Source organism: Amphibalanus amphitrite, unplaced genomic scaffold (assembly GCF_019059575.1).
Source record: "Amphibalanus amphitrite isolate SeventyFive unplaced genomic scaffold, NRLGWU_Aamphi_draft 000868F_arrow, whole genome shotgun sequence".
NCBI lineage: Eukaryota > Metazoa > Arthropoda > Thecostraca > Balanomorpha > Balanidae > Amphibalanus > Amphibalanus amphitrite.
The window spans coordinates 31,601-175,191 of record NW_024882362.1 but is presented as its reverse complement, the minus strand read 5'-3'; the positions used below and the strand labels follow the sequence as shown (position 1 = coordinate 175,191).

The window sequence follows — 143,591 nt, the reverse complement described above, 5'->3', positions numbered from 1 at the left end:
CTTCGCTCAACTTCAAAAAGCCTTGTAGTGAGCGATGCTGTCATGATCCTGTGGATAATTTATTTTCTTCAATTAGTGTTCTCTTTCCTGCTCTCTCAACAGATACAGATCGCTAGCAATTTAATCATGAGCACTTATAAAATATAATTGGCTTTTGGCTTGACTCGCACACAGCAGTTTCAAAACTGAACACATCTAAAAACATTTCAATGTCGCAGCTGCGCCAGGTTGAGGAACCGATATAGCTCAAAAACTAATTGAAAATAATTGAACAACTCTATTTTCTGGTACTTCATTTTTCAGCAAAAGTGGCCTACAACTTTCTTGAATTAATTTTAAGATGTCAAAATTTATACAAGGAATTTTGATTTAAGTGGACTTAAGCAAAAAAGAAAAGAAAAACTTTATTTTATACAGTTTAATCATTAATGCAAATGGCCGCCGCCTGTAAGGCCGCCATTATGGAAGAGATGACACGTGACGTGTGTCAATGCTTCCGTAAAATTATGGACATTTTACTTAGATTTCATCGCCATATCATTACAGTGGTGTCTGCTATCTATCAGTGTGTCTCGTAAGTAATTATTTATCAAGTTTTGTTGTGTTACACATTTGTTTATGAAGAAAAATTGGCTGCGTCAGTATCGTCACCAATCACCATGCTACTTGGGTTTAACTGTAGGTATCATGGGCTTTGTTTACATTAATGGTGTAGCCAGCCCAAGGTGTAGCCCATCATTGTCAATTGGGTCACCACTTTTGGATCATGATACACACTTAACCCTGTCTTGACCGGACTCGAAATGAATGACTTGAATTGAAAGAAGGTTTGATGGTTCAGGCATGGGCAAGGTTCAGGGTTCAAGTTATTTTCCTAACACCTCATGCAGTTGACTTGAATCCACATTCCAGTAAAATAACTGACCTGAATATTTGTTAATAGTTACAAAATAAGTTATAAATGTTTTTTTTGGCAATGCAAATAATTAAGAGATTGCCTGATTTGTTTTTGTTACCTTATTTCAAAGTATTAGGTACCTTTCAAGGCTTATCATATATGTCTTGAGAAAGTTTGAAGCATTTGTTTGATAATTCCCTGATTTCGGTATCTAGTCGGTATTTCCCCCTGTTTCTGAAAATCGGTTCGGTTTTGGTATACTCTCAGTGGTTTTGGTCGGTATCGGTTTGGTATTGGTTTCCAAAATTTCTGAAATTGACATCACTAATAACGAGTAACGAAGGTTTGTATAATCATTGCCAAAATCGAATATATGGCCTTCCGAGCTGTGAGTTTTAGTTTTCGAGTCCACCCAGCTAGGAGGCTGCGATAATCCCGACAAGCTGAGTTCTTTCTGCGGTCGGTACATACCTTCTTGTTGAACGTAAGGTCTCATATTCGTGGAAGATAAGTTTATCTTGGCTGAACAGCGTTGAAGTGCCCCAGAACCACATATTTTTATAACAATGAAAGAGCTTTACATAACTAATGGCGTAACCCAGCTTTTTTAAGCGTGCTACATTGAAATTATGCATTGTGTATCAGATCTCTCCGAAAATGCAGCATGCTGCTGACGCGCCAAGGAGCGCACAGCGCGTCTGATACCATCGCAACACTGCCACGACATTCACTGCACTGGTGGGATGAGCGGGGTCGGCCACGGCACGCTGCACTGGTGGGATGAGCGGGGTCGGCCGCGGCACGCTGCACTGGTGGGATGAGTGGGGTCGGCCACGGCACGCTGGTGGGACGAGCGGGGTCGGCCACGACACACTGGTGGGATGAGCGGGGACGGCCACGGCACGCTGGTGGGACGAGCGGGGACGGCCTGCGAGCGCAGTACGCCGACCACGAGCTGTGTTGGGCCAACCCTCTGAAACACACGAACACGGGCCGGAGGCGTGGTGAACCAACCCATTACGATCAGTGATCACGGTGTATGCCGAACTGATAACCATCCAACCGCTGCCCAGATGAACCCGTGACGCGGTGTTAGGGAGGGTTTGGTGTGACTCTCGTCTAGCAGCGGCGCAGCTCAATTTGCATTGATTTATGTACTTATTAAAACCTTTTACATTATGTCGCATAATTAACCTTATCTTAGATCACCGATATAAAAAGTTCAATACATCCTGTCACCCTTATTGATCACTGCAAGTTTCAAAACAATCCTTCCGTTGGCTATAGTGATATCTGTATTTTTCTTGACGCTAGATCACTTGACGTGAAATAGTGACCTGACTTTGGGTGACCTTATTTTGGCATTTTATTAGAATGTGCAGGAAAATGTATCATACGTGCGCCAAAAACTAAAAAAAATATATTTAAAAACGTCCTATCCTGCCATGGCGCGTTTTAACCCTCGCATGTGTGCGGCGTTTGCCAGCTTCTAATGTGTAGGGGGGGGGGGGGGTCGGTTGGACCCCCCCCTTGCCGTTTGGCCCCTGATCGAGCTAGAGCTTCGCGGAAAAAACGAGCGTGTTGCCCGTGACGAGAGGAAGCCGATGATACCCAATTTTAAGGTCCTAGGTCATTGGTTGACCTTCCAGGTCAGGTCAATGACCCAAAGTCGGGAAAATCGGGACCTGTTAGAAAGTCGTAAAGTGTGGCTGCTAAGGGGTTTTTCGGGGTGCTGATCACGAATATCGTGTTAGTTTTGATCCCAGATGATGTCTTGAAGCATTTAGACCAGGTCGGGTCAGGTCAGGTCAGGTCAACCAGTAGGCGTCGTGACGGGTATTCGTAGTACGTGTCAACCGCCTCTGACAGCTTCGTAACATGTTACGAAGTCACCAAAACTACTTCGTAAATGTTCAAATGGTTGCTAAATTCGAATTCAGCTCCAAAAACTAGCCTAGAAACATGTAAAACTCGAAAAAGTGAACCGAGGTCACCCGAGGTCACCAAAGGTCAATGACCTGACCTGACCTTCAGGTGACCTCGACACACACGGGAGTAACATCAAATCACATGTTTGAACGTTTGAAACCACGAAAAGCTTGCAAACACGCGGCTAGTGCGAGCCGACATACGCGAAATCGCGATTCCGGCCAAACATGGTCTCAAAAAAGAGGTCACAGGTCAAAGGTCATTTGGGTCAGGGTCATGAAATTTTCAGGGTAGGTGTAAAATTGATTAATGCGACGGTACTGAAAGTTTCGTCGCAATCGGCCGCTTTTTACGCGAGTTATTCGCGAAAAAACCATGGGGGGGGGTCCATCCGACCCCCCCCCCCCTACACATGCGAGGGTTAAAGAACAAACAAAAAGTGTAAATCAAACCAGATGTATCTGGAGTGCACGTGAGACATAGGACAGCGTTTCTTGGTAAAGTCCTGGTCTGATAAACACCCTCTGGTCTGCACCGCTCGGCGGCCACCGTCTTACGGCTGGAATAAACAGCAGGCTCTCACACATAATACTGATGCAACAGATGTGGGATTACGCAACAAAAAGGTAATTGTGTATGATCTGGGATAGGCAAGATTGTAAATAGTCAATATGAAACGAAGTCATGTAGTTACTGATTGTGTGGAATATTTTAACAAACAATTGACGTTATGATGATAATGCAAAAGATAAAACAAAACATATCATGAGTAACCAGTTATCTTTTTCGTGAAAACACCTTTGCCATTCAATCTGTGCAGTTATTGTCCATCTCATTCTTATTCACATTACATAGTCCGTGCCGTTTCCTGAAGCTCTGTCCGGCAACACGTCTAGCTTAGCCGGACGGAGCCAAGGGTTTCGGCAATAAAACGACCTTGCACGAACATGACCAGGCATGCTTTTCCCCACCCGAGTATGAATGCGCATTGCGTAGTTTAGTGACACCGGTATGAATGGTATGTAGTTGCTTGTGTTGGTATAGTGGGCAGTCATTTAGCTTGACTTGGCAAAGGCTACTTTCCTCCTTTTTGGCAATATTTTTAGAAGTATTACATGCGTTATATTTTATTTGTATTTTCCACTTCTGAACAGGGAGTGTCGCGATTTGTTCAATGTATTATGTTCCCTGGTGTTAAAGTAAGGTCTTTGTGCGTCGCCGGGACTGTGGGAGGGGGCACTCCTGGTTACCTGATCATGGGTAACGGACTATCTTAGAGAAAATGTGACGGCAGGACGTAGGCCCCCTTTCCATATTCAACATATTTAATACTAAATCATAATGAAAACTACATATGAACATACTATGTACTATGTATTCGTAGTAATACATACATATGTATTACTATGAACCGCAAAGGATTCACGATACGAAAATGAAACAGTTATATAATTCATTAGAGCGATGTGATGACAAATGACCGGTGTCACGTCTCTTTATGTAATTATATGTATGTGGATGACCTCCCGTTCGGATTGGCGCCTGGTCCGCAGCGGGCACCAGACACCCGGCCACACCCGCACACACCCCCGAACCAGTTCGGCGAACCGCGCGCGCTCGTCGGGCTGGGGGGCTGTCTGGAGCGCGGCAGTGCGGCAGTCGGCACAGAGCAGCCACTGATGGACCGCGCCACACAGGGGCAGAGGTCGCCGCCCGCGGCTCCGCCTGTGTCCCTGGCCGGCGACTGAACCTGGGCCCAGTTCATACTCGTATAGCGCCCCTTTGCTGCTAAGTGACACTAATTGGAAAGGGCGACCCTACAGATGGGTTCTTATAGCCACCCTTACACACCTGCACCAATGTTCCCAAAAGTGCCCCTTTGATAAAATTGACACTTTGGCAAAGTGATACTTGTCGACTGGCTTTTCTATATGAACTGGATGGACCCTGGGCGCCAGCCGACCCCTCATGGGTGGCGGCTGAACCTGCGGGTGCCAGCCGACGTCGGGTGGCGGCCGACCCTGGGCGCTAGCCGATCCAACCCTGACTAGTGACTATTCCTCCGAAACCAGAGTCGGACTAACAATTTTTATCTTATGGGAAGTCATTTTCATTTACATTGCATTTTCTGCTACACGGCACGCAAGTGCCCACGAATTTATGTTAATGCCAAAAGGTCTCTTCTGTCTGATCGTACCAGTATTGATGTTTTTAAACCAAGCTTGGCTCAAACCAAAGTTAATGTGATCCGACCCTGGTTAATGTGAGTTAATAGGTACATACATAAGCCGGTTATGCTGGCCGCATATTTTCATGCAACGCTGGCGGGTCAGATCTTTTTTATCCAGATGACGTCATATGCTTTTATCATTGGACGCCTTGCCTGCAGCATGTGAGCCATTTCTCCGTAAGAGTGAAGTCACGGTAGCGGCCAGAGCTCCTTTGTGTCTCATAAAAATGACCATTGTTATTGTGAATTTTAATTATGTACATCGCAAGGTGCAATTGGACATGTTCAATGCGACAAAAACTGCGATTGGTTCGTTCAATGCTGGTGGGCACTCCGCCCAACAATTATACTACTGTCTGAAACTTGAGCCTGTGCCAACCCACAATTTTAGAGATAGGTGACCTGATTATCACATGCTACGATTATCACAATGATGGTGTATATTTGAAAATTTTGTATAACGTAAAAATGTATTGTCCCCGTCGCCATGACAGCGAACGCACGATATAAGCAGACATATGTGAGTACCTGTGCGTATAGGATGCAAGATTGTCAATGCATGAATGAAAAATATATTTCAAATAGATCGACTTTGGAGCTGTCGGTATGCCAATAAAAACAAACAAAAAAGGCAAGTCAAATAAAATATTGAGCCGTAACATGCATTACTCTGACACGAGATCAGAGCTGGCGCGCTAAGTCGGTGTGTGGTAACGCCACCAACATGAACAGGGCTGCTATGCATAGGGGTCGCGTCAACCAGCGAGTAGCCGCGACCTGCATTTGTGTCAAAACGGGCCCGCGATTCCAATCGGTTGAAAATTTCAAATCAAGAAATACAACAAGCGAGTCGCAAAACACGCGTAAGATGATATTTTGTTGGAGACCCCATCGCGTGTTCAACGTGTTCTGTTCACTCATAGCCATTTCGTCAGTCAAGGAAACAATCAGCTGATTATGAACGGTCCTTATTTAACCCTCGCCCTGGCAGGGCATTTTTCATAGCACGGCCTGGCAGGGGGGGGGGGTCGATGCGACCCCCCCTCGCGATTGGCTCCTATGGCACCTAGAAACACCAAATTTGGTAGGTAGGTGGGTCCCCTGGAGTTCTCACCCCTGTGTAAATTTGGTTGCTCTAGGTCAATATTTAGGGGGGTTTTGGGGGGTATAAATGTAAAAATTTTGCTAAAAACAGGTCAAAAGTTTTTCGCTTATAACTTTTGATCTAATTACGATAGAGCAAAAAGAAAGGCACCAGTGAACTCAGCACGTCAAGACGCGTCGAATGATATACTTTTGAGCCTGCTTAAGTGTACTTAAAGTTTTTCTTAAGTTTTAAGTAAACTTTAATTAATCAATTAAGTTAAAGCTAACCAAATTACATCATATCGCATACAATTCGATTCGGCTGATAACCAGGAACACAATGATACCATTTTTAAGCTCTAGCGTCATTATCTGCCAAGTTATTGGCAAAAACGTCATTTTTTATTTAGTCGGACCTCTCTCATTTGACCTCAGTTGACCTCATTTAACCTGACCCATGGATAAGTACACCAAACAAAGAAGCACCAAGTGACCTGCTGTTAATTACTATGATTTCAAAGCACAAAAGTGATAGAACGAAGCGGATATCTCCAGTATTTTCCGAATTTAGTATTTTCCCATAGGCTTAACATTACGATGTAATGACCTCTAACTGACCTCAGGTCAGTGACCTCCAAAAACCCGAACTATATGTTATTTAACTCGGTGAACTTAGCACATCCTGAAAGTTTGAAGGAAATCAGTCCAAAACTGTGAGTTGGACAGGTGCAAAAAGAAAATTGAAATTTGACCATGACCTTGTACCGGTTTTTCTGACCTGGTGACCTGACTCAAGGTCACCCGGACCTGAAATTTTCAGGTCATATGTAAAAAGGCTGCCCCATAGGCTGTGCCAAATTTGGCGATCTTCGAAAAACCTTAGGGGGTGGGGTTCGCATCGACCCCCCCCCCCCCTGCCAGGGCGAGGGTTAACCCTCGCCCCGTTGGGGGGGGGGCCATTTTGGCCCCCCCCTGTGGTTTTTCCTGAATAGCAAGAAAACGGCGGCGCGCAGCGCCGCCAAATTTTCAGTACCTTCCCGGGCATCAATTTGACACCTTCACACCAAATTTCAAGTCTTAGGTCACCTTAGGTCAGGAGTTATTGAGGTCAAACTGAGGTCATGTTCGAGCAAAAATGAGCAAAAAACATGCAATCTTGCAACGCTCACCAAATCTACAGTTATCAAGCAATTTCAAAGTTCTTTATATGGTCTAGTAGACAAAAAGCGGCGCTACAAAACTGCTATCTCGGATTTTCAAAATTTTTGGTTTTTGACAAAAAAAATCAAAAAATTGATTTTTTTAGAAAAACTTTGAAAAAATCCAAAAATTTTCCGAATTTCGAAAAAAACCGGAATATATGTGATAGTCCCAGCGCTCTTCTACATACATACCAAATTTCAAATCGATATCTCGTTTTTTGGCCAAGTTATAGCGAAAAAACTGTTCAAAAATGATGACGTCAAATTTTTGAACTCAATTTTTAGCAAATCTAGACCACGTACGGCAAAACAAAGACCACCATTGAACTCCCCGTGACGAGCTGCATCGATTCGATACCCATTTTATGCAAAAATATTAACTTTGAAATTTGACCTAATTTGACCTGACCTTGACCTGAACTTGACCTGAACTTGACCAAAACGTGATCTAAGCTGGCCCCAAAGGCTGCCTGACCCATATAATCGCATTTGTCATGTAAAATGGACCATAAAACATGTATCACACGACTCTTTCATATTGTGACCCCCCGTGACCTGACCTCTGTGACCTGACCTGATATCAGTGACCTCAAATAGCAAAATATGTGTTTGAAGAACATTTCCCCATCGATGATTTTCAATGAAATGCATTTTACTCGATTTTACAACGCATTTCTTGAAGTGCCTGTAAGCGGTGAAAATTGGACCTTTGACCTGACCTGTGACGTCATCGGTTTGACCTAGGGCAATAAAATTGGGTCACAAGGTAGTTCCCCGTTGGGGCTATCCAACGCCGTTTACCGCTTGTCGCTATGTTGCGTGGTTCTCGAGATCTTAGGGGGGGCCAAAATGGCCCCCCCCCCCCCAACCGGGCGCGTTGCTCGGCAGAGCCCAACGGGGCGCGTTGCTCGGCAGAGCCCAACGGGGCGCGGGTTAAGTTATCGTTGAAGACTGTTGAACGCTTCGCATGGAAATAAACAATTACATATACCGGTAGCTGTGTCTGAGTACACATTTAGCTCTGTCAGTTGCCTCGCAACCGTGCGTTATGCTCTGTATTGCTATGTTTGGTGCACTGTCGAGTGTCAGTGGCGAATCAATTTCCGTTCTGCTCGATCATTTCCGTCTCACCAGCTGCGGTGTGGTTGGAACCCATCCACCTTTCTCTGCCACCACATCATTTTATAGAATCAACCCGAAACCATGTAGTGTGTTCTGTGAGACTGACATTAATCCAATCAATAAGATTTTACGTGTGTTTCCAGTTTCCACGATGGGCCGTGGCTTACCAACGTCAAACTTGCATCACAGCAGAATCAAACATGGCGACTAGTGACCGACCAGCCTCCGTGTGTCACCCCCCCCCCCCCCCGGGAACTGGTCAGAGCGGACCGGAACCCGGCCGGCGCGGCCGGAGCCCATATCCAGAGGCAGCACACTGACCGATGTGTTCTCGGCCCCCGGGCGGCGCTTCGCCCGAAACCCTGTCCGACGGCCGGCCCACAAGCCGCTCTAGCCGATAAGCGTCCCCGGAAGCCGGATGTGTGTGGGGAGGGGGAATGTTTGTGTGACTGTGTGACATTTCTCCAGCGCCTCTGATTGCGTGTCTGTCCCGCCACCCGGCGTGGACCGAAGTCCGCTTCCAGCAACTCTTCCCATTAGGGGTTGGGCTGAACCGCGCCAACGCCCGGCCGATTCGCCGGAAAGCTTCTGTGGCCGTCCCTCGGTGGGTGAGCGCTGACGCTGGGACACGCACGGGGCAGTGGGTGACGGGGCCGACCACAGCGCGGCAGCCGGGTACTCCAGCAGGTCATACACATGGCCGCGGGCTGGCCGGCTGCCGCCTAACTGTTCCATACGCTAATGTGGCTTCAGGCGTTTTAGCGGATAGAAAACATTTTTTCTTGTTTCGTTATTTTCATTTACTGGTAAGATAATTACGATACTGTGATACCAATGCGATGCCTCTGGCCGGGTACTATCATACCAGTACAGTACCTCCGGCGGGGCATTGTGATACCAGTACGGTGCCTCCGGCCGGGTAATATGATACCAATGCATTCCATTTTTAATGCCAAGTGTCCATACCAAATATTTGTAATGTTGTTGTTGATTTAGTAATATTTGTGTTATTATTGTTACCAGTATAACGCCTTTTGGGGCGACTAACGGAGCGAGCGAGAGGGTGGGCCTTGCACGTGCCAAATTTCGAGGGGTTACCTCCAACTGACTTGTGTACGGCACCTTACTAACCGGTCTCTAGCGATATGCCAAATTTGAGCACAATCGGCCCAGCCGTTCTCGAGATCTGGAAGCGGCACCCTGCACGTGCGCACGTGCAAAATGGGTCCCAACTGACTTGTGCACGGCACAAGTCAGTTTTTTCACCAGATTTCACAGACGATCAATTTCATCAAATTTGTTTACTATTTCACAGACTCATAGCTCGTATTTGCCCATACCTACAGCTCCACAGTGATAGACGACTTCTCAGGAATTATGTCTGAACTAATTAATAAATTGTACGGCGTTTAACATTGAAGTTACATCGTCGGTGTTCAAAACTTATTGTGAAAATATTATTCATATCTCCAATACAATGTGCGGCAACCAGTTTTCTCAGCAATTCAGCTAGCAATTATCGTGCTGAGTTCAAAAAGACGTTTACAGTGAGGGGCAAACTTAAAAAAAAAAACGAACTATAGCAGTCTCGCATGAAGTGATTAATGAAACAAAAATCTAACAGTGGTTTCTCTACATGAAAGCATAATCATATTTGGCACAATATTTGATACAATCTTGGATGCTGATGTAATACTAACATAAGTTTATGGCTGCATGAATGAATGAATGAATGGCATTTATTGCCAGTGATGTCACCATGGTCTAGCACCTGAATCGTCTTGTTGTGGCAGCCATCTGATTTCCTGTCATCATTTGTCTTTTTCAAAAAGATGTCATGTACCTAACTTGTATGTGGGAATCATTGGTCAGGAAGCATCATTCGTCACAAAATAAATGTGCCTTAACCCTCGCCGGCCGACGGGGGGGGGGGGTGCGGGTGCCGCCCCCCATAGCGTTTTTTTGCGATAGCTCCGAACACGCTGGCGATAGAGAGCTGAAACTTGGCATATCTGACTGTTGCCTCAAGCCGGATCTTTTGACACCAACCGCATTTTCGGGTCAGGTCAGGTCACTGACACATGACGTCATAAGTGAACCTCTGCACGGTCTTCAGACATCGCAACTTCGCAACGCCCTCACTGACAGAGGAGCTTTCACAGGGAAATGAAGCTTGTAGGATCTTATATCCATTACGAATCTCACAACTTGTATATCTCGGATTTTTCCTAAAGGTCATATGAGGTAAGGTCATTTTCGTGACCACACCATTATAAGTCAATGGGGAAAAATGAAAACTGTTATTCTGGCGCCGGGGATGATCTCCAACTATCTCAAGCACACAGAATCGTAATTTGATGCACTCCTTGTAAGGTTACATGCGTCACTTTTGCAATGTTGACCTTGTGTGACGTCATTTATGACGTCATTAGGGTCATATTAGTTTTTCGTCAATAACTCCCGATCAAATTGAGCTAGCAAGTCGGGAAAGTCACCAATGGACCCAGGAAGACCTGCCTAATCGAATGATATGCGACATAAACTACTTCTACCAATTTCGAGACCTGGGGGCGCTGACCTGACCGTGATCTGAGGTTAACACCCTAAGTTGACCTCACCCAAAAAAAATTATATCATTCGACGCGCCTGACCAAGGCGAAAACGATGCTGCCAAAATCGCGACTCTGGGGCCGTTTTCTTGCGAAGTTATTCACTAAAAACGCAACCGTACCTTGGGGCACTTGACCTGACCTCAGAAGTCACCGGTTGACCTAGGACCTTAAATTCGGATATCAATCTCTGCGTCTCGTAACGGCGCACACGCTCGTTTTTTCCGCGACGCGATAGCTCCACCAGGGGCGAAACGGCAAGGGGGGTCGTACCGTACCCGCCCCCCCCCCCCCTTGGCCGGCGCGTATGGAGAAAATCTTTTGGTCTGGCGAGGGTTAAACCGCAATCGCAGTATCGAACGAATTATAAGATTATATAAAATTGTTTTTGTCGCGTCTTATAGAAGTTCAGTCCTCAATCCATGTTAGCCTCTACAAGTTCAGTTCTGAAAGAGCATCTCTTGCTTGAAATAGCTCGAGCTAAACTTAACCGTGGTCTTTACCCTTTATAGCCCGCCGGTCCCCCGTTTATCCCAGTAGCAGCATTAGACCCGCTCTGTGGCTCCAGTGCCAGTGCGGTTCTCTCCCCCCCCCCCCCCGGCTGGCAGCATTGAGTCGCATCGCTCTGGGACACCGTTCCCTGCGTTCCAGTCTCAGGACAGTCAAAACCTTCTCCTCCACGCCTCCAACCCCTGATCCGGTCTGGACGGTCTCCTTTATTCACCGTGAGACTTGAGAGGGACTCCGTCCTCAGGAGCAGGCTCACATACGGCGGGGTTCGTATGTGATGCGTGTGGTGGGTGCCGGAGCCGCCGCGACGGACGGAGGCGGTGACCGCCCCCCCCCCCCCCCGCGCCGGTACAGTTGAGAGAGGGGATGAAAGACCTCGGACTGAAATGGGACCGAATGCGCTACATCTAGCTAATTTCATAAGGCCATAATTCAGCGCGTTTGGCCTCGGATGCAGTGGCGTTCGTGCCACGAAAAACGCGAGACATCTCTTTCTATGAGCTAACAGAAAACCGTGCCTTGTTGAACAGAGCTGTGCTCGATCCTTCAGCTAGCCAAACTGTTAGGATATACCCCACCCGCCGTCGAAGTGTTCCGCAAGCTAGTAGGATCTACCACCCCACCCGCCGTCCACGAGTGTTCCGTACCGCGGTGGCGACTGTGCCGCGGTGCGCGCGTGTACTGCGGGACAGCCTACCCGCCGCCCGCCGCCGCCGCCGCCGGCTCCCAGCAGCTGGAGCTGATCGGCCGACACCGGACGGACAGACGGACAGACGGACAGACGGACAGACGGACAGACGGACAGACGGACAGACGAACAGGGCAGACGGGCAGACAGACGGACAGACGGACGGACAGACGGACAGATGGACAGATGGACAGACGGGCAGACGGACAGGGCAGACGGGCAGACAGACGGACAGACGGACGGACGGACAAACGGACAGACGGACAGGACAGACGGACGGACAGACGGACGGACAGACGGACGGACGGACAGACGGACAGACGGACAGACGGACAGACGGACGGACAGGGCAGACGGACGGACAGACGGACGGACGGACGGACGGACGGACGGACAGACGGACAGACGGACAGACGGACGGACGGACGGACAGACGGACGGACAGACGGACAGGGCAGACGGACAGACGGACGGACGGACGGACGGACAGACGGACAGACGGACAGGACAGACGGACAGGGCAGACGGACGGACAGACGGACAGGACAGACGAAAAGGACAGACGGACAGACAGACGGACAGACGGACACACAGCTGTGACTGGTCGGCAACACCAGCAGACGGCAACACTCTGCACAGGCCGACTTGCCACCGCGCGGCGAGAAGGCGCTACTTGATAACCTTGGTGGTGAGGGCTCTTGTCAGTTTGTCTGCCCAGTGAAAAACCCCCACGCTTCTGGCGTTGATGCCAGTGTGACTTTTGTCGGTGTCCTTGGCCGAGTTTGTCTGCCCAGCCGGCCCCAGCATTCTATCAGAACTTTTTTCGAATAGTGTAAATAACGGAAAAATCTCGGACTCGGAGTGTAATCGCCACGCCGATTGTGGATTGCTCTTGATCGTCAATACATACATACATACATACATAACGGCATCTATGTATAAAATGTGCCTTTCTGTTTTGAGCTATATTTTTGTCAAATTGCAAAAGGCTGCCGGGCAAAGAGAGACGTCGTGTGGCCATGCTCCAGTGGTAGGTTGACAACCCAAGCAGACTGGATTTCAGTTCTGCTTTCAGATCATTACAATTACCGTAAATGAAGCGTCAATGATGTCAGCAATCCGTGATGACATCAGTGAGGCAGCTGATCTGATATGATAATGAATGGAGCCGAGACCTATCCGGTTTTATGTAACCGACTTGGGGTAGTGGACGGAAAATCCTAGGGAAGTTTGCCTTCCAGAAGCCTTTTTTAATGCGGGTGTAAGGTAAAACCACTGTCAGATATCTCGCTGTTGCTGCACTGTGAATGAGCGAAAGTGCCAATAAGAATTTTTTTTTCTCGAAACGGCGCTTCAGTGTGCTAATACAATGTCGAGGGATGTACTTTTGAAGGTCGGTCTGGTAGTTTCAGAAATCAGACGGACAGGATTAAATTGAACCGCCAATAGGTCATGTTGCAGAGACACCTTAGTGCTTAGTGCTCGGGCTAAAGAAATACACTGATGGGAGGCATGCGTTAGCAGAAAACATTATTTCTATTAAAACGTTATATTCGGCGTGTACATCTCGATATTTTGGATCAGTTACTTGGGGAAAATGTGACATTTCGTCTTCCAGAAGCACTGATGCGTCTGCGGATTTATCCATTCCGAACTGGCGGTTATTTCAGCTGCGTGGGCGCGGCGCTGCTCGACGTGCCGTGCCGACATTGTCCGATTGGGGCGTGGGTGCGCCGGCTCGCACACGCCGTAACTGGCAATCAGCCGACACCAAAGGGTGTGCGGCAGCTGATGGAATCCCATGGCCACCCCCGCAGAGCGGTGGCGCCGCTGTCAGCAGCCCGCTGCTGACGGCGCTGTGCGCCCGCCGCCACCACCGCGGCGCCGCTCTGTCTGTGGCTGTGGGGCGCGCCATGCCAGCGCCGCGCGGCTATTCCGGCGCGCTGGTTCCCACCGCCGCGCGGGTGGCCGCGACAATAATGACACCCTGTCGGCGGCGGGGCGCTATTTCAGACCGGCGGCGGACGTCAGCGCGCTCCTGACGCGTCCTCCTCCCACGCGGTCGGGGGGGGGGGGCACCCAACCTCCTCCCCGCGCCACGGCCGTGCAGTGGCGCCCCAGGTGACCCGACCGCTGCCAGCCCAGAGGGCCCGGCCCGCGCGCCAACCGGCCAGCTCACTGCCCCAGCTAGCTGATGGCGTCACGAGCTTCCACGACCGCATTGTTATATTGGGATGCTGGATAAACGGGATTACTTTGTAATGTTACAGAGGTACTACATACCGGGCGACTTACAACGAGTGAGACTTTTATCAACCATTCATGTTCCATCGTGTCAGTCTGATAGTTTTATTGTCCGTGAAGCTTATCAAAAGTCATTAAGAAAGGCGAAATGAGACGTAAATGCGCTTAAAATCTGCAGTGTGTTTCAGAAAGCATCTGTTTCTATGGACATGAGTGATAAGACTCTTTTCCGTTTTGCCATCATTTAGCTTTAGGTACCTTTATGGAGCGTTGGGAAGGAGCCAGCTCTGATGAAGTCATCGGTATATCCGATGTGTTTCGACGTAATCATTATTCATCATTTTGGCTCCGTTTTCCCCATCGCTGGCTTCTCCGTGATTTGTAGGCTTCGCGGGCTGAGCGATGGTGCTCTCCGGCTGTTTACCATTCCGTTGGCCGGCTCCAAAGTTCAAGTTTTCGTCGAGGATGGTGTGGGACCTGCTGCCACTGTTTGGTCGTGTTTACTCAACACACATTGACTCAGTGTCGGGCCCGGCGGCGTCACCTCAGCGAGCTGCTGCGGCGCGCGGGGGCGGACCGCGGGACGACGGAGACCGGACCGGCCCGAGTGCGGACCGGGCTGGGACCCGCCGCGGACCGGGCAGACCCGCCGCGGACCGGACCAGCCCGAGTCCCGACCGGGCTGAGACCCGCCGCGGACCGGGCTGGGACCCGGGCCGAGACCGGATGCACGTGTAGACTGTAGAGCCTGGTTAGGTTGGGGGACACCGCGGTGCAAAGTGGCCAGACCTCGCGTTTTAACCCTTCACAACTGGCGTCAACTGGTCGCCAATTATAGTTCTCTTCGTGGTCGCTCGAACGAGCCACACCGGTAGTTCCGGGAAAAGACATTGCTTTGCAGGTTAGTAACTTTTCTAAGTCCTTCAAGTGATCAGCGTTTGCTTTCTAAGCTGGAAACCTATTCAAGTGATCATCAAACCTTCACATTAGTTTTGAGTTGAGATAGCCAAATTGGGGTCCCTGGCTCGCAATTAATGGCTTGCTTACTCACAACAACGAGAAATGCCTTAAATCGGAAATATCTTATTTTAAAGTCTGCAGCACTCGAATTCAGAGAGGCTAATGCATTTGAATGCCCCCTTTGACTTTGTGACGTCAACGCGGATCTAGCGATTTTTAAATATTAGACGGTAAAAGACAATTGCTGCTGTAGTTGTATATACTGCCTTGGGCGCAACATCTGTCGCACTTTTACGGTACCAAATTATTGCTTCAAAATGACGTCATAGGAACAGCGGAAGTACAAAAGAAGAAACAACAATAAAAGTCTATTATAAAAAAGTAAATATTTTTCAGTGAAATTTGGTTGTTAATTGTTATTCATTTTCGCTCTTTCTGTTCACGGCACATCATTTGTATGCCCATTCATTAACTTTGTTAGGGTGAGAGAGCCCACTAGGATCCTAATTTGACCAAATCTGCACCTAATGTGCACCAAATGTGCGCCAGATTGCCGTCGTGAAAACGGCTTTTAGTTACCCAAAAATGCAATTCGTTGTTTTTTATTTTTCCATCAATGTCCTTGCATTGTTTACCTATAAGGAGGTGAGAAGATGACAAAATAAACATCCATCCTCGCCTATATCTCCCCCATATATTTACCGCGTCGTGCCGTGCGCCCACGTTCCTCATGGTGGGTTAACCGAGTGCGCCGAGGGTAGGGGTAATGTGGTTGTACTGACGAATGCCAAATGCGAGTCGAGCGACTAAGTGTCACGTTTTGGAGTCGGTCGGGGTCCAGGCTGTAGTTGTAAGCCACGCCCCAGACTGATGAGCAGTACATTCCACAGGTGTGGGAAAATGTGAGCCTGCACAGGATTTTTTAGGATTTCAGGTGATAGGTGGTGACGGATTTTGTTACGGATTTCAGGATTGCGTTGGTTTTCCGTACAATGAAGGACATGTGAGACACCCAGCTCAGAGGGCGGTCGAGGAGAACACTTACATTTTAATTTCTGTCTATTGTTAGTATTACCCGTTTCGAAGGCAAACGTCGAAGTACGGTTGATCCTTTTTGTGCATAGAAACGGATGAACGAAGTTTTGTGAAGTTCACTTTTAGACTCTATGAGCCAAAGCAGTGATGATATTGTATACCTACCACGCTTAATTGGGGAAGGGGGGAATAAAGCCTCCCTGTCGTTTTTTCTGTGATCTTAAAGGAGACCGCTTAAAGGAGATAGTTCACTTTCTTGAAATTAGTTATTTACAATGGATTTGTGATTTTTCTGCTCAAAATGACCAGAAAATAAAATAACACATTTTTATAAGAACGAATTCTTTCTACATTTCAGTATAGGAAGAAGTATATTATATTTTTATATAAAATAATGTTTGACGCGTTGGCCAATCATGTTGCGTAGTTCAAACCCATTGGATGTAAGCAGCATGCTGACATCCAATCCTGGTGACATCCTGGATCTGACATCCAGGCTGACGATGACGTGACTGCATTCCTCAGAAAAGCACTCATTCCTCTGCAAGACACTCTTTACGGAACGAGAAATCGAATATCTTCGTCTAGGGTGATCATTGGGCCGTAAAAGCTCCTAGTCTCAGGTCAAGCTACGAAACTGCTATTCCAGCTCAAAATCCCATGTTAAAAGTGTTTCCTTTAACGTATCAGCACGAACCTTCGGTTGCACCAATTTGTCGCCTTGTTTATAAAGAGGCGCTTTTTTATCTACTTAAGTTTTGCCGGAAATGGCGTCAGGGTATTGCCATGTTTTGCTGATTTTGGTGCATATAATGTCTCAAAAATGACATAAAAATTGGATTTTTGCCGATATATTTTTGGCTCTAAGAATGCTTAAATGCTTGTGCTACTATTCGCGAACTTCTCCTGCTTGAATTTTGACCGGTTTCCATGTTGTAAGGCTTGCTCTTGCCCATAAAACGTGTGAATTTCCAAATACATTACAAATTTCGACTTCCAAGTAAAAATACCGGTCCCTGACGTTTCACATTTCAACTTCAAATATAGCCCCCGCCTCCTCATTCCCTCGCATGCTTTGTTGGTTGCCTTTTGTACATACGTGAACTATGCCTATACATTGTACATCGTGCATTGTACGTGTTGAAGACACATAGGTAGGTATATACGTGTCTTCAAAAGATGCATTAAATGTTGCAGGATTTCCCTAATTCTGTTCTCCGAGCTCACCAGACGGTTCGAACGTGTTAAACACTATATGCCACGGAAGGAGGGAAGGAATGCCAAGTTCTCTAGGCATTATGCTTTCGCGTATTTTAAGGTGAAAGAATCCCCCCAAAATGGCAAAAATAACTTTCGTTGTGTGTTGGTTTTGCTGTAACTGTATCCGTTAACCCTAGAACGCCTAGGGGGGGGGGGTTTGTATCGACCCCCCCACCCTGAGGTTTTTTCGAAGTGCACGCTAAACGGCTTGTCGTAGCGGGCTGAAATTTTCAATACCCTCTGGGGCAACCTTTGCGCATCTTTTGCCGAAAAAAAAATTGATCGGGTCATGTCAGGTCACGGAGTTATGACGTCATAGGAGGTACAGCCTCCGGCCGACAGTTACCAAACGTGTGCGCCGAATCCCTAGGTTTTCTGCCGGTGATACCCACATTGTTTGATGGATCATGATGAAACTTCCCATGCATGTTGGGGCAAGCATTGGCTATCGTGTGGTGCAAGAAAATTGACCGGCTCAGGTCAGGTCACGGAGCTATGACGTCACAAGAGGACCAGCGTCCGGTACTATTTTTGAAAAGCGCCCGAACCACTATTTTGCTAATTCTTGTCACCTCAATGGGAATATGCAGCAATATTAGCTTCTATAGGGAGCAAATGGACCTCCCAAATCCAAAAATACAATCAGATTTCAAAAATTTAAATTTTGATTTTTCGAATTTCTGCCGCCGACTGTGACCTTGCCGACTTCCGGCGCTCCCAACGCGCCATTTTTAGAGCTAGGGAAACGAAATACATACCAAACGATAGAGAATTGATCAAGAAACACGATAGTGAAGGTTTCAAGTCGATATCTCCCACCGTTTTGCCGCAATCGCCGCGGAAAGTTGAAAAAGTTTGATTTTTTCGGAAAATTTGACCTTTGACCGGTCATAAGTAGGTCAAATGTTGACCTAGGACCAAAAAATATACCACCAATCGCGAGATCTCGTTGAGAGCAATCCGTTGGTTTTTTCCGCTAAGCTCTACGACCTTCCGTTTCGAAACGCCAGGGGGGGGTCGTAACAACCCCCCCCCCCCTGGTCGTTCGTGTTATGAGAAATGGCCTGGTCGTGCGAGGGTTAAGTGTTCTCCCACAGAACATAATATATATAATATGTTTGGTCAAACCGGCTTCGCTAGTCCCTGTGCTCGGTAAAGTAATGTTGATGATCGCTGCAATTTAATTCGCGGAAATGGCAATCGCTCAAATGACGTTCGTTGAGGTGTCACCGAGCCTTGTTAATATTGTTTTCTGTTTTGGTGCAGCGTGCTGGGTGGAGCACCCTGCTGCTTGTAAACGTTGTCTGAGCCCTCAGACAGGCTGTCGCGTTTGATTCTGCATGACGTAACTCCGTCAATTAGTGGATGGACGGCACAGCACGGCAGATGAATTGGCGCAGAAATGACACGGTGATTATCCCGCCGTCAAACTGGGCTGTTTTCGGCTCTGAGACACAGACGTGCTGTTCAGCTATAGGCGTGGAGAGTTGCTGGAATCAAGGCGCGCCCGGGTTCCACGATTTTCACGTAGCTTACTGCTATAAGGCTTTTCTGATATCGAATATTGTGCACACTCGCACGATCTACGTGATCATTTAACCCGCGCCCGGCTGGGGGTCCTGGATTTCCACGCCCTGCTGGGGGGGGGGGGGGTGTTTGAACACCCCCCCTTGTAACTCGGCTCCTGGGCCACGTAGCGATACGCGGAAGGCGGCGTTCGAAAGAGCGTCAAAAATAATGACGAAATCACTTCGGTCAATTTTTTGGTCAGGTCAAAGGTCAGGTCACCAGAGGTCATTGAAGGCAAAATTTCGCCGATTTACAGGTCGAATGTCGAAAATTTCCAAGAAGCCAACGTATAACTCGGGAACTAATATAGCTACAGCGCCGCGGAAAAGCGCATTCGATAGCCCTATTAACGCCCTTTCTGAGCAATTCTCTCAGATTTGACCTAACGTCAACGGTTTTGCCTGCAGGGGGCAAAAACTGCAAAAATAGCCGATTTTTTCGGAAACAGGTTTTCTGCAATAACTTTTGACCCAAGCCTTGTACGAGCTTACTTTTACCGGCATCGTGTTCCTCTCGTCAAGACGCATCGAATGAACTATAACTTGACCTTGAAAGGTCAACTTTAAAATTTGACCTCAGGTCAAGGTCATGACCTGACCGGAAAGGGTCATGTTGCATATCAGTCGATCCGTATCGTCGAGCTGAACACATCTAAGGCGTTTTCATCGCTCTAGCATGCCTCTATCAAAAGTTATTTGCGAAAAACTGTTAGATACCATTCGTGACCTAAGATGACCTCAGGGCATAACCAAGGGTCACGGACACCATTTTCATGTTCTGTGTGTCTAAACCACTTAACCACTTGTAATTCGGTGTTTGGGAGTGTTTATAATGTCTTTCGTCCAAAAGAGGCGCATTTCAATTTTCTCCCATTGACTTATAATGGGGAGGTCGCAAAATTGACCTGACCTTAGGTCATCGATATCAAAATTCTGAGATATACATTTTGTACATACTATTGCTCTTAGCAATCGCTGAAAGTTTCAAAGCGATCGGTCATTCGGTGTAGCTATGACAGAAATGGAAACTTGTTATGAGGTGAGGTCACTTCAAGTGACCTGGTGGCCTGACCTTGAATGACCTTGGTCTGAAATTTTCACAACATGTGTAGAATTGATGTATGATAAGGTGTACCAAAAACGGCGGCGCTCCGCGCCGCCGTTTTTGAGATATTCGCGAAAAACCACAAGGGGGGGGGTGTTCAAACACCCCCCCCCAGCAGGGCGCGGGTTAAAAAGACGTGAAGATGATCAGATGTCGGCCGTGTGTATCTAATAATAGCCCTGCCAACAATCCTGTAACCGCTCCCCGGAATTGTCTCCTCCCAAATGGAAGTCACGAGCTTCGTGCTGCTCTACGTTCTCGTGCACGCGCTATGTGCAATGAATCAAACCGAAGGCAAACCCGACGGTTGTATTACGTACGTTCGTGGAACTTTTTCAAGGAACGGTCGTTATATTGTGATGTTAGCTAGTGATAAGTATTATCCATATGGGTGCGCTAAATCTGAGCGAGTGCAGTGATCACAAGTTTTTGAAGCTCGGAAGTAATCTAATGGTGATTGCTGTGTTATTCTCCGTCAGTTCGTCATTTCTTCCCAGAATTTATGTTCATCAGTCATCTTTTACGTTTTCGAAAATCTGACCATTTACAGAACACATATTTAGAGCATGTCTAGCCGCGGCGAGGCTGCAGCCAGTCCCGGGCGTTGTTGTTGTTGTTGCTGAGCGCTGTCTGCTGGTAGTTATTTGTTCGTGTACAGCGCGGCCCGTGTTCTCTGGTGGATGTTGGTCCGGGTGCAGTGCGTACCCGCTTGCCCCGGCCGTGGCCGCAGGCAGACTGACTGCGGCACAGCTCGTCACCGGCCGCCGCCGCCTCCCACGCCGCCAACTCTTCCCCGACCGGCACCGCCGAGCCGCCGAGGTCTGTGGGAGGTGTCAGTGGGACCGCGCTCACCCCCACCCACCCCGACGACACCAATTAGCCGGCGACCGTTTCGAACGGAGCCGTCAACTGGTGCGCGCCGCCCGGAGCGGCGAGATAGGGCCGGCGCGCCGTGTCAGCCGCCCCCGTACGGAGATTGAGTGGCTGTCGCCCGGTCACCACCGGCGCTGGTGACATTTCGGGGGGGCGGACTGCCCCTCCCCCGCCCCCCGCCCGGTGGGTGGCCGCGGCGCCGCGCCGGCTGGCCGCCGCCGCTCAGCTGCCAGTCGCCGGTGAAGGCGACCGACCGCCGCCGGGCAGGGGGGGGGGGGGCGGCGGGCGGATAGCGGTCCGTCACTGATGACGTGACCGGCAGCCAATGAGCGCCGGCCGCCGGCAGACTGCCACCTCCCGTCCGCAGAAGGCCGCCGGCTGCCGGCAGACTGCCACCTCCCGTCCGCAGAAGGTCGCCGGGCTGCGGCCGGTCCTGGGGCGACCCCGCCCTGCCGTCTCAGCCCGCCGCTCCCGCCCTGCCGTCCAGCCGGCCGCTGCTGCACCCGTGTGTCAGCCCCGGGCTGCCGCGCCGCCCCGCCCCCGCCCTGCCCCTCATATCGGACCAGGAAGCCGGACACCGCGCCGCGCCGGTGAGCGGTCAGCCCACCCCCCGGATACGGCCTCTATCCATTCATCGACACTGGAAATGATGGTCTGTTCAAGGGTGACTAATACCGATAGCTTGCGATTGGAATGCTGCGCCACCAAGTATAGGCTAGATAGGTAGGTACTCAGCCACCGGCGCAGCGCCCGAGTTGCCGGCCGGTGGATTTAGAACGGGCTGGTGCTTGCGTCACGTCACCGGTGGCGGTGTGAAATTGGCGGCTTATTCCGGCGTCTCATCAACACGCGTGGGTGGGACTATCGCACACGTAAGTGTAATTAGAATGCTAATTGAGAGGGGGTGAGCAATGAGGTCCGGTATTCAAATCAGCCCCCTTTTAAACCGCAGCAGCCATTAATAGAGCTGCCGGCCGGCCGTGCAGGCGGCCGGTCGGCGGCGAGTCCGACCCCGCCGGGAATTGCGGCCACTATCTGTCAGTGAGTTCAGCGCGGACTGACGCGGGGGTGGACCGCACGCCGGCTAATTAGCCAGTGGCTGCTACTGCGGCCGCGGCGGCCCCCGCCGGTGTGCTAAGTGTTACCGTGTGCGGCTAATGCAGCACCCGGCGACGGGTAGGAGGACAGGTCGCGGACGGGCCGCGCGGCACCGACTCGGCCGGGGGCGGCGCTGCGGTTCCCGGTACCGGGCCGCCGCGCCGGTGATAGGATCTAGCGTTTCCGTTGCATAATACACGTGGTAGTACACATGGATTTGGCCACGGACCCTTTGAAGTGTAGCTTCTTTGGCACGTAGCCGCCTGAAATGAATGCTTCGTTTCTGTTAAAAGTGAAAAAGATAAAGACTGATGACTTTAAGCATCAGGCACGCGGCTGGCTCGGCATTGTAAGCGCAATTATAAAGGTATTAAATTTCCCGGAAATGTTCTGGTCGTATGCTGTAACTGCTATCTGATGGGATAAGTGGTTGTAGATGGCATTGGTCCCTGCTGTGTCCAGGTGTGCGGCTGGCTGAAGGAATGCATGTACATACATACCCGTGGAGGTGTCCAATTAAAACCGCCCGCTTAAGTGCACGCTGCGACCTTTTTGTGTGTTGGCTGATGTTTTTTGAATGTGGTAATCCTGGGAAAATCATTGTGAAACTGTATATATGTAAACTGAGGACTTGGGTTTGAAATGATCGACCACAAAGAAGTTACGAGCCTTGAGCTCTCAAGTCTCAACACGTGAGTCGGAGTGACAGCCTCCGAGTGACAGTCTGTCAACATGCCCTATATTAACTATGCTGTATGCACATATGTAAACCATTGCGATGAATTTCCGTTAAAACACCTTTTTACGGGTTCACCGTTCATAATAGCTGATGTTGTACCATTTTTGTTTTCTCAGGAAACAGCCGCGACAGGCGGCCCTGATCGCGAAAGCCAATAACGTTACGAAAGAAGTGCGTCTATTTTGGTCTGAGATTGTGTGCGTGCGTGCTGATGTGTTCGGTGATGATCACGGAGACTGTTCTTCGTGCGCCCTATTTTTAGCGCGGCACAGCTATACAGAGATGATTGACCAATCTGCTGGGAGGGCAGATCGGCCGGGCACTGCCCCCACTGGACGCGCGGCGGTGCTATTAATGGTGGCGCTGGGACCGAGTCAGACACGGCATGCTCAGATAGATAACCCACATAGAGCCTGCCGAGCACGGGGCGGCCAGGTGCTGGCGACCAACCCGTGCCTCCCGCGCTCCGACTACTGTGACCGGGCCGTGCAACTCACGGCTCCAGCAGGCCACGCGCTCTACTCAGAACTCTCAAGGGGCTGGTGACCCCGCCGTCCCCTCTCTCGTTCTCGCTGCTCGCTGCCTGTCTGTGTGGCGCGTGCCGCGTCCGGCCGGCGCGGTGTCGCCTGGTCGATCCCCGGCCGCCCACACAGCTCCCTGTTCCCGGTATACAGCCGGCGGTCCCACGGCCGGCCGGGCCGCGGCGCACGCCATCCCGCGATCGGCCCTCTCACGACACGGCCGGCCGCCGCGCCGCCGCTCTGGGAACTCGGCACGCCCCGCTCGCCATCCGCCGCGCCCTCGGACAGTCATCGTGCCTCGCGCGCGGCACGATCCGATCACTGCACGCGCCGTGACGTCACCGATATCCGGTGACGTCACCCGGATGGTGGAGCGGGCTGGAGGTGGTCGGCAGTGACCCAGAACTGGCGCCCCATTCACTGCCGGGCGGTTTGTTGACGGTGGGGCGGTGGGCGGCGGCCGTTCCCCTGAATGGAGCGGACCGCCAGATTGCGGCCGGCACGCCAGGCGGACGGTTGCGCCTCTCTCGGCCGGATGTGGGGCCGGCCGGCCGAGAGGTCCGCGCCGGCTCGCCGTTTGCTCAGCCGCGGCTCATTGCCGGCCGTTCGGCTGGACGTTCCCCGTGGCGTGCCGCCGGCTGTGTGCGGCCCAACCGCGGCATGTCATCAGCGCCGGTGACATACGAGCGCCAGGAAGCGATCCGGGGGCGTCGATAAAGGGTGCCGAAATTCCGGGCGCGGCGAGCAGGGCTGCAGCGAGTACAAATAGCGCACTGGCCGACAATGACAGGCGAGTATCGAAAAAGGCGGCCGGCGACTGTCGCGGGCGGCACCGACAAACGGGCCACACGGCAAAAACGCCCGCCGCCACCGATTGGGGCGGAAAGTGGCGGCGCTGCCGATCAACTGATCCCGGTGTAGGCATTCGGAGGTGCAGCAAATAGCGCCGCGATAAGCCGGTAATTACCGCCGTCACGAAACGCCAAATTGTGTAATACTGGACCGGATTATCGCCGCGGCTAAATCTGGATCCCTGGAAACGGGTGACTTTTGGCGGCTCACGGCGGCACGACTCACCCCCAGTGCCGTGTATGTCCGACTGAGTCGCCGCGGCACAGCGGGATTACGGAGCGGCCCGGGAAACAAACACTGCCAGAGGCCGCGGACTGGCCACACACACGGCCAGAGACGGCACAGAAACACGGGCGCGGGTACCTAATATCTTATCAGGAAGTGTCGCGACAAACGCTGCCCGCACAGAAACGCAGGCTCAGGTCATTCTGGAGTATATTCAATTCAGTTTTAATGGATGATAAGCATCATGTCCGACCGAGAGAGGGATTAGGGAAGGATTCGAAGCAGATAGTTTAGCAAATGACTACCACCTGTAATCTGAGATGATCCGCGAATGGCACAGAGCGACCTCAGGCCAGACTCTCTGTGGAATGGGACACGCCCCTGCCTTCCTACATGTGGCATTATCCGAGATTATCCCCGACGTACATACCTGGGCAGGTCATGTTAACCTGAACAAAGTTGCACATATCCCTAAGTCGTTCTATAAAAATGGCCCCGACCTCGGCACCGGGTAGGAACGTAGGTACACGTTCTGAGAAATGGGCCTGTATGACTACCTACTGAGAGAAACCGGGCGCTGTATTCAGGTGCGACCACTTAGGAATCAGAAGATTCAGTTGTTGGTCAGGTTATCTGCTGTGTTTTTCACTACCAATGCTTTTGTTATGTCATGCATGTATGTGACTTTGTATGATCCATCGCAAACGCCGCCAAGTGAGTATACCTATTAATGAGAGAAAGCAACTAATGCTATCAGCAGTGCGCCGGTCCGTCTAGCCTTTGAGTTTTGCTATCGTAACAGCGTATCCGACCTATAACCCGCGCACCGACGGGGGGGGGGGGCGGATATCCGCCCCCCCCCCTGAGGTTTTTCGCAGATAGCGGGAAAACCGCGGCGCTACCGCCGCGAAATTTGGTACGACTATTCCCTCATCAATTTTACACATGGTGTGCAAGTTTGAACCTCCTAACTTTTAAGGTCAGGTCACCAGGTCACTTTGAATGACCCAACCTCAAGTCACTTTTTTGCAACTTTGTCACCGTGCCAGAGCTACAGTAGATGTCGGAGGCCTTTGAAAGTCGCAGGATGTTATTAGGTCATTAGTAGCTACAATTTGTTTATCTCGGAATTTTGATGTCGGTGACCTAAGGTCAGGTCAATTTCGCGACCTCCCCATTATAAGTCAATGGGGGAAAAATCAACTCCCTGTTTTTACCACTAAAACGGGTCGGAATGGCCCCATATACCATACATGACTTCATATACGATCAACCTTCACTACCTTGAGGTCTTTTTTGCTGTTGGGCAGCTGTAAGGTCATGTGACGTCATCAAAGGTCACCAAAGGTTTTTTGCCAATAACTCCGTACAGGAACAAGATACAGCCGCGCGGATGGTCTCATTGTGTTCAGCTCGTCAAGACGCATCGAATGATATACATGATGACCTCGAGGTCACGTGACCTGAGGTCAACCTTTGACCTTGACCTTTCGAGGTCAACATATATATATATATATATATATATATATATATATATATATATATATATATATATATTACTGTAGCTGGGAAGCAGATTGTTGGCAATACAAGTGTTGTTGAACAGAATAGAGAGTTTCGCATTTGTTATTTTTTTGCTCAGACTTTCCACGTTTCGTATAATCTTCTTATTTTCTGGCGTATGTTGAAAGAGGACATTTCCGAGGTTCATAGTGAAAAGAAGGAAGAAGATGAGACACATGTTTAATGAGTAAAGACAAATCAGACGTTTCGTGTAGCATTACACATTTTCAATGGTTGATTGTTACATGATTACAGATTAATATGATGACATGATGACATATAAAAACACATCAAATGTACAATATCGATCGGTGTTTCGAAGATGGTTTCGAATGTGGCAAGGAAGTGGAGCGACTTGAATTAATCACTTCGCGTGTTGTCCTGCGTTCCGTTTATGGCGGGGCACCTTCAAAAAGCTGGAGTATCCCTCTGGCGTTGACCTGTCTGTTGATTTTAGGTTCCAGTTTTCTGATGTAAACTGCTTCCAGTATATGCAGTTTTCTCTTGTCTGTTTCTTGACATAGTATGGTGATGTTCTTAGTGATGTCAGTTCGTGTGAGATGGTCGTCTTGGTGGTGTGTGTCGTTGTGTGTCAGCAGCGCGCCCTGTTGCAGGTGCATTGTTATTCTTCTGCTAAGTGTCGTTGTTGTGTGTCCGATGTAGCCACTGTTAGCTTGGAGCGCACAGTCTCCCTTTTTGCATGAGTAGTGGTATACAACGTTCGTCTTTTTGAGGATAGATGGGTCGTTGGATGGGTTGTTTCGAAGGACTAATGATTTGGTCGTCGGGTTTTTGTAGTAGATTATTAGTCTGACCTCATGGGATGTGTTCGTGGGTCTGACGTTCCGTTTGATGATTGTTTTGAGGGCCTTTTCGTCATTTTTGTAAGCCGGGGACATTTGATTTTTGAAATATAGTGTGTGAGTAGTGGATGTGTCTTTGTCAGGTTCAACCTCACGGGACTGAGCTTTTTTGTCCATGTAAGCTGATAGGGTTTTGTTTACGATCGAATCAATCAGGGAAATTGGAAACCCATTATTTGTCAAGAGTTGTTTGATGTGTCTTAGCTCACGGTTGAAAAGTTCCCAGTTTGAGCAATGCTTAAGGGCCCGGTGAACATATGCTCTAACGACGCTCTCTTTGAACTTATCCGGGCAGACACTAGAGCCGTTTAAGCAGCGTCCCGCATCTGTGGGCTTTCTGTACACTGTGGTGGTATACTGAACGTCGGATGAGTCAATAGCGACATCAAGGAAGTTGATTTTGCCGTTTGTGTTCAGCTCGACTGTGAACTGTAGCCCTGAAATCTCTTCTAGTTTGACTTTAAGGACATGCAGATCGTCCAGATCTTCAACATCTACGAGGATATCATCGATATACCTACAATAAAGTGAAGGCTTGCGAGTGAGGCTAGCTACGGCGGTCTCTTCGACTGACGTCATGAAGGCTTGGGCGAATAGTACGCCCAGAACTGAAAACCATTGAAAATGTGTAATGCTACACGAAACGTCTGATTTGTCTTTACTCATTAAACATGTGTCTCATCTTCTTCCTTCTTTTCACTATGAACCTCGGAAATGTCCTCTTTCAACATACGCCAGAAAATAAGAAGATTATACGAAACGTGGAAAGTCTGAGCAAAAAAATAACAAATGCGAAACTCTCTATTCTGTTCAACAACACTTGTATATATATATATATATATATATATATATATATATATATATATATATATATATATATATATATATATATATATATATATATATATATATATATATATATATATATATATATATATATATATATATATATATATATATATATATATATATATATATATATATATATATATATATATATATATATATATATATATATATATATATCATTCGATGCGGATTGACGAGAGGATCACGATGATGCCCTCTTAGTTTGTTCCTATCTTGACTAATTCGAAATTTATTCGAGAAAAACTCTCTATATCTAGCGCCGCCATTTTGACTTTTTCGACCCCTGTGACGTCATCTTTGACCTGACCTGAAAATGACCTTTGTAAAAATTGTAGACCTTGTCCGTGCGTATCCGATGCCGTTTACCGCTTGTCGCTATCTTGCTTCGTTCTCGAGATCTCGGGGGGGGGGGGGGGGCGGTCATCCGCCCCCCCGTCGGTGCGAAGTTGGCGCAGACCCCCGTCGGTGCGCGGGATAACCGATTTTCCATGTACCCCCCGCGCCTCGTAGGGCTATCCGCGGACTGTTTCGACATGATGCCTTTTCCGAAAGTACTTCACCGGTTTTAAAAATGGACTTGGCGATATTAGGCAACTCTCGCCCGTATTGGTGTTTCGCCAGCCACGAACGTACAAGGGGGGGGGGGGGTCCGTTGGACCCCCCTTGCCGTTAGACCCCTGATTGAGCTAGAGCTTCGCGGAAAAACGAGCGTGTTGCCCGTCACGAGAGGAAGCCGATGATACCCAATTTTAAGGACCTAGGTTATCGGTTGACTTCCAGGTCAGGTCAATGACCCAAAAGTCGGGAAAATACGGTCCTGTTAGTAAGTTAGAACGTCGAAAAGTGTGGCTGTTATGGGGTTTTCCGGGGTGCTGATCACAAATGTCGTGTTAGTTTTGATCACAGATGATAACTTCATGCATTTATGCCGGGTCGGATCAGGTCAGGTCAGGTCAACCAGTATTCGTAGTAGGTGTCAACCGCCTCTGACAGCTTCGTAGCATGTTACGAAGGCACCAAAACTACTTCGTAAATGTTCAAATGGCTGCTTAATTCGAATTCAGCTAAAAAAACTAGCTTAGAAACATGTAAAACTCGAAAACGTGAACTGAGGTCATCAAAAGTCAATGACCTGACCTGACCTTCAGGTGACCTTGACACCCACCCTTTTGCATGGGAGCAGCATCGTGTCACATGTTTGGACGCTTGAAACCACGAAAAGACTGCAAACTCGCGGCTAATGCAAGCCGACATACGCCGAATCGCGATTCCGGCCAAACATGGTCTCGAGAAATAGGTCACAGGTCAAAAGTACTTTGGGTCAGGGTCATGAAATTTTCAGGGTTGGTCTAAACTTGATTACCTCGATGGCACTGAAAGTTTCGTCGCGATCAGCAGCTTTTTACGCGAGTTTTTTTTTGTGAAAAACCGAAGGAAGGTCCGTTCGACCTCCCCCTCCCCCCTATACGGGCAAGGGCTAACGTGATCGATTCTGGGAAAGGTTGTAGCATTATGTTACAAAAATGTGTTTTTAACCACTCATATCTAGCCTCTCTATAAGCCCCACGTCCACCCACTCTCTTTACCTCCCTCCCTCTCCCTCCTCTATCCTCCTTCCTCTATCCTCCCTCCTCTATCCTCCCTCCTCTATCCTCCCTCCTCCCTCCTCCCACCCTCCATCTCTCCGTCTCTCTCCTCTCTCTCTCTCTCTCTCTCTCTCTCTCTCTCTCGCTCCTCTGCTCTGCTCGCTCTGTCCGACTCGGGGCGCCTCCGGCGCTGTTCTGCCGCGCCGAGTGCAGCGTGCACGGGTCAGTGACCGCTGCACGCTGCCGCGGAGAGCGGCTCGGACAGCCGGCATCAGTGGTCAGTGGCGGCAGACCGGCCTCGGTGGCAGTGACAGCAGCGGCAGCCAGCCTTAGTGGTCAGTGGCAGCAGTAGAACGGGCCGGCCTTAGTGGTCAGTGACAGCAGCCAGCCTCAGTGACAGCAGCAGCCCGGGAGGCCTCAGTGGCAGCAGCCGGCCTCAGTGGTCAATGACAGCAGCAGCAGCTCGTTCTCAGCAGCAGCAGCAGCAGCAGCTCGGCCGGCCTCAGTGGCAGCAGCCGACCTCAGTGACAGCAGCAGCCGGCGGCAGTGGCAGCAGCGGCAGCGCGGCCGGCCGGCGCTGATGTGACGGCCCGCTGTAGGACCGTGCTGCGGCCATGACGCTCCGTGGCTGGCCCCGCGCCGGCCTCCTCAAGACGGTGGCCTCTGCGGCCCTGCTCTGGGTGTATGTGATGGTGGTCACCCGGATGGAGCGGCCGGCGCCCGCCGTCAGCAGGTGAGACGTCCGGGGGCGCCGCGGTGACGGCGGCACCCAGCGCCGCAGGGGGGGGGGGGGCGCCGGCTGACCCGTCCTGGAACCGGGTGACGACTCTGTGCCGTCAAAACTTGTGGTGCACACTGGCAAATACTCGTAATTTGTTTGAAAACAGGTGACAAAAAAAATCGGTGTAAATTGTTGAAAATGATGCTTGAAAGAATCATACAGAAAGTACCCAGATGTTGATGAGCGCAATTTCTTTACTTTTCCTCTATACCAATTTGTTCATTAACATTGAAATGTGTCTTACAGCAGTAATCAATCACGAGAAACTTAGGAGGCTACCTTATCCCTTGCAAATGTCTTTTTTTCAAAGGGTAAAGCGCTGTGAGCATGGTCATCATGATGATTATAAGCATATTTGAAGTGGCCCATTCTGAAATTTAGTCGGAGTATGATGACGAGACTACAAAATTGGGGTATATTCGGGCATGACTCTTTATCAAATTTCTTCACCTGCCAGGTCGACGAAGAGGCATGCCCGAATATACCCGTATTTTGTAATTTTGTCATTATATTCAAATTCAGTTGAGGATTCGGTGAATTAAAATATGTTTGTTGACAACCCTGGTTTGTTCGTCCACAGCACCGGCGACCCGGTGTGCCGCGCGGACATGGAGGTGCGCGCGCTGCCGCCGCTCCCTGAGGACGACTGGGTGATGCTGAGGGAGCTGTTCACCTACCTCACCAAACCGCACCCCAGGGCCTGCCACAAGAAGGCACGCTTCGGTGGATACGGCGTGAGTTGGACGGCTTGTGTGGCCGAGCTCCCTGAGTTTTGAACTGGCTTTCTCTTATCTACGTGAGGCCTTCAGCAGGTAGTGACCTCTAGGTGTGAGACTGTCTGAAGCCAGCATTGTTTTTCGAATATCTTGGAATCCATCAGGGGTAGGACCCGCAGAACTACAGGCTCCATGCCAGTGGTTGGGGGACAGATGATATGTCGCCCGTGACGCGTCTTATGGTCAGTGGTCTGCCGATCCTCCCGCTGTGTCGGGACCCGACCACTGGTGGCGGTCGGGTCCTGACTCCAGTCGTCAGTCGCTGAGCGATCGCCCCTCTCTCGCGCAGGCCCGCAGGCTGCGGGACAACCGGCAGGTGCAGGACGGCCAGAAGTACGTCTGCATGGACGGCGAGTTCACGCTGCACACCAGCCGCCGGTGTCTGGTCTACTCGTTCGGCATCTCTACCGACTGGTCGTTCGACTGGGACATGGAGTGGTTCGGCTGCGAGGTCCTCGCCTTCGACCCGTCCATCGACCTGGCCAGCGGCTCCATGAACGGCACCATCTCGTTCCTGCGGTACGGCATCGGCGCCTGGGACCACGTCACGCGCGAGGGCTGGCAGATCCGCACGCTGGACACGTTCATGCGTTACCTGGGCCACCAGGAGCGCACCGTGCACTACCTCAAGATGGACGTGGAGTTTGACGAGTTCGAGGTGCTGCGGCAGCAGGTGATGCTCGGGCACCGCTCGCCGCTGGCCACCAACGTCGAGCAGCTGGGCGTCGAGCTGCACCTCACCTCGTTCCTGCCCGTGTGGAAGCACATGACATTCTACCGGGAGATGTATAAGACGTTCCTGGCGCTCCAGCAGATGGGCTACTATCTGTTCCACTACGAGCAGAACGAAATTATCCAGCCCGATATGGTGGTGCCGGGCGTTGAGGGGCAGCTCGTCTCCGCCATGGAGGTGGCCTGGCTGAAAACCAGGTGCGTCACATAGAGCGTGTGAGGTCTGTGAATTGTCCTGTTCGGTTTATCACTATCTGCAGTGCTGCAACTGCGGTGGAGCAGCGCTGTGTCAGCTGCCCCGCTGTACCAAATGTAAAGCAGCTGGCAAGGACACGACAACTATGGTGAAATGCAAAGAAACGTGCATTGGTACAATATAAACAGGACGCTTATGTTTGAGCTGGTGAGCAGACATCAATAAATGACAGGCCATTAGCAGAGGCTGTCATATACGGATTAGTCAGTTAAGCCGTCGGAATGTGGCGAGAGCTCGAAGAATACGGTGGTGAGAGAATAACCTATGTCAATGAAGGTTTTACCGCACTCACGTGCATGTGTTTCGAGGGTTTTCGAGCAGCCATGCTCACGCGAATGCCGATGAAATAAATCTGCCCCTGCAACAAAAACTATGCATTGTGTCGCGGGTTACGGTACCGCCCAGTAATCCAGAGACGCGAGAGAGAATTCCCCTGTCTAGGTTTCCCCGAAGTGCGCGTTTCTTTTTTTCCTAAGTTTTGGTGGGGATATCCCGGCATTGTGGGCAGATATCGCGCCGGGAGATTAGGACAAATGTTACATAACTTCCACCGCTGGATCGTGCTAAAGACGTCACGTGACGTTACCGAACGAGTGGGTCACGCCTCTGCCGTCCGTCTGTCACGAAATCGATCACGTGGGCATTCGCGTTTATTGGCCTTCTCACCGCACTGGCTTTGCATGAGCTGATATAGTCAGGTTCCGGTACCACATGGCGAATAATTTCGCATTGCAATAATTTCTTATGGCTGTTATGTAATCGAAAATTCTCAAAGTCTCACTATGCGCACTAAACCATGGTATGAAGGCCATTTGCAATCTACACGCAGCTAATACCGGTGAGGTGAGTAGTGGGGCCGTTCCAGAGGCGGCCGCTGTGAAAGTGTCAAATATCTACCGCCTACGCGACGCTGCTCTTCGGTTCCAGGACAATGACCCGTATCCTCATGTGTCGGCTTTTACAGTGGTGGGCACTCGTAACTTGACCCGGACTTCGATAACGATAACTCGATAACCGAATCAGTCACTTCGATAACACGATAACGATAACGATAACTTAAAAAAGAAAGACATTGAAAGGATAAAATATTTGAAAAGAATAAAACTTCTTATAACATTTGGCTCACATTTGGTGCAGATTTGGTCAAGTTAGGTGCATTCACTCGATAACCCGTCGCCAAAACGGCTAATATGTAGTGAGCAGATGAGGTCTATGAACCCAAGTCCAATGACACACATGCATTGAATACTTTCTTTTATGGAAGCAATATGCTTTTGCTTTGAGCTGAGGCCTGACTTTAACCCGCGCCCTGGTGGGGGGGGGGGCTATTTTTTGCCCCCCCCTCCAGACTTTTCGATATATCTCCAGAACCGCTGCGCCGATCGTCACCAAACTTTCAGTACCCTCCCGGACATCAATTTTACACATTGTGACCAAAAATTTTTCCAAAGGCTATGATAGGTTGGCCGGAAATGACGTCAGAGTGACGTCATGTTCTGCCGTTTTCGACCCAAAAAAGGGTTTCGCGGGAAGAGCTGTCAGGCCTATAGATTTGCAAATACAGAAAAATGATAAGAACATAAAAGCTGTAGATTGGACAGGGCTACAAAACTGCTATCTCGGATTTTTGAAATTTTTGGATTTTGACCCCAAAAAATCAAAAAGTAGATTTTTTGGATATAATAATCGAAAAATCCAAAAAGTTTTTTTGAATTTCGCAAAAACCGGAATATATGTGATAGTCCTTACCGCCTTCCATCCACATACCAAATTTGAGATTGATACCTCTTTTTTTGGCGAAGTTATAGCGAAAAAAACTGTTCAAAATTGATGACGTCAAATTTTCAAACTCAATTTTTAGCAATTCTAGACCCCGTAGCGCAAAACAAAGACCACCATTAGACTCCCCGTGACGAGCTGCATCGAATCAATACCCATTTTATGCAAAACTATCAACTTTAAAATTTGACCTTTTTTGGCCTGACCTTGACCTGACGTTGACCTGAACTTCACCAGAAACTGACCTAAGCCGTACCTGATAGTCTTATAACCAACACCATTGAGTTGGAAATGAAAAATTGGCCATAAAACATGTATCACACAACCTTAGTAAAGTTGGGCTCATGTGACCTGACCTGTGACCCTTGGTGACCTGACCTGTGACCTGACCTGGTATTGCCAGTGACCTCTAATAGCAACATATCTACTAGGCAACTGACGCCCTACCGCTGATTCTCGACAAAATGCGTTTTCCTCGGTGTTATAGCGCATTCCCTAGAAGCCCCGTGAACGGTGAAACATTTCATCTTTGACCTGACCTGTGACGTCATCGGTGACCCCGAGGTCAATGAAATTTGGTTTCCTTCGACAAATTTGACAGGCCTTTCGAACGCCGTTTGAATTTTGCAGATCCGTCCAGTAGTTTCGGAGATACGAGGGGGGGCAAAAAATAGCCCCCCCCCCACCAGGTCGCGTTATAAACAGACCCCACCAGGGCGCGGGTTAAGTTGCTGCATTTCTATACTCCTGAACGCTTCGCCAGTGCGTCTTAAATGACCTGTTAACTGCGTATTGTTACACGGTGTGAAGTGGTTTAGAATTTCTCATAATAGCGAACCAGTTGCGGTCATGTCTCTCTATGGAGCCGTCGATCTTTGGTATGTTTGGCTTTATTTCTCTTACGTCTTTCGTAAACAATAGAAATATATCACTACGTAAGCACAAAAGGTACAATTTCTAAATGCACATGATACAAGGCATGATACATGATACATGCTTTACGTTGGGTACAGTATGTCTAAAAAGTATGTCCCCTGGTTTGGCTCTCCCACAGAAGGCGAATCGGTAACTTGGCTGAATCCCAGTTGCGGCACCCGGCCGCCAGGGTCGCTGCCGCGCGAGCGGCCTTGACCGCTCGCATGTCATTGGCAGTTCGGTCCCTCCCCATCTATACAGAGGTGGGGAGGGGAGAAGAGGGAAAGAGAGGGGAGGGAGCGGCATCCGCTCGGGACTGGGCGATACCTGGCTGACCCCGCGCTCCCTCGCTGACCTCCGTCCTGCCCTCAGGCGAAGACCGACTTCCTCGGCCCGTAGCGGCCGAGCGGAAAACCGAGCTCGCAGGGCGCGACTCCATTGGCCCAATCTTATAAATGGAATGCTGTCGTATTCACGGCATTAGATAATATTAATAGTGATACCAGCAGTGGATGTCGTAAAATACAGTCCAAAGCAAACGAAAGCACACGATTGACGCATAATGCGCCCTCCCATTCAAATAAGCCCGCCCACTTCAATAGATGGTGTAGTTTCTTAGGGCGTAAAAGATGCAAAACACTACCAAACGTTTTTAGCTCGGCCACTGGGACCGTCAATATACAATTGACTGAAATGCATGAAAACCATTTTGCATTTAACCCGCGCACCGACGGGGGGGGCGGATATCCGCCCCCCCCTGAGGTTTTTCGCCAATAGCGGAAAAACCGCGGCGCGTAGCGCCGCGAAATTTGGTATGACTATAACCTCATCAATTTTACACATGGTGTGCAAGTTTGAACCTCCTACCTTTCAAGGTCAGGTCACCAGGTCACTTTGAATGACCCAACCTCAAGTCACTTTTTTGCAACTTTGTCACCGTGCCAGAGCTACAGTAGATGTCGGAGGCCTTTGAAAGTCTCAGGATGTTATTAGGTCATTAGTAGCTACAATTTGTATATCTCGGAATTTTGATATCGGTGACCTAAGGTCAGGTCAATTTCGCGACCTCCCCATTATAAGTCAATGGGGAAAAAATCAACTCCCTGTTTTTACCACTAAAACGGGTCGGAATGGCCCCATATACCATACATGACTTCATATATGACCAACCTTCACTACCTTGAGGTCTGTTTTGCTGTTGGGCAGCTGTGAGGTCATGTGACGTCATCAAAGGTCACCAAAGGTTTTTGGCCAATAACTCCGTACAGAAACAAGATACAGCCGCGTGGATGGTCTCATTGTGTTCAGCTCGTCAAGACGCATCGAATGATATACATGATGACCTCGAGGTCACGTGACCTGAGGTCAACCTTTGACCTTGACCTTTCGAGGTCAACATATATATCATTCGATGCGGATTGACGAGAGGATCACGATGATGCCCTTAGTTTGTTCCTATCTTGACTAATTCGAAAGTTATTCGAGAAAAACTCTCTCCATATCTAGCGCCGCCATTTTGACTTTTTCGACCCCTGTGACGTCATCTTTGACCTGACCTGTAAATGACCTTAGTAAAAATTGTAGATCTTGACCGTGCGTATCCGATGCCGTTTACCGCTTGTCGCTATCTTGCTTCGTTCTCGAGATCTCAGGGGGGGGCGGTCATCCGCCCCCCCCCCCGTCGGTGCGAAGTTGGCGCAGACCCCCGTCGGTGCGCGGGTTAATAGCCGTTTCCTGCACCCAAACTTTAGCCAGTGACGCCCTGTCCATTCTAAAGCGTTTATAAGATTGGTCCCAGCACCCGATTTTATATGAGGAAGTCGTTTAAAAAGCATATTATCTCTAACCAATTTATTTATTATGGCCAATTTTACAGGACGTCTATAGAGCTTTGACTTTTACATTTCTTCCTCGTTCAGGAGCAACGTTTTAACCCTCACCGGACCTTCAGGTTTTCTGAATACCGAGGGGGCATTGGGGGGTTGGAAGTGAGGGAACAACCCCCTTTGCCGATTCGCCCCTTAATGAGCTAGAGCCTCACGAAAGAAACGATCGTGCGCGTCGTTACGAAATGCAGCGATTGGTCTCCGATTTTAAGGACTAGGATCAGCCGATGACTTCTGAGGTTAGGTCAAGTGGCCCAAGGCACAGGTTCGGTTGTTGGTAAATAACTTCGCTAAACATGATCGCAGATCCGCGATTTTAGCAGCATCGTGTTTGTCTAGCTCAGGCGTGTCGAATGGTATACTTTTTCTTCGGGTAAGATCAAGTTAAGGTGTTAACCTCGGGTCAAGGTCAGGTCACAGCCCGTCAGGTCACGAAGCTGGTCAAAGCATAGAGATTTTATATACAATTTAATTTAGGATAGTTTAATTCAAGTCGGTATGAATCCGACTTGACAATTTACTAGGTGGGTTTTGCAGCGTTATTACTTCGGCATGTAATTATAAATCATTGCTAATTTCGATCCGGATGTCGTTATTCAATGCTGGCCTTTGCGCCCTCAGAAAAGTTTATAGTCATGAAGGCTTGCATTGACCCATACTTTCCATTTTTCAGTACCATTATTCGCCGTAGTTGACCAGGTATTTTTCTTCAGCTCTCCCCCGAATCATTTGGCTTAGACCCATGGCGTATCACCCGTGCATCGCAAGACGCACCTACCACACACAAGTTCACGATCCCCACGAACCCACATCAGCGTCCGTTCGCTTGGTGTGTGACCCCTTGACCTTTGGCCGCGACAACTGCCAGCTTGCCGGAGCACCCCTCCCTGCACGCGCTGCCCCGCCCGCTCCCCTCCCTCTCTCTCCCCCCCCCCCCGGGGTCGTGTCACGAAGGTTCGGGCTTACGCTACTACCGGCCGCTGCGCAGCTGTCACCTAACGCTTGGGAATGTGTGGTCTGGTGCGGATTGAGCCAACTACCGGCTCGCGACACCAGCGCCACGTAGTGGCGACGGTACATTCTTTTTAGACATACTGTACAGCTTTCAGCATTGAGGGTTGGTTGCCAACATTACAATAATTGATCTGTGTTGATGCATAAGTCTATAGACTGTTAAAAACATTGTAGAAGTGTATGCACGAAACTTCTTCTTATTTCCCTTGGGTCATTTTACTGGAGTGTCTTTGTCAATTAGTCATGATCCCCCAAAACACATGGCTGACCAGCCGTCCAATGCTGTGAGAGCTGTGCATCAACTTGGGATTTTTGTCAATTATTATCTCACAACGTCACAAAAGTTGTGGCTCATATTTCGACGAAAATGTCAGTAAGGTGTCAATCGATGGTTTCATTAAAGCCTCTATGCATGTTGCATACCTAATTGAATAATACTATGCGGCGTCAAGCTCTGCACAATATCAATATCATGATATAAGCACTTCACGTCTTAATTAAAACAGACATTGAAACAACGCACGAAACAAGCACACAAATACACACACAACGATGCAGCATGTGTGATAAACGCAGCAGATGACCACGTAGTTTGATGCAGTATTTGCCTCATAATACACTCTTAGGGGCACGAGCAATGTTTCGATGAAGGTTGTTTGACGGCACCGGCGACAGATGGCAGCAGGCGCGGTCCGACTGCAGAGGGCAGCACCGTCCGACAGAGGCTCCTCTGTGTGTGTGAGGGCCGCTCACAGGTTCAGGAAGTTGATGTGCGCCGTCACAGAGCGCTGGGACACCAGGTCCACGGCCGACGCCAGGATTTCCGTGTCACCGAACCGCATCCGCACCTGGCCGAGGAAACACGTGCCGAGGAACGGCGCCAGTCGTCAGTGCAGGTATTTATTGTCACCGTGGTCACCGTGAGTGCAGGCAGGTAGGCCGTAGGGTTTAGTAGGAGGGCCCCTGCCGGCTCATATATGATCGCGATATGGGTGGATTATCATTTTTTTCACGGGACTGAGAACCTTGTAAACATTGGAATTGAGCACTGACCAGTCACCTCAAAGCAAGCATTAAGAGAGAAAGCTAAATATTTGGGGAGACATTCCGTTGTTCTGTGCCACGGCGGCTCATTTTGACACTGACCTGAATTTCTCTCCGTTTTGCTGGGCTCGGCGCGGTGCCCTCTAAGATCAGTTTCAGCGTGCCGCACTTCTCCACCCCGTCATCCGTCACAAACTGTAAACAGCACACACACTCGGTGTCACTAAAAACGTGCACTGTTTGTCTCTCAGAGCCCCGCGGCGCTTTATAAGCATCGTGAAGAGTTGAACCCTGGCTACCATACATGATAATCGATGCATTTCGGGGCCAGTGTATCCATCGTACTGGTTGCCAGTAAGGACAGCACTAAACGGCACTGCTTATGTTGGAGGCCTGAGACGATTCTAGCGTACAATACTTTAAACAGCTGTTGCACTCTATTGATCCGTAGAAGTCATCAGGCAGTAGACGTGGAGCACTATTGGCCTTCTGTTAGAGGTGGGGCACCATGACCTTTTCCTGTTAGCGGCTGTACGCTCACCATGACTTTCTCCTGTTAGAGGTGGTACACTCACCGTGCGAGCAGTAGAGGTGGAGCCCTAACCATGACTTTCTCCTGTTAGAGGTGGTACACTCACCATGACCTTCTCCTTGTGCGAGCAGTAGAGGTGGGACACTCACCATGACCTTCTCCTTGTGTGAGCAGTAGAGGTGGTACACTCACCATGACCTTCTCCTTGTGTGAGCAGTAGAGGTGGGACACTCACCATGACCTTCTCCTTGTGCGAGCAGTAGAGGTGGGACACTCACCATGACCTTCTCCTTGTGCGAGCAGTAGAGGTGGGACACTCACCATGACCTTCTCCTTGTGCGAGCAGTAGAGGTGGTACACTCACCATGACCTTCTCCTTGTGCGAGCAGTAGAGGTGGGACACTCACCATGGCCTTCTCCTTGTGTGAGCAGTAGAGGTGGTACACTCAGTCACCATGACCTTCTCCTTGTGTGAGCAGTAGAGGTGGGACACTCACCATGACCTTCTCCTTGTGCGAGCAGTAGAGGTGGTACACTCACCATGACCTTCTCCTTGTGCGAGCAGTAGAGGTGGTACACTCACCATGACCTTCTCCTTGTGCGAGCAGTAGAGGTGGGACACTCACCATGACCTTCTCCTTGTGCGAGCAGAAGAGGTGGTACACTCACCATGACCTTTTCCTTGTGCGAGCAGTAGAGGTGGTACACTCACCATGACCTTCTCCTTGTGTGAGCAGTAGAGGTGGTACACTCACCATGACCTTCTCCTTGTGTGAGCAGTAGAGGTGGGACACTCACCATGACCTTCTCCTTGTGCGAGCAGAAGAGGTGGTACACTCACCATGACCTTCTCCTTGTGTGAGCAGTAGAGGTGGTACACTCACCATGACCTTCTCCTTGTGTGAGCAGTAGAGGTGGGACACTCACCATGACCTTCTCCTTGTGCGAGCAGAAGAGGTGGTACACTCACCATGACCTTTTCCTTGTGCGAGCAGTAGAGGTGGTACACTCACCATGACCTTCTCCTTGTGTGAGCAGTAGAGGTGGAGCACGATGGTGGTCTGGTCGGCCCGGGCCGGCGTGTAGCGCCTCAGTAGCGTCTCGCCCACCCCCACCGACTGGTCGGCCGTCACGAACTTGTCGAAAATGTCGGCACACCACTCGCGGCCGTCCCGAACCAGCAGCTTTCCTGCGAGTATGGACAGGGGGATATATCACCAGGAGCTTCCCTGCGGGTATGGACAGGAAGGGTATAACACACGCACGGCCGTCCGGGACCAGCAGCGTCCCTGTTCAGGAATGTGAAGAAACAGGGTTGTTAACCGTAAAAACCACAGGCTAAGTAGTTCACCTGGCTCACTGACTAAGAACCAGTAACAGCATGTCATAGTCTATGCGACAAAAAAAAAAGTTCAACAGCAATGTGAAGAATACTGACGGGCTATGGATTCGCACGTCATCTTGAAAGTGTTTCTAGAAATGTAAATGCCAAGAAATGTGTAATTCTTGGCGTCTGTTTTACGCCATTAATGTCATAATCAGTGAGCATCGTCATTCACCATAAGCATTTTAGGCCGAAGAGCAACCGCATTATTTCACCAGCTTACGAACCGCCGACTACAACACGGGCTGCAGCAACCGTTGCGGACGTCTCGCGTGTCGACCGGTGTTTGCTGCTTACCCTGTGGATGGATGCCGCGCATGAACTTGTTGAGCACGCCGACGCCGTAGGTCATGGTGCAGCGGCGCACCTGGATGACGCTCGGGTCCAGGCCGAACAGCACTGCGCCGCGGAGGATGGCCAGGCTGACCTCCTGAGACAAAGGTCATTCTGGAGGTCACAACGGGAACAGCACCGCGCCGCGCAGGATGGCCAGGCTGACCTCTTGAGGGGCGCAACACAGCAGGGAGGGGGTCACAACAGACACTGCATGACCAGGCTGACCTCCTGAGGAGGGCACAACAGCAGGGAGGTCACCACAGACACTGCATGACCAGGCTGACCTCCTGAGGGGTGCGGCACAGCGAGGAGGTCACCACAGACACTGCACAGCCAGGCTGACCTCCTGAGGGGTACGGCACAGCGAGGAGGTCACAACAGACACTGCACAGCCAGGCTGACCTCCTGAGGGGTGCGGCACAGCGACGAGGTCACAACAGACACTGCACAGCCAGGCTGACCTCCTGAGGGGTGCGGCACAGCGACGAGGTCACAACAGACACTGCACAGCCAGGCTGACCTCCTGAGGGGTGCGGCACAGCGACGAGGTCACAACAGACACTGCACAGCCAGGCTGACCTCCTGAGGGGTGCGGCACAGCGAGGAGGTCACAACAGACACTGCACAGCCAGGCTGACCTCCTGAGGGGTGCGACACAGCGACGAGGTCACAACAGACACTGCACAGCCAGGCTGACCTCCTGAGGGGTGCGGCACAGCGACGAGGTCACAACACAGCGGGGAGGTCACCACAGACACTGAACGGCCAGGCTGACTTCATGAGGAGTGCAACACAGCGGGGAGGTCACAACATAGCAGGGAGGTCACAACAATAGGCAGACAAAAGGCAAAAGGCAGGCCATTCTGGGGGTCACAGCGAGATACCATAACGAAAGGTTACAGTAGACAATGCAGGATCACCGGCTCAGCGCAACATATCGAAGAGTCTTCGGAATTGAATCCAACTTATGTAGGTACGAACTCGTGTTATGCAGCTTCAAAGCCAATTCGGTAAAGCACTGGTGTGTTCCTGAGTGGTCATACTTGGGGTATCACCACTTTGACACCTGAGTCTTACCTGGGGTATCACCACTTTGATTCTGTCCGAGAACGTCCTCTTCATCCGCTCCTGCAGCAGCTTGGACTCTGAGAATCCACCCACCAGGAAGAGGTACTGCATGTTGGACACCATGTCGAACAGACTTTCCACTTGCTGTGGTGAGACAGCGGTCATGTCAGAAGCCGGATTCCCTTTTCACGCCTGGTCATTAAAACTTAGACGTGTTCAAAAAGGCTGTCGAAGCTACTCGATTTGTATGAGTATAACGTTAATTATCCGTTGCTTACCATAGTGATCATTCAAATTATTCTTCAATAGTTTTATGTAATAGCGAAATTGGTTTTAAAAAAATGCGTCTTGCTGAAGAAGTTTCGGGTCTTTTTACGACTTATCGTGTTTACGGAATGCTTCTGATACGGGCTCGGTAAGTCTCGGGTGACCCTATACACTGACCTCTGTGATTTTGTCGAGCGTCGGCGCGAACAGGTGCTGCATCAGCTCCGAGTCGAGTCGCAGCATGCCATCCGTGTAGCGCACCTGACCGCCCCGGTAGTTTTTCACCGCCTGCTCCACCTGGCGGTCAGCAGCACGGGTCGGCGCGGCACTCACGACCGGCCCTAGCTTCAGCAGCTATCGTGCCTAAACTCAACTAAATACATCAATTACTATCGAGAGATACTGTGTCTACATATATTTCACAACAACAACGTTCATCTCCGTTGTTTTGCTATCGGTAGATCGCAGAATGCAGATGGTTAGGGACTTGGTGTCAAGATCTGCCACTAGATGGCACTAGTGACTACGCCTGAATGTAGGCTGTGCCGCAATGCACTTGTGCGACCTTAAGGCCGTGTACTGCCGAATTTTGGGCACGACCCTGTCGCCAAATCACGTCGTGTAGTAAAGCGGCGAACAGTTCGCCGACAGAGGCGAACGCTTCGCCGACAGAGCCCGATTTGCAGAAAACGGGTGGGGGCCCCCCCTTAAGCGTGCGCGTGTCGAAAGGCCGTGTTACACTGCCGAATTTTGGCCACGACCCTGTCGCCGAATCACGTCGTGTAGGAAATCGGCGAACAGTTCACCGACAGAGGCGAACAGTTCGCCGACAGAGCCCGATTTGCAGACAACGGGTGGGGGGCCCCCCTAATCGTGCGCGGGTCGAAGCTGATCCATGATTCGGCGAACATCGCGAATGAATAGCGAATCTGTTGCGAATAGTCGGCGACACCTTGGCAACAAGTCGGCGCACGCAGCGACATGTCGGCGGCGACTCGGCGACTGTTTGGCGATCATGTTCGTTTATTATAAGTTCGGCGAACGGCCACGAAATTTTCATTTTTCATGAAATATTCGTGGCGGTCGTGACGAACCGTAAAAGTCGCGCGGTGGGCACCGACTGGTCTGCGAAATGCCAAGACCGTGGAAGAAAGATCCCGAATCGGTCCGCGACATAGGATGACTTGCATATTCGTGCACATTCGTGTACCAAAATTCGGCAGTGTAACAAGGGCTGAAGCTGATCCATGATTCGGCGAACATCGCGAATGGATGGCGAATCTGTGGCGAATAGTCGGCGATACCTTGGCAACAAGTCGGCGCACGCAGCGACATGTCGGCGGCGACTTGGCGACTGTTTGGCGATCATGTTCGTTTATTATAAGTTCGGCGAACGGCCACGAAATTTTCCTTTTTCATGAAATATTCGTGGCGGTCGTGATGAACCGTAAAAGTCGCGCGGTGGACACAGACTGGTCTGCGAAATGCCAAGACCGTGGAAGAAAGATTCCGAATCGGTCCGCGACATAGGATGACTTGCATATTCGTGCACATTCGTGTATTAAAATTCGGCAGTGTAACAAGGGCTTTAAGCCCTTGTTAAGCCCTTGTTACACTGCCGAATTTTGGTACACGAATGTGCACGAATATGCAAGTCATCCTATGTCGCGGACCGATTCGGCATCTTTCTTCCACGGTCTTGGCATTTCGCAGACCAGTCGGTGCCCACCGCGCGACTTTTACGGTTCGTCACGACCGCCACGAAAATTTCATGAAAAATGAAAATTTCGTGGCCGTTCGCCGAACATATAATAAACGAACATGATCGCCAAACACTCGCCGAGTCACCGCCGACATGTCGCTACGTGCGCCGACTTGTTGCCAAGGTATCGCCGACTATTCGCAACAGATTCGCCATTCATTCGCGATGTTCGCCGAATCATGGATCAGCTTCGACCCGCGCACGATTAGGGGGGCCCCCACCCGTTGTCTGCAAATCGGGCTCTGTCGGCGAACTGTTCGCCTCTGTCGGTGAACTGTTCGCCGATTTCCTACACGACGTGATTCGGCGACAGGGTCGTGGCCAAAATTCGGCAGTGTAACACGGCCTTTACACTGCCGAATTTTGGTACACGAATGTGCACGAATATGCAAGTCATCCTATGTCGCGGACCGATTCGGGATCTTTCTTCCACGGTCTTGGCATTTCGCAGACCAGTCGGTGTCCACCGCGCGACTTTTACGGTTCGTCACGACCGCCACGAATATTTCATGAAAAATGAAAATTTCGTGGCCGTTCGCCGAATTTATAAAAAACGAACATGATCGCCAAACAGTCGCCGAGTCGCCGCCGACATGTCGCTGCGTGCGCCGACTTGTTGCCAAGGTATCGCCGACTATTCGCAACAGATTCGCCATTCATTCGCGATGTTCGCCGAATCATGGATCAGCTTCGACCCGCGCACGATCAGGGGGGCCCCCTACCCGTTTTCTGAAAATCGGGCTCTGTCGGCGAACTGTTCGTCTCTGTCGGTGAACTGTTCGCCGATTTCCTACACGACATGATTCGGCGACAGGGTCGTGGCCAAAATTCGGCAGTGTAACACGGCCTAGTCGGGCATATGGTCAGGAATTCACCTATACCTTTGCTATCGTTACACTGCCGAATTTCGGTACACAAATGTGTGCGAATATGCTAATCATCCTATGTCGCGGACCGATTCGGGATCTTTCTTCCACGGTCTTGGCATTTCGCAGACCGGTCGGTGTCCACCGCGAGACTTTTACGGTTCGTCACGACCGCGACGACTATTTCACGAAAAATGAAAGAATTCTTGGCCGTTCGCCGAAAGCATTGGGAGAGAAGTTGTGAGCAGCTCGTAAATGGTTGATCGTTGCTATTTTTCATTTCCACTCGAAATTTGTACAGTGCTCGATTTAGGTAGGTATTAGGTATGCTATACCGATAATCAATCGAGTTGTTGCGTGGTTTGTAGTTGGTTGGCAACCGAACAATTTGTTGAACATTGAATTTATGATTAATCATGCTTTATAAACATTCTATGGTATTTGTACCTATTTATCATATGAATTGACCGTAGACTGCCATTGTTTATTCTAACTCGAAATTGATGTTTTGATTAGGTGGGGCATTCCACGATAGATCGTACCACTTTTTTCCAATTTGACACCCTCATCTCTCGGAATTTGACGAGAATTGGTCTCAGGGGTAATCAGGGGCTCTGAATCCACCTGTAACAATTTCAGGCTTATCAGATAAGTATTTTTTGAGTTATAGTGTATAACATTTTTTGGATCTTGCTTTGCAACGCTAAGTTCGGCGGGCTGTAACTCTAAGACGGATTATTCAAATGCCAAATGTTATATAACATTGAACTGGCAATGAAACAGAGATTAATATGCATTTTTGAAATTTCAAAAAATACGCTTTTTTTGATATATGATATATCGAGTTTTCTTACATTTGTATTTTTTGGACTTTGGGACCAATTTTTTTTTTAATTTTTATTTCTTTAAAAAAATATTTGGCTCATTGTTAAGAAATATGCAAAAAAATTAGGAAGGTGTTCTTTCTATAAATGTATTTATTTTACGTCACGATAACGGTTTCCAATAGTGATTTCGGGAGGGGAGCTTACAAATGGCGTGGTAAAGCTGCCTAATGACATCACGGGTTACTGAAATTTCAATTGAAGTCTGAGTCATCTGAAAAAGTGAAAAGAGGGTTCATCCAACCCTCTTTCTTATAAGCGCGAGGGTGAAAAAGGTTGTTTGGTTCTGACATTGTTTTGGACGCCAATGACCATAGCTGTCCGAGATGAAAGTTACAGGACGCATACATGGTGTCCTCCAGAGGTTTCACAACCTGTATATCTGGGAATTTTTTAAGGTTACATGAGGTCAGGTCGGTCACGTGACATCACTGTTATAAATCAATGGGGAAATATAAAAAAACGTTATTTTGGCGCCGAGAATAACCGTAGTTGCGGCGCCCGCCACGGGCGGCGCTGGCCCGGCGAGCGGCGGTGACCCGACCGCTCGCCGGGTCAGTCTGGGCGCGTGCTCCGCCGAGTCACGTCCGCAGTGAGCAGTGAGTAGCCGCCGGTATTCGAGGCGGCTACGAGCCAATCCGTGCGGATGGCGGAAGTGGAGGAGCTCAAGTGTCAGGTGGCCTCTATCACAGAGAGGTTTGACCGGCTCGAGGGTCTCGTCGAGAAGATCTCGAAACAGCTAAGTGCTTCTCAGTGCACAGAGCAAAGCGATAAAGACGACAATGTCGGTCGTCGACAGGTCGTCCCTGACGAGCAGCAGCATCAAGTGATGCCAAGTGCCGTGCTGGGTTCATTCAGCGAAGTGCAGGCCGAATTTCGGGCCATTCGCGACAGCGTCGCCAAGGTGAAGCTACCGCCAGACCTGTTGGTTGGCGACAGTCGTGCGGGCATCAGCAGGGCAGACCTGCCGAGATTCAACATCATACAGAAGTCGGCGCGCTATCAGGAGACGGTACTCAAGCTCCTGTCCGCCTGCGATCCGGAGGACGCGGCGCTCAACCAGGTATCGGCTGTCAGCCTGGCACACCTGCGTTACCTGCAGGAGGAGTACACGCAACTTCTGGTATCAGCCCAGTTCGACGACGGGACGGCAAAGCTGTTTTCTACGCTACAGCAAAATCCGGCAGCTTTCACGCCGAACTCCCTCGAGAACCTTCAGCGAGCCGTGACCATCGCCGGGGCTCGGCAATCTCACCAGGTCAGTGGATCACGTGGCCGGGGATCTTTCCCGGCGTGGCGAGGCGCCCGCGGGCCCGGCCGCGGCTTCCAGTACGGCCCCCGGCGGGGTGGCGGTCCAGGGTTCCAGCCGGCGGACTGGGGTCAGCCACGTGACCGGTTTGACCTCGACCTGTCTCGTGGACGAGGTCAGCCCGGGAGGGGCTCGGGAGTGACATATGATAACTGACCGGAGTCTGTTCTACGCGTGTGAACAATGGGGCTCAACGTAGCAGCGTGGGAGCGCATCGGCGCTAACAGTGTAGTGATAGACTGGATTGCAAATGGTGTGCGTATTCCGTTCTCGTCCGAGCCAGAGCCGCGATTGTTTCAGAATCCCTCATTTGATAGTGCTCAGCGTAGGTTTCTCGATGCTGAACTGTCCGATTTGGTGCAAAAAGGTGTTGTGTCGGAGGTTCATGATGTGCCGTTGTGTGTCTCAGCGCTGAAAGTTGTTCCGAAAAAGAATGGTAAGCATCGTCTGATATGTGATCTGAGATATATTAATGCGCATTGTGATGTCCCGCATTTTTCTTCTGAGAACGTGTCTGTGCTTGCCGAAGTTATGCGAGATAACGAGTGCGCAGTTACTATAGATCTAAAAGATGGGTTCTACCATTTTCCCGTTCATCCGTCGTTTAGAAAGTACCTCGGCTTCGCGTACGGAGGGCGCTGGTTCGTCTGGAATCGTTTGCCGTTCGGCTGGGCCAATTCTCCGTATTATTTTCACAGTGATGCTGACGGCACATCACATCAGCGGCGAGTCGAACGTGCAGCCGGACGCACTATCCCGGCTGCCGCTCCGTCACGAGTGGTACTTACACCCAGAGGTTTTCCGGCAGCTCGATCGGATGTTTGGGCCCCATTCCATCGATCGTTTCGCAACTTGTACGACGGCGCTCCTACCCGTGTACAACAGTCGGTTCTCAGACCCGGGGACAGCAGGGGTAGATGCGCTGGGTCAGCCGGACTGGGCCGAGCACAACAATTTCGTAAACCCGCCTTTCAGACTGTTACCGCGCGTTCTGGACACGATCGAAGCGTATCGAGCCGTGGCGACACTGATAGCACCGTTCTGGCCGGCGCAGCCCTGGATGGACAGGCTGAGACGCATGAGCATCGCCCCGCCACTGCGGCTGCCGCCGGTAGCCCGAGCATGCGTGCCGCTGCTGCCGGGCTACGAGACGATCGAACCACACAGGAACCCGCGCTGGAGGCTGTACGCCTGGCGGATTTGTGGCGCACGCAACTGAGCGCGCGTGGCTGGTCGCAAACCGCTACTAGTTTAGTGACACTATGCCTGGCAGATTCCACGCAGCTCACGTATAATCGCTATATTCAAGACTGTCATGATTTTTGTGTCAATCGTGCTGTCCGATTTCCCCCGGAGGATACGGCGATTTTGGCCGATTTTCTGCTGTCGCGGTGCAAGTCTTCAGATAGGCCGCATTCCACATTGCGATGCATATCCGCAGCGTTAGGAGCAGTTTATGAGGCATGTGGTGAAACAAACTTGCTATCAGACTCATATATTTCCCGGCTGTGCCAAGCGCTCGTCAAGTGTGGAACAGAGGTGCCAATGAGTCGATCCCGTGTCATGGATGTGTCCGCGTTCACTCGCCTGTTCCGCTCGTGGCCGTGTAATGATGAGTTGACGCTGAAGCAACTGCGCATGAAAACTATCACGCTGTTGGCCATTGTTTTGATGCTACGCCCGTCGGATGTGGCTCCTAAAGCGACGTCTTTCGATCAGGAATCGGGTGTCGCATCTCGGTTTGTCATGTCGACTGATCATGTGAGCTTTAGTTCTGACGGTGCTGCGACTGTGTGTTTCTTCGGTGTGAAAAATGACACGCAGAGAACTGGATTCGAAGTCACGCTGCCGGCGTGTTCTGACGCTCAGGTGGATCCCGTGGAGGCGTTGCGTGTGTATATTGCTCGTACGGCGGCGGTGCGCTGCCCGCGAACGCGGCCGCTTTTCCTCAGTCTGGTGCGACCGTTTGGCGCCGTATCCGCCAGTGCCGTGGCGGGCGTGCTAGGGGACGCTATCGTAGCGGCCGAGAAGTTTGGTCTGTCGCCAGGCCATCGGCCCAAGGACTTTCGGCCGACGGGGGCGACGGAGGCCGTGCGCCGTGGATTTAAGGCCGACGACGTGCAGAGACTCGGCCGTTGGAAGACTCGCTCTGTGTTTATGGACCATTATGTCCACAACAAGGTTCACGATTCGTTTACCGATAGCATGCTACAGTGAAATCTCGCTAAGGGTGTGCATTATGTTTATTGTTTTGAACAATACATGTTCATTCCGCCCGTGTCGGGCGCCAGCAACGTTGGTTTTCTGAAACCGTAGTTGCGGCGCCCGCCACGGGCGGCGCTGGCCCGGCGAGCGGCGGTGACCCGACCGCTCGCCGGGTCAGTCTGGGCGCGTGCTAGAGGAAGGAGACTGAGAGGTAGAGATGTGTGCAGAGAGGATTATGGTGTGTTACTGCGGCGTGTAGTCGGCGACGCTCCAGACAAGTGCATTATGTTTATTGTTTTGAACAATACATGTTCATTCCGCCCGTGTCGGGCGCCAGCAACGTTGGTTTTCTGAAATCTAAAACTATCTCACGTACACGTTATCGTGATTTCATGCACTCCTTGCAAAGACCGATGCTTCACTTTTGCATTGTTAACCTTGCGTGACGTCATTTATGACGTCATTAGGGTCGTACTAGTTTTTCGTCAATAACTCCCGATCAAATGGAGCTAGAGAGTCGGGAAAGCCACCAATGGACTCGGGAAGACCTTCCGAATCGAATGATATGCCATATGATACCCTTTGCCCAGCTTCGTGACCTGAGGGGCTCTGACCTGACCTTGACCCGAGGTCAACTACTTAAGTTGACCTCACCCTAGCAAAAAGTATACCATTCGATGCACGTGAGCTAGGCGAACACAATGATGCCAAAATCGCGGCTCTGCGGCCATTTTTTTGCGAAGTTATTTACTAAAAACCGAACCCGTAACTTCAGTCACTTGACCTGACCTCAGACGCTACCGGTTAACCTGAGACCTTAAAATCGGGTACCAATCGCTGCGACTTGTAACGGCACACACGCTCGTTTTTTCCGCGAGGCTCTAGCTCTATAAGAAGCGAAACGGCGTGCTGGGGTCGTATCAACCCCTCCGAAACCCATTTTGTTTGCGGGAAAATGAGGAACTTATAGAAAGAACACCTTTCTAATTTTTTGCATGTCGATTTGCAATGACATGAAGTTAATTTTGAAAAAATAAAAATGTGAAAAATTTTGGTCCCAAAAGTCATTAGAGGCAAATTAAAAATTATTAAGGTTTTTTCTCAACAATGAAATTTTTTCTTTGGAATTTTTAAAAAGTAATATTAATTTTTGATTCATCGCAAGCTTAGTGTTGTTTACTTTTTGTTGGTTGCTTAACCCGTTCTTGAGTTATAGGCCATCAAACTCACTGTTACAAACCGAAGTTAAAAAATGTAATGCAATATAACTCAAAAAGTTTTGATCTGAGAAGTCTGATATTTCGCCAGGCGTCTTTGGGGTCTATGATTACCCCTAGGACCGATTTTCATTAAAATCTGAGAGATGAGGGTGACGGGCCTGGTACGATCTATCGTGGAATGCCCCAGGTACCTTATTAGATCAAGCAGCATTTAGCATTTGATTTGTTGTACCTAAACAATATGCATCCTTATATTTGCTTTGGATCTGTAAATGAATTACGTGAGAGCAGACGAGGAGTAAAGGACTCTCTCTCTCTCTCCCCTCTCTCTCTCTCTCTCTCCCTCTCCCTCTCCCTCTCCCTCTCCCTCTCCCTCCCTCCCTCCCTCGTCGGCTCACCTTTTTGCCGCGGACTTTTTTAAATTCGCTGATGAAGGCGAACGGTAGCGCCACGTTGAGCGGCGACGCCTTGTCGGGCGAGGCAGCCCGCTTCCGGGCCTCGAACGCCACCATGAGGTCGATCCAGGCGGCCGGCCGGCGCGACCGGAACCCGGAGACAAACTCGGCGCCGAATATGTCGCCCAGCAGCGACTCAAACTGCATGTCCACGCCTGCCGGTAGAAGTGCGACTACATATACATATAGATTGTTATCGGAAATGCTTTTATTCCTATTCCAGTGTACATTCATCGATCATAATACAGCTATCATACAAAAACATGCGTCTGATTTCCGAGAGGAGATGTGTACTGGGTTGAGTGTGCGCAATCGCCTCCGGACGGGTGGGAGGGCGAACTGAGTGACACTGACCGACGCTGCCGTAGGGCCCGCCGCTGGCCTTGTAGACCTCCTTGAGCCGTCGGTGTTCCGAGTCCAGCACCTCGTGCACGGTGATGTCCACGGTGCCGCCGCCGCAGTCGACCACCAGGTAGCGCGTGCCTGCAGCAGCACACGGCAGGGGTACGACACCGAGGTCAGAGAGAGGGCCGGGCTGCTGGGCCACCGGGTATACTCCTTATCCAACGCTGGACACACTTGCACCGATTGCGAAATACGTATTTTATAATCGTATTAGGTGGTTACCTACCATGATCAAACCGAATTTTATTGCAGTAACTGGATACAAAAGGTAACAATGCTGGTTTGAGCTTAAAAGCACTACTGGCGTCGTCCCGTGAAGTTGGTGCCATTTCATCTTTCGTGCGTAAGTCATTCATTTTTACAAAGACAGTTGTAGGCAAACAGCCTCGCACTGACCTCTGACCATCTGGACGGCGGCGTTCCCTTCTAACCACGACATCAACCCTGTGACCCCCTCGCACTGACCTCTCCCCTCCGTCACTGACCTCTGACCTCTGACCTCTCACCATCCCCCTTTGTCACTGACCTCTGACCTCTCCCCCTCCGTCACTGACCTCTCCCCCTCCGTCACTGACCTCTCCCCCTCCGTCACTGACCTCTGACCATCTGGACGGCGGCGTTCCTCTCTGACCACCCCCTCCGTCACTGACCTCTGACCATTTGGACGGCGGCGCCGGTGCGCGCCTCCTCGCCGCGCGACGGCACGTACACGGACACCCGGTCGGCGCCCTCGTGCACCAGCTCATGCAGCCGCAGACTGTGGCAGTAGACGGAGGCCACCTCGGGCTCCAGGGCAATCAGCAGGTCCTCGCGGCGGCCCTCCGAGCACAGGCCCGCCTGGGGGAGGGGTGGGGGAGGTCAGGGGAGGTCAGTAGGTCCTCCGAGCACAGACCCGCCTGGGGAAGGGAAAGGGGGAGCGGTTTGTTAAGGGTTTCTCTGTACCTATCAAAGGTGTGTCTGTGTCTGCCGTGTCGGTCCCGTGTCTGTGCCGTGTCGGTGCCGGTGCCGAGGGACGGCACCATTCCGTCGTGCCGCGGAGGCTGTCTCGGTTCGGGGTGGCTGGCGCTGCGGTTGGCCTCCACACCCACACCCGTACTCCTCCGCCGGGCGGGCTGTGATTAGGGTCTCCAGCCGAGCGCGACAGGCGCGCTACGGTCCGCCGCGTCGGCACGGTCTCTGCAGTGCCGGCGACGGCACGGCGACCGACGAGCGGGTGAGGCGCATCGTGTGTATCCTTCACGGAACAACAGAACAGGGAAGACGGAAGGAGAGGGACCAATGAGGCACGTCAGGCGGATCGGACGGGGAAGGGTTGATCAATTCACGGGAGTTATCTCAGCCACGGTACAATAGTGAGGCTCGTTGGCCGCCCGCCCCATGAACTGTTTGGGGAAATTGTCTCACCTTGTAGGCGGCCTGCCTCATGAACTGTTTGGCGTGCTGTCGCCAGATGGCCGGCACGGTGATGACCCAGCGAATCTGCCCTGCAGGCATCTCGTAGCCGAGCAGGTCGTCGAGCTCGTCGAGCGCCTGCCGCCGGAAGAACGACAGCGCGTGCGCGAACACGAGCAGCGCCGAGATGCACTGGCCGTTGGCCGCCGGGATGTAGGTGTCCACGCCCAGACTCTGCGTATTCAGCGGAGGCACAGCGGTCAGACACATTTTCGTATTCTGGAGACTTTGCAAACCGTTGAAATGACGATTCTACGCACTTCTCTGATAGGGACCATGGTTTTGTTTACATTTCATTGTTTTCCAGGTATCTCTATTCGCGTTTGTGAGTTTTATGAAGACGATCATCTATGCAGGCGTTTGTACCGAGCATTAAACCTGATCCCTATTCATACCAACCTCTGGCAACCCCGACCCACCCCTCACGCATGGTGCCGCCACCCGTCACCACCCGTCACGTACGGCGTCACCACCACCCGTCACCCGTCACCACCACCCGTCACCACCGGTCACGTACGGCGTCCGTGTGCAGGGACAGTTTGAACTTGTCGAAGTAGAGCCACTCGGCGGCCTGGCGCGGCTCCAGGTCGTGGTAGGCGTCCCTGGCGGCAAACCCGAACGCGCTAAACTCGGCCTCCGGGCTGAGCAGCAGCGCCGTCGGCGTCTTCTGATTGTTGAGGCCCGGGTCACCGCCTGGGGAGCGGGCCGGGACCGTCACCGCCTGGGGGGAGGGACCTCCCGGCGGGGTCGCTGGGAACGGCTGAGTGCTCAATGGTAGGCTAGCATCGCGAATTACGATATATTAGAGAAGTAAAATGCCAAAGCTGCTTTGCCTCATCTTTTGTGACCAACAACTCATTTTCTGATCGCATTACTGCTCAAAGCGAAGTAACTCTAGGTACAGGAAACATGCTTCAAATGCCTAGCAAATGTCGTCAATGATCTTCCTATGCTCAGGAACCATACGGTCAAGAAGAAGGTGACAAGATTTCTTAGGATTTCTGTTTATTTATGATTCTGGATGTTACAGGTCAGGGCGATATTCGAGCAGCGCTCCTTCACGCTATCGAGCGCCCGTACGCTGTCCCTGTCCCTCCCCAGTGCCGGCCGGAGCCGAGGAGCGGCCGGCCGCGACCGTTCCGCACGTGCAGAGCTCCGTACGCACACAGTCGCGGCGCCCCTCGCCGTCCGACTGAGGCGGTCACGAGGTAACGGTGCCAGGAGGAGCACGCGCGCCCTACAGGAGGAGCACGCGCGCCCCAGTCTCCGCGCGCGTGTGCCCCCCCCCCCTCCCCCGCCCTGACCTACTCCGTCGCTGCCAGGCCGCTGCGCCTAACATCTTGGTAAAAACTAAAAAGTGATTAATTTGGAAATTGATAGTTGATCTGTGTTCTATGGAACTACACGATATTGCGCCATTTTTAGCGTGGTGTTTTACGTGGACCCACCTACGGCCCTCCGCATGACGTGGACCCACCTGCAGCCCTCCTCATGACGTGGATGGCGCCCGGGCTGCTGACGAAGCTGAAGGCGTAGCCGCTGTAGGTGGTGCCGAAGTCGATGGCCACTACGACGGCGTGCTCGGGCCGCCGGGGCCGCTCGGGCGCCGCGTACAGGGGCGACTCGCCGCGCGGCGCCGGACTGGCGGCCGGCGTGGTGCGCGGCGTGCTCGGCGTCGGGAACCGCGTGACGCCCACCTCGGCCATGTCGTAGCCGCCCGACGAGAGGCTCTCGAAGTCGTCGGGGCGCGCCAGCACACTCCGGCCGCCGTCCGTCATCTCCTCCACCAGGTTGAAGTTCTCCGTGTTGCTGACGCGCCGCGCGGCGGCCGGGTGCGCCGGGGAGCTGGGGTGCGCCGGGGGACTCGGCTGGGCGGCGGGCCGGTGGGACGGGTCGGAGCTGTCTGGGCTGACGGGGTGGGACGGCGGACTCGTCGGGCGGCGCGCCGGACTCCGTCGGGGAGGGCGGCTCGGACTCTGCGCCGGCCGCGGCGCGTCCTCCTGGCAGTGCGCGGGGCTGAGCGGCGGCGGCTCCGGGCTGCGGCAGCCGCTGCCCACGCTCAGTGGCTCGCTGTCCGGGCTGCGCGCGCCGCTCTCAGGAGTGCGCGCCTCGCAGCGGCCGGGGCTGGCCGGCTCGGCGCTGCGGCCCCGGCCGCTGTCGGTGCCCGAGTCGCCGCCGGCGCCACGCTCGCGGGCCATCTGGGCGGCAAACTCTGAGCTGAAGCCGTGCTGAGCGCCGGCGCCGGCGCCGTCCAGGGTGCGGTCGAGCTCGCGCAGCACGGACTCGGCCTCTGTGCTGACCGAGCCGGAGCGCAGCTGCAGCGCGGCCCGCTGCGCCGCCTCGTGAGCCAGCACCAGGTCGTGGTTGATGGCCTCGTGGAGCCGGCCGCCGCCGCCGCCGCCGCCGCCGCCGCCGCCGCCGCCGCCGCCCCCGCCCCCGCCATCGGAGGAGGCGCCCGAGGCCAGGGACGAGAACGAGGGCGGGTCGCGGGTGAAGTCGAGGCCGCTCTCGATGTTCAACATGCGCGGTGGCTTGGGCGGCTGACCTGCGGACGAACGGGCGTGGTGTGAACAGACGCAAATCGACAGCGAGGAAGACTACTTCGGCTCAACAACATGCTAATACGGGTATCTACACTGTGTTGGATGATTGGCAGCCTGTATGGCAAATGCTGGTCCTGATTTCCTCGTATCTTCTCGCTGCGAATGCCCCTGTAGGTTCTGACACGTTCCTAAGACGCCCCCATTATCAATAGGTGGTGCGGGAAATTTGGTGGCTGCCTATTTGTTCAATGTCATACAGAGCTGCTTAGAGACAACGCTCTCATATTGATATGTTTAGACAATGGTTCTTATGTTGAGCCCAAATCGCAAAAAAAAATGGTAAACCCATTTCAATATAACAGAAAGCCTTTGCCGCATATCCTTACACCTCCAGAGAAAACATGTTTTGGAAAGATGCCGGTCCTAATTGCCCGTCCATTTGCCCGTCCAATTGACCTAAAGGCCTAAAGGGGTGAACTTGCACGGCTCACCAGTCGATGGCCGACTCAGGCTAATTTGATCATCCCATCTCATCATCTTCTGCCCTGCAATAGACCAGAGTAGGCCGGCCGAATTCAATCCAGCATGAGGAAAACGCATAAAAGATGGCTAGCTCAGAGCATTCGGATTCTGTCAAGAAGGTATTTCAATCACTGAAGGGATGCGTCCTGAATCTGTGTCACGGGAGAGACCATCACTATCTGCATAGTGAGTCCGTGCCCTCCCGCTCCCCAGCGGTGATGATCCAGAAAAGAGCACGCCGCAGCTCTGATGATGTTCAGGTGAGCGCGTGCCCGTCCTATTGGCCACGTGACGCACGAGCTGTGCCCCTGACACGCTGCGCCCATTGGCTCCGTGACGGCGGTTTAATGACGTCACGGTCCGAACGCGTCATCGGGCCGGCAAGGGCACACCGTCCGTGCGGGTGTGTCCATCCGGCCGTGTCATCCAGGACCGTGTCAGCTGATCGGCGTTTACTCGAACAAGTATTACCTACTAAAATGAATTAACGTTAAAACGATCTGACTATGCCAGTGTAATTTTTCTCTGTGTTACCTTAATTGGCAAATTATGCTGACAGTTGATATGCTCCAAAGTTCAAATTACATTTGGTTTTAGGTAGTACCTACTGATGAATATGATTATGACGCAAAGTCGATTGCTTGAGATAGGCTTGTTTCATGGCAGGTAGTGCCAAAGCATTGAGTTGAGTGGCATTGTGAGTATTTCGAGCGTTTGTAACTCGTTTCATATCCTTATCTTAAAAAAATGCATATGGCATAATGCCTGTGCAAAGTTGCACGCTATACACACACTCTGAAAGCTAAACAATGACCAAACGATTTCACGAGCATGAAGGTCTGTCCACTTTCCACCAGATATCGGTCTCCCGTCCGGTCGGACGCGGTGGACGCGGTGGAATCTATGTACGCGGTGGACTCGGTTGACGCGGCGGATGTGGCGGATTCGGTGGACGTGGCAAATTCGGTGGACGCAGTGGACACGTTGGACGCCGTGGTGGACGCGGTGTACGCGGTGGACGCAGTGGATGCCCCCGTTGTCCGACACCGTTCGGAGTCCGACGGGAACCGAGTGCAGATCTGCGGGGAGCTGGCACCCGCGGGAGACACCCCGGCCGCTCAGAGGCAGTGGGCAGATCTGCCACGCGTCCCTGATGCATGTTCCCATATTTGACGGATATCTCCCGACCACTCAGTTGTGGCACACACTCCGGTCGCCCATCCGTCAAAGTCACTTGTCTTTGACGGATATCTCCCGGCCGTTCAGCAGAGACATACAACCCCGGCCGCTCGGTAAGACGGTGGTTCTGCCCCGGATATCCCGTCCGTTCAGCGGAGACATACACCCCCGGCCGCTCAGTAAGACGGTGGTTCTGCCCCGGATATATCCCGGCCATTCGGCTGTAGCAGACGCACGGCCAGAAGACTGGGGCATGCGCGCTCCGTAATACAGCGGTGACCTCGGCCAATAACAGTACCCGCGCAGGAGCTATCTTTACTAAAGCTACCGTCTCCTGTCCTCTCACAGACGATACAGTGGGGGGGGGGGGGGGGGATACAGGAGGTGTGTGGCTCGGAATAGCTGAGTTCAATCATTTATTGCCGTCTAAAGGGAATTATTTGGAAGATTCTTTGAAACAAAAGCAATTATGATTTACCCGATTGATGTTACTACCATAAAAAGCACTTAAGTACCGTGACAATGACAAAATTCTTCCCCTAGCGATATAGCGTGTGGTGGGTAAGATACCAAACGTGTCATATTAGATATGGAGGGTTCTTCATTTCTCCGAATGGGATCTATATCGTTTTCTTCCCATGATGTCTGTTGGGGAAATGTAGCTGTTTGCAAATAATGATGATACCTATTCCACATTACACGTGGCAGAAAAACACACCTACCTACTGATTGACTCTTCATAATGCATAAGCCACCACTGCTTTACTGATTATGGATCGTGATCAACTATTCAAGGGCCAGCGGCGCGATATCATTGGTTTCGGATCATGAAAGTGATCATGTACTGATCGTGATCACCATTGAGCAATCGGTTTTCTTACCATGCATGGCATGTAGAACAGAACTTACCATGCATGTAGAACAGGAATTTACCATCTTATTGCAGGAAATGAGTGCAGTGGTCGCAAAAATGATCAGTTTCGACAGAAAACTTACCAAATCAACTTCCTTCACCGCATTGCACGCAAATGCCTTTGTTTCCTATCGGTCCAAAGCACCGAATGAATCTCTTCTCATTCTACGGTACACGACACTTTTCGCAGCCTCGCCGGCGTGAGCCACTTCGTAACACCGCACCTTCACCAGCCGCGCCGGCGGGATATCACGGCACACGCGCTCACGGACACCCCGAGATGCAATCACGGGCGCTGCCGGCGGCGGCGACTGTTGGCGGTCGGACTGCGGGCGCACCCGGCGGCCCGGGACCGGGCCCGGCCGGCGGCCCGGCACCTGTTCAGCGGACCGGCGAGCCGGGCCACCTGGCGCCGGCCGTGACGTCACGACGCCACTCGGTGTGACGCTTCCTGTGCTCCCTGGGACCGCCGAGTCGTGACGGTCTTAGCTCACGAGTAAACGGAATGCAGGTTGATTGAGCATAATTTGCCCAGACACAGTCGACTTCGACTGTCGATAAATATTATCAGACCCAGCCCTTCATGTCTCTACCTCTGAGAAAACCTCGGATGTGCAACTCGGTGGGCTGTCAGTAGTTGCAGGTCGTTCTCTATCACCGAGAGGTCTGCACCGGGTGAAGGGTCCTGTATTTTACTCCCTGTTTCCGCGGCTCTAGCAGTGGGCCCGGCGCCACTCCGCCCCGTTCCGGTGCGCGCGGGCTGACGGGGTCATTTTCAGGCCCGTTCCAGACGCCCTGCCGTCACGGTTCGCCCCCTCCCCTCCCCTCTGCGGCCATTCACTTTCTGCGCGCACGGTTACCGGCCGGTAAATGCCGGACTGGTATACACCTCTCGGCGTCACGAGGGGCTCTGGCCTGCGACATAGTGGTGACAGTTCAGACACATCCGTCAACAGGCGCTCGGCGCCAGGATTGCCCGCCGTGCAGGTCTGTCATAGGTCATTCCGCTGTCCTCTAAGCAGCGAAAGTTGTCCCACAAACTGCGACTTTGAAAACAAAGCCTGTCGCAGCCAGCGCTGTAGCGACAGAGCTCGTGACAAGCGGCTCGTTTCCGCAATAACAGAGGTGGCATGGACGAAACAAAAACGTCGTGCTACAGTTATCCTACAAGAACGGTTCCGCTGACTGGGAAATACGACACGAAACTGCTGCTTTTGCTGATCAGTCATCAGAAACGGATATGCAAAACAGCAGGATGCCTAAACATTGCCGTTCTCCATAAGTATAGATCACCAGCGCACTACGATGCTGGCGATCAGCCGCTAACCGCTGGTTTTGTTTTGTATTTCGGACACAGCTCTGAACAAAGGAGTGTCCGGTCCATTGTGCGGCGTGCGCGGCCGGGAGCTCAGCTTCGGTCAGCGGGTCGGACGGACGGACGGACGGACGGGAATCTGCTGGACAGGAAGTACGACTCGCTGGTTTCCCTTCCACGACCCGGACTCAGACCGGCGCCGGGCGATTCTGTGTACGTGCGGTCTGTGTGTGGCCTAGGAGGGTCTGGGAGTGTCTGTGTGCGGCCCAGGAGGGTCTGTGTGGAGAGGGTCTGTGTGCAGTCTGGGAAGGTCTGTGTGCGGCCTGGGAGGGTCTGTGTGCGACCGGCGGCCCGGACTTAGACTGGCGCGGTGATAAGAGAGACGGCCCGCGGTTTGATCTCAGACCGGCGCTGGCTGGAGGGTCTGGACGGGTCTGGGGCTCTTCAGACCGGCGCTGGACAGAGGGTCAGCCCGCGGCCCGAGCTCAGACCCGCGCTGGCCGGAGAGTGTATGGAAGTCTGGGCTGACCGGAGGGTCTGGAGGGGTCTGGGGCCGGTCGGATGCCGGTGTGCGGCTGCCGCCGTGGAGCGGACTACTACCACAGCTGGGCACACGGCGGATACGGGCGGCCATAGGGTGACTACCCTGACTACCCACGGTGACTCAGCCGCCTCAGGGTGACTATATACCCACGGTGACTCAGCCGCCTCAGGGTGACTCAGAATAGCACACGGAGCACCTCAACGAGAGTGTCGGCTATGTTTCACAGGCAATTTGAAAAAATGGCAATTTGTAACAAACTTCCATAGTTTATTACTCAATGAGACGATCTTTTTTATGATTATATAGTTTAAAACGGTTTATGGCAAGCGTGAGTTGGTTGATGGGTGGGAATGCTGAACTGAATAGCTATTTTACCTAGTTATGAAGACGAAAGACATCAGCTCTGACCTGAGCCACCCAAAAGTGCAGCCATTCATGTTATCTATGGTGCAGCACATTTTTACAGCATCCATTTTGTCCATTTCAGTCACATTTTAAAGGCACAAATATTTGTGATTTTATCTGGAAGTTTTACCACTTGTTCTTACCAACTTCAGTGCATCATTGAGTGAATTAGGTACTATAAGCTTGACCTCAGACTGGTGATATACCTATTCCCTAATGCTGTTATTTGTCAACGTGCGATAACTTATGAACGGCATTCATAAAAAGCAATTATTAATAAAATACTTAACCATCGCCCTGGCAGGGGGGTCGATGCGACCCCCTAAGGTTTTTCAAAGATAGCGTAAAAACGGCGCGCCAAATTTTGCACAGCCTATGGGGCAACCTTTTTACATATGACCTGAAAATTTCAGGTCCGGGTGACCTTGGGTCAGGTCACCAGGTCAGAAATACCGGTACAAGATCATGGTCAAATTTCAATTTTCTTTTTGCACCTGTCCAACTCACAGTTTTGGACTGATTTCCTTCAAACTTTCAGGATGTGCTAAGTTCACCGAGTTGTATAACATACAGTTCGGGTTTTTTGAGGTCACTGACCTGAGGTCAGTTAGAGGTCATTACGTCCGACGTCGTAATGTTAAGCCTATGGGAAAATACTAAATTCGGAAAGTACTGGAGATATCCGCTTCGTTCTATCACTTTTGTGCTTTGAAACCACAGTACTTGACAGCAGGTCACTTGGTGCTTCTTTGTTTGGTGTACTTATCCATGGGTCAGGTCAAATGAGGTCAACTGAGGTCAAATGACGTTTTTACCAATAACTTGGCACATAATGACGCTAGAGCTTAAAAAATGGTGTCATTGTGTTCCTGGTGATCAGCCGAATCGAATGATATGCAATATGATGCAATTTGGTTAACCTGGACTTAATTAATTAATTAAAGTTTACTTAAAAATTAAGAAAAAACTTTAAGTGCACTTAGCAAGCTAAAAAGTATGTCATTCGACGTGCCTTAACGTGCTGAGTTCACTGGGGCTTTTATTTTTGCTCTGTCTTAATTAGATCAAAAGTTATAAGCGAAACACTTTTGACCTGTTTTTAGCGAAATATTTACATTAATACTCCCCAAAACCACCCTAAATATTGACCTAGAGCAACCAAATTTGCACAGGGGGCGAGAACTCTAGGGGGCCCACCTACCTAGCAAATTTGGTGTTTCTAGGTGCCATAGGAGCCAATCGCGAGGGGGGGGGGTCGCATCGACCCCCCCCCCTGCCAGGCCGTGTTATGAAAAATGCCCTGCCAGGGCGAGGGTTAATCAGTGCTTTCATTGCACAATCCATGCTTGAAAGTGATGAAACATAATGTATATGATAAATCAAGTTCTGAGCGGAGCGAATAGTGACATCTGGAAACAAGCTAAGGAATAGTGGCGATTTACTTAACCCTCGCCCCGCTGGGGGGGGGGGGGCAATTTGGCCCCCCTGTGGCGCCGCCAAATTTTCAGCACCTTCACGGGCATCAATTTGACACCTCCACACCCAATTTCAAGTCCTAGGTCACCTTAGGTCAGGAGTTATTGAGGTCAAACTGAGGTCATGCTCGAGCAACAATGAGCAAAAAACATGAAATCTTGAAACGCTCACAAAGCTACAGTCACCAAGTAATTTCAAAGTTCTTTATATGATCATGTAGCAAAAAATAGTTCTACAAAACTGCTATCTCGGATAAAAAAAAAGATATTTTGACTCCAAAAATTCAAAAAAAATGATTATACCTCCTTTTTTGGCCAAGTTATAGCGAAAAAACTTCAAAATTGATGACGCCATAATTTTAAACTCAATTTTTAGCATTTCTAGACCACGTAGCGCAAAACAAAAACCACCATTGAACTCCCCGTGACGAGCTGCATCGAATCGATACTCATTTTATGCAGAAATATCAACTTTGAAATTTGACCTAATACCTTGACCTGACCTTCACCGGAACATAATCTAAACTGACCCCAAAGGCTGCCTGACCCACATAATCGTATTTGGCATATAAAACGAACCATAAAACATGCATCACATGATATGTTCATATTGTGACCCTCAGTGACCTGACCTCTGTGACCTGACCTGGTATCAGTGACCTCAAATAGCAAAATATGTGTTTGACGAACATTTCCCCCACCAATGATTTTCACTGAAATGTATTTTACTCGATTTTATAACGCATTTCTTGAAATGCCTGTAAACGGTAAAAAATCCACAGTTGACCTGACCTGTGGCCGTCATCGGTTTGACCTAGGTCAACGAAATTGGGTCACAAGGTAGTTCCCTGATGGGGCTATCCAACACCGTTTGCCGCTTGTCGCTATGTTGCGTGGTTCTCGAGATCTTAGGGGGCAAATTGCCCCCCCCCCCAGCAGGGCGCGTTGTTTGGCAGACCCCAGCGGAGCGCGGGTTAACTCATGCATTGGAAATGGAACGAACATGCTGTAAAAATGCGTCAAATTTTACGGACGGTGTTTGCCAAAAATTGAACATGACAAGTCAATGAATCTTTACAGTACCATTTGTTAGGAATATGTCCATAGCCCTCCGGCATACGACTGAGAGTAGTTCTCACCTTCCTGGGTGTGTTTGGGCCGCGCCGGGTCGTAGATGACGGGGATGGGCACGGCGCCGGCGGCGTCCCCCGGAGACGGCGGCGGCTCGCATACGCGCACCATGTACACCTCATTGGCGGCCACCGGCACGCGTCGCACGTCCTTGCTGACGTAGTGGGTCTGTGTGGCCACCGAGAACACCTCCACCTCGGGCGGGCCGCGGTCCGAGTCGGCCTCCGACCACTGCGAGCCGCGCTCCTCGTCACTGGAGGCCGGCGGCGAGCCGGGCGCCGACCGAGCGCCGCCAGAGTTACGGCGCGCCTCCCACGTCTGGAGGAGCACGGTCGGCGCGCCGCCGCCGCCGCCGCCGCCGCCCCCGCCCGGGCCGCCGCCCATGACCGTCGGCGGCGCCCGCGGCCGCGTCGGCCGAGCGGGCCGCGCGCCAGAGATGGTGTGCCGCTTCCGTAGCCGCGGTCGCGGCGGGGACGGCGGCCGCGCCGAGAGAGCCGCCTCTGCCAGCCGGTTCCAGTTGCGGATCTTGTCCCGGACGGCGGCCGTGCGACAGCTCAGGTCCGGGCTGACACTGCGCGGCGGCGAGCGGCTGTCGGCGCTGTCGTCCGGCTCGATCAGGTCCTCGGCGGTGAGGCAGACGGTGCGCCGGTGTCGGAGCGCGCGGCGCACCCGCCGGCCGGGCCAGTCGGCCTGCTGGAGCAGCACGCGCCGCGGGATGGTGCCCAGCAGCTCGGCCGGCAGCGCTCCGTACCGGGTGGTCTCGGCGCGCGACTGGCGCTCGGCCGCCGCGCCGGCCCACATGTGTCTGTCTCTCTGTCCGCGGTGTCGCAAGGAGCCGTCTCGCTCGGGCTGCTGCCGCGCCGGCCACGCAACGGGCTCGACGGCTGGACAAAGCGGCGTCACGCGCGGCGGCGCCGGCAGCCGGCCGCCGCCCGCCGTCTCCTGTCAGCCGTCCGTGCAGCGGCGGCCGTCCTCAGCCGGCCGTGCCCTGTCAACGCAAATGGAGTCAGAACAGGCCGCACAAACGAAATGAGGTATCTCGCGCGATATAAATCATATCTGAGGTGCATTGTTTATTCACGACACATGGAGCTGATTGCATGAGGTGAACTGCACACGGTCTGATCTGAGCGCATTTAAGGCATGCAAAATAAGCTTTTTGGAAGGGAAGTGCACTGAGTCACAACAGATTGTGTTTTCTCTTTCTGAATGAAACAAATAGTTAGATGTGAGAGGTTGACTAAAGCGTCATGAAATGGACGAAGCACGAGCGTTGCCAATACGGTAACGAAAGCGGAAAAGCTCCGAGTCACCTGGATTTCAGCGCGCCGCAGATAATACCTGCTGGAAAGCCTAGCACAGTGAGCACTGCTGAGTGGAGGACCGCCGACTGCGCGCAGCGCCGAGACCCTCTGGCCAGCTTGGGAGGGGGGGGGGTCTCTGGTTCCTCAACTGTTTGTGGTGACCGGCGGAACAGCTGTCCACCTCACCACCCTGTCCACCTCACCACCCTGTCCTCCTCACCACCCTGTCCACTGTCCAGTCCACCTCACAGCTGTCCACCTCACCACCCTGTCCACCTCACCACCCTGTCCACCTCACCACCCTGTCCACCTCACCACTCTGTCCACCTCACCACCCTGTCCACCTCACAGCTGTCCACCTCACCACCCTGTCCACCTCCACTACCCTGTCCACCTCACCACCCTGTCCACCTCACCACCCTGTCCACCTCACCACCCTGTCCACCTCACCACCCTGTCCACCTCACCTCACCACCCTGTCCACCTCACCACCCTGTCCACCTGACCACCCTGTCCAGTGTCCACCTCACCACCCTGTCCACCTCACCACCCTGTTCACCTCACCACCCTGCCACCGCTCAGCTACTGGAGTGGGACGCCCACCACCGGTCATCGGTCGCCGGTCACTGGACGCCGGTCACTGGACGCCGCTGGTCACTGGACACATGTCACTGGACACCTGACACTGGTCACTGGTCACCGGTCATAGGTCAATGGTCACTGGGTGCCGGTCACTGGACACCTGTCACCTGACACTGGTCACCGGCCACCTGTCACTGGTCACTGGACACCGGTCAGTGGACACCGGTCAGTGGACACCGGGAATAGGTCACCGGTCATAGGTCATCGGTCACTGGGCGCCGGTCACTGGACACCTGTCACCTGACACTGGGCACCGGTCACCGGTCAGTGGGCGCCGGTCACCTGATACTGGTCATTGGGCGCCGGTCACCTGATACCTGTTGGGGGTGGACCACCGTCCCAGGTGACCAGTCTGGCATTGCGCCCTATAAGCATACTCCTCCCCCCTCCCACCCAACCGCAGTGTACCCCACCAGCATATATTCCCAGTGTACAGTATACCAGCATATCCCCAGTGTAGGGTAGACCGGGGCAAGTCGCCCCGCCGAGGTAAAACGCCTCACCGATGTTTCTCGGAACTGGCAGAGTTCTGGGGAAACATCCTCTCTTCTATTAAACTTGCACTATATGATCATTATATGAGCAGACTGGAAAGAAATTGTGATGACTCTTTCGGGAGATATAGCCAAAAATGTGTTTTTTGAGTGATTTTTATGTTTTGTTGTCAGATTATGCATCATGGCGTTCTTTTATGGTCCACATCAGGTTAACGACTTTTATGTATTTTGAACAACTATTGTCTAACGCTTATCATGCCGGGTTGGTTCGTGTTATATCATGTCTTGCTGGAGTGCAAAGCGTTGTTCTCTGACCGAACTACGTGATGGGGTAAAACGCCCCAGTAGGTCGCGGGGCAAAAAGCCCCATGGGGCGTTTTACCTCATGTGTTGTTCGGGCTACCCACTTTCTAATGTTCGGTAGCTGGCGAACAGTAAGTTTCTATGCCTTTATGTGTATTTTTCTCAGCAACTGGATGGCAAAGGAAGTATTCTGTAAACATTTGCATTGCAATAATTTATTATTTGGTCTTATGAGGCAGGTGAAAAACCTGCTCATACAATAGTGTCATAGCTGAACACCTGACAGGATGGAATGTGCTAACTTCAGAGCCGTGCCTCCAGAGGTCTAACGGACCTCTCACATAAGATTAAGCCAACCACCATGTTAAATCTGTAATCTAAAGTATGGGGCTACTTGCCCCAGCCCGTGGGGCGTTTTGCCCTGGGGTTGGGGCAAAATGCCCCATTTGCAGTTGCTTCACAAATCACTTCCTAGCTTGGAGTCCGATCATAAGTGAATGAATTTGAGGGGTGCAATTTAAAGTAAAATGTCCAAAGAACGCATTGAGCACAAATTTGGCCTTCCAGGTGATGTGGGACAAAATTTATGTAGCAAAATAAATCATCTGGGGCGTCTTGCCCCAGGCTACCCTACCGTACCAGTATTATATTCTCCCAGTATGTATACCGCGCCGGTATATCCTCCTGTGTACCGCGCCGGTATATCTCCCAGTGCACCGTACCAGTATATCTTCCCCACTGTACCGTACACCGGTATATCCCCAGTGCACCGCGCCAGTATATCCCCAGTGCACCGCGTCGGTACCTATCCACCCGCCGCTGGCCGCCGCTGTGAGTACAGCTCACGGCCCACGCTTCCCACCCTGCTCTGCCAGTGGTGTGAAGGTGTCGCCCTGTGTACCCATCACGTCACGCCGGCTCCCGTGGCGCCTCTGGCCGCGGGTGTCAGTGGTGTAACCTCGGCCGTCACGGCGTTACTCCCCGGGACGGAGCGCCGCTCCGTCACGGCACGCGCCCCTCGGTGACGACCTCGCCCGGGTGTGGGTGGTCAGAGGATGCGCCGCCGTAACCAGACCGCTTAGACGTCAGCGAGACCGTGACTCTTTGGCCCTTGGGGCCTGGCGTATGTGCTAGAAAATAGGGCAAGTATTTCGTGCTTAAATTAATAAACCGTTGGTGAAGCTGCCACTAATTAAAAATAGGATAAAAGCGCACAGCTATATTCGGCATTTTCTCATCAGTGATGTACCCCTAATTGCGAAAAGGGCTCAGTCTGCAACTAGACAGGAGATTGCCAGCATTTATTTCAAAACACTCGGGCATTTCACAGCACGCGTGTGTTTCGCAGGGCGCACGTGTTTAGAGAGGCGTTCCACTTCAGGTCCGGTGTGAGCCGGGCTTTACGGAGCGGGCCGAGGCGAGCCGGTGAGAGAGCGAGCTGTCTCACCGGTCAGGGTGAGAGGGGAGTGTTATTCTCACCAACCGCCGGGGCTGTGGGAGCAGGGACAGAGGAGAGAGGTGGTGTGGCTGGTGGTGAGATGGCAGGTACCGAAAATTGAGAACAGCGCAGAGACTCCGCTTTGCTCCATTGAATGCTTCTGTTTCTATTTCAAAACGAGTCGAGAATTGGTAATGCTTTTTCAGTCACGATGGTTACAATTTATAATGGTTTTGTCTGGAGTTAATTGCTAACTATTATTTATTTATTTTTATTTATTTATTTTTGAGTCTTTATTTATTTTTTGTCTTGTGGAGCACATGAATCGTCAACAATGCAAAGGTCCTAAGCAGTCCTATCCTCCGCAGGTAGTGCCATAGGGCCAAAGTAGGTATTGGATAAAAAAAAAAATCTGGTCGATTCAAGTAAGCGCTTTGAGTCACTAATTTTCCGGCAGTTTTTAGAATCAACAATATTGAAGATTTCCATTTGGAATAGATGAACATTTGATTAGTGATTCTGCTCGTGTTTATTTCATTCGCCATTAGAATGGGATAGCGCCTCCCACTGAAGCTGAGACCCCTCTCCCCTCCCACCTGACTCGTGCTCGACTGGCCGACCCCCTCCCCCCGTGTAATCGTGCCTGGTGGGTCGATCACCGGGCGATTCTGTGATCGACACCCGACACCCCCGGCTCGGTGAAACGTCGACAGACCTCACACATGACTGGGGAGGTGACACCGGCGCCCATACGCCCACACCGATATCAGATTACACCGGGCGCCGGGCTACAGACCGGTGCACAGTGGGGCCGTTGACCAGTTTAGGGCGAATTTATTCGTAGCGTTGTTAATATTTCTGAATATGTTTTTCAAATGGTTTAAATGTGTATATTTAGGCATTTTGGGTCATCCCTGATGACCCAAAATGCTTTCGATATATTCGATAATCGAAAAAGCATAAACACACGATACATATGTATTGCATCACATGTTATATACATACACTTTGAACACCCTCACGACACGCCGCGCTGGTTCGACTCTGCCAGTCACTGCTGTCACTGCTGAACAGCCAATGCTGCTGTGGCAGTCGTCGCTGTCGACATCACTGCTGTCGGTGCCGTCGTCACGACGTAGCTGATTCTCTCTCTCTCTCTCTCTCTCTCTCTCTCTCTCTCTCTCTCTCTCTCTCTCTCTCTCTCTCTCTCTCTCTCTCTCTCTCTCTCTCTCTCTCCCTCCCTCCCTCCCTCCCTCCCTCCCTCCCTCCCTCCCTCCCTCCCCCTCCCCCGGCGCTGCAGACCCAGGCTGCTGAGCAGCGGGTCGCTCGCCACGAGCAGGTAGCCCAGGAGGTCCGACATCGTGTGGATCCTCGAATCCTTGCGGGTGTGTCGAAGGTGGTACTGGCGGACCCGCTTGTGGGTAGCCTCTGCTGCTTCCTCAGACATCATACCGATCGGGAGGTGGCAAGACTCCACCACGGCCGCGGAGTGGCTCAGCAGCTTGTGCAGCGTGGTGGACATGTACCTCTCCACGTACAGATCAGCCGTGCGGCGGCAGTACGCGGAGAGAGCGTCGATGTCCAGTCGGTGCAGACAGCTGACAGCCTGCAGCACCGTGCCGACCCGGTCGATCAGCTCCTGGTCGACGCCGGTGCAGGCCGCGAACTCGGCCGGCGAGCGGAAGGCGCGGCGGGCGGTGTTGCCGTCGTTGGAGTTGCCGCTGCCTCCTGCCCGCGGCTCGTCCACGCGCAGCCCCATCCTGGTCCTGAAGGCCTCCCGCACCTCAGCCGGGTGTACGGAAAGCAGCAGTACGGGGCAGGAATGATCAGGTACCAATAATCGAAATCATCGTGGCCAAAGAGGACTTATTTCATACTCTCGAAATAGGTTACGATACATTTGCCACCCAATGACTAGCTGACACACATCCTGACCCATAATAACAGGCTCGATGATTGGCTGCTGTAGACAGTGACATCACTCAATGGGCGGGACTAAAAACCACACGTCATTCCGGATCCTGTCGGGTCACGCACCGTCCGCCCCCAGGTCAGGTCACGGCGCGCGGCTGGGTCATGACCGAGCGGCGTGCCGTCGGTCATGTTTAAACTCGAGCTACCGGTGAGGCGAGCAAGTTCGAGCAGGAAAAAAAGGTCGGGCCAAGTCAAAAAATGCTGGCAAATTGCAATCATGCTAGATCTGACGTGGCGGCAAACGGCGGTAGTTGTTGAAATCTTCGGTTTTCATGAAACATCGTTATGAAAACGCTATGCATGTATTGGTTTGATTGTATCAGTCGTAACGTGCAGACGATAGGTCAGCCAGTATTGCAAGTTACCCTGTCGTTTTTTAGAGACATTGGGAAGAACAATGGTGTATGATTTATATCAATTCAATATGTATTACACTATGTAAACTTGCGTTACAAAAGTCGCGTTCTTGCCCGCAAATCGGCAGGATATGAGAAAGCCAACAATTTGTCCACTTTGAGTAGTCAAATCACCCCCTAAAAGTTGCCATATGTGCAAAATTCAGGTGGTTTCATAAAATTCAGGCAATTTCCTATACATTCAGCCATATTTCAAGCAGATTTTCGAAAGTCACTTTCTTGATTAAATTCGCCCTAAACTGGCGCGCGGCCCGTCCGTGCGGTGGTCGGCTGACTAATGGGCTGCTCACCCACAAACGGCGCCAACAGACCACTGATCGGCCCACTAGTGGGATCTCCCAGGCGGCTGCGCTTCTCCCAATCGTAAGCAGGTCCTTAGGACGTGTCCACTGTGCATGACCATTATGGACTTTGCAGTGTGCATTTTACTGCTTCTTATATGTAGATAGGGCTGTAGGTATTTTTATGAAACATATTGAAAATTATTCAATTATTATAGCGTGCTTGCTATGTTTTTCGACGCATCAATATGTAGGTATATTAACCCGCGCACCGACGGGGGTCTGCGCCAACTTCGCACCGACGGGGGGGGGGGGGGGCGGATGACCGCCCCCCCCTGAGATCTCGAGAACGAAGCAAGATAGCGACAAGCGGTAAACGGCATCGGATACGCACGGCCAAGATCTACAATTTTTACTAAGGTCATTTTCAGGTCAGGTCAAAGATGACGTCACAGGGGTCGAAAAAGTCAAAATGGCGGCGCTAGATATGGAGAGAGTTTTTCTCGAATAACTTTCGAATTAGTCAAGATAGGAACAAACTAAGGGCATCATCGTGATCCTCTCGTCAATCCGCATCGAATGATATATATGTTGACCTCGAAAGGTCAAGGTCAAAGGTTGACCTCAGGTCACGTGACCTCGAGGTCATCATGTATATCATTCGATGCGTCTTGACGAGTTGAACACAATGAGACCATCCACGCGTCTGTATCTTGTTCCTGTACGGAGTTATTGGCCAAAAACCTTTGGTGACCTTTGATGATGTCACATGACCTCACAGCTGCCCAACAGCAAAACAGACCTCAAGGTAGTGAAAGTTGATCGTATATGAAGTCATGTATGGTATATGGGGCCATTCCGACCCGTTTTAGTGGTAAAAACAGGGAGTTGATTTTTCCCCCATTGACTTATAATGGGGAGGTCGCGAAATTGACCTGACCTTAGGTCACCGATATCAAAATTCCGAGATATACAAATTGTAGCTACTAATGACCTAATAATATCCTGCGACTTTCAAAGGCCTCCGACATCTACTGTAGCTCTGGCACGGTGACAAAGTTGCAAAAAAGTGACTTGAGGTTGGGTCATTCAAAGTGACTTGGTGACCTGACCTTAAAAGGTAGGAGGTTCAAACTTGCACACCATGTGTAAAATTGATGAGGTTATAGTCATACCAAATTTCGCGGCGCTACGCGCCGCGGTTCTCCCGCTATTCGCGAAAAACCTCAGGGGGGCGGATATCCGCCACCCCCCCCCCCCCGTCGGTGCGCGGGTTAACAATGTAGGTACCGATAACATTCCTGCATGAAATGTTATCTGTAAATCATGGAAATACGTGGAAAAGATCGTTTTCTTTATGCACCATACGGACCTCTCAAATGCCGATGGACGTACGGTCACCTCGGCCAGAAGCGGATCCCAGTGTCAGTGAGATAGGGTCGTGGTGGTACCGTCTGCTGCTCTATTGCAGTCTCCAAGACGACGGGCTGTAACTAGCCACCTATCCGCATTGCAGTCGCCACTGTCCGGCGGGCACTGTGGACACTGGCCAGCGAGAGATGACTGAGGTGAATTACTTTCCACTCCTTGATCATTGTAAATCAATTTCTTATGACAATTTCCTTTCAAATTCCGATATTTCATTCATTGTGTCGAAAGGTCTAATGCCTAATAGTTATGTACCAAGATAAGAATTGTGAAGTCACCTGGTAAGAAAGGTCTGTTTGAATTTTGCGCAGTTTCAGAAGAATCGTGCACGTGCCACGCTATCGTAACGCCCTGGCTGCTGGCGCGTTGCATCTCTCCGCGTGCTCTGACGCTTAGTTCACGATCGGAAAACGGCGCACGAGCAGAGCGGGACAGTCGGCTGAGCGCGCTCGTGCCTTTTCACCCGGAGGATGACGCGCGCTGCCGATATACTTTCTCGGTGCGTATGTATGTACGCTTCGTGCCAAAGATTCGTGTAAGCGTGAAACGGCACTACTGCTTTTTTCGTTTAACCCGCGCCCCAGTGGCGGTCTCAGCCAACTTCGCCCTAGTGGGGGGGGGGGGGCATATGTTACCACCCACCTCTAACTCAAAAACTAAGAGGTCTAAAAAGACGCGGTAAAAAGCAGTCGATAGCTCTCAATGCGTACGTTTGAAAGTATTTCGGTCATTTTTCACCTTAGAGCAATATTGGGGTCACCAGAGGTCATCAAAGGTCAAAATTTACCAATTGTCATTATATTTTTCAGAAAACATGCCTCTATCTCAGGAACTATGGTAGCTAGAAAAACGCATGAAACAGCAATCGACAGCTTTTGAACTCTTCTTTTGAAAAAGACATTATCAATATTGACCTCAGGTCAACGGTTTAGCCTCCAGAGTCCAGAGGGCAAAAACTCCAAAAATACCTAGCTGTTTTTACGAAAAGTGTTTTTCGACAATAACTTTCGACTACAAAAAGCCACGACATTTCTATTGCCAGAATCGTGTTCCCCTCGCCGAGACGCGTCGAATGAACTATAATTTGACCTTGAAAGGTCAACTTGAAAATTTGACCTCAGGTCAAGGTCATGACCTGACCGGAAAGGTCATGTTGCAATTCAGTCGATGCGTCTTAACGAGACAAACACAATGAGACCATCCCCAGCGTTCTAGCTCTTTCCAATCGCGAGTTATTGGCAAAAAATCTGTTTGTAGCCTCAAATGACCTCGGATGACCTTTCTAGAGGCTATCAGCAAAAAATGACACCTTGGTCATCACGAGTGGACTAAATCATTGTGATTCTGAAATACTTGGACTGTTCCTATGCATACACACGGATCTAGAGGCATTTTCATTTTTCTCCATTGACTTGTAATGGAAAGGTCACGCCACTGACCTGACCTTAGGTCACGGATATAAAAAAAAAAATCCGATATATACAAATTGTAGGCGCCCATAACAGCATGCAATCCACGAAGTTTAAAACCTTTCTGACAAACACTGCAGGCTGGACATGATTGCAAACTTTTTTAGGCTTGGTCAGTTAACTTGACCTGGTGACCTGACCTGACATGACCTGGGGTCAAAAATTTCACACATTGTCCAAAATTGATGTACCAAAAGCTACCCCAAGCGGCGCGGCGCTATGCGCCGCGGTTTTTTATTCACACGCGCAAAACGCGACAGGGTGGTAACATATGCCCCCCCCCCCCCACTGGGGCGAAGGTTAACGTTCTCTAGCATTTTTAGTGATGTCGTTTTAAGTTGTGACATACGGTATGTGTATTCAGGTATGTGGGTTCTGGTTGAGTATTTTTTCGGAGTAGGTAGAACAATTCACGTCTATACCGTTTGTTCAAGCCCCATGGTCACACGCCATCAGAAAAGAAAACGATTTCCAAGTCGAACGGTCACTATTTGTATTATTATGAGGTAACGGAGAAAAAGCCGGCCTATAAGTAAACACAGCACATAGAATGATGATGTTTCTCAAGAATGATGTTTCTCGCGTCAGAATCAGATAGCACCAACAGTGAGCATACGACGCATGAGCTCTAGTGTATCCTGCAGCGTGGCGGTCTTGGACGCTGCAAGTAATATACGCCCCGCAAAAAAATATATTCGAATTCCAAAAAAATCTCGGATTTCGATGCCTTAGACGCTGTGTAAAGTTTAAAGCAATCTTGTCCTAATGAACGTTGTTAATTTTTCTTTCTGTTATTTAACCCCCGCCGACGGAGGAAGGTGCCACCCCCATAGTTTTTTTCGCGATAGCTACAAACACACCGGCGATAGAAAGCTGAAACTTGGAATAACTGACCTTTGATTCAAGCCGGATCCTGTGACACCAACCGAATTTTCAGGTCAGGTCAGGTCACTGACCTATGACGGCATAAGTGAATCTTTGCACGGTCTTCAGATGTCGCAACTTTGCAACGTCCTCAGTGCCAGAGGAACTTTCACAGGGAGAAGGAGCTTACAGGACGTAGTATTCTCCAGAGGTATCATATCATAGCCTGTTTATGTCGGATTTTCCCTAAAGATCACGGGAAGTCAGTTCGGTCACGTGATCTCACCAATAAGTCAATTGGGAAAAACGAAAACTGCTATTTTGGCGCCGGGAACGATCACAAACTATCTCAACCACACGAAATCGGGATTTCATGCACTCTTTGTAAGTCTCGATGTTTCACTTTTGCATTGTTGACCTTGCGTGACGTAATTTATGACGTCACTAGGGTCATGAGAGTTTTTCGTCAATAACTTCCGATCAAATTGAGCTACCGAGTCGGGAAAGCCACCGATGGACTCAGGAAGACATGCTGAATCGAATGATATGAAATATGACCTCCTCCGACCAACTTCGTGACCTGGGGTCTGTGACCTGACCTTAACCCTCGCCGGCACAGGGGGGTGATGCAACCCCCCTAAGGTTTTTCGCGAATAACTCGCGTAAAAAGCGGCCGATCGCGACGAAACTTTCTGTACCCTCGCATCGATCAATTCTACACGTTCCCTGAAAATTTCATGACCCTGACCCTAATGACCTTTGACTTGTGACCTCCTTTCCGTGACCATGTTTGGCCGAAATCGCGATTCGGCGTATGTCGGCTCGCATTAGCCGCGCGTTTGCAAGCTTTTCGTGGTTTCAAACGTTCAAACATGTGATTTGATGTTGCTCCCATGCATTAGGGTGGGTGTCGAGGTCACCTGAAGGTCAGGTCAGGTCATTGACCTTTGGTGACCTCGGGTGACCTCGGTTCACTTTTTCGAGTTTTACATGTTTCTAGGCTAGTTTTTGGAGCTGAATTCGAATTTAGCACCCATTTGAACATTTACGAAGTAGTTTTGGTGCCTTTGTAACATGTTACGAAGCTGCCAGAGGCGGTTGACATGTATTACGAATATCCGTCACAACCCCTACCGGTTGACCTGACCTGACCTGACCCGACCTGGTCTAAATGCTTAAAAGCATCATCTCTGATCAAAACTAACACGATATTCGTGATCAGCACCCCGGAAAACCACACAGCAGCCACACTTTACGAGTTTCTAACAGGTCCCGATTTTCCCGGTTTTCGGGTCATTGACCTGACCTGGAAGGTCATCCGATGACCTAGGACCTTAAAATTGGGTATCATCGGCTTCCTCTTGTGACGGGCAACACGCTCGTTTTTTCCGCGAAGCTCTAGCTCGATCAGGGGCCAAACGCGAGGGGGGGTCGTACCAACCCCCCCCCCTTGTGCCGTCGAAGGACGCAAAATGGCCTTTCCCGACCAAAAAGTACCTACGTCCTACACCATTCGACGTGCCTGAGCAAGGCGAACACGATGATGCCAAAATCACGGCGCGACGCTCGTTTTGTGCGAAGTTATTTATCACAAATCGAGGCGTCCCTTAAAGGGACTATCCCACCTTTAACATGGGGTTTGAGTTGAGATAGCCAAGTTTGCGGCGAGGTTCAGAAACCACTATCTATCTAGGTTGCAACCCCCGCGGCCTCTTGGTGTTGAAGAAATTCGTTCCCTTCATTTGAAAATGGGCCTTGTACAAGGCCCTATCTTCAACATGGAGCGACCGTTAGTGTGACGTCACCTCGTTTAGTCATTCTGGTTTAAATGGGTTTGTTCGTTGAAAAATCGCTTAAAACTTAGTCTGAACTTTGTTGTGGTGCCTACAGAGTAAAAAGAATCAGCTTTATGACAGTAATGTGGCCTGGGGAAGGAGGTAATTTTGGGCTGTGACGTCACATATTTGAAAGTTTGTGTTTGGAATATGGGAAGCCTAAGATGTTTAATGAAAAATAAATGCCAGAACCGTGTTCCTGGTCATCCAATCTATAAAGTCGGGCACAATTTAACTGGTTTTAACAACATTTTAGAAGGTGGGATAGTCCCTTTAAAGAAACGACTGACCTGTCACACAGCATCGCACTGACCTGTCCCGCCTCGTCCCAATGACCTGTCCCGCCTCGTCCCACTGACCTGTCCCGCCTCGTCCCTTTGACCTGTCCCGCGCGGCATCTCACTCACCTGTCCCGCCTCGTCATGCACTGACCCGCCTCGTCCCACTGACCTGTCCCGCAGCATCTCATTGAATAATCCCGCCCAATCCCACTGACCTGTCCCACAGCATGTCATCGAACTATCCCGCCAAATCCCTCTGATCCTTTACAACTGACGTCAGCTCCAGCTTATGGTTGCCGATTATGCGTAGTTTTCTTCGCGGTCGTTCAAACGAGCCACACCGGGGTTTTCCGGCCCATCGCCATTGTTTCGTGACAGACGTAAAGGCATTTCTTTCCAGCTTAACCCTCGCCGGCACAGGCCATTTTGCGTCCTGCGACGGCACAAGGGGGGGGGGGGGTACGAACCCCCCTCGCGTTTGGCCCCTGATCGAGGTAGAGCTTCGCGGAAAAAAACGAGCGTGTTGCCCGTCACGAGAGGAAGCCGATGATGCCCAATCTTAAGGTCCTAGGTCATCAGTTGACCTTCCAGGTCAGGTCAATGACCCAAAAGTCGGGAAAATCGGGACCTGTTAGAAAGTCGTGAAGTGTGGCTGCTATGGGTTTTTTTCGGGGTGCTGATCATAATTATTGTGTATTGTGTATAGGTTTGATCACAGATGATGTCTTTAAGCATTTAGACCAGGTAGGGTCAGATCAGGTCAGGTCAACCAGTAGGGGTGCTACCCCATTCGTAGAAGGTGTCAACCGCCTCTGACGGCTTCGTGACATGTTACGAAGACACCAAAACTACTTTCCTCTGACCAGTAGCGGCGGAACACCTTCAATTAAGGGGGACACTGCCGGCTTTTGGTCCCATTCTTTCCATGCAACGCCCATAGGGCTAATGTTAAAATGTCAAAATCAAAGGGGGGCACGGTGCCCTGGTGCCCTCCCCGTTCCGCCGCCTATGCCTCTGACCTGTCCCGCCCCACCCCACTGACCTGCGCTGGTGGTGGTTCCCGACACGATGCCACGGCGTCTTCAGCTCTGTGTCCGTGTCACCACTCCACTGATTCCACCGGACCGGCTCCTCTGGCCGTGCCGGTATGAGCAGCACGGCACGCGGCGGGGGCGGCACTGTGCGCACCGTATACCCGCTGAAACCGTTCCCGCCGCCGCCTCCCCGGCCGGGGGCGGGGGCGGGGGCGGCCGTGACCGGCACAACCGGCGCGGAAAACCGACACGGCTCTCGGCGGCCGGAGCCGATCGTGTGCGCGGAACACCTGTGCGATCGACTGCGCCCGAGCAGCGGCCGATCGGCAGACTCCCTCAGTCCCAGTCCCAGTCCCAGTCCCAGTCCCAGTCCCAGTCCCAGTCACAGTCACAGTCCCAGTCCCAGTCCCAGTCCCAGTCCCAGTCCCAGTCCCAGTCCCAGTCACAGTCCCAGTCCCAGTCCCAGTCCCAGTCACAGTCACAGTCACAGTCACAGTCCCAGTCCCAGTCCCAGTCCCAGTCCCAATCACAGTCCCAGTCCCAGTCCCAGTCCCAGTCCCAGTCCCAGTCCCAGTCCCAGTCACAGTCCCAGTCCCAGTCCGAGTCACAGTCCCAGTCACAGTCGCGTACCGGGAGGCCGCCCACACTGCCAGTGGCCGGAGCGGTCCCCGGTCCTCCTCACAGGGGTTCTGTCGGGGTGCCGCTGGGGTCCTGCCAGCCGCCACCGTCCCGCCACGCACACTGCGCTGCGCGCGGGGACCTGCGACTGGTGCACGCCCCGCTCACTAATACAGAGCGACTGGCGCAGGCCGCGCTCACTAAAACAGAGCGACTGGCGCACGCCTTGCTCACTAAAACAGACGGCTGCGCTTTCTCTTTGTTTTGTCCTGCAGCCCGGGTGCGACCACTTTACCGCAAGAGTAAGCAGCGCAGAATTAAAGCAGGCACGACGCGGCCGCTGCATTGTATGTGTGCATGTAACCGAGGGGTAGTTTGTTTGCGTGTGGGCGTGAGTACCTACAGGACAAATCCCAGCCAACGCTCAGAAAGGTTATGTAACCTGGCAGAGGGTGGTTTTTGCTGAGCTGACTCTTCTGTTGTAAGTAACTAAATGTATCTTGGCCGATCTGAGCTCTGCTGTGGTTTTGCACTTTTGCACACATGCGGAATTACCAAACTCACTAAAGTATTTTTGTGTGTTGAATAATCTTCCGTTTCGTTGGAAAATTTCTGCTTGTCGGGTGTATGAGCAGTTGAGCACTGTCTCTGTTAATCTCTGTTCCTGGTCACGGACCGACATTGTCACCTGACCTCACCTGACCTGGTCACGGACCCATCCGGACCTGTTCTCACGTGACCTGAACGGGTCAAGGACCTCACCTGTCCTCACCTGACCTCTCCGGGTCAAGGTCTTGTTGACCTCTCCGGGTCAAGGCCCTGTCCTCACCTGACCTAATCGGGTCACGGATCCGTCCTGACCTCACCGGGTCAATGTCTTGTTCTAATTTGACCAGATCACAGAACTATCCGGTCCTGCCCTGACCTGGTCACAGCCACGGTCTGTTGCCAGGTCTCACAACACGGGAGAATCTAGAACCGGCTAGCTGGGCCTTCCATTACTATGTATGCCAGTAGCTTGATAGATAAATACTGCTGGGAGGAAGCGTGAATAGGTATGCGTCTTTGATCGGTTGTCTTCGATTGAGGTGCTGCTGAGGGTAAATGGAATTTGATTAAAAGCTGTAAATTCCGAAGAGTAGACATTGCTTACGCATCAGGTCAGTACAATATCAAGTGTCTAACCCACATGATGTACCGGGCAGACAGAGACTCAGGTGAAACCACTTGGTGTGAAAACGGATAAACAGGCGCCGGATTACACAGCTGACCTCACACACGGGCAGCAGCATTGTTTCTGTCCTCCGTAATTAGTGGTCCCTTCTGAGCACAGCCCTGACCCGACGCGGTGGCCGCAGTAGGCGGTTCCGGCGCCCCGGCGCGCCGTAATGAGCGGCAATGGCGGCGGAAATGGGGCAGTTCCGGCGCGACTCGTGCGCCGCGTCAAAGGTCGACCGCAGTGGGTCGCTGCAGCCCGTGACCCGCGGTTGGCTGACACTGACACCGCCAGTGATATTTATACTGATACTGACACTGATACCGACACCGACACTGACACCGCCACTGACACTTTACTGATACTGACACTGATACCGACACCGATAATGACACTACTGACACCGACACCGCGAATGGCACTGACTTTTACATTGATACTGATACTGATACTGACACTGACATCGCTACACTGACACTAACACTGATACTGACTCTGACACTGACGTTGATACTGACACTGACACCGACACCGGTAATGACACTGACTAACACTGGCAATGACACCGGTAATGACACTGACTCTAAGACTGGCAATGACACCGACACTGACCTTACACTATCACTATTCACTGACACTAACAGACACTGATAGTGTCGCCAACACTGACAGAGACACTGACGCCGATACTGACACTGACACTGGCACAGACACTGATACTGACATTATTATGCGAGATGAAATTTTCCGGCCAGGTGTTAGGTCTGCCTATCATCTCTGGAAGTATGTATTCTAATCTCAGCATTGCGTTGAAATAACCCGATTCGTCCTCTCCTCAGAGCCGCGCCCCGCTGGGCTATTCAGCCATACACGCCCTGCTGGGGAGGGCAGATTCTGCCCCCTGTCTAACTTCCGAACCGATGGTCGTAGAAAGACGGGGAAAACGGCAATCGAAAGCTCTCGACGAGGCGGATCTTAGGAGCCGATTTTTTGCTAAATTAGTTCAGAGGTCAGGTCAAGGTCAGGTCAAGGGTACAAAATGCAAGTTTCTACAGTAACGGCCTTGCACCGTAGTTGCCGAAGAATGGACTGAGACTGATTCCCAAAAATGTGTTCTTAGGCTACCAAGACAAGATTCGTTTGTCATGCAAAGGTCAAGGTCAAGGTCAGGTTAGGTCACCAAAAACAAAATATAGTAAAGGGCATGTGTGACACATGTTTTATCGGTCAAAATCAGTTTTTTGAAGAAAAAATTTGGGCCAAAATCCAAAATTTTCAAAAAACCGAGATGGCCATTTGATAGACAGAGTAGAATCACGTATAACCGTTTTTGTTACGTATTGATTCCTTTAAAAAGGAAGATGCTAGCAGCGTTTGAAGTTTTGCAGTTTTTGAAGCGAAAATGGCGTGACATGACGTCACTCAAACGTCATTTTCTCACAAATTTGCCGATGGATTTCGCTCAAATTTTCAGAAAACATGCTAAATTGATGTATGATAAGGTTTTAAAAGTTTGACGTTGCTGGCGTAACACGTTTAGAAGAAATTGGCGAAAACGGGAGGGGACAGATTCTGCCTCCCCTCCCCCCCAGCGGGGCGCGAGTTAAGTTTGGACGTTCTGAGGTCCACCCGAGATGGGCCGTCCGTTTAACCAACTATCCGCAGGGGGGGGGGGGGCAGATCTTGCTCTCTCCCGTTTTTTCGCAATAGCTTCTATGTAATCATGTCAAACCATTGGCGTCACACTTTCAATACTTTTTCATGCACGAACTTATTAGGTCCCGTCAAAGTTGAACAACATCCGTCGGATTTTTTTTTCTTTAGAAAATGACCTAATTACGTCATGTCATGCGCGAGTTTTGCTTAACCCTCGCCCGCACATGGGGGAGGGGTGTTGCCACCCCCCCCCCCCCACCCCAGGTAGTCTTTCTGCTCTGCACTCAACATTTTTAAAGCTAGAAAGCTGATGTTTCGTATAGCTGCTCCCCTATCCTTTCTTGATGTCCACTGAAAATTTCAAGTTTCTGTGTTTTTTTTTTGTTTCGGAGATATGACCTTGTTTTTCAGGTCATGTCATGACCCAAATGGCCAATTCTCAACATCTTGCGCTGGCTATGGGCCTTGTGAGCTTTTGACACCTTGATTTCGGCCTTTTTTGCCAGTCTTACCTCCCACCTATCATGGAACATGTTGTCGACGATGTACAAATGTCAAGGTCAGGGTCAAGGTCAACCTAGGTCATCTAAAATAATTGCGTTTTAGGCAAGCAGAAGTTTTTTTACTGCATTTTTGGTAAAAGCTTCTCAGATCATGATTTCATGTAATATGGACACATAAACAATCGGTGCACACATCAGTATACACACAGACACACACAGACATACAAACACATAGGGTAGACCGGGGCAAGTCGCCCTGCCGAGGTAAAACGCCTCACCGATGTTTCTCGGAACTGGCAGGGTTCTGGGGAAACATCCTCTCTTCAATAAAACGTGCACCATATGATCATTATCCTAGCAGACTGGAAAGAAATTGACAGAATTGTGATAACTCTTAAGGAAGATATAGCTAAAAATGTGTTTTTAGAGTGATTTCTATAATTTGTTGTCTGATTATGCATCATGGCGTTCTTTTATGGTCCACATCAGGTTTACGACTTTAACCCTCGCCCGCACATGCCATTTTCCCATCCTAGAACGCACATGGGGGGGGGGGGGTGCCACCCCCCCGCGCCATTTCGTTCCTGTTGGAGATAGAGCTTAGCGGTAAAGACCAAAAAGATTCTTTGGGAAGAGACGAATCCAATGATACCCAGTTTTACCTCCTCAGGTCAGTCATTAACCTTCCAGGTCAGGTCAAACTAAAAAATGTTGCTGTTTTGGGTCACCGTTGGATATCAAGTGCGCTGCTTATCAAATACCGATGACGATGCCGTTTTCTGGTGCCAAGCCAGCTAGAACCTCTTTGTCACACTACCCGACCAGAATTTTGCTGCTGAGGTCATTTCAGGTCAAGTTAGGTCAAGGTCAATTATATGTGTTTGTATGTCTGTGTGTGTCTGTGTGTATACTGATGCGTGCACCGATTGTTTTTGGGTCCATATTACATGAAATCATGATCTGAGAAGCTTTTACCAAAAATGCAGTCAAAAAACTTCACAAAAAGTAAATTCAGCTTGCCTAAAACGCAATTATCTTAGATGACCTAGGTTGACCTTGACCCTGACCTTGACCCCTGTACATCGTCGAAAAACATGTTCCATGATAGGTGGGAGGTAAGACTGGCAAAAAAGGCCGAAATCAGGGTGTCAAAAGCCCACAAGGCCCATGGCAAACGCAAGATGTTGAGAATTGGCCATTTGGGTCATGACATGACCTGAAAAACAAGGTCATATCTCCGAAACCAAAAATCACAGAATCTTGAAATTTTCAGTGGACATCAAGAAAGGATAGAGGAGCAGCTATACGAAAAATCAGCCTTCTATCTCTAAAAATGTCGAGTGCAGAGCAGAAAGACTACCTAGGGGGGTGGCAACCACCCCCCCCCCCCATGTGCGGGCGAGGGTTAATGTATTTTGAACAAATATTGTCTAACGTTGATAATGCCGGGTTGGTTCGTGTTAAATTATGTCTTGCTGGAGCGCAAGGCGCTGTTCTCTGACCGAACTACGTGATGGGGTAAAACGCCCCAGTAGGTCGTGGGGCAAAAAGCCCCATGGGGCGTTTTACCTCATGCGTTGTTCGGACTACCCACTTTCTAATGTTCGGTAGCTGGCGAACAGTAAGTTTCTATGCCCTTATATGTATTTTTCTCAGCAACTGGATGACAAAGGAAGTATTTTGTTAACATTTGCATTGCATTAATTTATTATTTGGCCTTATGAGGCAGGTGAAAAACCTGCTCATACAATAGCTGAACACCTGATAAGATGGAATGTGCTAAGCTCAGTGCCGTGCCTCTGCAGAGGTCTAACGGACCTCTCACATACGATTTAGCCAACTTTAACCTTTAATCTAAAGTATGGGGCTACTTGCCCCGGGCCGTGGGGCGTTTTGCCCTGGGGTTGGGGCAAAATGCCCCATTTGCAGTTGTTTCACAAATTACTTCCTAGCTTGGAGTCCGATCATAAGAGAGTGAATTTGAGGGGTGCAATTTAAAGTAAAATGTCCAAAGAACGCATTGAGCACAAATTTGGCCTTCCAGGTGATGTGGGACAAAAGTTACATAGCCAAATCAATTATCTGGGGCGTCTTGCCCCAGGCTACCCTATAATTGACCTTGAACTAACTTGACCTGAAATGACCTCAGCAGCAAAAACCTGGTCGGGTAGTGTGACAAAGAGGTCTTAGCTGGCTTGGCACCAGAAAACGGTATCGTCATCGGTACCTACCTATAGATGAGCAGCGCACTTGATATCCAACGGTGACCCAAAACAGCCACATTTTTTAGTTTGACCTGACCAGTGACCTGGAAGGTCAATGACTGGCCTGAGAAGGTAAAACTGGGTATCATTGGATTCGTCTCTTCCCAAAGAATCTTTTTGGTCTTTGCCGCTAAGCTCTATCTCCAACAGGAACGAAATGGCGCGGGGGTGGCACCCCCCCCCCCCCCCATGTGCGTTCTATGATGGGAAAATGGCATATTGTGCGGGCGAGGGTTAAAAAGCCGCAAAACTTTAAACGCTTCAAACATCTTCAGTTTTTAACCTTCCAGGCGGTGGGGGAGGGGACATTTTATGCTTTTGCCACTCAAAAGAAGTGTTCTGTAACAGTTTCGATATCTCTTTTGAGCTTAATTGCTAGCTCCATTCATCCTATCTTGCGTGAGGATAGTCATCACTCGGGGACCAGTCGTTGAAAGCAAGAAACAACGACGAGGAGAAGGTCTTGTAAAAAGTCGCAGCGATTGCATTGAGCCCCGGCAGGCGGTGGGCGGCGGGCCTACCAGCCACCTTCCGCGCGGTGGGGGTGGGGGGTGGGGGGGCATTTCCCCCCCCCCGTATCTCCGAAACTACTGGACGAATCCGGAAAATTCAAACGGCGTTCGATAGCCCTGTCAAATTTGTGATGGGAAACCAAATTTCATTGACCTCGGGGTCATCGATGACGTCACAGGTCAGGTCAAAGATAAAATGTTTCACCGTTCACGGGGCTTCTAGGGAAAGCGCTATAACACCGAGTAAAACGCATTTTATCGAAAATTAGCGATAAGGCGTCAGTTGTCTAGTACATATGTTGCTATTAGAGGTCACTGGTCATACCAGGTCAGGTCACAGGTCAGGTCACCAAAGGTTACCAAGGGTCACCACATGAGCCCAACTTTACTAAGGTTATGCGATGCATGTTTTATGGCCAGTTTTTCATTTCCAACTCAATGGTGTTGGTTATAAGACCATCAGATATGGTTTAGGCCACTTTCTGGTGGAGGTCAGGTCAAGGTCAGGTCAAAGAAGGTCAAATTTCAAAGTTGATATTTTTGCATAAAATGTGTATCGATTCGATGCAGCTCGTCACGGGGAGTCTAATGGTGGTCTTTTTTTGCGCTACGAGGTCTAGAATTGCAAAAAAAAATTGAGTTTGAAAATTTGACGTCATCAATTTTGAACAGTGTTTTCGCTATAACTTGGCCAAAAAAAGAGGTATCGATCTCAAATTTGGTATGTAGATAGAAGGCGGTAGGGACTATCACATATATTCCGTTTTTTTTTCGAAATTCAAAAAACTTTTTTGGATTTTTTGGCTATTATATTCCAAAAATCTATTTTTTATTTTTGGGGGTCAAAATAAAAAAAAATTGAAAAACCGAAATAGCTGTTTTGTAGCCCTTTTGATTCCACACCTTTTATGTCTGAAACATTTTTCTGTATCTCTAAAGCTGTAGGCCTGACAGCTCTTCCCGCAAACCTTATTTTGGGTCGAAAATGGCAAAAATGACGTCACTCTGACGTCATTAGCGGCCAACCTATCATAGCCTTTGGAAAAAAATTTTGGTCACCATGTGCGCTAGCTGCTCCCAGGAGGGTAGGGTAAGGTGCCTAATTAGCGACCCTTTCCGATTTGCGACCTACCTCCCTACAGAAAAACTGGCAGGAGAAAACGGGGTAAAAACATCGTCAAAAGGTCAGCCATACTTTGGTTATCAAATTAAATTATTTTCCGGTCGTCGATGTTTCTGGTGGGACGTTTCAGGTGAGTTTAAATAAAATGACGAGTTTCTTATCCAAAACGTGTGTGTTTGGGCCCTCTCTGATGAAAAGCGATGCACATTAGGATTAGAGTTGCAAAGTTTTCCCAATGGGCTGCTACCGGCACCGCCCCGCCCCACAAAAATTTTCTGGGATACCGGCATGCTACCACGCCCCAAGCAAAAACACCGCCAAATTACCGGCATACTAAAAAACCTGCATTCTTGATTCTGGCTTACCCCTACAGGAGATGCCACATTTTGGCAATTTCAGTAACCGCCCCACCCAGCAGCCACCCATTGTCCAACCAAAACTCCAGCAACCTGATTTTGGCTGAGTTGGCCCCACAAATACCACAATTTTGAAACTCATTTCCAGTTTACAGCTGTTAAAATATCACATGTAATCAAGGAGGTATTGCCTACAAAAAGCATTAACACATTCATCAAAAAGCAAGGTCAAAAAGAACTTGAATTACTGAAATGTGTTTCTGAAGACTGCACAGTGAGCAGCAATCACATTTACCACAACAAGCGTTCTTAATCACATAATCTAATCAAATTATGCAAATATCATAATGCAAAATAAAAAAATACCGGCATGCCACCGGCAGGACATGCCAAATACCACGAAAAAACCTGCGGTAGTGAAAAATTACCGGCATGCCGGTAGTGCGGTAGGGAAATTTTGCAACTCTAATTAGGATGATGCACCTTTTTTATTCTGAATCGACATTCATTTTTTAATTGATTGCCGTTTTCCCATAGTGAATCACTCAACTGTGCACAGCATGGCGGTTAAAAATGTGTCGCAACTCATATTTCCTATTTGCGCCTGACATGGTCGCAAATAGCTCAAGAAGGGAAAGAAACGGGAAAAGAGAGAAATGAAAATGAGGTGTTACTGAAGCTTGCAATGTGTGGCATGGGGATGCCAAATGTCGTCACTGACTGCAGGGGTGCCGAATTCAGCGCGGACCTCGAATATCATACAAGATAGCCCGCAAAATTTGTGTTCCCGCCTTCTTTTCGCCTTCGGTGCATCACGTGATCAGTTTTTACTTACGTAAATGTGTTGGATAAACGTTTCTTTTCGAGTGATTGAGTGCTTTGCGTATAGGTTACCTTTTTGAGATCATATTTCATCTTTTCAGGCGTCGCATTTTTTGCCATTTTTAACCCGCGCACCGACGGGGGTCTGCGCCAACTTAGTACCGACGGGGGGGGGGGGGGGGCGGATGACCGCCCCCCCTGAGATCTCGAGAACGAAGCAAGATAGCGACAAGCGGTAAACGGCATCGGATACGCACGGTCAAGATCTACAATTTTTACTAAGGTCATTTTCAGGTCAGGTCAAAGATGACGTCACAGGGGTCGAAAAAGTCAAAATGGCGGCGCTGAATATGGAGAGAGTTTTTCTCGAATAACTTTCGAATTAGTCAAGATAGGAACAAACTAAGGGCATCATCGTGATCCTCTCGTCAATCCGCATCGAATGATATATATGTTGACCTCGAAAGGTCAAGGTCAAAGGTTGACCTCAGGTCACGTGACCTCGAGGTCATCATGTATATCATTCGATGCGTCTTGACGAGCTGAACACAATGAGACCATCCACGCGTCTGTATCTTGTTCCTGTACGGAGTTATTGACCAAAAACCTTTGGTGACCTTTGATGACGTCACATGACCTCACAGCTGCCCAACAGCAAAACAGACCTCAAGGTAGTGAAGGTTGATCGTATATGAAGTCATGTATGGTATATGGGGCCATTCCGACCCGTTTTAGTGGTAAAAACAGGGAGTTGATTTTTCCCCCATTGACTTATAATGGGGAGGTCGCGAAATTGACCTGACCTTAGGTCACCGATATCAAAATTCCGAGATATACAAATTGTAGCTTCTAATGACCTAATAACATCCTGCGACTTTCAAAGGCCTCCGACATCTACTGTAGCTCTGGCACGGTGACAAAGTTGCAAAAAAGTGACTTGAGGTTGGGTCATTCAAAGTGACCTGGTGACCTGACCTTGAAAGGTAGGAGGTTCAAACTTGCACACCATGTGTAAAATTGATAAGGGAATAGTCATACCTAATTTCGCGGCGCTACGCGCCGCGGTTTTTCCGCTATTCGCGAAAAACCTCAGGGGGGGGCGGATATCCGCCCCCCCCGTCGGTGCGCGGGTTAATATGGGGAAACCCATAGACTTATTAGCGACCCTCCCCGGTCGCTAATCGGGAAGAGTTCCCTATTAGCGTTTTTTGCAATGGTTTGCCATTATGCTCACTACAAATAAGTTAGTGAATATTGGGGCAGAAAATGACTATATTTTAATAGAAAAATGAACGATCTCTCCGAAAATCAAGCTAGTAGCAAAGTGGCACCCACAGAGCGTGAGCAATGACGGTTCAAATTAAGGGGGTCGCTAATTAGGCACCTTACCCTACTGAAAGTTTGGTGACGATCGGCGCAGCGGTTCTCGAGATATATTGAAAAAACTAAAGGGGGGGCAAAAAAATGCCCCCCCCCACCGCCTGGAAGGTTAAATGACGAAAATATTTTCACCCCCCACCGCCTCAGCCGATCACGTGCCTTCACCCACCTGGGCGAAACGGCAAGAGTGGTCCAGCGGACCCGGTCCCCCTCCCCCTCCCATTCTTGCCTTATACGTTCGCTGCTGGCAAAACCTGGCAAAACACCAATGATTTTAGGACTAAAGTACGTATCGCTAAAGTACGTAGGACAAAAGTACGTATGCAAATGTTCGTACGCAAATATACGTAGGCGATAAAGTTCGTATGCCAAAAGTACGTACGCAAATGTTCGTACGCAAAAGTACGTATGCAAAAGTACGTAGTGAATAAAGTACGTATGTCAAAAGTACGTACGCAAATGTTCGTACGCAAAAGTACGTATGCAAAAGTACGTAGTGTAAAATGTACGTATGCCAAAAGTACGTACGCAAATGTTCGTACGCAAAAGTTCGTATGCAAAAGTACGTAGTGTATAAAGTACGTATGCCAAAAGTACGTACGCAAATGTTCGTACGCCAAAGTACGTATGCAAAAGTACGTAGTGTATAAAGTACGTATGCTAGAAGTAGGGTATAGTAGTGTAAGTTGAGCCACTTTTTCTTTATTGCTGCTCTGTTGCCATGCTACAGGGAACTCATGACAAATTCATATACCAAATAATATAGCTTTGTCCATTTCGCCCATTTACTCATCGAGAAATTTTGCTATACCTTGTAACAAATGCTCATTAAATAAAGAATAAGAAAGGTATTACACATTGATCAACTTAACCCAAGGGTGGGGAACGTGCTTAATACCCTACGTACATTTGCTATACGTACTTTTGTCCGTGACGTACTTTTGTCCACACGTAGGGTAGACCGGGGCAAGTCGCCCCGCCGCTCACCGATGTTTCTCGGAACTGGCAGGGTTCTGGGGAAAGATCCTCTCTTCTGTTAATCTAGTGTATGGGGATTCTTGCCTCAGGCCGTGGGGCGTTTTGCCATAGGGTTGGGGCAAAGTGCCCCATTTGCAGTTGCTTCACAAAGCACTTCCTAGCTGGGAGTCCGATCATAAGTGAATGAACTTGAGGGGTGGAATTTAACCCTCGCCGGCACAGGGGGGAGATGCAACCCCCCTAAGGTTTTTCGCGAATAACTCGCGTAAAAAGCGGCCGATCGCGACGACATTTTCAGTACCCTCGCATTGATTAATTTTACACCTACCCTAAAAATTTCATGACCCTGACCCAAATGACCTCTGACCTGTGACCTCTTTTCCGAGACCATGTTTGGCCGGAATCGCGATTCGGCGTATGTCGGCTCACATTAGCCGCGCGTTTGCAAGCTTTTCGTGGTTTCAAACGTTCAAACATGTGATTTGATGCTGCTCCCATACATTAGGGTGGGTGTCAAGGTCACCTGAAGGTCAGGTCAGGTCATTGACCTTTGGTGACCTCGGGTGACCTCGGTTCACTTTTTCGAGTTTTACATGTTTCTAGGCTAGTTTTTGGAGCTGAATTCGAATTTAGCAACCATTTGAACATTTACGAAGTAGTTTTGGTGCCTTCGTAACATGTTACGAAGCTGTCAGAGGCGGTTGACACGTATTACGAACACCCGTCACAACAGACACAACCCCTACCGGTTGACCTGACCTGATCTGGCCCGACCTGGTCTGAATGCTTAAAGACATCATCTCTGATAAAAACTAACACGATATTCGTGATCAGTACCCCGGAAAACCACATAGCAGCCATACTTTACGACTTTCTAACAGGTCCCGATTTTTCCGGTTTTCGGGTCATTTACCTGACCTGGAAGGTCACCCGATGACCTAGGACCTTAAAATTGGGTATCATCGGCTTCCTCTCGTGACGGGCAGCACGCTCGTTTTTTCCGCGAAGCTCTAGCTCGATCAGGGGCCAAACGCGAGGGGGATCGTACCAACCCCCCTTGTGCCGTAGAAGGACGCAAAATGGCCTGGACCGACGAGGGTTAAAGTAAAATGTCCAAAGAACACATTGAGCACAAATTTTGCCTTCCAGGTGATGTGAGACAAAAGAAGGTACCTATGTAGCAAAATAAATTATCTGGGGCGTCTTGCCCAAGGCTTTATACCCTACGTACATTTGCTATACGTAGGCTTTTGTACGTGACGTACGTACCTACTTTTGTCCATACGTACTTTATACCCTACGTACTTCTGCGATACGTACTTTTGTCCGTGACGTACTTTTGTCCATACGTATTTTTTACCCTACGTACATTAGCTATACGTACTTGTGTCCGTGACGTACTTTTGTCCATACGTATTTTATACCCTACGTACTTCTGCGATACGTACTTTTGTCCCTGACGTACTTTTGTCCATACGTACTTTATACAGTACGTACTTCTGCGATACGTACTTTTGTCCCTGACGTACTTTTGTCCATACGTACTTTATACTGTACGTACTTCTGCGATACGTACTTTTGTCCTTGACGTACTTTTGTCCATACGTACTTTATATTGTACATACGTACTTCTGCGATACGTATTTTTGTCCCAGACGTACTTTTGTCCATACGTACTTTATACTGTACGTACTTCTGCGATACGTACTTTAATCCTACGTACTTTTGCTTACGTACTTTTGTCCTACGTACTTTAGCGATACGTACTTTTGTCCGTAACCCAACACCAATACGGGCGATTCTGAGTTCTGACTGCAGCTCCGCAGCCTGGAGGTGCATTGGTGAAGGTGTAGTGTCGATCTCGGGCACAGGTGGCAGCACTATCCATAGCAACCACCTGCTGGTTTGTTGCCCATGTGCTAGCAGCTGGCGGCAGTTCTCTCGGAAATCGCTGGGGTTGGGTTCCGCGGGCGCTACCTGCCCATCAAAATTATTTGTTAACTTAAGAATATTTTCGCTGGAATTATTTCATGTGACCAAGAAGTACGAGGAAATCTTCACTGCGCTCCAAACTCGGTAAGCATTACTTTATAGTCGCCTGTATAGCAGCATTCTGGAATCTGGGGTCTCGACTCTCGTTTTAAAGGGACCCTCCCACCTTCACAAAAGTTTATGAATTGGCATGAAAGTGATGTCGCTCGGTTCAGAAAGAGCGAAAACGAATATCTACCAAATTTCACCGAAAAATATTCACCGGTTTTCAAGATATTAGACTTTTACTTTTGTTTACTTTTTTGGGATCTCCGCTGTTTCTAGCGACTTTATTTTAGAAGTGCGGCGTTTGCGGCAGATGTTGCGCGCAAATAGCAGTATACCACCGCGTGCTACAAAACGTTTTAGTCAAACATTAAAAAATCGTTAGATATCTGCGCTGACGTCACACATTCAGAGGGGTATTCCTAAGCATTAGCCCCTCTGAATCAAAATGCTGCAATTTTGAAATTCAATATTTCCGATTTAAGGCATTTCTCGATGTTGTGAGTGCCGAAACCGGTAATTGTGAGCCAGGGACCCCATTTTGGCTATCTCAACTCAAATCTAATGTTAAGGTGGGAGGGTCCCTTTAAGCTTTGCTCATTTTTTTATCATTTTATATTGCAAAGCTTTAGCTGGTGTTGTGATGTCAAGAAGCGTCACATGTTCTTTGCGGCACTCAGCATTACTAAAAATCTTATCGAATGTAATCTTAATTTCGCATTTTAAACTTGACCATCGCCAATGCCAGGGGAATAGGTTAGGTACGTAAGGTTTTGCAAATAACTTTGAAATGGCATCGCATAGATCCGCCAAGTTTTGCACACCGTATGCGGCATTATTTTGACACATGTCCTGAAAATTTCAAGTCCCAGTCGTTTCGGCTCAGTTTACCTCGTCACAAAAACCGGTACATAGGTATGGTAGCAGTGGCGCACCCAAGGGGGGGGGGGCCTTGGGGCCCGGCCCCCCCCGCTCGGTCATAATTAGGAGGCCCCCTGAGCACCGCTTAGGGTACTTTTACACTTGACTTTCCTGCCTAACCTACTATAATTCTGCACAAGATGCACTATCTGGGCAGAGGCCAGGAGGCCCCCTCTGGTAGGCGACCCTTGATGGGCAGGAGGCCCCTTCTGGATGTGAGGCACCTTCTCACAGGAGGCCCTATCTGGGCAGGAATCAAGAGGCCCCCTCTGGCAGGACATCCTTCATGGGCAGGAGGCCCCCGAGGCTCCCTCTGCACAGGAGGCCCCCTCTGGTAAGCGACCCTTGATGGGCAGGAGGCCCCGTCTGGCAGGGGACCTTTTATGCACAGGAGGCCCCTTCTGGATTTGAGGCACCTCTCACAAGAGGCCCTATCTGGGCAGGAATCAAGAGGCCCCCTCTGGCAGGAGATCATTCATGAGCAGGAGGCCCCCGAGGCTCGCTCTTCACAGGAGGCCCTTTCTGGACAGGAGCAGGAGGCCCCCTCTGGCAGGAAAGCCTTTATAGGCAGGAGGCCCCTCTGGCAGGACACCTTTTCTGCTTAGTAGGCCCCTTCTGCATGGGAGGCTCCCTTCTGCACAGATGGCCCTATCTGGGTGGGAGCCAGGAGGCCCCCTCTGGCAGGAAATCTTATACTGGGCAGGAGGCCCCGAGGTTTCCTCTACTTAGGGGCCCTTTCTGGGCCGGAGTCAGGGGGCCCCTCTGGCCTCTTGCAGGAGACCCTTTCTGGGCAGGAGGCCCTCTCTGGATGGGAGTCTCTCTCTGCATAAGAGGACATATCTTGGCAGCAGTCAGGAGGCCCCCTCTGCACAAAATGTCCTATCTGGGTAGGAGCCAGGAGGCCCCCTCTGGCAGGAGATCCTATATGGGCAGGAGGCCCCGAGACTCCCTCTGCACAGGAGGCCCTTTGTGGGCAGGAGCCAGGAGGCCCCCTCTGGCAGGAGACCCTTTATGGGCAGGAGTCCCCTCTGGCAGAGGACCTTTTATGCTTAGGAGGCCCCTTCTGGATGGGACGCTCCCTTCTGCACAGAGGGCCCTATCTAGGCAGGAGCCAGGAGGCCCCATCTGGCAGGAGCTCCTTTATGGGCAGGAGACCCCGAGGCTTCCTCTGCACAGGGGCCCTTTCTGGGCAGGAGTCAGGAGGCCCCTCTGGCCTCTTGAACGAGACCCTTTATGCCCTCTCCTGATGGAAGGCTCCCTCTGCACAAGAGGCCCCTTCTGGCAGGACTCTCTCTCTGGATCCCCTCTGGAAGGAGACCGTCTCTGGGAAAGAGGCCATCTCTGGATAGGAGGCCCCTCTTCACAAGAGGTCCTATCCGGGCAGCGCCTCGCCCTGGCAGGGCATTTTTCATAACGCGGCCTGGCAGAGGGGGGGGGGGGGTCGATGCGACCCCCCTCGCGATTGGATCCTATGGCACCTAGAAATACCAAATTTGGTAGGTAGGTGGCCCTCTTAAAATCCTCGTCCCTGTGCAAATTTGGTTGCTCTAGGTCAATATTTAGGGGTTTTTGGGAGGTATAATTGTAAAAAATTTGCTAAAACAGGTCAAAAGTTTTCGCTGATAACTTTTGATCTAATTAACCCGCGCCGGGCAGGTGCTCCGCGACTTCCGCGCCGGGCCGGGGGGGGGGGGTGTCTGAAAACCCCCCTTCTAACTCGGCTCCTGGGTCACGTAGCGACACGCGGTAAGCGGCATTCAAAAGAGCGTCCAAAATAAGTACGAAAACACTTCAGTCATTTTTTGGGTCAGGTCAAAGGTCAGGTTACCAGAGGTCACCAAAGGTAAAATGTTGGCTATTTCAACATTTTGGAAACTGCCAACGGCTAACTCGGGAACCGATAGAGCTACAGCGCCGCGGAAAAGCGCATTCGATAGCTCTTTTGACGCTCTTTCGCCAATATGTCCTCAGATTTGACCTCAGGTCAACGGTTTAGCCTCCAGAGGGCAAAAACTCCAAAAATAGCCGTTTTTTACGAACAGTGTTTTTCGGCAATAACTTCTGACTCAAAAAAGCCACGACATTACTTTTGCCAGAATCGTGTTCCTCTTGTCAAAACGCGTCGAATGAACTATAAGTTGACCTTGAAAAGTCAACTTAAAAATTTGACCTCAGGACCTGACCGGAAAAGGTCATGTTGCATATCAGTCGATCCGCATCGTCGAGCCGAACACATCTAAGGCGTTTTCATCGCTCTATCATGCCTCTATCAGAAGTTATTAGCAAAAAACTGTTAGATACTATTCGTGACCTGAGATGACCTCGGGGACATCTCAGAACGAGGGGTCACACTCCGGGTCACAGGTGCAATTTTCGGGTTCAGTGTGTCCATTTTACCTACATCCCGATGTTTGAGAGTGTCTAGAATGGCGTTCGTGCAAAACAGACGCCTTTCAATTTTCTCCCATTGAATTATAATAGAGAGGCCGCAAAATTGACCTGACCTTAGGTCACCGATATCGAAATTCCGAGATACACGTTTAATAGGTTTTTATACACGCTTTTATAGGATACACGAGATACACTGTTACTCTCATCAATCGCTGAAAGTTTCAAGGCAATCGTGCGGTCGGTGTAGCCATGACGAACATTCTAATTTGTTTCTGACCTGACCTTGAGAGACCTGGGTCTGAAATTTTCACAGCATGTGCGGAAAAGATGCACGAACAGGTGTGTTAAAAACGGCGGCGCGGAGCTGCGAAAAGCCGCCGGGGGGGGGGGGGGGGTGTTCAAACACCCCCCGGCCCGGCGCGGGTTAAGATAGAGCAAAACAAAAGCACCAGTGAACTCAGCACGTCAAGGCGTGTCGAATGATATACTTTTTTTGTTTGCTTAAGTGTACTTAAAAGTGTAGGTATTAAAGTGTACTTAAGTGCACAACTTAAGTAAAACTTAAGTCTTAGGAATGGTTGAAATGCTTAATGTTGCATATCATTCGACTCAGCTGTTCAAGAGGAACAGAATGATACCATTTTGAAACCTGTTCTATTATGTGACAAGTTATCGGCACAAACGTCATTTGACCTGAGTTGACCTCATTTGACCTGAACCTTAGATAAGTACACCAAACAAAGAAACACCGAGTGACATTATGTTAAGTACTGTGGTATCAAAGAACAAAAAGGATACAACGAAGCGGACATCTCTATATTTTCCGAATAGGAGTTATTTGAATATTTTCCCATAGGCTTAACATTACGACGTAATGACCCCTAACTGACCTCAGGTCAGTGACATAAAAAACGAACTACATATTATACAGCTCGGTGAACTTAGCACATCCTGAAAGTTTGAAGGAAATCAGTCCAAAACTGTGCGTTGGACAGGTACATAAAAAATTAAATTTGACCATAACCTTGTACCCGTTTTTCTGACATGGTGGCCTGACCCAAGGTCGACCGGACCTGAAATTTGCAGATCACATGAAAAAAGGTTGCCCCATAGGTTGTGCCAAATTTAGCGGCGTTGCGCGCCGCCAATTTTACGCTATCTTTGAAAAACCTTAGGGGGGGTCGCATCGACCCCCCTGCCAGGGTGAGGGTTAAGCTATACTAATAACGCTAAGAACGTCACCAAACATACAGAGGCCGTCAAAAAGTAAGCCATTTGGAGGCCCCCTCGATAGAGAAAAGGCCCCCTGGCAAGCGGAACACGGAGGCCCCTTTGAGCCCGGGCCCCCTCCCCTGGAAAATCCTGGGTGCGCCCCTGTATGGTAGAACTGGAATGATTCAGCGGCACCGAAAGAAATGTCCATCAAGACAGCTCATATTCAGTCCAGATTCAGCCAGGATTCAGCCCAGATTCGGGAAACCTCAGATCAAACTGAAACTTGCAGGCCGAGACGTACACAAACCACAGCCCTAGCCATTCGGTGGCAACCCCAGCGGTTTGACCTGCAGAGGTCAGCAAAGCTCACGTGATCAAAATTTGCACAACAGTTTGTGGCCCACCCAGTAGAGCTAGACCGCTAAAAACGACACCAATTGTCTTGCCAGCATGTAACCTTACTTTCCCTCTAGCTCATTTCCGGGTTATGTCGAAAATAAAGTTGCTCAGCGGTTCTCGAGTATAAAGATCGGCCGGATCCCAAACCAAAGCACATCATCGAGTAGATGAGACAGTAAGGTAGTGGTTTATTAAAATCGCTGTAAAATGAAAACCGTTTGGTATTTTTTCGTCATTTTTGCTTAGGCTGATGTGGAATAAGGAATTGAACAGTGTGAACAGTGAATTGAACTCTGAATAACCTTTTTTTTGAAAATTTCGAAAAGTTTTGAAAAAAATATGGCGTAAGATACGAAATACAGAAAAACGCACAATTTAAGTTGCTCGAAAAGGACCCTACCTGCAGCTGAACATAGTTGATTTTTTTTAAATAAATTTAGCTCGAATGTTTGAATTGACGGATTGACAGAGCCGGAGCCCACGCTAAGCAGAGCTTGTTGCGCAGACCCCGACCCCTACCGTCCGATCGCGTAATTCCGGGTAACGGGAGAAATTAGATGCCAAAGTTTTACGTGCCCTTCAAAGCCGGACACGGCCTGTCCCACTCAACTGACTTCAACTGGCTGCGGCTGCTCTCACCAATCGCAGACTATTCCCGTCAGGAGTCTCAAATATCGAGCGCCGTAGCGTTTCGAACCCGCGCTCTCACTACCGGGAGTCCAATGCTCTACCAACTGAGCTACGGGACAAGAAGTTTCAATAGCTTCGCTACTGGACCTATCGTTACTACGGTTTTACTTATAGGCTAAGCACATTTTTCATGACTATTATCTATTGTTAACGGTACTGCCGATTGCGTAACCAATTGTCTCAGAATCCCGATGTTGCCCACCTGGTTAAACCTCAACGGATATGCCAAGTAGCTGCTGATAATGGTGATGCGATGCACCCGAGAAGACTTACCGCCATCTACAGTGGCGCAGCCAGGATTTCGTTTCGGGGGGGTCATCGCTTCCAAAGCGGGCCCCCTAGTGTGCGGGCCCCCACCCATTTTTCAGAATCTCTCCATATTTCATACGCATTCTGCTGGGCGGGCCCCCTTTACCTGCACGATAACCCTGAGCGAGTTTGAATCAGAAAATTTGCATAGAACAGTAGCTCCAGTGGCGCAGCCAGGATTTCGTTTCGGGGGGGTCATCGCTTCCAAAGCGGGCCCCCTAGTGTGCGGGCCCCCACCCATTTTTCAGAATCTCTCCATATTTCATACGCATTCTGCTGGGCGGGCCCCCTTTACCTGCACGATAACCCTGAGCGAGTTTGAATCAGAAAATTTGCATAGAACAGTAGCTCGGTAATCACCCGGTCTTCACTTTTTACGCAAATTGACCACGACAGAAATATGTTACTATGACGTATGACTTCGTATCTTTCGAGTCCGATATGAGCCCCAATTCCGCAATATGCATAGCATATTACACCTTTTTGCACTCAAAATAGGCATCTTTTCATTCAATTTCGGCGAATTGCATTCAATTTTAGCGATCTCTCTATTCGAAGCAAATGAGAGATCGCTAAAATTGAATGCAATTCGCCGAAATTGAATGAAAAGATGCCTATTTTGAGTGCAAAAAGGTGTATATGCAATCGGAACTGTTGCCTGCTTCTGTCGCACAAGATTTAAAAGTAGCCCCATGTGCCTGGCCTAAGTCATCTATTGGCTGCTTAAATAAAATATAATAGCAAGGATATATAATAGCAATAAAATAGCAAGGAGCATAATAGCAAGGAAATATAATAGCAATAAAATAGCAAGGAAAGTAGCAGATAGTTGTCCACAGAGATTCGGTTGACACGTGGGCATGAATTGAAAATAGATTAAATCAGTTTTGCTGATAAATGGATGGATTTTCTCTTTTTTTGGAAGACAGTGCTAAAGTTAGTGTCACCTATTTTGTATGCTTTCTCAGGCTTTTGATATTGCAGCATCTATGGAGTGAATTTAACAGCAAGGTCAATCCCAGACAGATTCATCAATTCCCATAAGTCAAGCTTTTTTTCTGCTGGTAAGTGCTGGGAAGTATAGAGTATGTTGCAAATACTTCCTTCAAGTATGCATTAGAGTCACCAATTATTAATGATAATGTTCACACACATCAGCTTGCAAGATAACTTTACTCATAGAATGTAGTTAATATAATCATGTAAACTTTTTATAGGTGTGTAATCATGACCTAATTGACTGAGGTGCTTGCTGTTACTGTTAAAATTTGTGCCATAGGTGCTTGAAATGATTATATTCATTGAAAAGAAGGGAGTCATGATTGCCATGTTAATATTCATGCAATTTGAATTGTTCTCAAAATAGTGTAATCAATCATGCTTATTATAGCCATAGACTAAGACAATAACTAGATTGCTATTTTTGACGGGCCGGGCCGGGCTGGGCTTGGAATATTTGCCAAGAGCGGGCTACGGGCTGGGCCGGGCTCTGAACCCATGGGCCCGGGCCGGGCTGGGCTGGGGATTTTGGGGCCCGTGGCGAACACTGCCGTGCAGTATCTCGGTAACCGTGGGTCCGATCGGCACGAGGAACACAGTATCGTGCATGAGAATCGAACGGGCTATCGAATGGTGTGCGGTGCAGGGATGGCACGCGCCACGTGCACCCGTGAGGGCACTTATGCTTGAAAAATTGACGTTTTGGACGGATTCTGGACTTAATGCTATTTTTGGGTGACTGTCAGACGGAGCGGGTTCAAACAACGCTTGTTGGCAAGAGAAATGTACCTACCGCCTCTCATGGGAACATTGTGAAAAGCTAATTGATCAAAAACAAGGTGGAACAAATTGCTGGAGAAAATAGCATTTGCTTATGACTTACTTAATTACAAGGGTTTTGCTACATAACCTGGTATGTTTGACAATTGAAATGGGCATAGATTGGAAGAGCATTCAATTGTGACCAAGGTCCAATCATCGCTTTTGCATGACGAGCAACAATATTCTTAAGAATATAAATGTTTCAAACCTCTACATAGTAATTCATCGATGGCTTTCACTCTTCAATAACCTACGCCAACCTATGTCATGAAATACACTTGGCATGTTCTATAGTAGAACGCATGGTTATTATCAGACGGGTGCGTATTATTTAGGCCAGGGTTCATAATGTCCCGGGCAAAATGTGTCCAGTGCTCGAATTGGCCAGTGCCTTGAATTGGCCAGTGTTCACATTGTCCAGGGATTACATGGTCCAAAAGTGGCCAACTGGCTGCAGATAGGGTAAATTCAAAGAGGCCAGGGTTCATAATGTCCAGGGCACGATGTGTCCAGTGTTCAAAATGGCCGGGGTTCATAATGTCCAGGGCACGATGTGTCCAGTGTTCGAAATGGCCAGGGTTCATAATGTCCAGGGCACGATGTGTCCAGTGTTCAAAATGGCCAGTGCCTTGAATGGGCCAGAGTTCATAGTGTCCAGGGATTACATAGTCAACCCAACCCAACCAAACCTAACCTAACCTAACCTAACCTAACCTAACCTAACCTAACCTAACCTAACCTAACCTAACCTAACCTAACCTAACCTAACCTAACCTAACCTAACCTAACCTAACCTAACCTAAGGTAATGATGTTTGCCTACCAGGGATAAGGAAATAGTTTCTCGCATGAATAGATTGCAAGCAATAGTAAATCAAATATTTTTAGGTTAAGTGGTTATGCATCAGGCTTCAGGCCTTCGGCCTGAAGCCAGATACATAACCACTTAACCTAAAAATATTTGATTTACTATTGCCTGTAATCTCTCCTAAGGCATTGCCTTCGGCACTGCACTGCTTTGCATTGAGCTGATTCCGTGTTTTTTACATAATGACGTCACTTTCAGTGACTATGTAATCCCTGGACATTATGAACTCTGGCCCATTCAAGGCACTGGCCATTTTGAACACTGGACACATCGTGCCCTGGACATTATGAACCCTGGCCATTTCGAATACTGGACACATCGTGCCCTGGACATTATGAACCCTGGCCATTTTGAACACTGGACACATGGTGCCCTGGACATTATGAACCCTGGCCTCTTTGAATATACCCTATCTGCAGCCAGTTGGCCACATTTGGACCATGCAATCCCTGGACATTATGAACTCTGGCCCATTCAAGGCACTAGCCATTTTGACACTGGGCATAGCGTACCCTGGACATTATGAACCCTGGCCAGAATGAATGCTCCCCTTATCAGACACGAGCACCTCGATGCGATGGATATTTTTTCCCAAAACCAAAATGCTTAGCCGTCAAAAGGCAATCGAACGTAATGGATACATAACCCACAGACACAAGACCAACCAAACGCCCACCGATCGAAAATACCCCTTATTCGCGTTGCGAAGGAAGCGGGTCACCCTAGCGGGCCCCATTCACCCGGGGGCTCGGGCCCTATCCACATGGGGGACCAAGCCCTATCCATACGGGGGCCCGGGCCACGTTCACCTGGGCTCCGGGCCTCGTCCACCCGGGGCTCCGGGGCCCGCCCACCAGGGGGCCCGGGCCCCATCCAGCCGGGGGCCCGGGCCCCGTCCACCCGGGGCCTGGGGTCCGTACTCCCGGGGGCCCGGACCCATCCATCGGGGGGCCCTGGCCCCATCTACCCGGGGGGGCCGTGCCCCATCCACCTAAGGGGCCCGGGCCCGTTCTCCCGGGGCCCGGGCCCCATCCACCCGGGGGCCTGTGCCCTATCCACCCAGGGGCCCGTGCCCTATCCACCCAGGGGGCCCGGGCCCGTTCTCCCGGGGCCCGGTCCCCATCCAACCGGGGGTCCGGCCCCGTCCACCCGGGGCTCAGGGCCGTTCTCCCGGGGGCCCGGGCCCCATCCAGCCGGGGGCCCGGGCCCCCTCCACCCAGGGGGCCCGGGCCCGTTCTCCCGGAGCCTCGGGCCCCATCCACCCGAGGGGCCTGGACCCGTTCTCGCGGGACCCGGGGGTCCGGGCCCCGTCCACCCGGGGCCCGTTCTCCCGGTGGCTCGGATCCATCCACCGGGGCCCCATCCGCCGGGGGGCCCGGGCCCTATCCACCCGGGGGCCCGGACCCATCTACAGGGGGCCCGGGTCCCATCCACCCAGGGGGCCGGGCCCGTTCTCTCTCTCTCTCTCTCTCTCTCTCTCTCTCTCTCTCTCTCTCTCTCTCTCTCTCTCTCTCTCTCTCTCTCTCACTCTCTCTCTCGAGCGGGCCCCTGACAGAAATTTCGGGGGGGTCAGCTGACCCTCTGACCCCCCCTGGCTGCGCCACTGGCCATCTACCTGAAGTGCATCGAACGTTCGACATAAGTAACACCGGTGAATCGGTGGTGGTCATAAACGTGCAGTGGGTTCATGGTAGGTACTTTTAAGCAGCAAGGAATATTTACATGCTCGTAGGGTAACATAATGACCCTTTAGCTGGTGACCAAACTACAAACACCAAACCCTGGTTAGGAGATATTTCGTCAATAACTCCCGATCAAATTTAGCTAGGAGTCGGGAAAGCCGCCATTGGACTTTGGAAGACCTGCCGAATCGAATGATGTGCGATATGACATCCTTCGACAAACTTTGGCCTGAGTGGCTTTGGCCTGACCTTTAACCCGCGCCCCACTGGGGTCTGTGTATAAAACGCCCTACTGGGGGGGGGGGGGCTATTCATAGCCCCCCCCCTCCTAACTCTGAAACTACTGGGCCGATCGTCAAAATTCAAACGGCGTCTGATAGCCCCGGAAAAACTGTCGAGCGAAACCTAATTTCATTGACCTCGAGGTCACCGATGACGTCACAGGTCAGGTCAAAGTAAAAATTATCAGCACTTTGGCTTGTTCACATTTTGGGCTCTGGCCGCCGTCTTACAAGTCAGATCAGGCTCATTTTTGGTTTCCACACTCGTGAGCAGATGCTCTAGATACCTTGAGGGTACCAAACTTGTACTTTGATTTTCAGGTCAGGGTCAGGTCATCACAGGTCACGAAAATATTATATCATGCGTCGGTCACGTGACACATGTTTTATGGTCCATTTAGGCCATATATTTCGAATTTGATGTCGTGTGTGTCATTCAAGGTCATTTTGAGTCGAAATTAGCTTAGGTCAGGTCACTTTCAGGTCAAAAAAGGTCAAATTTTGAAGTTGAAATTTTTCAACAAAAAAGGTGTCTATTGGATGCAGTTTGAGCTCAGGAACACGATGGTGCCATTTATATTGGTGTACGATGCCAAATACGTACTGAAAAATTGATTTGAAAAATTAATAATTGTGAATTTTTTGCAATAATTCGTATAACTTGGCCATTTTTGAAGATATTTAGCTAAAACTTGCTAGAGTTAGTCATAATCATGCGTTCTGTCACATATATTCCGGTTTTTTCGAAAAGTCTAAAACTTTTTGAAAAAAAATATAAAAATATAAATTTTGAATATTATTATATAAAATTTTCGAAATTTTCAAAATTTTGAAAATCCGAGATAGCAGTTTGATAGCGCGGTCAATTCTGAGTCCTGTCATGCAAAGAAATTGGATCTAGCTTAAAAACTGAGCTCTTGGGAGCGATTGCCGTGGTTCAATGTTTTGCGTCGAAATCGGACGAACATGACGTCACTCTGACGTCATTTCCGGCCGACCTATGGTAGCTACGAAGTTCAAATTTTGACACAAGGTGTCAAATTGATGCAGCCGAAGGTACCTACTGAGAGTTTGGCGTCGATTCGTCAAGCGGTTTGGAAGTTATTGCAGAAAAACGGGAGGGGGGGCTATAAATAGCCCCCCCCCCCAGTGGGGCGCGGGTTAACCTAGGTCAACACCAAGTTGATCTCACTCAATAATATGTATGCCATTCGACGCGCCGGAGCGTGGCGAACACGATGCTGCCAAAATCCTGGTTCTGCGACCATTTTTGGCGAAGGTATTTAGGTACCAACAGCTGAAGCCGTACATACCATGGGGCACTTCAGCTGACCGGGATCAGGGTCGGAGTGACTTGAACCCGGGCTCTGTCACCAGCCAGCAGTCGGTGTCGGAGTGACTCGAACCCGGGCTCTGTCACCAGCCAGCAGTCGGTGTCGGAGTGACTTGAACCCGGGCTCTGTCACCAGCCAGCAGTCGGTGTCGGAGTGACTCGAACCCGGGCTCTGTCACCAGCCAGCAGTCGGTGTCGGAGTGACTTGAACCCGGGCTCTGTCACCAGCCAGCAGTCGGGGTCGGAGTGACTCGAACCCGGGCTCTGTCATCAGCCAGCAGTCGGGGTCGGAGTGACTCGAACCCGGGCTCTGCCACCAGCCAGCAGTCGGTGTCGGAGTGACTCGAACCCAGTCGGGGTCGGAGTGACTTGAACCCGGGCTCTGTCATCAGCCAGCAGTCGGGGTCGGAGTGACTCGAACCCGGGCTCTGTCACCAGCCAGCAGTCGGTGTCGGAGTGACTCGAACCCGGGCTCTGTCATCAGCCAGCAGTCGGGGTCGGAGTGACTCGAACCCGGGCTCTATCATCAGCCAGCAGTCGGGGTCGGAGTGACTCGAACCCGGGCTCTGTCACCAGCCAGCAGTCGGTGTCGGAGTGACTCGAACCCAGTCGGGGTCGGAGTGACTTGAACCCGGGCTCTGTCATCAGCCAGCAGTCGGGGTCGGAGTGACTCGAACCCGGGCTCTGTCACCAGCCAGCAGTCGGTGTCGGAGTGACTCGAGCCCGGGCTCTGTCATCAGCCAGCAGTCGGTGTCGGAGTGACTCGAACCCGGGCTCTGTCATCAGCCAGCAGTCGGTGTCGGAGTGACTCGAACCCGGGCTCTGCCACCAGCCAGCAGTCGGTGTCGGAGTGACTCGAACCCGGGCTCTGCCACCAGCCAGCAGTCGGTGTCGGAGTGACTCGAACCCGGGCTCTGTCATCAGCCAGCAGTCGGTGTCGGAGTGACTCGAACCCGGGCTCTGTCACCAGCCAGCAGTCGGTGTCGGAGTGACTCGAACCCGGGCTCTGTCATCAGCCAGCAGTCGGGGTCGGAGTGACTCGAACCCGGGCTCTGCCACCAGCCAGCAGTCGGTGTCGGAGTGACTCGAACCCAGTCGGGGTCGGAGCGACTTGAACCCGGGCTCTGTCATCAGCCAGCAGTCGGGGTCGGAGTGACTCGAACCCGGGCTCTGTCATCAACCAGCAGTCGGGGTCGGAGTGACTCGAACCCGGGCTCTGTCATCAGCCAGCAGTCGGGGTCGGAGTGACTCGAACCCGGGCTCTGTCATCAGCCAGCAGTCGGGGTCGGAGTGACTCGAACCCGGGCTCTGCCACCAGCCAGCAGTCGGTGTCGGAGTGACTCGAACCCGGGCTCTGTCACCAGCCAGCAGTCGGTGTCGGAGTGACTCGAACCCGGGCTCTGTCACCAGCCAGCAGTCGGTGTCGGAGTGACTCGAACCCGGGCTCTGTCACCAGCCAGCAGTCGGTGTCGGAGTGACTCGAACCTGGGCTCTGTCACCAGCCGGCAGTACCAGCACAGCGCTGTACCTTCTCAGTTCGGGACGGAAGAGTGGCAGTTACCTCTGTCCTCTGGACATTCCATGGATGGAATCAACACGACAAAGAAACCGAGTGTGTGCTCGAATCAGCGAGTGTGGCTTGTGCTTACCTTATCTGATTGTTTGCTATAACTGATCGTTTCTTCTTTTTCAGATGTGGACAAACCTCGGCGACCTTACCTTATTGCTGAAATGTGAGCCCCTTGCTCAGGAACATGAAACACAGAAGTTTTGAAATGTTTTACTGCCTTGTTTTCTTCACCCTTTTTGAATTCAGCTTAGGTTCAGAATCTGCGAGAAGGCAACCCTAACTTTTGAAGGTAAGAATGTCATTGCCCAATGCCCGTCTCAAATTCACTGTGACAAAACTACGGGAACGGGCGGGGTCGGAGCAATGGCTTCCTAAAGGACATTTTAGCATGCATGCACTTATATGTCACAGACATTTTAGCACTTTGCTTAGAGCAGAAGATGTAGAACACATAGGTGGCGGAACGGGAAAGGCACCGGGGCACCGTGCCCCCCCCCCTTTGATTTTGACATTTTAACTTTCGCCCTATGGGCGTTGCATGGAAAAAATGGGACCAAAAGTCGGCAGTGCCCCCCCCCCCCCCCCCTTAATTGAAGGTGTTCCGCCGCCACTGGTAGAACATTGACAATTTAACATGCTGGTTTCTCTCAGCAACCATAGGTACCTTTATTTTCTTGGCAGTGGTTATCTAGCCGGTGGCACGCCTTTGTTGCTAACGTTAATGATTTGAACGTGTGCTCGTGTTTCATGTAGGTTGCCCCTCGATAGGCACATGTCATGTGTGCCCGTTTCCCGGGTAGGGATCGCTCTTACCGTTCGCTGATAGAATGTGGGATATATCGCCGACCGCCGTCGGGCGCACTGTCTGACTGTGCTGCGTCCTGTCAGCAGTTCTGTCGTGATATCGTGGCCACCCGCGGCGATACGCCGGGCGCTGCTCCGTATAGGGAGCTGCCAATGTATACTGTATAGGCATAGGGGCGGGACATGTGAGCAGTGTGCCATCTATGCAGTGTCTCTACTGACTGCCACCGACCGGTGCTGTGTTCACAGGCTGAGGGAGACCGCACTATGGCCGAATCCGTCAAGGTGCTGGTCCGATGTCGGCCCATGAACAGTCGAGAGAAGGGTCTCAACTGTGAGGTGAGTGGACTCGCCCCAGTCACGGGTGACACGCTGCTGAGTGCTGACCCGTCCGGGCCAGGCACTGGTTATAACGCCACCGGTATTTGCCTCCGACTCGTGTTCCCGTTGCTGTGTTAAGTGGTCCTTTGGTACTTACACGCTGTTTGTGAACCTGTGATGCGCGGCAGTCATCACGTCATATCAGTGCCGGCCAGTCGCAGGGCTTTCGCCGGGTGGGGCGGGGGTATTATGACGTTGAATTGCTCCTGGCCGGGTGGGGGTTTTGTCAGGGGCCGGCCGAGGCAATGTCATTGCACTGGTTGGTCGCCGGGCGGGAGAAATGTCACTGCGCCGGGTCGGGACAATGGGCAATGTCACGGGTGCAGGGGGAGGTAATGTCTAATGTCACAGTCCTCTGGGCGGTCGCCGGCCGGGGGTAATGCCTCAGTGGGCTGGGCGGCTGCCGGCCGGGGGTTACGTCAGTGCACGGGGCGGGGTAATGTCACAGTCCTCTGGACGGTCGCCGGCCGGGGGTAATGCCTCAGTGGGCTCTGACGTTCGCCGGCCGGGGGTAATGCCTCAGTGGGCCGGGCGGTTGCCGGCCGTGGGTTATGTCAGTGCACAGGGCGGGGTAATATCACAGTCCTCTGGACGGTCGCCGGCCGGGGGTAATGCCTCAGGGGGACGGGCGGTTGCCGGCCGTGGGTTATGTCAGTGCACAGGGCGGGGTAATATCACAGTCCTCTGGGCGGTCGCCGGCCGGGGGTAATGCCTCAGGGGGACGGGCGGTCGCCGGCCGGGGCAATGTCACGGCGCGGCGCCGCGGCGCGCTGTGCTATTGGTGGTCACCATCGACCGGCCAGCGGCGCCCGCTCCGATCGACCGTAAACAGTCGTGTGTGTGTGTGTGAGTGTGTATACCAGTGCACTGCGCCCGGCCTGCCGGTCCGACCGGGCCGGGCCGGGCCGGCCGACAGTCCCACGGCCGGCCTGCGACCTTTGCAGCGCCGACCGCCGACGAATCGATGTGTAATGTCGCCCCTGGGCCCGCCGAATCATTTGTATGTATGTGCGCACTGCAATGGAGTAGGGTGCCCTGTGGTGCGTGCTGAAATGTGCTACTTCTTTGATACGTGGCACGCTCACGTTTGACGGGCAGCTTTGGTGCAGGCCGCCTGAAACGTACTCGGGCCAACTGCTGTTCAGGCGAAATCACGTGACTTCTCTGGATGTGGGCTTTCCCGCAACAATAACAATTCCAATTTGCCTCCCTATAGAGCAGTATAGGCTATATCCTGACCGGGGCGATAGTATCGGTTGCCCTGCGCCCGTCACCTGTTGTCCTGCCTGGGCCCCGGGCCCGGTGGCCGGTGGTCGGTGGCCGGCGCTCCGCTGGTCACCGTTTGAGACCGCCTGGGAGCGGACTTCGCTCATCGATTGGCGCGGAGTGTGTGCCATTGAAGCAGCTGCAGAAGGCTACGGCCACCGAGGCCCCAGCCCGGTTTGTGAGCCGCCTGTGCAGCGGACCACGCACGCGGTGGAGGGAGGGGAGGGGCGGCGGCTGGGTAACCCCAGCGATGGGTGGTGGCTGAGCCGATACACACGGGTTCTGGGGCCCGGCCCGGTCCCACAGTGACCGGTGGCTGAGCCGACACACACAGTCACTGGGGCCCGGCCCGTTTCCCGCTACCATCCGACCTTGGCCGAGGGTGTGCTCTGCCTTGCTCTGCTTCGGCATGTTTCCTGGCTAGTCCTCGCACCATGTGGCCATTACTCAAAGCAAGGTACACGCGAATATTCGCCATTGGCCAGCGCGCAGGACCATACGGTTACGTAACGCTCCTGAAGTCGTGCTTTATTTAATTGAAGCCGCAAGACAATTGGACGGATCCTTTTGGACTGTATGTTACGGCCGTGCTGAGTGAACCATGTTTCAGTTGGAAATTTATGGGGTGGTGCTTTTGCATGGAACGGCCTCTGGCGGTACTGTCACGGTTTCCAGCACGGCTACTGAAGTCAGCGCTGGTATATCCTATCATGATTCAGGGACGGCGGACGGTGGCTCGGGAAACGCCCGGCTGGCACCATTGGTGTGGAAGGACGTGACGTTGTTACTATCGGCACCGGCCGACACTACCCGCGGAAAGTTGTACAGGATCGCTCACTTTGTCGTCCTCACTTGATCGGCGGAGAGAGATGATTATCTCCAGATAAAGTCCAGAACTCGGCTTTGGCCAGTCTGACTTTGGTCTTTTTGCCGCTTTCGACGGGATTGGCTTGCACCGATCAGTGCCACAGTCTGCCCAATGGCCACGTTACAAGCCAGATAAAGTCGGTGGGTGGTTTGTCGTATCCGGCCATGCAGTTAATGACGAGAGAAAATAAAGAGTTGACTTTATCATGATCCCTCCTCTGACAGTAGCCCCTCCCTGCTTTGACAGTAGCGGTAACTAAATAGTTTTCTGTATTGCGTTGTTCTCCATCGGTCCGCAGATTGACCCCCCTACCGCCGTCAGTCCCGCTGACCCTCCCCCTCCCCTGCTGTCCGTGCTCAGGTGGTGGTGTTCATGGAACCGAGCGTGATGCAGGTCTCCATCGTCAACCCGGCTACTGACAGTTGTACTGACCCCTTCCCCCCTCCCCCTCCCCTCCTGTCCGTGCTCAGGTGGTTGTGTTCATGGAGCCGAGCGTGATGCAGGTCTCCATCGTCAACCCGGCCGACAAGAACGCGCCGCCAAAGTCCTTCACCTTCGACGGCGTCTACTACATGGACTCCATCACCGAGAACATCTACAAGGACATGGCCTACCCGCTGGTCGAGGGCACCCTCGAAGGCTACAACGGCACCATCTTCGCCTACGGACAGACCGGCTGCGGCAAGTCGTTCTCCATGCAGGGCATCAAGGACCCGCCCACGCAGGTCGGCCTCATCCCGCGCGCGTTCGAGCACATATTCGACGTCACCTCCACCTCGGACGAGTCCAAGTTTCTGGTGAGTACGTACAGGCCCGGGGTGACCGGGCCGGGTCGGCCGCTCGGCCGTGCTCCTCGGTGACGGGGGCAGAGGAGGCGGGGGATTTGGCGTGCCTGACTGGCTAGATGGAGGGGGAGGGGCTCCAAACGTAGATAATTGCTTAAAGTAATTGAACTTAAAAGACGGAAAGATACTATTATTTTCTGCTGTATGACTCACAGCTGTTTGCCATTGTCGCACTTAATTTGATGTGCTCATGCGTCGGAATGTTGAATAAAAACATTTTTACGTTGCCCTCAGAATAAATTGGTCACTGTTGTTATGAAATGCCTTGACTTCACATATACAATCCAGCAGCATTTGTCACCCGGCATGTCTGCGGCACCGACGGCACCCTTGCTGTATGTATCCGACGCCCACACGTCTGTTCCGGCAGGTGCACGGCTCCTACCTGGAGATCTACAACGAGGAGATCCGCGACCTGCTGGGCGTCGACTCCAAGAAGAAGATCGAGTTGAAGGAGCACCCGGAGAAGGGCGTCTACGTGCAGGACCTGACCAAACACCCGGTGGCCAACACCAAGGAGTGCGAGGCGCTCATGGCCAAGGGCTGGAACAACCGCTCCGTCGGCGAGACGCTGATGAACAAGGACTCGTCGCGCTCGCACTCCATCTTCACCATCTTCATCGAGATGATCACGCCGGCCAAAAAGCCGGGCGCCAAGGACAACATCCGCGCCGGCAAGCTGAACCTGGTCGACTTGGCCGGCTCCGAGCGACAGGGAAAGACGGGTGCGTGCCGGCCGCTGGGGCCGAGGCGTTTTCACATGTGTGGTAGCAATGTGAGTGTATACTGGTTGGGCGCCGTGATAACGGTGGATGTCGGCCGCGTCTCCGGCAGGTGCCACCGGCGATCGTCTGAAGGAGGCCACCAAAATCAACCTGTCGCTGTCCGCGCTGGGAAACGTCATCTCAGCGCTGGTCGACGGCAAGAGCAAACACATCCCCTACCGAGACTCCAAACTGACCCGACTGCTGCAGGTAAAACACTGAGCTACAGACTCGCATCTCTTACCGAGACTCCAGACTGACCCGACTGCTGCAGGTAAAACACTGAGCTACAGGCACATCTCTTACCGAGACTCCAAACTGACCCGACTGTTACAGGTAAAACGCTGAGCTACAGATACAAAACGTACCGGGACTCCAAACTGACCCGACTGCTGCAGGTAAAACACTGGGCTACAGACTCAAAAATGCACCGAGATGTCAGGCTACGAAGCATTTTTATAACATAACATGACTGGGGATATTTGTGCGTTTCCAATCGCTTGGTTGCAATATTGCGCGTTCTGCTATTGGGTGTTATTGCAAACTGCAGTCTTATGCGTCCAGTGCCTGTCATTCGGAACTCTGCAGTGTTAGGCTTCCCATCTGGCTTCCCCTTCTGACTTCATATACGCCGGGTCTTTAACCCGGCAGTTGCTGGGGTATTTCGCCACCCACCGTTTGCTGGGGGGGGGGGGGCGTTAAACGCCCCCAGCCGATAACTCGAGAACCAATAGGCGCAGCGAAACGCACGAGGCGGCAAACGAAAGAACGCGACGAGACGCTTCAGATGAGTACTTCAAAGTTGAATTTTGAGGTCACAGGTCGGGTCAAGGTCAGGTCAAACACCTGAAATCGGGCTTTCAGTAGCATGGACTTCAGGACTTCGCAAAGGGCGCCTCTCGTCAGAAACTCTGTCAAAACGGTGCACAATCCATCATATAAGGCCTACAAGAGTGTCAGCTCCATGTAGGGGTCAGTCAAGCATAGGTCAGGGTCAAGGTCAGGTCAACCGGGTAGGCACATATCCCCGAAAATCAAAACTGATATTCGCAGCCTATGACACATGTTTTATGGGTAATTTGGGCCGTAGAACACGATGGTGACATTCACTTTATCATATGTGTACGTGTTTGGCTCAAAAAGTTCAATTTAAAAAAATTCATGTATCATGGTCGTGAAGTAGTCACGAGAAATTGTCAAGATTCAGTTCAAGATTTTGGAAAATGCGGAACTATAATCAATAATCGAAGATAGCCCTTTAATTGTTCGTGGTATTGGCATTCTAATGGCCTTTACGGCATGTCTTTGTCTATTCTGTGATTTTATATGATTTTTTGAACATATGCCGTTTTTGGTCGAAAACTCAGAAATCATGACGTCACTAAAACCTCGATATCTCAAAAAATTTTCGACCGATTTTTTGAAACTTTGTCACAATTAACTTCAATCAATTCCCTTCAGGTACCCAAAATTTGGCGCGCCGTTTTTATGCTATGGCCCGGCGAAAAAAGTGGGGGCGTTTAACGCCCCCCCCCCCCCCCCAGCAACTCGCGGTGAACATGTTTTTGACAGCCTTATTGTAGATCATGGGTAATGAGCGCTCATTTGTGCAGTGTGCAACTGCATGGTGCAGCGGTTAATGTGAGGATGGACGCTAAATTATTGACATTATCGTGTCCACTGCCTAATGAAGTGTGCAGCGTCCAAGAAGCCGCACAGCTGAAATTTATGGCCGGTTTGGCAGACGGTAAGAACTAGAGATGTCAATCAGATACCAACTTTTTGGTATACCGATACCAAACCGATACCAACTTGGTATTTGGTATTTCAATCCTAATGTGTTTGGTATTTTGTTGGTATCATAAGCCCTCACTAATGTATAAGAGGCTAATAAATCGGTAAAAAGTTGGTATTTCCCTCAGTTTCCCAAGTTGGTTTGGTTTCGGTATTTTCCCGTGGTTTTGGTTGGTATTTGGTTTGGTATCGGTATTCCGATTTTCCGTAATTGACATCACTAGTAAGAACTAAGAAATGATGCGTTTCCGCACGCACTGATGTCATTGCTTGACTAGCCCGCGCATGACGGGTATATTCCATTACGCGATTGACTAGGGGGGGGGGAGGCTGTGTAGACCCCCTCCTATCTCCGAATGCACTGGTTGGATTGCCAAAATTCAAACGGTGTTGTATAGTCCCGGAATAAACTGTCGAAAGGAACCCACACCTGGCTCTGGCCGCCGCCATGTAACAGTAGCGGCGGAACACCTTCAATTAAAGGTAGACTGCCACCTTTTTTTCACAAAACGGTTTTCACTAGAGCTGAGCCACCTATGTCCCAGACTGAAGTCGGTTTTCCGAAATTCGAACCCGTTTGCGAGAAATCGGAGACCAAAGTTCAGTTTGATGCCATTTTTTTAGTCCAAGAAAACCGACATCTCTACTGTTTATCGATAACTTTGAAACATGAATTTTCTTATCTTTTGGTAAATATATGTCAAAACTTTGATTGTTTCGAGATCAGAGAAGAATTTTGGAGTGTCAAAATAAAAGTTAAACTTATATATTCAGTAGTTCATTTTTCCAAAAAAGTGTGGGAAATGGGGTTTAACATGGGCCAGACCCATTTCAAATGAGCCATTATTTTTAAATGTTTTACGAACTTAAATGCAAAATAAATTAAACATGGCCAATTTCTTATGAAATCATATATTAGTTAATCATAAAATACCTTACTTTTTCAAATAAAATGTAATAATCTTATGACCTTGAAGTCTAGTGATGTGTAAACATTGTCGCTAGACATTAACCGATTGATAATTGTATGATAATCGACAATTTTTTTTTCGCGATTCACGTGATGATACTTTGTCAGGTGAATTCTAAAATTTTGTTTTGTCCAGGGAATAAATCATAGGCCGATCTGAGAAAACTTTTTGAAGGTGGCAGTCTTCCTTTAAGGGGGGGGGGGGGGCACTGCCGACTTTTGGTCCCATTCTTTCCATGCAACACCCATAGGGCTAATGTTAAAATGCCCAAATCGAAGGGGGGCACGGTGCCCCGGTGCCCTCCCCGTTCCGCCGCCTATGCCATATAATTCACATCATATTCATGTTTAATATACACACTCATAAGTGCAATATCGCAGATATTCTCTGGGTACCAAGCTTGTGCTCTGTATGTTTCAGGTCAAGGGTGAGTCAGCCTAGGTCACATATGGTCAAGGAAATCAGAGCTTTTATAGGTCATACGACACCGGTTTTATGGTCCATTTTGGGACATATAAATCGAAAATGGCATCGTCAAGGTCAGGTTTGTGCCACGGCCTGTTTGAATTCACGTTCAAGTCAGAGAGTGCAGCTGTGTGCGATTATCGAGTTACCTCGTACTAAGGTTTACGCAAACTCATTATACCATAGTTACCATCCCGTGATCGGGGCATTGTGTTACGTTCATAGCAGCCATGTCCTGCGCGGTACCGACACCGTCCTGAGCTCGTACGACCGTGAGCCACTTCACGGTGTGGGAGTCTGTCGCCCCTCCGCAGTCGGTTATAGCGCAGACCGCCGACACCATACCCTTCCAACACGCCCGTGTCGTTCCCCGTAACTGGGTCAGTCGGCAGGCACCGTCCTGTCCTCATTCCGCCCTGCGGTGAAACGCGGCGCCCTCACCCGGCCCGCAGTGTGGCCCGCATCCCCGCCCGGCCCCGCCCGCCCGGTACAGAGTTGTGCAGTAACAGGTGTAGTTACTTATTCACAATGCAGCGCCACAGTCCCCAGCTATTCGCCGGCTGCACGGCCTCAGCAGCCAGCTTCTGGCGATATCACGTCAGGCTGCGGGGTAGGGGGCCGATTTGGTGCTGAACGTTAGACGCGATCCATTTATCATGTCGTCGCCGACCACGGCTCCAATTCTAAATGGATGAGAGGGGTTTGCCGTCAATCTGATCGTTATCCCTGGCTGCCCCGACGCTGCCGACCGATGACCATTGGCCGCTGGTGCGTGAAAAGACAATAGGATTAATGTGTGGCAGACTATTCTATCAGCCTAATGTGCACAATGGTGTGGCCGTGCTAAAACGTTAGATAGTTGATTATCCGTGCGTCTTTTTCAATTGCTCGTTTCCGATTTCGGTTATCCTAGCTGATTGCATGGTCAGCCCATAAAGTTTCCGAGTCCGGTGATAGCAGTGTTCCGCGGTCAGCGTATACCGATTGTCCCGTGTTAGCCCGTTTGACCGGTTCACAGGACTCTCTGGGAGGCAACACCAAGACGATGATGGTGGCCTGCCTGTCGCCAGCCGACAACAACTACGACGAGACGGTCAGCACCCTGCGCTACGCCAACCGCGCCAAACAGATCAAGAACAAGCCCAAGATCAACGAGGACCCCAAGGACACCCTGCTCAGGGAGTACGCCGAGGAGATCAAGAAGCTCAAGGAGCAGCTAGAGTCGGCCGGCGGGCCCGCCCAGGTCAAACTCGAGAAAGGTGAGCGGCCTGGCCGGCGGCCAGTGGACTGTAAGTGTAGTCAGTAGTGACGTGGGTTAGTCCGTGGCGTGGTGGTACTGTGGCTGCCTAGATGGCGTGGTGTATTGGCGTGGATAATGTTACTCGTCGTGACTGGTTTTATTAGTTGTGTGCAATACTTTTGTTAAAAGGATCAGCAACAAAACAAACGTCATTTAAAGGGACTATCCCACCTTCTAAAATGTTGTTACAACCAGTTAAATTGCGCCCGACTTTATAGATTGGATGACCAGGAACACGGTTCTGGCATTTATTTTTCATTAAACATCTTAGACTTCCCATATTCCAAACACAAACTTTCAAATATGTGACGTCACAGCCCAAAATTACCTCCTTCCCCAGGCCACATTACTGTCATAAAGTTGATTCTTTTTACTCTGTTAGGCACCACAACAAAGTTCAGACCAAGTTTTAAGCGATTTTTCAACGAACAAACCCATTTAAATCAGAATGACTAAACGAGGTGACGTCACACTAACGGTCGCTCCATGTTGAAGATAGGGCCTTGCGCAAGGCCCATTTTCAAATGAAAGGAACGAATTTCTTCAACACCAAGAGGCCGCGGGGGTTGCAACCTAGATAGATAGTGGTTTCTGAACCTCGCCGCAAACTTGGCTATCTCAACTCAAACCCCAATGTTAAAGGTGGGATAGTCCCTTTAAACAAAAAAAAAAAAACATTCGATGCACTGCAGCTAAAGACACCATTTCTGCACTTGTGGAGCTGACCGCGATATAGCCGGCTGCGTAGACCGCTAGCTCGTCAAGTGCTGGTCTGATGGGGTGCGGCTGGTGTCCGCTCAAATCACCGGTGTTTGTCGTCAGTGCGTGCCTCACTGGTGCCGGGACAGTGCCGCTGTGTGGCGGGTGCCAAACAGCAGCCAACCCGCCCTCTCTCACACACCTACACCCGTGCACCCATGACACAAGTGCCACGCACGTCCAATGTCCGTGCGCCATGTGGCAATGGAAGAGAACTGATCACCCTGGCCATGTGTTCATGCAGGTGATCTTACTTCAGACCCGTGTAAGTGATTGTGAAAGGAATGGTTCAGCTTTTTGCTTTTGTTTTGCAAAGGTTTGGCTGTTTATCTTATTTTCTTTTTATTTCTTTGGTTGTTCCGGAGGGAACAAACATAACCTTACACTCATTCACGAAACAGGACTTGCCGTTTGTTGGGATGTTTTTCTTGGGGTTCTCAAGATTGATGAATTTTTTGGGTACGCGCCCAATGCCCATTGTTCATGTTTGGCACCTTTTTTTCCGAGTGACGGTGTTGAAGCGGGCCTTTTTCGGCGTGTGCTTGATGCATGGTTTTCAATCAGCAGACCTCGAACGAACTTTGCCAGATTCTTGTTCGCTGATTTCATCATCAGGCAATGCAAACCACTGCCATTTTTTGTTTGACCTTGTGTGAGCTATCTCATCAGCGGTAGTTCAGTTATGTAACCAACGGTCTCCGATCAGCTGTATTCAGCGGTACCTGCTACTCAGCTGTGGGTAGCAGTGAATTGTCTTCGCCGTACTGTCTGACGCGGCCCCCGCTGCTCCAGTGGTGTACTGCTACTCAGCTGTGTGGCCAGAGTCGCACTGTTTGACCCACTGCCCCCCACCGCCGCTGTTCCAGCGTTACTCAGCTGTGGCCAGAGTCGCACTGTCTGACCCACACTACCGCTGTTCCAGTTGTGGACGAGGAGGCGATCCAGCGCGAGCGGGAGAAGCTCAAGGCCGAGTACGATCAGGAGATGAAGAAGATGAAAAAGGAGCTGGAGAAGCAGCAGAAGGCCGGCGGCGGCAGCGGACCGCCCGACCCGGCCGAAGTGGAAAAACAGGCTGCCAAAATACGGGCCGAGTTCGAGGAGCGGGAGCGCAAAATGAGGGTCAGTCGCCGCCCCGCTGCGGGTCGCTGGGATGAGCGCCAAGGGAGGGAGGCCGCTATTTCACCGTTACCTGCTATCTTTTATATGGATGTTGCTGGGAGTAACTTGTGATCATCATTCTTGTGAAAGGAAAGGAACTAACGCAAGTAGTGTAGCGAAGCTGAAATAGTGGCGGAAGATGATAGATATGATTCAGCTATCGACTGTGTACCTACATGTGGTGACCCCCTCTCCATATGCTGATCTCGACCCCAGTGCCCTAGCCGGGTGAGGTAGCCCTGAGCTGCTGTATATCGCCTGCACACTCGCTGTGTGTGTGCGCACCTGAGGCACCGGTCTGAGATGCCGGTCTGACGCTGGTTACTGCAGTACTGCACAGCTGACGGTTCACCCCGGCCTGGTGTGCTGCTCCCTCACCCCGGCCTGGTGTGCTGCTCCCTCACCCCGGCCTGGTGTGCTGCTCCCTCACCCCGGCCCGGTGTGCTGCTCCCTCACCCCGGCCCGGTGTGCTGCTCCCTCACCCCGGCTGGCGGTGTGCTGTCATCTCACCCCGGTCCCGCGGTGTGCTGTCATCTCACCCCGGCCCGCGGTGTCCTGTCCTCTCGCTACGACCTCTCACTGTTGTGTCCTCAGGAGGAGCTGGAGGCTCAGAAAGCCATGATGTCCGGCGGCGCCATACCGCAAAACGTCGACCCAGAGGTCTACGAAAAGTCAGTGCCGCACACCGCTGATCAATCATGCCGCAGAAGCCTCGTCACTTAGTTGAATAGATGATTGCCTAGCAGGCCTACAGTTATCTCGTAAACCCGTATTATGGGCATAATAATAGGTCTATTGTTAACTATGATGCTTTTATGACCTTTTCCTCTGTGATGGGCGGCACGTCCTTACAGCAGAGTAATGACAATGTGAGTTCAGTGTTTCTTTGCTCAACGACAGAACAGCTGTTATTATTTGACGTTGGACTACGTCCCATAGTTGACACGTCCAGCAAGGAGTAACAAACCTTATCTTATTAAGGCAGACCGCGCCCAGAACGCCCTTCCTGTATTCCCGCACCCCGCGTCCGCTGCAGACTGCGCGTGCTGCAGCAGCAGATTGTGGGCGGCGAGTCGGCCAACGACCAGCAGGCGGTGATGAAGCGCCGCAAACAGAACGAGGAGGTGCAGCGGCGTCGGAAGGAGATCGCCGCCGCGCTCGGACGCAGCGCCGCAGAGGACGAGGACGATGACGAGATACTCGTCAAGGCGTACGACGACGTGCAGTCGACGCTGCGCGCGCGCACAGACCTCGCCAAGAAGATGAAGAGCCGGGTGAGTGCGCGCTGCGAGCGGCGAGCGGCGGGACGGGCGGCGCGCTGGTGTGGGAGGGAGGTAGGCTGTGCCGCCGAGCACCGTGGCACTGCGGTGCAGTATCATAGCGGTGCCCGTAACACGCCGTAGCACTATGGTTGGAAACGGCCTCACGGATGGCCGGGGGTCAACGCGAAATAAATATTTTGCCCATAACTTGTTAATGCGTAGACCGACTGCGATGAAACTTTGCATAGGTATACCAGTGTCCTTCGTGCATCATACAGTAACTCAGAAATGACGAGGTCACGTCACGTCACGCGTGTGTGACGTCATCATTGCAAGTATGTTATAAGTCGCCTATGTCTTTCCTTATGTTATCGATATCGCGAGGCATTTTGAACATGTTTTGAATACTGCTTTTACTGAATGGATATTGTTGTTATGCTTTCTGGCGAGAAATATCAACGTAGTGACGCACAGTGTCTTACTATTGGTCATAAAGGGTCAAAAATTTGGAGAAAGAGTATTTATGATTTTTTTTTTAGATTGGGCAAAAACGTAAGAAATGAAATGACGATCAAATGACAAAACATGCGTCAGATTAACCCGGCAGTTGCTGGGGTATTTCCCCATCCGCCGTTTGCCGGGGGGGGGGGGGGCGTTCAACGCCCCCAGCCGATAACTCGCGAACAAATAGGCGCAGCGAAACGCACGAGGCGCGGCAAACGAAAGAAGAACACGACGAGACGATTCACATGAATACTTTAAAGTTGAATTTCGAGGTCACAGGTCGGGTCAAGGTCAGGTCAAATACTTGAAATCGGGCTTTCAGTAGCATGGACTTTAGAACCTCGCAATCGGTGCCTCGCGTTTCGCGTTTCGATTATATCGTCATCAGTTGGTCCTAAATAAATTCAGTCAACAGTTGGTCCTAAACAATCTGTCACAACTGTCACAACTGTCAAAACCCTTCATGTAAGTGCTAAAAGAGTGTCAGATCAATGTAGGGGTCAGTCAAACATAGGCCACTGGCCAGGGTCAAAGTCAGGTCAATCAGGTAAGCACATAACCCCGAAAATTAAAACTGGTACCTATTCGCAGCCCATGCATGACACATGTTTTATGGGTACTTTTGGGCGTAGAACACGATGGTGACATTCATTTTATCATACGAGTACGTGGCTGGTTGAAAAAAGATCAATTTCAGAAATGCATGCATCATGGTCGTGAAGTAGTCACGAGAAATTGCCAACATTCAGTTCAAGATTTTGGAAAATGTAGAACGATGATCAAAAGCCATAGATAGCCATTTGATTTGCCATGGTATTGGCAGTGTAATGGCGTTTACAGCATGTCTGTATGTCTGCTCTGTCGGTGGATATCCATATCCATACTCCAGGATATCCATACACGTTTGCACGATATCCATACTCCAGGTGCAGGGGCGAGCAGTTACTTCTTACGAGGGGAGCGGAGTCGAAGTCAGAGTCGGAGTCAGAGTCGGAGTCGGAGTCAGAGTCGCCCAGAGTCGTGGCAACGAGCCAGGAGTCGGAGTCGGAGTCGGGGTCGGTCAGGAGCCCGCAGTGGAAGTCGGAGTCGGTCCGAATCGGAACAGCTCCATCACGACTCCGAAACACTGGCAGGGGTCCGGAGTCGGAGACAGAGTCGGCCGGAGTCATGGCAACGAGTCAGGAGTCGGAGTCGTAGTCGGAGTCGGATTTGGCGCCACCACGACTCCGCAACCCTGCTTCTTACCATCATTTATTAGGATAAGCGATTGGAAGACTGACGAGCCGACCTGGTGCTAACGAAGCGACGGGTAGGTACGCCTCGGGAGATGAAGCTTCACGGACGATTTTGCGCACAAGTGCGCAGTCTGCTTTTACGTTCCCCTTACGCAGAATTGAACAGAGATTCATTCTGCCAAAAAGCTCAATGGAGGTCGATGGAGAACTTTTTGTATGTCCAATGAAACATAAACGTAATTTTGCAAATATTGCTGTGGTGACACTGCAAACAGAATGCAATGCCGTTCCTGATTTTGAACATGCATGGGAAAAAGAGTCACTCCACTCGATAGCAAACATAACAAGTATTATTTTGATATATAATAATCCAGTTTTACAACGTCATGGAGGTACTCAACATGCTATCACCAGCGCGGTTGTTTAAACCTTTGACGGCGCACCAAAAAAGCCACTATCAGAAACTCCCGATTCCACGTACGATAATGGAGACTAAATGCGCAACTAAATAATTTTGTCTGCCCAATTCAAAACATTTCATCAATTTCCAACAGAATGACACCCCAAATATACATATATTCCGAAATTGCCCACGGCCATCCGTGAGGCCGTTTCCAACCATAGTGCGTAGGCGCCCCACACTGCTAGCAGCCGGGGACGTGGTGGAAAGGAGAGATTCTTTTCAATGATCGGAGGCATTGCTGGGGCATGACATGTAATTTTGATAATATGCACATAGTATGACATCTTAGTCGTTGATATGTGGCGCTCTTAGGGAGTAACGGTGTCGGGCTCTATGCTCTGCTGGGTTTGGGATTAGTCGCGTATTTTCAGTAGAGTCGTCAGCTCACTGCGGCGGTGGATGGTGTGCGCCGTGTGTCAGCCCTCCCGTGCCTCAGTACTCGGTGTCTGACGCCGCTCCCGGCCCGTCAGCTGAAGGCCCAGGAGCAGGAGATCCGCGACATCCAGCGCGAGTTCGCCGTCGAGCGAGACGACTACCTGGAGACGATCCGGCGCCAGGAGCAGGGCATGCGCCTGCTGGAGCAGCTGCTGGCGCGCGTGCAGCCCACCATCCGCAAGGACTGCAACTACTCCGACCTGGAGGCCATCAAGAAGCAGGCCATCTGGGACGAGGTGGAGCAGAAGTGGCGGCTGCCCGAGCTGCAGCTGCAGAAGACCAAGCTGCCGCCGCCCGGTACGTAACCATGAGTCACACAGTTCGTACACAGCCCGGTCAGCTGAGGGGAGACGGGCGGGTCCAGAGGGCTCAGATTACTGGTGGTCCGGGCTGGATGTGGGTGTTGGTACATACATGTTGGAGAACCGGCCTCATATCTGAGAGGAGGGGAACGTTTACAATGCTACATCTCAGTTTTATGCGTCGCTTGAAAATTATTCATTACGGAGCGAGCGAAGCGAGCGGAGTCTTTACTTAGATTAACGGAAATTTCTGAGTATGAGCGGCCGGCCGGCCGTGCGGACGCTTTTGCGAGGCTTATATCTCAGCAACCACTTGACCGATTTACATGCGGTAATTTTTGTAGGGTAGCTTCATTCCTTCTACCAAGTATTGGACTATTCCCGATGCATGTGGGTGACCCCTTATGCACGTGCCACGTGCAAAACGAAGAGGTGTCAGTTTTGCAATTGTTGCAATATCTCGGTAACTACTTGGCCGATTGCGCTGAAAGTTGGCATGTAGGTAGGCACCCACTAGGCACTGCATATCCATGTGCCAGAGTTGGGGTGCTGCTGCACGTGCGCACGTGCAGGGGTCGTTTTCAGATCTCGAGAACGGCTCGACCGATTGCGCTCAAATTTGGTACACAGTTAGGGACCGGTTAGTAGGGTGCCGTGCAAAAGTCAGTTGGGACCCATTTTGCACGTGCGCACGTGCAGGGTGCCGCTTCCAGATCTCGAGAACGGCTGGGCCGATTGTGCTCAAATTTGGCACATCGCTAGAGACCGGTTAGTAGGGTGCCGTGCACAAGTCAGCTGGAGGTACCCCCTCGAAATTTCGCACGTGCAAGGCCCACCCTCTCGCTCGCTCCGTTAGTCGCCCCAAAAGGCGTTATACTGGTTCTGTAAGTCGTCAATTATGTGACGATGTGTTGGAATGGCAGATCAGCCGTGTGGTACAGCGAGTGTGGTCTCCAGCGTGCGTGCCTGGTCCCCAGCTATTCGCATCACTTTGTGCATCACGTCTGTGTGAACCGCCGTATGTGCTGTGCATCACTCGGCCGGTGTCTGTCGCCGTATGTGCTGTGTCACGCCCTGTGTGGACTGCCGTATGTGCCGTGTATTACGCCCTGTGTCACGTCCGGCGCGGACTGCCGTATGTGCCATGTGTGCCGTGTGTCACGCCCCGCTGCGGACGCCTCGCAGTGGCCGTGGGCGGCGCCGTGGCTGTGCCCCGCCGACAGGAGGACCGGGAGGAGCAGCAGGAGGCGCAGGAGGAGGACGGGGAGGAGGGGACGCGTCCTCCGGCGCTCACGGCCCCCGCCCGGCTCACCGACGCCTGGGGCGAGCCGGCCGGCGAGGACAAGTTCCTCAAGGTGCCGCCCCGGCCGCCGGCCGCAGTGGCGTGTGGGCTGCATGGGACCGTGGGGTGGGGTGGGCCCGGTTCACAGGCACCGCGCACAGAGAGCTGCTCGGCCTGCTCTGCACAGCCGTCAGCCGGTGTGGGTGTTTACATTGTGCAGCTCTGCCTCAGCTCTGCTTGGTATCGTTTTGTGTGGGTCTGCTACGTTCATGATTTTAACTGATTAAACTGTTTGCATGGTTATGTGTTTACCAGTGTGCATTTCAGTGAAAACTGCACATTTGTGTTGACCGGCGTTCGGGTCGCTGCCTGACGTGTTGCTTGGTGCGGCCCTGCTAAATAACTACCTGCCTTGTTTCGTTGGTTTCATTTCTGGTTACCCCATCCGTTCCCGGCTGTCGATGTGTTGTGTGCGTGTTTGCGGCACGTTTCCCGGCCTTCACCTGCCTCACATCTGCTCGGTGCACGTTCGCTCTGCTGTTGCAGTGCTGGGTTTCGGCGCGCCGACCACCAGCACCAAGTACAAGGGTCCCGGCGGCACTGACTGGGCCCAGGAGGAGACGCGCATCTCCAATGTACGCACCCCGCCGCGGCCCCTGGTGGGCTGGTCTGGCCGCCAGGGGCCGCCGCTCGCCCGGGCCGGAGTGTGGTGCCACCTAGCACTGGCTGGGGTTGCCGTGGGCCTCGGGCTGCGGGTGTGGGACAGGGGAACAATTGTCAGTCACTGCGTGTTTAGGAGTATTGTGTACTGTTTCAATTATCAGACTCGCTTGTATTCTGCTGCAAGATCTTTAACAACCACAGGGTGTACCTTTAAGACGTTTTTGGTAAAACCTGACAGCCCGCGACAGAAGCTGATTTTGGAGTCAGTAACGCAGTGACGTGCTTATTTATCGTTTTTGCACTTATAGCCAGGGGTAACGTTTCCACCTGAGGGTCACTTATCCTCGTTTTCCCATATGCCGTATTACCTCTATTCAGCACCCTCCCTGACCCTGACTGACCCGGCCTGTGACCCCCTGTGACCTGTAACTGTGCGCGCTGGCCGACAGCGTCTGGAGCGCGGTGCCGAGGAGAATATCGCCGGCTCCTACTTCAAGCACCCGACCAACACGCGCCAGGCGGAGATCCTGTTCAAGACGCAGCTGGCGGCCGAGCAGGCGGCCAAACAGGGACAGGGTGAGTTAGGGCGGACCGACGGGCCGTCACCGGGGTCCGAGATGACAGGCGGCCTAAACAGGGACAGGGTGAGTCAGGACTCAGGACCGTCAGAGGGGACCGAGATGACAGGCGGCCAAACAGGGACAGGGTGAGTCAGGGCGACCGGCGGGCCGTCAGAAGGGACCAAGACCAGTTACCGCGGGCCGGGTCCCGTCCAGGAGAGAGCTGACCTAGGCTTGGTGAGATCCGCGGCTCACAATTTTTAATATGACCATTTTTGAGACGAGAAATTCAAATGAGGAACCTCATTTCGGCGCGTTTCAGCTACATCAGAGACTTTGAAAGCTGACGAGCCAGTTGCTAGGTTTGATATGACTAAGACAATTTTGACATTCTACGCCCGACCGTTAACGCTGCCTGCTCCACCTTGCTTTTGTCTAACAGTGGTCGGCAGGTCATTCGGGGTCGTGCCCCCTTTTTGGGCGCCAGGCAGGGCCATTACCCCCACCTACCAGAACCCATTGCTGACACAACCAAGTTTTCTGAAATTCCATACCGTCCTGGAACTCTTTGGGCATTTGTGCATTTCCAATGCATCAAATTTAAAAGATGACACTTCCTCCACAAAACATTTAATACCTATATCCCAGTAGCGGCGGAACACCTTCAATTAAGGGGGGGGGGGCACTGCCGACTTTTGGTCCCATTCTTTCCATGCAACGCCCATAGGGCTAATGTTAAAATGCAAAAATCAAAGGGTGCACGGCGCCCCGGTGCCCTCCCCGTTCCGCCGCCTATGCTATATCCCATTTAACCCTTGTACTATAGGGGCGGCGGCCGGCGGGTGGTTTTTCGTTAAAATCTCACATAAAAGGCATTGGATCACGACCAAATTGTACCCTCGAGCCCATCATTTTTTTTTTTTTTTTACCAGCCTGGAAAATATCATGACCTGAGACCAGTTATACCAACAGAAAAATAACCGCCTGCCGGAATTTTTGCCTCAAGACCGCTTCACATACGGAGTGTAAACGCGATGGGCTCGTAAGCGGATAGGGCTTTACCGTTTACGCTCCATATGCGAAACGATCTTTAGGCAAAAATTCCGGCAGGCGGCTATTTTTCTGTTGGTAAAACTGGCCTCTGGACCCATAATGACCGTTGGCTTATGAGCTTTTTCTGGAGATCATCTTGAGCCATAAAATCTCACATCAAGAAGTTATAGCGGGTCCCGATTTTCTCGACACTTGTCATTGCTCTCTTGAATGAGACGGAATGACCAAGGACCTTAAAAATGGGCAGCAGCGGCTTCCTATTGTCACGGGTAGCACGCTCGTCTTTTTTTATGCACAGCTCCATATCAGAGTCCGAGAGGCCGCGGGGGTCCGATCGACTCCTCCCCCTTACGTTAGCGGCTGTTGAAACGCCAACAGACGGGCGACGGTTAAAAGTTGCAGCTGCTTTTGTACGACTGTACGGAGGGGTGAGATGGTGAGGCGAGCAGGTACGTGAAAATTGGTATCTAATCAATGTGTGCTGTGCCTTTGGCCTGGGCTAATCTTTGAACCCTGGGATGCAACAGTCACGATGGCTCCATCACTGGAGCTACAAACTCTAAAAAGATAGGCTTTCTCAGAATCCCTCATTACCCCCACCGAAAGGGCTCCATTACCCCCAAAGGGGGCATGCCCCACCATTTGCCGACCCCTGGGTCACTCGTAAAGCAGCGCCTGGCTCTTATGACTGGGCGTCGCAGGTGTTTTTCATAGACGCTTCAGGCTGATCAGAGACTGAGCCCGTGGTACAAATGTGCTGTGAGCTGAGTGTGTGTGCGTGAATGTGTGTGTTAGTTGTGCAACTGAATCCCGATGTTCCGTTTTTATGACATGTCAGTCACAATAGCCATGTGTTCATGGACCGATTGCACGATGAAAATACATAATTGTAAATAGGTACTAAGGTTTGGTAGCGTAGCCTAGTGCCAGCCATCGAGCTCTCATAGCGTTTTGCATGATTTGTCGATGTTGCCTGAGGCATTCATTGCAGTTCTCATTGATGTGCGGGTTGTGTGTTGTGTTATGTCCTGATGACGCATAGCTTTCATTCATCCTGTATGTGTTGTGGCCATTTTTGTATAGGCATATAGTTGTTCCACTGGAGGTCACAAAATATCCATTCGCAGCCACCCACAGAAGGACTTCACAACCAATTTTGCGTCACAGTTTGTGACTGTGATCATGGCATACCAGATCATGGCATACCAGCTACGGCAGATCGGATTGTGTACGATAGCAGCATTCACCTCTGTCATTCAGTCATGGCGCTGACCTCTGCCTGGATATTCCGCTATTTGAGCCTCTCTGGTGCCGCCCAGTCTGTTGGTCTCCCCTGGCGCGACCAGCGTCGGGCGGTGCTCGTGTACCCTCTGACGGCCCCTGACGTACGCACTGGCGCGGTTACAGCTCGGCCCGGCCGGGGCCTGTCTCAGAGCCTGGCCTACAGTCACGGTCTGAGTCGCAGTTTCCACGGACTGCAGTCTTTGGGCGGCGCAGCCGGCGCGCCCGCCGCCACCGGCCAGGGACCCAGCTCCTGGGCCAGCGTGACCACCCTCGGTACAGGCGGAAGGGGCCCACCGACACAGCACCTCGCTATGGTCACACAGATGGTCACAGCATGGTCACACAGTAATTGGTCACACAGACTACCGTACAGGGCGGGCTCGGCGCCGGACTGAGATGGTCCGCCAGCAGTCAGCACGGTCCCGGCAGCCAGTGGCTCTCTCGGCCGTGTGCGGCACACACCCGGACGTGTGGCCTGGACGGACGTCCGTGAGAGACCCACCAGCCGCGGTCTGTCGGCGCCCTCGCACACACTACCACTCCGGTGCGCAGTGGAGTGCTCTGAAGTCTGACACTCGCGGCACACACGCGTCCACAATCGCACGAGCTCGTGAGTGCCACCTGAGTCCCTGAGTATCAACACCATCCGGGTCTAGTAGCACGCTCGAGCAGTACACCCGCACGGTTTCTCGGGCGTGTTTCACTCGCTCCCTCCCCATGCCTCACCCATGTGTTATCCGTTTCTCCCTTTGTCTCATCTGTGCCTCTCTGTTCCTCACCTGTGCTGTCCTGCCCTCCTGTCCGTCCAGGCTACATGGACCCTGCTGCCTACTGGACCAAGAGCGCCCCGCCCAGCCCCACAGGTGAGCAGAACCCAGCCCAGTCCCTACAAATAACGGCGAGAGGTACCCCAGAGGGAGGGAGCTGACCGGCCCCACCGTCCTATGCTGTGTATAAAATGGGCCATTTTCCGATATTCTACGGATGGTATTGATAAAAGGCATTTATCAAAACGTATAGTGTCATTTATCAAAAGTAACGTTCTGAGACCGTGTCGACATCAGAAAACAACGACACCGCCGGCGCCAACCTTTTCCTTACATTATGTTCTCCTCTCCCTTCCTTCGCAGGATCCAACCACAGCTTTGCACCTATGGGGAGAGGTATGTCTTTTTTTGCACTTTATTGCTTGTTGCAACAGCTATGCGTTGCTGCTTGTCACTTACGTATTGCATGTATTGGAACCATGCATATTGCATAGTGCATACAGCTCATGATTTGTGTTCACGACCAGTCGAACGATCTTCAAGTATCTAATATCTATATCTGTCATGATAGTCTTTCAACGTTTTACTGGCTGTCATCTCAGTTGTCATCTATTGAGCGAGTCTAAGCTATGCGATGCCGATATTGTCCATTGTTGCGCCTAGCTGGCATCCCCGACTATCCGCGTAGCGGTAAACACTGCATTAACCCGCGCACCGACGGGGGGGCGGATATCCGCCCCCCCCCCCCTGAGGTTTTTCGCGAATAGTGGGAAAACCGCGGCGCGTAGCGCCGCGAAATTTTGTATAACTATTCCCTCATCAATTTTACACATGGTGTGCAAATTTTAACCTCCTACCTTTTAAGGTCAGGTCACCAGGTCACTTTGAATGACCCAACCTCAAGTCACTTTTTGCAACTTTGTCACCGTGCCAGAGCTACAGTAGATGTCGGAGGCCTTTGAAAATCGCAGGATGTTATTAGGTCATTAGTAGCTACAATTTGTTCATCTCGGAATTTTGATATCGGTGACCTAAGGTCAGGTCAATTTCGCGACCTCCCCATTATAAGTCAACGGGGGAAAAATCAACTCCCTGTTTTTACCACTAAAACGGGTCGGAATGGCCCCATATACCACACATGACTTCATATACGATCAACCTTCACTACCTTGAGGTCTGTTTTGCTGTTGGGCAGCTGTGAGGTCATGTGACGTCATCAAAGGTCACCAAAGGTTTTTGGCCAATAACTCCGTACAGGAACAAGATACAGCCGCGTGGATGGTCTCATTGTGTTCAGCTCGTCAAGACGCATCGAATGATATACATGATGACCTCGAGGTCACGTGACCTGAGGTCAACCTTTGACCTTGACCTTTCGAGGTCAACATATATATCATTCGATGCGGATTGACGAGAGGATCACGATGATGCCCTTAGTTTGTTCCTATCTTGACTAATTTGAAAGTTATTCGAGAAAAACTCTCCATATCTAGCGCCGCCATTTTGACTTTTTCGACCCCTGTGACGTCATCTTTGACCTGACCTGAAAATGACCTTTGTAAAAATTGTAGATCTTGACCGTGCGTATCCGATGCCGTTTACCGCTTGTCGCTATCTTGCTTGGTTCTCGAGATCTCAGGGGGGGGGGGCGGTCATCCGCCCCCCCCCCGTCGGTGCGAAGTTGGCGCAGACCCCCGTCGGTGCGCGGGTTAATTTTACGTTGTTCGCCTCCCCTAGCCTCGGCAGCCATTCGCTGACGCCCCTGAACCTCCCCAGGCTTTCAGTCTCCTCTGACGCCCCTGAACCTCCCCAGGCTTTCAGCCAGACGACTGAATCTCCCCTGACGCCCCTGAACCTCCCCAGGCTTTCAGCCGGACGCGCGAAAGCCGGCGCGTCTGGCTCCGGTCGGCGGCGGCGGCGGCAAGAAGAACTTCATGGCCGCCCTATAGCCGGCGCCGGCGGGGACCGCGCCTCCGCTGTGACTGGTCAGTCCTGCTGGTCAGGTCAGTCCGGCCCGGTCTGGTCAGTCCGGCCCGGTCAGGTCAGTCCGGCCGGTCCCGTTACGTTCAGGATGCGGGCGGAGGCGGCGACGGTTGCCGTTGGCCGCACTGGGCCGGCGGTCTGCCCGCCTGGGTGCCGCCCGGCCGTTGTGATACCGTCCTTACGAAGCAGGGAGAGATACCAGTGCCTTGTGGCCGTCGGGCCAGACCTCTCAGAGAACCAGCTAGTCAGCGGATAGCCACCGGTGGATCCGACTGGCCCGGGATCCCCCGGGACGGAGCCGCTCGGAGCGCGGGCGGGCAGTATTAAACCGGTGGACCAACACGCCACTACCAGTGCCTACCAGAATAGGGTCGTCACACGCGGCGACCGATAGACATTTTATGGAGTTGTTTATTGTTAGCTGATGGAGTCCGGGTGTCTCGCCGGTGAAATTGATGGGCCATTGCGCGTCGTTCTCGATCTGCGGCAATATGATACCGATGGTGATGTACAATCGTAACGTCTGACGGGGACGGTTTGTATACCAGTGCAATATTTCAGAGCAGCTATTCTATGACTCGGTCTCAAATGCCATTGTCCTGTACCTAATGTACCGTTCTGCGGTTCAAATATAAATGTGTGCGTCCTAAACTGAGCAGTATTAGTGATAACGCGATTGAACAATCGTAGATAGATAAATTTTGAGAAGCTCTGTGGCAGACATAGCTTCTCAAAAGTTAGCGAGAGGAGGCCACCTGGTGAGGCCTGATAGTGTCTTTTTTCCATGTGAGTGAAATTTTTGGTACGGCGCATTATTAGATGACACTGATGCAGTCCTTGGTAGTAGGCTGGCAAAGCCGCCTACCACAGTCGTTGCACAGCCCTGCCATCCTCACCTCTAGGACACTGATCCCTCCGTTCATTCGACAGAGCTTACATACGTTACCAGGCCCCGACATTGATACTCTGCGGTGCGTCGCCATCCTGTCGACAGGCCGGTAGGACTGTGGACACCGCTTGGGAACCCTTTCTCCCCCGAACCACCGCTCCTATAATAACCCGCTCCGTCCACAAACGCTGAGCTCGTCCCGTGAGTCGTGTATTGTCGGTAGTGATGTGTCCAGGGCCGGCGGCCGTCGCGGTCGGGCCGCTCATAGCCCTGCGCCCCGGTGGTCCGGGCGTCTCGCTGCTCCCCTCCTACTGCCGCGTGTAGACCCGCTTACAGACGACGTCGCCGCAGCTGACCGTCTGCCGAGGACACAGGGGGGGGGGGGGGGAGGGGTCAGTCGGGGAGGAGGGCCCGGGGGCTGCCCAGACATCGTCTGTCGCCGCGCAACCCAGATCCAACAGTAGTTTACGGCGCAAATGGAACAGATTGATAAACGGGCACTAGCAAAAACTGGACAGCGCAAAAACGCACACCACATCTGCCGGCGGCCGTGGGCAGTAAACAGACCGGGCTGTCTATTTACGCGCCAGTCTCCCCGGCCGGCCCCTCTGGGGCGCGCTCCGGGTCATATCAATCCCGTCTGCAGCGCTCTCTCAGTGTCCCCTCTGCCAACTGGGTGCTGTGCGCTGCAGCCGTCTCCCTTTGTGCACCGACTGCTCTGGGCAGCGGGGCGCCGTAATACGGCCATCATCCAATTGAGCCAACTGCCTGAGCCGCGCGACGGAGGGAGGACGGCCGGAGACTGGGCGGACGGGTATAGGGCTGGGCGAGCCGGGGGACGGGACGGGACGGGAGGGGGTGCACCCACCATCTCCATGGCGCTGTCGGTGAACTTGCGCACCAGGGTGGAGGTCTTGCCGTCGCCCACCTGGGTCTCGGTCAGCACGTCGCCCTCCTTGGTCACCACGCTCTGCGGGCAGCGGACGGAGGGGTCAGAGGCGGGTCACCACGCTCTGCGGGCGGGGGACAGGCGGGTCAGTGACAGGTCACCACGCTCTGCGGGCGGGGGACCTGTCAGAGGCGGGTCACCACGCTCTGTGGACAGGGGGACGGGGTCAGTGACAGGTCACCACACTCTGCGGGCAGCGGACGGAGGGGTCATTGGCGGGTCACGGGGGGACGGTCAGAGGTCAGGTCGCCGCCCTCCTTGGTCACCAGCTCTGCGGGCATGGGAAGGGATCGGAGGCAGGTAACAAGGCGGGGGCGCAGAGGTCAGAGGTGGATCACAGTGGTCTGGGGTCAGTGGCAGATCACACAGCTCCCTAATGGACGGGGCAGTGAGCACGCGTCAGACGCGGGTCACAGCGGAACGGGTCAGACGTAGGTCACTGGACACGGGACAGACGCAGGTGCAGCGGTCTGCGCTCAGGGGCACGGGTGACCCAGTACGCGGGGGACTGGGACTGAGCAGTGAGCAGCGCTCACACTGCTGCTGTTCAGAGAGCGTGGTGTGGGGCGTCAGGGAACGTTGCGAGATGGCGCCGCCTGTTGATTTGGAGTCGATGGTTGTGGGTGGATGGTTACTGTAGCTGGGAATGTCAATAGGTACTTAGAAGAAGAAGAAATAGCCACAATGAGGGAAGTAGAGCCACGAAAAATCCCAGCAACGGACAAACAAGACAGTTTGACATCATTCGACTCAGCCAATGTGCTGGTCATACGTGAAGACCGTAAGGGTGACCTTGGAACTGGGGGCGATGATGCTGACCCAGCCAGTCGGCAGATGAGGTAACGTCTGAAGACTGAACCTGTCGCTCGGGGCGTGGTCTGAGCTACTCTCCGCGTTCCGCTCGCTCCGCGGTGCGTCTGGCTGTCGGCCGAACCGGAGCCGCGGCGGCGTCGGCCGTCGGTCGGCGCGGCGCCGCCGGAACCTCCCCGCCGAGAGGACCAGTTCAACAAACAGCTCCGCCCGCCGCGCCGCCCCCGTTTGTGTATGGGTGGCGGAGTGCGCTGACGCAGGCCGGCGGCGGCCCAAACCTGGCCACGTTGCCACAGCGACCGCCGTCCGAGCCGGGCCGGGCCGAGTTACAGACTCGTCAGGTCACAGGGCCTCCGAGTAACCGACCCGTCAAGTCACAGGTGCCCGAGTTACAGACTCGTCAGGTCACAGGTGCCCGAGTAACCGACTCGTCAGGTCACAGGTGCTCCGAGTAACAGACTCGGCAGGTCACAGGTGCTCCGAGCAACCGACTGGGCAGGTCACAACTCAGTACTCACAGGTACTCCGAGTAACCGACTGGTCAGGTCACAGGTGCTCGGCAGATTCCGGTGGATTCTCCGTCTGACTAATACGGGTTCCGAGTAACAGACTGGTCAGGTCACAGGGTCTCGGTGGACCTCGGGTCGGCCCAAGAGTGACGCCGGACGGTGGAGGTCGGTGCCAGGGGCGGGTCAGGGCTCGCCCCGGGAGTCGTAAAGCTCTCAGCGGGAGAACTCCGAAAACTGCCAGTAACTGAGCTATTTCTGAGCTTCGGACAAACTTAGCCGCGAGATTCCCCGCTATTCTCTGCAGTGTTTGGGCTTTCAGCGGCCTCGATTATGGCATGGCACTCTGCAGCTATGCTACGATAAACAGCACCCGCTCACAGACGGGATCCGGTCCACGTTTCTGATAGTCGGGAGCACGTAATTTCAACACAGTACTAGTGCCGCAACAAGCCGCATCAAACAACGTGATAGCAACTGACACTGAACGAATTCAGGCCTTCATAAGCCTGCAAACTTTCGCCGGCCCGGTTAGCCTTGACTCGGCACAGGCCGTGTGTGTAGTTAGGTGGTCCTGACTCAACACAGGCCGTGTATGTAGGCATTGACCCGGTGGCAATGACTGCACGGAGCCGTGCATCAGCTCAGCACAGGAGGGCGGTATGTGTGTATTAGAGATGTCAATCGGATACCAACTTTTTGGTATACCGATACCAAACCGATACCAACTCGGTATTTGGTATTTCAATCCTAATGAGTTTGGTATTTTGTTGGTATCATGAACCCTCGCTAATGTTTAAAGAGGCTAAGAAATCGGTAAAAAGTTGGTATTTTCCTCATGTTCCCAAGTTGGTTTGGTTTCGGTATTTCTCCACGGTTTTGGTTGGTATTTGGTTTGGTATCGGTATTCTGGTTTTCCGTAATTGACATCACTAGTGTATATGTAGGACGTAGGTATATGTTCCGGTGGCTGTGACTCAGCAGGAAGCTATGAATGCAGGCGAGGTGGCGTGCCCCGCCGTGTAACCGTACCGGCGTGGGACCGGGCGCCCCCGGCCGACCCCCGCCGCCCGCCCAGGCGCTGTTTAGACTAGCCGTGGTGGAACTGTAAACGGCCCGGGCGGCCGCGGACAGTGACGAACGGCCCCGCCCCGTGTGTGTACCTGGGGTCGTGGCTGGGGAGGGGGGGGGGGGAGAAGGGACGGTACAGGGTACACGACCGGTGACGACCGGCGCCGCCCCGTGTGTACCTGGGGTAGTGGCGGTGGGAGGGGTGGAGATACAGAGATGTGTGCCGAGGAGGGTCACATCCGATTAGACCCATTCGTTTTTCTAAGATAACTGATGAACGGTTTCAAATACCGGGTGTATACCTTTTCCAATTTGACAATATGACCTACCATCAATTTGACATATTTTTCGACGGCAATTTGATTAAAATGTTCTAAGATAGGTATAGGTTCCTACTTTACTTACTATCCTAGCAACTTGATATTTTCTTTAACCCGCGCCCCGTTGGGCTCTGCCGAGCAACGCGCCCGGTTGGGGGGGGCCATTTTGGCCCCCCCCCCCCTAAGATCTCGAGAACCACGCAACATAGCGACAAGCGGTAAACGGCGTTGGATAGCCCCAACGGGGAACTACCTTGTGACCCAATTTTATTGACCTAGGTCAAACCGATGACGTCACAGGTCACGTCAAAGGTCCAATTTTCACCGTTTACAGGCACTTCAAGAAATGCGTTGTAAAATCGAGTAAAATGCATTTCATTGAAAATCATCGATGGGGAAATGTTCTTCAAACACATATTTTGCTATTTGAGGTCACTGATACCAGGTCAGGTCACAGAGGTCAGGTCACGGGGGGGTCACAATATTGAAGTGTCGTGTGATACATGTTTTATGGTCCATTTTACATGACAAATGCGATTATATGGGTCAGGCAGCCTTTGGGGCCAGCTTAGATCACGTTTTGGTCAAGGTCAGGTCAAGGTCAGGTCAAGGTCAGGTCAAATTAGGTCAAATTTCAAAGTTAATATTTTTGCATAAAATGGGTATTGAATCGATGCAGCTCGTCACGGGGAGTTCAATGGTGGTCTTTGTTTTGCCGTACGTGGTCTAGAATTGCTAAAAATTGAATTCAAAAATTTGACGTCATCATTTTTGAACAGTTTTTTCGCTATAACTTGGCCAAAAAACGAGATATGGATCTGAAATTTGGTATGTATATAGAAGAGCGCTGGGACTACCACATATATTCCGGTTTTTTCGAAATTCTAAAAATTTTCGGATTTTTTCAAAGTTTTTCTAAAAAAATCAATTTTTTGAATTTTTTTTGGTCAAAAACCAAAAATTTTGAAAATCCGAGATAGCAGTTTTGTAGCGCCGCTTTTTGTCTACTAGACCATATAAAGAACTTTGAAATTGCTTGATAACTGTAGATTTGGTGAGCGTTTCAAGATTGCATGTTTTTTGCCCATTTTTGCTCGAACATGACCTCAGTTTGACCTCAATAACTCCTGACCTAAGGTGACCTAAGACTTGAAATTTGGTGTGAAGGTGTCAAATTGATGCCCGGGAAGGTACTGAAAATTTGGCGGCGCTGCGCGCCGCCGTTTGCTTGCTATTCAGGAAAAACCACAGGGGGGGGGGGGGCCAAAATGGCCCCCCCCCCAACGGGGCGAGGGTTAACCCAACCCAGGGGTAATCTCAACCACGGCAGCCCGGGAGGACAATATTTACCCCCCCCCCGTCTAACTCCGTAAATACAGAAGCTACGGAAACAAAAACGGTACCAAACGCAAGGCCTCTACGAGACGGCTCTGAACCACCTAAACTTTTTGACCTCAGGTCAATTTTCAAGGTCAGAGGTCGAGATCAGAGGCTTAACCCTCGCCAGGCGAGGGCCTTTTTCGTAACACGGACGGTCAACCCCCCCCCCCCCCCCTCCCGCCCCTGGCGATTGACTCCTATGGCACTTAGAAACGCCAAATTTACAGGGTAGGTGGGGCCATAGGATATCTCGCCCCCGTAAAAATTTGGTGACTATAAGTCAATATTTAGGGGGAAGAGGTTGGGGGAAGGTAGGTATAAGTGCAAGAAGTTCGCTAAAATATGCCAAAGGTTTTCGCCTGTAACTTTTTATCTAGTAAAGATAGAGCAAAAATAAAAACACCAGTGAACTCAGCACGTCCGTGCGCATCGAGCAAAATACTTAATTACCAATTTAAGTGAGCTTTAAAGTTTCTTAAAAATTAAGTGAACAATTATAATAATTAATTAAGTTTAAGTTAATCAAAATGCGTCATACCTATTGCATAGCAATTCAATTGACTGGTCACAAGGAACACAATAACACCATTTTTGAAGCTCTAGCCTCATTGTGTGCCAAACGTAGTTTGACCGTAGTTGACCTCAGTTGGCCCGACCCAAGCGTTCTTGCAGCTTGCAAACACCAAGTAGAAGTAAATCAAGGTAGTAAAACCCAAAAACGTTAAAATGGAGCACACACCTCTCATCTTTACACATTCGGGCAGATTTCCTTAAAATTTGTGATGACCTCTAGATGACCTTAGGTCAACCAAATTTGAAAAAACTGGGGTGCATATGATGTCACTCGGTGAGCTAAGCATATTCTGCAAGTTTGAATCAAATCAATGAAGAAATATAGTTTTCATGAACGAAATAGTGCATTTTTAGTTCCATTTGGACAATGTGCCGGTTTTTGTGACCTTGTGGCCTGACCTGAAGTCACTGGAACCTAAACTCGCAGATCATGTGACAAATATAGTCCCAAGTCGTGTCTGATGTTTGGTATAGCGCTACGTGCCATAGCATTCACGCTATCAACGAAAAACTCTGGCATTCAGTTGCCGATAAACTATCTCAATTTTCCCCTGACCTTGTACCGGTTTTTGGGACCTGGTGACCTGACCTGAAAAGACTGAAGCCTGAAATTTTCATGATATGCGCCAAAAGGCTGCCCCAGAGGATATGCCAAATTTGGCGGGGCTACCGCCGTTTTTACGTTATTTGCGAAAACCCTTGGGGTTGGTTGGTTTAAAACCGGCACATGTGTAGTGATTTCAAAAAAGTGTTCCAGAGTACGGTAGGATGCATGAAACAGAATTATGCTTGAACTTTGAGGGTAAGGTCAAGGTCATGCTCAAAATTGACCTCAAACTGCACTTTTTCGTATATCTTGTACACTAATTTCCAAAATGTTTTGAAATATTTCGAAGGTCATCAGGCACCTATTTGTGGTTCATGTTCCGTTACAAGGATGTCCCCAGGTCAAGATCGGGCAAGAGTATCCTTGCTAGAGGCTACTTCACTGATTCAAGTCAGCCATCAAGCTATCAAGCCATCAAGCAGTCAAGTTCAGCTATTTTTGCTATGCTGACGCTCTAAATGGATGCTTAGAGCAAAATGAATACCAGATTCGTGATCAGCAGCTACGAATTCATCACAAACCACCTTTCATGTGTCAGGGTCAACCAAAGGTCATTCGAGGTCAACATAAGACATGTCCTTTTCTAAGCAAAATGTATGTCATTCGATGCGTCTTGGCAGGACGCATGCGTTGGTAGACAGTGGTACCAAGCTTTATAGGGCCATTTTTTTTGTTGAAGTTATTTGCGAAAACTGAAATCCCATCTCAGGGTCGTTGACCTGACCTCTGACCTCAGGTCACCAAAATTATTTTGTATTTTTACCTGTCATATGTTACACAACCATGCTCGAAATTTGTATTTATCTCTAAAATTATATGTTTAGCAGCTGAAGTTCACGTATGTGGCGTTGAAATTTGTCGTGCAAGGGTCTCGTTCTAGGAAAGTCGACCCTGTGATGTCATTAAAGGGGCTGGGTAAAGTTTTACTCCAGGAGATGTGAAATTAATGGGAGAAAAGGTACTGAAAGTTTGGCGCTTCTATCTAAGCGCTCGGGAGCTATCGCAACGCAAAAATTCGTCAGGGCGGGGGGGGGGGGGGTGTAAATATTGCCCTCCCGGGCCTGCGAGGGTTACCTTACATGTCATATGTTTGAAAAATCGCAAAAATCGCCATTAGAAAAAATCGCAATAAAGATGGAGCTATCAGCAAAATGCAGATGAAAAACGTCACAAGACGCACTCACCTCAGTTGTTCAAGTCCGAATTTCCCAGAAAAAAGCTTTTTATCTCATAAAATTTAAAAATGTTTTCAACACGAAAACAGTTTCTCTGCAAAAGTTTCAAGAACTAGAATATATGTTTAACCCGCGCCCCACTGGGGTCTGCGTATAACACGCCCTACTGGGGGGGGGGGCTATTCATAGCCCCCCCCCTCCTAACTCCGAAACTACTGGGCCGATCGTCAAAATTCAAACGGCGTCTGATAGCCCCGGAAAAACTGTCGAGCGAAACCTAATTTCATTGACCTCGAGGTCACCGATGACGTCACAGGTCAGGTCAAAGTAAAAATTATTAGCATTTTGGCTTATTCACGTTTTGGGCTCTGGCCGCCGTTTTACAGGTCAGATCAGGCTCATTTTTGGATCACACACTCGGGAACAGATGCTCTAGTTACCCTGAGGGTACCAAACTTGTACTTTGATTTTCAGGTTAAGGTCAGGTCATCACAGGTCACGAAAATATTATATCATGCGTCGGTCACGTGACACATGTTTTATGGTCCATTTAGGTCAGAGATTTCGAATTTGATGTCGTCTGTGTCATTCGAGGTCATTTTGAGTCGAATTTAGCTTATGTTAGGTCATTTTCAGGTCAAAAAATGTCAAATTTTGAAGTTGAAATTTTTCAATAAAAAAGGTGTCTATTGGATGCAGTTTGAGCTCAGAAACACGATGGTGCTATTTATATTGGCGTGCGATGTCAAATACGTGCTGAAAAATTGATTTGAAAAATTAATTATTGAGAATTTTTTGCAATAATGCGTAAAACTTGGCCATTTTTTGAAGATATTTAGCTAAAACTTGCTAGAGTTAGTTATAATAATGCGTTCTATCACATGTATTCCGGTTTTTTTCGAAAAGTTAAAAACTTTTTGCAAAAATGTAAAAATATAAATTTTGGATATTATTATATCAAATTTTCAAAATTTTCAAAATTTCGAAAATCCGAGATAGCAGTTTGATAGCGCAGTCTATTCTGAGTCCTCTCATGCAAAGAAATTGGATCTAGCCTAAAAACTGAGCTCTTGGGAGCGATTGCCGTGGTTCAATGTTTTGCGTCGAAATCGGCCGAACATGACGTCACTCTGACGTCATTTCCGGCCGACCTATAGTAGGTACGAAGTTTAAATTTTGACACAAGGTGTCAAATTGATGCAGCCTAACGTACTGAAAGTTTGGCGTCGATACATCAAGCGGTTTGGAAGTTATTGCAGAAAAACTGGGGGGGGGGGCTATAAATAGCCCCCCCCCCCCAGTGGGGCGCGGGTTAAGAGCTCTGATTAAACACGAGGTGTGCCAAATTGCCACTTTTATATATATTTTTAACCCTAAAATGGTAAAAAATACTGAATTATTATGGTATGATATCATAGATAATTGTTGTTGTCAGCTTAAACATCAGACCAGTGAGAACGAAAGTGGTATAACCATGACTATCGGATCTGACGTGAAAAATAATACCTACCTAAATCATGTGTCGCTTACCCCCGTAGTAAAAAATGATCTTACGTTACCTGACCTGACCTGGTGTGGCCTTGGTCGCGAATTAATTTTTTATAACTAAGATGGGGACGGATGGACGAGACCACCATCATCAAGCTAAGCGCAAAAAATATCTTTAAAAAGGTATCGCAACCCTTGCCGATTGTCGTCTTTCAGTGACGTTTTGTGACTTTACCTTGACCTTGGCCCATGCTTCGCATTAGGTATTTGTAACGCTAATATTCTAATGGTTTCGTATCTATTATTTAGGTCACTTTGGCTAAGTTTTGGGCAGAAATGATTGCTTTTGCGTTCATAAGCCGTATCACGCAGAAGCCTCAAAATCTGACATTTGACCTGACCTTGACCCGAAAGTTGACATCAGTTTTGAAATATCAAGCATTCCTTGGAAAGGTTCATGAAGAGCTTCCAAGCGCCGCCTCGCGGGGCTCGATACGACCATTGGTTCTCAAGATAACAGGAGGCCGACCCCCTCCCCCCCGTCGTTTGTGCGAAAATAGCCCAGGCGTTGCCGGGTTACGTATATAGTTTTGCAACCGGCGTAGTCAATGTCATTGTTTATCCAAAACTGGAACCCAACCTATTTTAGTTTTAACCCTCGCCGGCCGAGGGGGGGGGGGGTGCCGCCCCCCCCCCCCCATAGGTTTTTTTCGCGATAGCTCCGAACACGCTAGCGATAGAGAGCTGAAACTTGGCATACCTGACCTTTGATCCAAGCCGCATCTTTTGACACCAACCGCATGTTTGGGTCAGGTCAGGTCACTGACCTATGACGTCATAAGTGAACCTCTGCACGGTCTTCAGATGTCGCAACTTCGCAACGCCCTCACTGCCAGAGGAGATGTTACAGGGAAATGAAACTTGCAGGATCTAGTATCCATTATGAGTCTCACAACTTGTATATCTCGGATTTTTCCTATATGGCACATGAGGTCAGGTCATTTTCGTGACCTCACCATTATAAGTCAATGGGGAAAAATGAAAACTGTTATTCTGGCGCCGGGAACGATCTCCAACTATCTCAAGCATACAGAATCGTGATTTGATGCACTCCTTGCAAGGTTAGATGCGTCACTTTTGCAATGTTGACCTTGTGTGACGTCATTTATGACGTCATTAAGGTCATATTAGTTTTTCGTCAATAACTCTTGATCAAATTGAGCTAGCGAGTCGGGGAAGCCACCAATGGACTCAGGAAGACCTGCCAAATCGAATGATATGCGACATGACCTCTTTCGACCACCTTCGTGACCTGGGGGTGCTGACCTGACCTTGACCTGAGGTCAACACCCCAAGTTGACCTGACCCGAACAAAAAGTATATCATTCGACGCGCCTGAGCGAGGCGAACACGATGCTGCCAAAATCGCGGCTCTGCGGCCTTTTTTTGCAAAGTTATTCACCAAAAACTGAACCGTACCTTGGGGCACTTGACCTGACCTCAGAGGTCACCGGTTGACCTAGGACCTTAAAATCGGGTACCAATCTCTGCGTCTCGTAACGGCGCACACGCTCGTTTTTTCCGCGACGCGCTAGCTCCACCAGGGGCGAAACGGCGAGGGGGGGGTCGTACCCGCCCCCCCCCCCCCCTCGGCCGGCGCGTAGGTAGAAAACCAATAGGTCCGGCGAGGATTAACGCTTTCAAGGCTGGCTGTTGGTTTGCAACATTAAATTTAATTTTTACAATAAATTTAAAACTATTTTGTGTTTGGAATACAACATTTAATGCGAGTAGGTATGCATAATTGCGTAAATAAGTTAAATAATTGAGATTATGCCGTATGCGACAATCTATCTCAGGATTTCCCAGTCGGAAATGTAGGTAAAGTTCTGCGCTGAGGAATGTAGATAGAAGGAAGGTAATTAAAAGAAGTTGGTGTAGTTTTTGTGAGAGGTGCGTCGCGCTCGGTCGCCGGAAGCCAGCATCACTGAGAGTCGACAGTTTCCTGGCTCCCACAGTCGGTGCCCCCTGGATTTTATAACGATGTTATACGTTTTGTAAAATATGATTTGGATTTGATGTTTCAATTTGATTGACGTTTCTAATGGATGTTGGTCGGCGAAAGATCAGCGAAGCAGATCATATTGGGGGTTATTGGCGGACTTAATGGTGGCGGTAGCGGCCTGGGAAGCTGAACACGCTTACCTTGACCTTGCGGCCGTCAGCGGTGCTGATCTCCTGCTCGACGCCGATGTCGAACTCCTGCTCGTGCGTCTTGAAGGAGGTGACCTGCTTGAGCTTCCAGTGGGAGCCGTCGGTGGTGACGGTGACCACGGGCGTGGCCGCGTTGGCCGCCTTCCGCGTGATCATACCCACTCCTGGCGGCGCGACCAGAGGACGGCGGTCAGTCACACATCAGTCAGACCCAGGGCTGGCGACTCGCGGAATGCATCTGGGCCGCAGCTATCTTTGGGGGAGACGGGGTGTGACAGCGGAGAGACAATGGAGTGAAAGTTGTCCGGCTCGCTGGTGTCACTGTCCTGCGTTGTCCGTCCGTCACATATAGTCAGAGGCAGTCCATCCGTCCATCACAGAGAGGTCGTATGGGAGGTCGGTAGGTCGGTTCTGCGACACCTGAGCGAGCGTCATTTCAGCGAACGACATTTGAGCGAAGCCTTTTCAGCGATTAGCAATTTAAGCGATTGACTTTTTCAGCGATTGTCAAGTCGGCGAATTCAATCACAGCGATTATCAACTTAAGCGAGGACCAGAATCAGCGAAACCAGATTGAGCGAATATATGCAGGTCAATGGGGGACCAATTGAGCGAACACAGTTAGGTACAGCGAAACCGAACGCGACGGAAGTCAATCATTTGCTACTTTTCGGGAATTCTTGCCCTTGGAATACTCGCTTGGTGTGTGTCATGCTTCAAGCTGCGCGCGGCAAATAAAAAATTTGCTTCTAAGCATGGAAACCACAAAAAAATATCTGGCCTCATTCTGCAACTTTGATCTGGAAATGTGGAACGTGAGAGATATGACGATGGAAGGAATGTCAAGGACCAATAATAAACTCGAGGGATGGCACAGGGGGATCCAGTATATGTTTCAGGGACCTAACCCAAATATCTGGAAATTCGTACGTTGCTGCTTGGGGCAAGAACAAATTTTACATGGGGAACTGATCCAAATTCAAGCGGGGGAATTTCGCAAAAACAGCACAAGCAATATGAATCTCTGAACAAACGTTTGGTCATCATTATTGGCAAACAGCAGAGAGGGAGGGGGGTGAAATCGAACCGCTGAAATTTTTGAGAAATGTGGCATTAAATTTGGAGCTTAATGTCTGAACTTTGAACGTGACATCCGCCATCCAGTTCCGGATAACCATGAAAAGTTCCGGAAACATTCGTTGTACGAACGCTCGCAAAAGAAAAAAGAAAGAAAAATGCACCGTTACGGGACGATGAAGTGTTTCGCTGAAATGACAGTCGCTCAAACTGTAGTCGACGAAAAAGATGTCGCTGAAACATAGCTTTCGCTTAAATTGATAATCGCTATATTTGATAATCGCTCAATTTGATATTCGCTAAGTTGCCAATCGCTGAAAATGGTTCGCTCAAATGACGTTCGCTCAAATGACACTCGCTTAAGTCGCTCGCACCGGGTAGGTCACCGCATTAGTCGTCCGTCGCATTACCACCGTGTCGTCGTCTCTGGCCGCTGGCGCTCACTCACCGACGGTCTTCATGTACTCGTCGAAGTTCTCCGACGAGGTCAGCTTGTACTCTCCGTTGTAGTTGACCATGGTGGCTGGTTGATGGTGGCTGGTGGCTGGAGGAGCGGCGGAGCGCGTGTGACCGGTAGACGGTGTGAGAGGGGAGTGCGGTGCACGCCGACCCGACTCCCCAGGTCAACCCTGCTCACCCCCGCTCCCCAGCCCGCCGATAAGATAAACATACCGAGCGGCGGCCGCTACCCGAACAAAGTCCAGGTCCGCCAGAATACCCCGGACGCCGCCGACCCCCCTCCGACCCCCTCCGGCCGACGGCCGCGGGTCAGGGGGCGGGTGACGACACACGGACCGAAATCTGCTTACGAAATGTTTGTAGCGAGTAGCTGGAAGGATCGCGCCGGCGTCGAGGAAGATGAATGGTATGGCAACTATACAGTGATGTTGGGAAGACATCGCTGTTGCTATTTGATATAGGTTGTCACACTAGGAACTCGTGTGACGGATTGCGTCTGAAGGGAATGCTTTAGAATGACTGCAGTGCATAGAAAACTATGCGACAGCTATCTGCAGTCACTCAGCTGTTCACATGGTCACAATACATGAGGCCAACGAGCCATCATGTAAAGCTGCCACGATGAATCAATTACTGCATGGAGAACAGCGCTGTCAGCAGCATTCAGTGGGTCCCCGCAGTCAGTCCTCACTTCTTCACATGTAGGTATTCGGCAGCCGGAACGTGCGTGACGTCAACCCCCGTACCCTCGGACGGCCGCTCCCTGAGTGCGTTTACAGTAGCCGGTCTATTAGGACACCATAACGGCTCGCGATGGACTCGTAACGGCAGTAAAACTGCTGCCTGAGACCGCGCTTACAATGGCCCGGTGAGGGTGATTTATAATCTCTTGAACCAGCCGCGACCAGTGGTAGTTGTCAGTCGATCAAATACAATGAACACTTCAGTCGCGGTGACCCGTAGGGCAGTGCGCTGAATTATGGTGCGGCTGCCGCCCAACTGAACTGCTTCCTTAGCTTCTACCCATAGCTGAATTGTGGCTGGTCGGATATGTGGGTATAGTATAGGTACCAATTCAGGGACCTGTCGGCTTTTATGAGGGACGAGGGTGTTACTATGAGTTGCACTCCAAGCAGAATGACGATCGTTTACTTACTTACTTATTATGTATTCATATTTCTCAATACGGACCGATAATTAAATTCTGGGATATTCTTTATTCATTTGCTGGAACCAATCAAATGAAATCACTCAAATTCTTGAGGATTATCCCTCGCATGTGTAGGGGAGGGGGTCGGATGGACCCCCCCCAATGATTTTTCGCGAATAACTCGCGCAAAAAGCGGCCGATCGCTTTCAGTACCCTCGAGTTGACCTAATCTGAAAATTTCATGACCCTGACCCAAGTGACCTTTGACCTATTTCTCGAGGCCATGTTTGGCCGGAATCGCGATTCGGCGTATGTCGGCTCGCAATTAGCCGCGCGTTTGCAAGCTTTTCGTGGTTTCAAACGTTCAAACATGTGATTTGATGTTGCTCCCATGCATTAGGGTGGATGTCAAGGTCACCTGAAGGTCAGGTCAGGTCAATGACCTTTGGTGACCTCGGCTCACTTTTTCGAGTTTTACATGTTTCTGGGCTAGTTTTTGGAGCTGAATTCGAATTTAGAAACCATTTGAACATTTACGAAGCAGTTTTGGTGCCTTCGGGGCATTCCACGTCAAATCAAACACCAAAATCCGTCATCCCCTTCGATTTTTCTGAAAATTTGTAGGCAGACTGGGCATGGTTCAAAACTGAGTTACGTATAATATTTTCGAAATTTGATAACGTATCGCTGAGATATAGATCATCGAATATAGCGAAAAATGCCACACATCAATTTTTTAAATGGCTATAACTCTGATTCCTTTTCTGGTATCAATATGATATTAACAGGGTCTTATAGGCAATTGATAAGGCTTTGATTTTTAATTTTAAAATTAAATTGAAGTGACCTTGAAATGCATTTGACCTTGAATTAAATCAGAAAAATTTAAATAGCAAAAAACACGTCACCTTCGATTTGGGTAATTTTTACATATTATGTCCGTCACAATGTTCCTAACCATCTGTGAAAAAATTGGAGTGGGCCATTCATAAATTTCGCGGCAAACGCCGTTTTCATGCATCAACATCACGCAACCGCGCGTGACCTTGAAAGACAGAGTCAAGACATGCTTGCTTGTGTACACTTTCTGAAATGAATGATTGCTGATTAGTGATATCCCAAACTCTGCGAGAATGGAAATGCATAGTCATCGTAGTCAAGCATTCACGTTCCATAGTAAAAGTGTCTCAGGCAAACGGTATTTTGCGGTGAATTTTGAGCCGTGTGGAAATGCATCATGAAGTAAATTCAACGAAAACATTATCACGCAACGATATCTTCAGGTCTTTTGATCTTCACTATACGAAAGAACATACATTTTTTAGTATGTATGGGGAATTTCTAGTTAATCCAATAATAAATATGGCAGTTAGAGGCCTGCTAAGAGTAACATGTCGCCGGCTGAGGCGGGCTCGGCCGATGCGGGAAACGCAGCAATCACAATTTTGTGTTTACACGTTCTTTTTCCAATTGTTTAACAACCGATTTTCAAAATTCTTTCACCATAAGATTGCCTGTACATTTCTTAGTCTTCTCACAAAATTTGACGCGAATCAAACGTAATCAGCGGTAGGGAGCGCGATGTAAAGACGGAACCGTTCCGTTCCGTCCCGGCACAGTCTACAATTCAGGCGGCGCGTAGCGGTCGCCGCCGGCTGCCGAGTCGCCGCGTCGCTGCGGCGACAGGATGTTCACTTTACACCGCTATTACTAGAACAGTTGTGAACCGATTTTCTTATTGCTTGCACGATGAGATGTCCAATTCAATTCTTGACAGGTAGCCATAATTAATTTCGCATTAATCTTATGAGATATTGGCGAAAAACAGGAGGGGTGGGCGAAATTCGCTCTTCCCCCTCCACTGCGCGTGCTAACATACGTTTGCATATGTGCAATTTTCTTCAAAACTTATGAATGGCCCACTCTAATTTTTTCACAGGTTGTTAAGAATATGGTAGGCAATAAAATATATGAAAATGAGCCAAATCGAAGGTGACGTGTTTTTTGCTATTTCAATATTTGTGCTTAAGAACAGAGTTAAGCAAATTTCAAGG

General features: G+C 50.9%; 4 protein-coding genes across 4 annotated transcripts; 2 read left to right on the top strand and 2 right to left on the bottom strand.

Moving 5' to 3' along the window:
• The first annotated feature begins 29,550 nt into the window (after positions 1-29,550).
• LOC122367416 lies at positions 29,551-32,554 on the top strand. Its single transcript, XM_043340460.1, has 3 exons — positions 29,551-30,369; positions 30,998-31,151; positions 31,483-32,554. Exons 1-3 carry the CDS (start codon positions 30,251-30,253, stop codon positions 32,134-32,136), a joined length of 927 nt encoding a protein of 308 aa, XP_043196395.1. The 5' UTR covers positions 29,551-30,250; the 3' UTR covers positions 32,137-32,554.
• A 5,881-nt stretch (positions 32,555-38,435) lies between these two features.
• On the bottom strand, positions 38,436-55,137 carry LOC122367415 (heat shock 70 kDa protein 12A-like). The gene is made up of 12 exons (XM_043340459.1): positions 54,442-55,137; positions 53,482-53,657; positions 52,917-53,138; positions 52,163-52,349; positions 51,462-51,590; positions 51,051-51,262; positions 42,584-42,703; positions 42,149-42,283; positions 41,033-41,165; positions 40,365-40,540; positions 38,922-39,014; positions 38,436-38,623 (listed from the first exon to the last, which is right to left on the bottom strand). Exons 1-12 carry the CDS (start codon positions 54,740-54,742, stop codon positions 38,525-38,527), a joined length of 1,983 nt encoding a protein of 660 aa, XP_043196394.1. The 5' UTR covers positions 54,743-55,137; the 3' UTR covers positions 38,436-38,524.
• A 34,927-nt stretch (positions 55,138-90,064) lies between these two features.
• On the top strand, positions 90,065-127,520 carry LOC122367414 (osmotic avoidance abnormal protein 3-like). Its single transcript, XM_043340458.1, has 16 exons — positions 90,065-90,261; positions 103,825-103,990; positions 104,755-104,844; positions 107,491-107,817; positions 108,236-108,590; positions 108,700-108,839; positions 112,878-113,118; positions 114,841-115,037; positions 115,671-115,747; positions 116,113-116,350; positions 119,011-119,272; positions 121,106-121,194; positions 121,672-121,798; positions 124,929-124,982; positions 125,250-125,282; positions 126,750-127,520. Exons 3-16 carry the CDS (start codon positions 104,773-104,775, stop codon positions 126,833-126,835), a joined length of 2,298 nt encoding a protein of 765 aa, XP_043196393.1. The 5' UTR covers positions 90,065-90,261; positions 103,825-103,990; positions 104,755-104,772; the 3' UTR covers positions 126,836-127,520.
• Positions 127,521-127,952: 432 nt separating this feature from the next.
• LOC122367417 (sodium/calcium exchanger regulatory protein 1-like) lies at positions 127,953-140,576 on the bottom strand. The gene is made up of 4 exons (XM_043340462.1): positions 140,377-140,576; positions 138,843-139,015; positions 128,627-128,728; positions 127,953-128,117 (listed from the first exon to the last, which is right to left on the bottom strand). Exons 1-4 carry the CDS (start codon positions 140,444-140,446, stop codon positions 128,067-128,069), a joined length of 396 nt encoding a protein of 131 aa, XP_043196397.1. The 5' UTR covers positions 140,447-140,576; the 3' UTR covers positions 127,953-128,066.
• Positions 140,577-143,591: the final 3,015 nt, after the last annotated feature.

What these genes read in the sequence shown, in the direction of transcription:
- LOC122367416 (XM_043340460.1), top strand. Translation starts at nt 30,251, where the DNA reads ATGACGCTCCGTGGCTGGCCCCGCGCCGGCCTCCTCAAGACGGTGGCC. An exon ending in CCGGCGCCCGCCGTCAGCAG is followed by an intron (nt 30,370 to 30,997) that starts GTGAGACGTCCG and finishes GTTCGTCCACAG; the next exon opens with CACCGGCGACCCGGTGTGCC. An exon ending in CACGCTTCGGTGGATACGGC is followed by an intron (nt 31,152 to 31,482) that starts GTGAGTTGGACG and finishes TCTCTCGCGCAG; the next exon opens with GCCCGCAGGCTGCGGGACAA.
- LOC122367415 (XM_043340459.1), bottom strand. Translation starts at nt 54,742, where the DNA reads ATGACGGACGGCGGCCGGAGTGTGCTGGCGCGCCCCGACGACTTCGAG. An exon ending in TGAGGCAGGCCGCCTACAAG is followed by an intron (nt 52,350 to 52,916) that starts GTGAGACAATTT and finishes CCCCTCCCCCAG; the next exon opens with GCGGGCCTGTGCTCGGAGGG. An exon ending in AAAAAGTCCGCGGCAAAAAG is followed by an intron (nt 42,704 to 51,050) that starts GTGAGCCGACGA and finishes GCTGACCGCCAG; the next exon opens with GTGGAGCAGGCGGTGAAAAA.
- LOC122367414 (XM_043340458.1), top strand. Translation starts at nt 104,773, where the DNA reads ATGGCCGAATCCGTCAAGGTGCTGGTCCGATGTCGGCCCATGAACAGT. An exon ending in CGAGCGACAGGGAAAGACGG is followed by an intron (nt 108,591 to 108,699) that starts GTGCGTGCCGGC and finishes CGTCTCCGGCAG; the next exon opens with GTGCCACCGGCGATCGTCTG. An exon ending in GACCCAGAGGTCTACGAAAA is followed by an intron (nt 115,748 to 116,112) that starts GTCAGTGCCGCA and finishes CGTCCGCTGCAG; the next exon opens with ACTGCGCGTGCTGCAGCAGC.
- LOC122367417 (XM_043340462.1), bottom strand. Translation starts at nt 140,446, where the DNA reads ATGGTCAACTACAACGGAGAGTACAAGCTGACCTCGTCGGAGAACTTC. An exon ending in CTGACGGCCGCAAGGTCAAG is followed by an intron (nt 128,729 to 138,842) that starts GTAAGCGTGTTC and finishes CGCTGCCCGCAG; the next exon opens with AGCGTGGTGACCAAGGAGGG. An exon ending in CCGACAGCGCCATGGAGATG is followed by an intron (nt 128,118 to 128,626) that starts GTGGGTGCACCC and finishes TGTCCTCGGCAG; the next exon opens with ACGGTCAGCTGCGGCGACGT.